Source organism: Leiobunum rupestre, chromosome 3 (genome assembly GCF_980474605.1).
Source record: "Leiobunum rupestre chromosome 3, qqLeiRupe1.1.hap1, whole genome shotgun sequence".
NCBI lineage: Eukaryota > Metazoa > Arthropoda > Arachnida > Opiliones > Sclerosomatidae > Leiobunum > Leiobunum rupestre.
The window spans coordinates 30114697-30258875 of record NC_143386.1 but is presented as its reverse complement, the minus strand read 5'-3'; the positions used below and the strand labels follow the sequence as shown (position 1 = coordinate 30258875).

Sequence of the window (144179 nt, the reverse complement as noted above, 5' to 3'; positions counted from 1 at the left end):
ATTTAATCATTCAAAATAACATGGGAATCTGAGCACTTCTAAGGGTACCCCCTGTGAAAAATTCAAAAAAAAATTCAAATTTCAAAACTAAAAAAAATAGATCAAAATTGACAAATGAAATGAATTTTATGATATTTTGATGAATTTTGGTCAATTTGATCAAAATATGTAAAAATTGATCAATTGTTATTTTCAATGGGACAATATACAGACTGTGTTGTCAAAAACATTTTCGGTTGCCATGGCAAAACTAATGCCCATTGCAACTTTTCCCTTGGTGAAATTTCATGTTACCATAAGGTCTACATACCCACCTAGTTTCAACAAAATCGGTGATTATCACCTCGGTTAGTCTCCTCGGTAGTAAGGTGGAGGTGAAAACGATTTTATTACCTATGCGGATCGGCGGGGGGAACGAAAATTCCAGGGAAATACCGAAATTTTTCTCTCTTTTGACAGTTTAAGCTAGCTCTGCGCCAAACGGGATTAGAGAAACGTCAGCTTCGGCGGTTCGAGGTTGTGTGCATAGAGAGTATAGATCTATTTGGACCAACATATCCGTTATAGGCAGCATTGTCATCTGACTACTTAGAGGCGTCATACACTTATAACTAATATCATAAGTAATATAATACAATACACATAAGTATGACACTTTATATTCAGCCAATACTTTTTTTTAATGATAAGCTGTTTCGCCAAAGCCTACGAAGGTATTTGAAAAAATAGCGAAGCCTATGAAGGTATTTTGAAATAATGACGAAGCCTACGAAGGTATTTTGAAATAGTAACGAAGCTTACGAAGGTATTTGGAAATAGTAGTGAAACCTACGAAGGTATTTTGAAATAAGGACGAAGCCTACGAAGGTATTTTGAAATAATGACGAAGCCTACGAAGGTATTTTGAAATAATGACGAAGCCTACGAAGGTATTTTGAAATAAGGACGAAGCCTACGAAGGTATTTTGAAATAATGACGAAGCCTACGATGGTATTTTGAAATAATGACGAAGCCTACGATGGTATTTTGAAATAATGACGTAGCCTACGAAGGTATTTTGAAATAATGACGAAGCCTACGATGGTATTTTGAAATAATGACGAAGCCTACGATGGTATTTTGAAATAATGACGAAGCCTACGATGGTATTTTGAAATAATGACGTAGCCTACGAAGGTATTTTGAAATAATGACGTAGCCTACGAAGGTATTTTGAAATAATGACGAAGCCTACGATGGTATTTTGAAATAATGACGAAGCCTACGATGGTATTTTGAAATAATATTGAAGCCTACGAGTGTATTTTGAATTAGTAACGAAACATGGGAATTATTAATACGAATAACATTCGTCGTAAACCATTACGTACCCGGAAAATCCGCTGGCAGCCTTTACGACGGACCAGCCAAATTGAAATGCATTCAAAAGTGTAAATAACGCTTACTTTTGGAAAATAATGATGAATTATTGAATCGGAATAACTATTATCAACACTGGCTCCATTTCAGAAGTTAGTTTTTTTCAAATTTCAAACCTAAACGCGTGTACGCTCGTATTTCTCGTCATCAAACTAACCAACTGTTTTGTGAAACGGAAAGAGTAGGAAGAGAAGAGTTTCCTGTTTGGAAACTTCCTATTTCGCAATCACTCCACGACTGAGTATCATTAATTGAATTCGTTCTTTGCCTTACTTATTTTTATTATCCACTTATGCTAATATCAATAACTAGACTGGCCAACATAATATATTTAATACGAGATAAATAAAAAGGAAAAATTAAACTAATAATATCAAAAGGGTTATATCTCCTAAGGTATAATGATAATATCTCCTAAGGTATAATGATAACCCTAGGACGTAAAAATGAAATTATTTAGCTTTGAAAGCTCTAGGCACCTGATATTGCATAATTGTAAAAATCAAACTGGGTAGAGATATTTAATTATTTATATTTTCGTATATTTTTTGGTTAAATAGTTTTTGAGAGTCAATGTAAGGATCAATTTTTCTAGACTGTTTTTCCAAACCTTTTTTTCAGTAAAATCTCACCTGTAAAAACGAAACTAGTGTTTCAAATAGTTAATTTTTTGTTTCGATTTAATCATTCATAAGCGGCAGTTTTCATTTAAATTTCACTATGATTCAAAGGGCCTAATTTAACTTCAAATACCCTATTCACACCATTACACATGATACGACGATAGGCGTTTGCCCGCAAAATGACATAGCAGAAACATTATCAAACAGGTAGGGCTTCTAACGGTGATCTGGTATCTGTTGCTTTCCAAGATTAACTGGATTATTTTTAATACGATACCTTTAGCGGATAACATATTTGGTTACTCTAATGGCAGTACGCCGATACGCTAAATGATTTTCACGGGTTGATCCGCTTTTCAAATTGTATCTTTAATCCACGATAACTGCGGTTATAATATTTTAGTGTATCTTTATATTGGCTTGGTGGAACTAAGCCATTTTTTGTCGCCATACAAAAATTTTAATGGATATAAAACATTTAACTAGATGTCTAAAGGTAGACAACATGAAGACCGATATCTACGCGCTTATCTGAGAAAAAACTTTTTACTATATCTGGGGTCTCGTCCGTAACCGAAACAAAATAAAAACCCGATGGCCGCGGGTCAGATAAAAAACAGTACAGGTAGCCAGAGAAATCCGGTCGTTTATCGGAAATATATCTAATATGAGATATAGTAACAGTTTGCCGTATTCAGATAATCGTTAGAAGCCCTACAAGCAGATCATATTGGAAATGCCAACGTGAACTGATAATGCATCCGAATTTAGCTCTTATTAAAGCAAGTGTCGGCTCGACGTAGAGTAACTATTTTTTCAACAGATGTCATTACAGGGGCGGATCCATAGGGGGGGCGATGGGGGCGATCGCCCCCTCTTAGAATACTTGAAAAATCATAACAATTTTTGAAGTTATTGAAATATATTCATAGAGACTAGAGTATACTAGACTTTCTAGTTGTAGAAAGTACTTCGTTTGCAAACGAAAATGAGAGCTCCACGTTACATTTTCACGCTCCATATAGGCCTCGAGCTTAGAAACGATAGCGCCATCTACTTTAATACCTGCCAACTAAATTTGTGAAGAAATAGCAGACGACTTTTGAATGCCCATGATCACCCCTCCTTACTTGATGGCCTGGATCCGCTCCTGTGTCGTTAGCGTTGAAATAAAAACAAGATAATAAAGCAACACTTTTACCCAAAAGGTGGAACATAAAAGTGTCCCTCGCGCTGATTGGCTCCTTTGTAAATTTGTCAATAACTTAAATTATAGTCATTTTTAACAATATATTTTATGTGGGATATACGGGGTGTTTCAAAAGGTTATGCAAACATTTTAAGGAGTTTTAAGGGGTGAGTTGAGAAGTATGCCCGCTTTTTCCCATTTTTATACGACGAGTTAAAAGAGCGCCAGGCAGCTTCAAAGCGTGGCCTACTAGCCCCTGGAAGTAGGCTGCAACAAGCGCAAAACCAAGCAGCAGGGAAACGCGAATATTAAGGTTTGGTTTCGTGTGATAGGTAAAACAGGTAAGCAGCGTAAAAAAAAACTTAAACAGTATTTAAACTCCCTGCTGCTTGGTTTTGCGCTTGGTGCAGCCTACTTACAGGGACTAGTAGGCCACACTTTGAAGTTCTCTGGCGCTATTTTAACTCATCGTAGGAAAATGGGGAAAAAACCGGAATACTTTTCAACTTAACCATTACAACTCCTTAAACTATTTGCATAACCTTTTGAAACACATTGTATAATTTAGGTTAAAGTACACTAACAAGGAGACTACCCGAGGTGTTACACACCGATTTTGTTCAAACTCGGGGGATTGGTAGACCTTCATGTAACTTGAAAAATCCTAAAGGGATTTCATTCAATGGGCAACGGGATTGCCATGGCAACGAAAAATGTTTTTGACAACATAAAATAACATGGGATTTTGACCTATTTCCCTGTGAAAAATATTTAAAAAATTGATAAAAATGTGACCAATTTTGATTTTTTTCGTCAATTTTTATAAATTTTTTGATAATTTTGGTATTTTAATTTTTTTTTCAATTTTGTAAAATGTTTCACAGGGGGGGACCCTTGGAATCGGTCAAAATCCCATGTTATTTTCAATGGGAAAATTTCCATTTTAAGTTGTCAAAAACATTTTTCGTTGCCATGGCAAAACCGTTGCCCATTGAATAAAATCACTTTAGGATTTTTCAAGTTACATGAAGGTCTACCAATGCCCCGAGTTTGAACAAAATTGGTGTGTAACACCTCGGGTAGGCTCCTTGTAAGTAGAGTATAAGTTGTCAAATTATGATACTCTTCAAAGGTTCTCTGACGACGTTATCATTTCGCTATTTTGAACTTTATCTTCCTTGACCATTAATAGATGGCACCACGCTCTCCAGTAAAGTAGGTTTCTCGAAGAATCGGATAGATTCATTGTCATCTCTAATAACCCAATAAACCAATCTAAAACGCTTATATTGGCCAAGACCTGAAAATATTTGATCCATTCAGAAAATGAGAGGCTTGCGCTAAACTACTTCTATGGGGATTTCCAACAGACCACAGACGTCAAATAATCGAAGGTTAATAGGTTCACGGAAGTCGCCATCGAGTGGCGCTATTGTCGAAGGATGTAGTAAAATATATGTGGAATGGTCATTGCCATACTAAAGGTTATTATGGTACTTCTGCTTGTATTCTACTTGTACGAAAGATCGAAATATGTTAATTTTGAAGACTTCTTCAGATTCTGCACTCTCTTCCCTTACAAAAACTTTCTCACGAATTCTTAAGAAGCACCTAACGAGCTTCAAGTAGTTTTTGAGAGTTTTAACTATGGGAAAATTTTTCTCAAGAACTCTTTGGGGAAACCAATGGAATTTTTTATAAAAACCTGTTAAGTAATTGTTGGGAAAAATTTTACTAGGAACTCTTTGGGAAAACCAATGGAATTTGTGATTAAAATCTGTTAGGTAATTGTAGGGAAACATTTTCTTAAGGATTTTTTGGAAAAGCTAAGGGAACTTTTAACAAAAACCTGTTAGGTAGTTATAACGCATCGTTAATAAGATCTGTGTGTAAAGGAAACAATTTTTTTTGGAGAAAATGTTTCTAAATAATCATTTTTAAAATCCAAGGTATCTTATGAGATAATCGTATACGGACATTGTTTGACAATATAAATTTTTTAGAAACTTTAAATAAATTTATGTTATATCACGAAACCTTAATTTCCATCCAAAACCACATTTAATTTAATTAGAAATTGTTTATTACCTTTAAATACCAAGATTCACCAATCGCCAAAGCTACGGTTCTAATCGGCGGGCATTCCGCCATAAGAAAAATCATTCTAGTTACCTTCTGATTTCTATGTGTATAAACAACTAAACATGTCTGGTAGCGCTGTTATATTATCGTCTGCTTCTTCCAAACCACCGTTTAGAAGAAATATGAAAAACGCACGTTGATGGTTCGCATTTACTTATACTTTTACAACATCCACAATTAACCTTTTACAGTGGCTAAACCCAAACTAACGGAGCAGTCGTTGCTAGTTAGAACGAGTTGAGCGCGTTGAGACTTATTGTTATACAGTGATGTAATACTGCTTTCGGTACCTAAAACGTTAGTTAGAAATTATTAAAATTAATTTGCGGAAGCATGTCTACAAAAAAAACGGAATTAGGGCTATTTTGAAGAATTGGTCGCTCTACTATATATTTGTTTTGATTGTGCAATAATATAGTTTTTTTTCGCAAGGTATCTATTGCGGTTAAAATTAATTGTCGGAAATGAATAGTTAAGGAGATATAAATAATTTAAAATTATATATAATTGGTCGCGTGCGCATGCGCCGAACGTTGTGGAATTTCATTTGAAAACTTTTTGGAAATCCTTTGGCATTTATAGACATCCTTGGGAAAACGTGGGATATACTTGGATAATTCTTTGGGAAATGTCTTGGTAATCTTTGGGAAATTTCTTGGGAATACTTTGGGAAAATGTGGATATGTCTTAGGTATTTCTTTGGGGAAACGTGTAAATATCTTGGGAATTTCATGGGAATGACTTGGTTAGAGTTTGGGACTTTCTTTGGAAAAACTTGGAAATTTCTTTGGAATACTTTGGGAATGCCATGGGAACACCTAGGGGATTTCTTGGGAATACTCTGGGGATTTCTTGGAAAAACCATGGGAACACCTAGGGGATTTCTTGGGAATACTCTGGGGATTTCTTGGAAAAACCATGGGAACACCTAGGGCATTTTTTGAGAGTACTTTCGGAATGTCTTTGCGAAACCTTGCAAATGCATTTGGAAAACCTTGGTAATTTCTTGAGAATTTCTGTGCGAAACCGTGGGAATATCTTTGGAAAACCTTGGGAATATCTTTGGGATTTTCTTGGGTATCTGTCTTAAGAATATCTTAAGAAGTGCTTGGGAAAAAAGTGGCAACCTTCCCAATATTTCCCAAACAAATTCCATAGAATTTCCCTTTACAAATTATTAAGAATTCTTAAGAAAGTTTTTGTAAGGGTTATATAAGGCGAAACATTAGGAATGTCACTATAAAATTTATTATTGGTTCAGTTACCCTGGCGTTTGGTTTTTCATATAAAACTATGATATAAGGTTGAAATGTCAACAATACATCAATTGATAGACCTTTCTTTGTTGTATAGTTTTCGTAATAATTACCTAAACTAAATTTTAAAAAACTGAAATAAAACATTTCTATATATAGCAACCTATAAAAGATTTGGTTTTATGCACAAAAAATAATAAAATATGGAATAAAGAAATTAAACATCAACGGTATTTATGGCTTAAGTGGATTCATAAACAAGCCGAAACTAAAGTCGTATTTTAAATTTTGTTTTGTGTTCCTCAATTCACGCGCAAGTAACCGAATATTTTTTTTTTGAAATTTAATATTTAGCTTCTTCATCGTATGGCTAAGATCAAAGTGTAGTATTTCTTCGCATTCCCTGTTAAAAACTTCTAACTACTAATGTATTCTAATGCTTAGTTTCTACTAGAGCTCGTAAAAGAGTCAATTTCAATTTCGGAACGTACAAACGTGTATACACCCATAATGAAATTGACATGATTACGCGTGCTTATGGATAAGACTCTTAAAAAATAAATTAAAATGAATTTTAAACGTTTTAGTTTTTCTAAGATTTTAACGAGTTTAATTTCCATTTAACCTTGCCGTCAACATGCGCCTTAATTCTGAAAAGACAAAAATGAGAAAAGGTTGTTTAACCGCGAAAACGAAAACACCCGAAGCAACAAATGCTATCGAACGCGAATCAATATCTCTAAACAAATCACGAAAGACAAACAAAAAAGATAAACAATATCGTAAATATGTGATATAATTAAAATATTTTCTTGAAATACCGGATTTTAAAATTCGCGTTAATGATTAGCGAACATAAAAATAAGAATTTAAGTGAAATGATTTGACGGTGTCAATATTCGCTTCGTACCTGGGCGTGTAGATTTGAACCAGAGCCTCATCGAGTATATAAGGAGCTGTTCATGCCTCGAAATAGACAGAGTCAATTCGTTTCCATAACAGGAATAACCTCTAACTATCAACCATGAAATTTTTGGTACTGGATAGTGAATATAATCTCGAATGGTGAAATTGTTCGATGACTATAATGTTGGATTATTATTCCGTTGACAGATTGCCCTCGCTTTGTTCGCCATGGTCGCCGGAACTTTCGCCGGAGTCATTGGTATTGGAGCCAACGCTTGCGCCCTCGGAGCTTGCGGAGTTGCTCCATGGGGAGCTGCCCCATGGGGAGCGGCACCATGGGGAGCTGCTCCATGGGGAGGTTGGCGGGCCGGTTGGGGTGCCCCATGGGGAGGAGCTGCTATCATCGGTTAAATTCTTACCTTCAGGTGTGTACTGTCAGGCTCGACCAATTACTTAGGCCAGTGGCCGACTCTCCAATAGGCTGAGTAGGCTTTTAGCCTAAGGACCCGGAGCTTCCCGGGAATCTAGGGCCAGAGCCGAATGCTAGAGCAACATGAGGAGGGCTCCAATAAGCCTGAAGCCTAGGGGCACGGGCCCCAGTAGTTAATCTGCCACTTGCGGGGGCCCTTGCATCTAGGGGGCCGTTTTTGGTCAAGTTAGCTATAAGGAAATGTAAATTCATCTCCAGTTATAACGCCTTTAATCCATGGTGCCCGAATTTAGGTTATATTAGGACCAGGTTCACTCTTGGAGGCCCTACTTTGCTGAGATATATTAAATTAACATTTGCTTTGTAATGACTTGAAAAATAACTGATTTTTATTTTTACAGATTTCTTGGTGAAAATTGAACTTCTTTTTTCCGGATAATGTACTGTATTTGTTAAAAACCACAAATGTAAAAAATAAACTTCTTCGCACTCTTTACGTGAATTTGTTATTTAGAAGTATTACTTACAAAGGGGTTTCACATTTGGGAATATATTAAACGTACAAGGTTTAATATTTTAGTTTTTCTCTCAATCCCCCTCACGCACAAACAGTAAGCTCCATGTCCCTTACAAAAATCACATTAGTCTTTTAGAACCTAACTTCTACCAGCGTTTAGACTTTTGTAATTTGTATATTACCTATTGAATAAACTATCCAGTAACAGAACAGACTACTTAAAATTGAACAAGCAATAATAACCCAAAGTCAAAGGGTGCCCACACTATACAACTTTAAAAAGCCAATTAATTTGGCCCTCAAATTTCTCCAGCTAATTGTAAATACTAAGAGAAAAAGTTGGTACTCTTTTTGTGAGACCAACACACAACCGCTTTCTGGGCGTAAAATTGCTTTGAGATATACAACCATTTGAAATTCAAACAATGAAATTAAGTTATTCCGTAACTTCATTGATGCGGGAACTTAGAATCCTATGACTCATGGTCCGTTTACTATACAGAGTGTTCAATTTGATCACTCCAGGCATTTTGCTCAAAAACTATATATTACCTAGAAATGTGTACACTATCGGAGAAGTTCGTTGTTATTTGTAAATTTCAACCAAATTATGACTTTTCTTTTAACGCTAGGTGGTAGACGAAAACTGTTAATGAACAAGTTGTTGAGCATACTTGAAAACCTGAAATGAAATTGGCTTGGTCGGAATAGGTCAATTTGTCACCGATATAGTAGGTCATGGAAAATAACAAGTTGGTAGTAGTTAGCATATTTTGAAAAGAACCACGGAGCTGGAGTAACGAGTCGAAACGCTGCAATAATTATCTAGCAAAACTTTTCTTCGCACGTGACTTGCGTCTTGTAAACTTCCTCCTTCGCGAATCCCCACAGGAAAAAGTCTGGTGGTGTCAAATTTGGGGACCTAGGAGGCCATCGCACTGAACCGTTCCTTCCAATCCAACCCCCAGGGAACTCGGTGTTTAAGAATTGTACCACACCTCTTTGCTGGTCAGTAGGCGCACCGTCATGCATGCTGGAACCAAAGGTGTGGAATGTCGATCAAAGTTTCATGTTCCAACGCTTCTGCAACTTCATTCAAGTAGTTTTCCCATTAAGCCTATTCGGTAGAAAAAAATGGTCCAATAACGCGATCTCCTAGTAAACCAGCCCAGACGTTGAAGTAAAATTTGACCTGATTGTGGCGAGGAAATCCCCAGTGTGGATTTGCATGCACCACATGTGTTTGTTCTGTCTGTTAACGGGCTGTCTCTCAAGAACGAGCACTCATCGGACACGAGAAGCAAATGGAGGGAATTTTCATTTGCATCGCCCATGGTCCTGTTGCAAAAATCCAATCTTAGACAACTATCATCATAGTTAACTGGTTGGTGGAGAGTGGTATCGTATGGATTAAAGTTATGGTGGTCAAGGACTCAAGGACATTCCATACATAATACGTTGACAAGTCAAAATCGGAGAAAATTATAGAAAAAATTATAGAAAAGTGTATGAAAGAACAATTGGTTTCATTTTTTGACCGGTTCAATATAATTCATTATACCCAATATGGTTTCCAAAAAAATAAATCAACCATTGATGCTTTAGCATCGTTCTATAAGGATATATTAAAGAAAATGAATGTTGGTGAAAAGGTTTTAGCCATATTCGTTGATCTCGCGAAGGCTTTCGATACTGCTAGTCATGCAATTTTACTTAGAAAACTAGAAAGCATTGGCATACGCGGGCTGCCATTAAAATGGTTTGCAAGTTACTTGAACCTAAGAGTAGGCCGAGTACGTGTTGGTAAAGAAAGCAGCAATGATTTAAATTATAAATATGGAATTCCACAAGGGATGGTCCTTGGACCTCTCCTTTTTTTGATTTATGTCAATAATATTTGCAGAAATAGAGATGATAACTACTCTGTTTCGTTCGCCGATGATATGGTGATAAATGAGCATGCTAGAACTTGGGACGAGGTTTTCAATAAAGCAAACACTAGTATAAATAGGATAAAGCATAATCTCGATGATTGTTTATTAAGTCTAAATTTAACCAAAACATATTACATGACATTTTCAGTTACAGACAGTGGGCAACCACAAAGTGGATGTATAAAAATATACGATTTAAATGGTAAAAATCTGATAAATTGTAAGTGTTATGAGATCGCGAATGTTGAAAATATTAAATATTTGGGTATCCACGTTGATAATAAGCTGAACTGGGAAACCCAAATTACTCGTAATATAAACTCTTTGAGATATTCGTTATTTACACTATACCAACTGAGAAATATTCTAAAATTTAAAACTCTAAGATCCGTTTATTAAGCACTGGTTAACTCGGTTTTATCCTACGGGATTATATGCTGGGGTCACGAAGAGCACGGAGAATAGTGTGGTGACTGTCAGGATAGAACATTTGAAATAACTGAATTACTAGACGTGCGTTTTGATGACCATCACCGTAGTATAACTCTACCATCTTGGGCCGCTGTTCACTGCTATAACGAGGCATACTTAATTACTGAAGTACGTTTAGATAATGATTTTAAATACTTAAAAATAAACCTAAATTTCAACAAAATGCAAAATCCAAAAAAAAGCTTGGGGAAATTCAGTAGGCATAAATTAGACTTTCTTGTAGACCTCTGACCACCTCCTTTTTTAAATTTCTGTAACACTTTCAGAAATTCAAAAAGCATAACACTAGTGCAACACTCCAAATCGCTACCTTATAGCAAGAGTCAAGCAAGTCTGAAAACCCCTATTTGAGAAAAACCAGTTTTAAGTTCGAAATCTAGCATAATAACAATGATAATCTAATTATGAAAATTTTATAAAAATAGAGTGAAAATATATATTGAAAATTTTGTACAGAGTCATCTTAATTTAAAAACACTCAAGGATTCTCATTTTGAATTTCTTTCAATAGTCACGTATCTCGACTTACTTGACGTTTGCTCGCAGGTAGCGAAATGGTGGCTTTCAAAAACAATAATTTCACCGCTTCAAAAAGTGTTTTAATTCATATCCGATTTACTCAATAAAGTGGTAAGCTTTAATTTATAATCCATGCTTCCAAATAATTTTTTACACCAATACGAAGAATACATTTATTTCAACTTAAGGAGAACGCCAAGGTTGAGAATATCTGTGGACCTCATGGTCTATTATTTCCATATAAAAGCGTCACAAGTTCTCTATCCACCAGTTTAAAGGGTTTTTCCTCGAGTTCTTTGGTATCCCCTTTCCAAAAAACCCTTGTTGAGGTTAACGGTAATAGTAAGTGTAGGGAGCTGTTGGCTCCACCACCCTTCTACTCATTGAAACCCGGCCAACGTTAATTGGCTTTACAAGTGGCCAGTTGACCTAGGCCTATGGTGGTGCCTTGGGTATTATCTTAACTGATAATTATTATTATTAAAGGCAATAAAAGTTGCTAGATGACTTGGGCCTATGGTGGTGCTTAGGGTATTAGCTTAGCTGATTATTATTATAACATTTTAAAATAAACAACACTTTATTAATGCTACTGAAACGATTTATTTTATCTTTATACACGTATTATTTCGAATTTAAGAAATCTGCAAAAAATGAACGAAAGGGTATATTTAAAAATCTGAAATAACTATCAATTCAAAAATAGTAGTTAAAGGTAAAGTTAAGCCCAAAAACATTAGTTACGATCATATTTTTGTCTCCTTCTGTAATAATATGAACGTTTTTAGGTTACAGAGAAAGAATAAGTACTGTCTAGTTCAGATTGAAAACTGTAATTCAAAATGAAGGCGTAGCAACATCTATCGGGGAATTGCTTTTAAAAATTTTCTTCATACAGTGATTGAGAAACTACCAACTATTTTGATATTTATGATTCATTAAAAAGTTAAATTCAGCATTAATTATGACCGATACTATACAATTAAAAAAGTGAAGATTATAATAATAATCAGCTAGGCTAATACCCAAGGCACCACCTTAGGCCTAAGTCATCATGCGACTTTTGAAGCCATTAATTCAGGTGGCCGAGTTACAATGCGTAGGAGGGTGGTGGCAAGCCCTGCATGCCACGCGTTCGAGCCAACAGCTCCCTACTCTAACTATTACCGTTAACCTCAACAAGTTTTTGGGGAAGGGGAAACCGAAGGTCTCGTTTGAGAGTGGATCTAACATAGAATATCATTGAAGCTAGACTAGTACGTTCTTAGCGACTTAGAATCGTTCTGGATAGTAAAAAAAAATTATACTCATTTATGTTTGCGTACAACGCTGTAGTTATTGTAGCTAGATACAAAATTCTAATTGTAACTATTATTTATTTTCGCGCTCTTTGTAAATAGCATAACACTTTCTCATGGTACACCCTTACGAAAATGTCGGACCAAATTTGATTTTAAAATTATATACCAAAAGGAGCTGATCCAAATTCGACTTTGATAGAAACTGTGATTCAAAATATGTAATATTTGATCCAAAGTGTGTCACATTTGATCCAAATATGTCACATTTGATCCAAAATATGTCACATTTGATCCAAAGTTTGTCACATTTGATCCAAAGTTTGTCACATTTGATCCAAAGTTTGTCATATTTAATCCAAAGTTTGTCATATTTGATCCAAAATATGTCACATTTGATCCAAAGTTTGTCACATTTGATCCAAAGTTTGTCACATTTGATCCAAAATATGTCACATTTGATCCAAAATATGTCACATTTGATCCAAAGTTTGTCACATTTGATCCAAAGTTTGTCACATTTGATCCAAAGTTTGTCACATTTGATCCAAAGTTTGTCATATTTGATCCAAAGTTTGTCATATTTGATCCAAAGTTTGTCATATTTGATCCAAAGTTTGTCATATTTGATCCAAAGTTTGTCATATTTGATCCAAAATATGTCACATTTGATCCAAAGTTTGTCACATTTGATCCAAAGTTTGTCACATTTGATCCAGAGTGTGTCACATTTGATCCAAAGTTTGTCACATTTGATCCAAAGTTTGTCACATTTGATCCAAAGTTTGTCACATTTGATCCAAAGTTTGTCACATTTGATCCAAAGTTTGTCACATTTGATCCAAAGTTTGTCACATTTGATCCAAAGTTTGTCATATTTGATCCAAAGTTTGTCATATTTGATCCAAAATATGTCACATTTGATCCAAAGTTTGTCACATTTGATCCAGAGTGTGTCACATTTGATCCAAAATATGTCACATTTGATCCAAAGTTTGTCACATTTGATCCAAAGTTTGTCACATTTGATCCAAAGTTTGTCACATTTGATCCAAAGTTTGTCATATTTGGTCCAAAGTTTGTCATATTTGATCCAAAATATGTCACATTTGATCCAAAGTGTGTCACATTTGATTCAAAGATTGTCACATTTGATCCAAAGTTTGTCACATTTGATCAAAAGTGTGTCATATTTGAATCAATATAAATTTATAAAATTCAACTTCATTCTGTTTTGATCAAAATTATTTCATCCAATCGGAATTGTATTCAAACTGGGTGTGTGTTGATTTGGATCAAGTAATTTTCGTAATGGTAGTTTCCCTTTAAAAGTAAAACGTCACTCTTACATTAAAGATCATTATTTTCCATAAAGACCAAAACCATGTCCGTAAGCTCCGAGACCATGGGTGCCAAGACCGAGCCCTTCGTAGCCTCCGAGACCAAGACCAAGCCCATGAACTCCACCAAGTCCATATCCTAATCCACCAGTCTTGACAACTCTCGCTGGTCCAATCAAGACCACGTTGGCGTAGGCGCAAGCCACCATGGCGAAGAGAGCGAGGGCAACCTTAAAAGGACAAAAATCAAGTCCAAACAATGATCCAAGCAATCCTTGTGTGTAGCGGTGTTGCTTACCAAAAATTTAATCTTGCTGATGCAAAGAAAGACAGAAGAATTGTGGTTTGGCCCGTCTCTTTATAAAGTTATTGGTCTAACCAGAAAATTGTTGGCAGATCACCGAGAATATTTATAACAGAATATTCAACAAAATTTGTGTTTGAATATTTCCTTGTATTTTCTTACGTATTTCTTACCTTTTGAGTAATTATATCGTACTAAATACTAATGCGTTTTTAGTAGTGTTCGTACGGGGACCCCGACCCCGACCCCGACCCCGACTGTCGCAAATCAAGTCGGGGTTTTCATTTTTCGGGGTTATGTTTTCGTAGTGTAATTTTAAATTTTCGCGCCGACGCACTCCGCTAAATCATAAAAATATAAAATAAATAGGTTCCTCCTCTCCCTTTTTTCGTGGGCGACAATAGAATGATCCGAATGACCTTCAGCTGATGCCGGTGACGTAGCTCTCACTTGTAACTTGACGCTTGACTCCGACTTGAGTCACTTTTTTAAGTTTTTGTTTCATAATTGCCGTTGTTTCGGACTCTCTCAGTCTCAGCTAATGAGTGTGGAGTTACAACGTTTGTAAATAACTTGTGAATTTATAAAACAACTTATTTAACAATAACAATGCCTAAGCTATAGACCTCTCTTTTAAAATCTACCTATCTTATCTATTTTTACTATAGTCCTAGTCGATAATTCAAAATAACGGTAAAAAATGCCGCCGTTCAGTTTTGTAAAATATTTTCGGCGGCGTAATCGCCGGCCATTTTCGGTATGGAGATACAGGCCGGAAGGCTGCCAGATTTCGATAGATCGAAAAGGGCCAACTCTCTCAAATGTTTTCGTTTTGAAAACGAAAATTTTGCGGCGTAGCTATCGACTAAGACTATTACTAATAGTCCCTAGGCTCATAGGCTGGCTTACACAAGATACACTATCTTATCTTAAATCGTAAAATTGGGGTATTTTTATAATTTTTTATTCTTAATAAATACAAAGAATTTTCCATCCCCGACCCCGACTTCATTTTGACCCCGTACGAACACTAGTTTTTAGACTTAATTATTTAATGCATTTTTAAACGATTCATGACGATGCTGTTTATCGACGTTTTCATTGCTAAGAGGTTGACAGAAAGTTTGTACCTGTAAAATCCTTCTTGTAGTTCAGTATATTTCAAACTAGAAGGTAATGCTCGTGAACCTTTTCCAGTGAAACGCCTATAAACCCTTGCTCAACCTCTCTCAAAACTTGTGATCTGGTTAATCTTGGCACTAGGCGGCATTTGCAAGTCGTTGGTACTAAACTAAAGTACAAAAATCCAATAACAATTAAAGGTAATTTAAATTCAAATATTTATTGCCCGTGGCATTGAAAAAACTCAGCATTAACATATTGAACTTTTTAATGTTTTTCGTATAATATGGTCATGCAAATTTATTGGTGGCGAATTAGTTTTTCATATCCGATGTACCAATTAATACGTCACACTTTTCCTCTAAAAATGCGTTTAAATTTTATTTTTTGGCACGCGATAGTACGACAATTGCCCACGTGCTTTGGGTTCATCCAATGGGATTATTCGTATTTTTTATTATCGTCTGCTATGCTGTTTCTTGTATGAAACCTAGAAATTAGGATTAGACTCTTAAAATTATTTTTCTCCTATTTCAATAACACACATATTATACCATAGGGTGTTTTAATTTGATCGCCCCTGCCATTTTGCTCAAAAACTATATTACCTATAAATGTGAAATTTTCAGGATATACACTATCGGAACAGATCGTTGTTATTTGTAAATTTCACAAAATTGTGACATTTTTCACGGTTTTAGAAATTTTAATTTTTTGGTAGACGAAAACTGTCAATGAACAATTAAGTTGTAGAGCGTACTCGAAAACCTTTAATGAAATTGGTTTGGTCGGAATACGTCCATTTGTCACTGAGATATTAGGTCATGATATTAGGTCATGATAAATAACAAGTTGGTAGTAGGTGGCCTAGGAATTTTCACAACTAATTTAAAAAAAGCCTTATCTAAATTGTAATGTTTGTATGACTGCTGAACTAATTTTTTTATTTGTAATTAATTTTGAGGTAAAAACAATTTCTGAAAGTGTTACAGAAATTTAAAAAAGGAGGTTGTCAGAGGTCTACAAAAAAGTCTAATTTATGCCTACTGAATTTCCCGAAGCTTTTTTTGCATTTGCATTTTGTTTAAATTTAGGTTTATTTTTAAGTATTTAAAATCATTATCTAAACGTACTTCCGTAATTAAGTATGCCTCTTTATAGCAGTGAACAGCGGCCCAAGATGGTAGAGTTATACTACGGTGATGGTCATCAAAACGCACGTCTAGTAATTCAGTTATTTCAAATGTTCTATCCTGACAGTCACCACACTATTCTCCGTGCTCTTCATGACTTTGAGATGATGGCCACGTGAATCCCAGATTCCGCTGACTGGGACATCATAACATTAATATGGAAGACACAGTCGTCGCCTACCCTCGAGTAAGTATAAGAATGGAATTCTCCGATTTTGACTTGTCAACGTATTATGTATGGAATGTCCTTGAGTCCTTGACCACCATAACTTTAATCCACCAAGCAGTTTACTATGATGATAGGTGTCTAAGATTGGATTTTTGCAACAGGACCATGGGCGATGCAAATGAAAATTCCCTCCATTTGCTTCTCGTGTCCGATGAGTGCTCGTTCTTGAGAGACAGCCCGTTTAACAGACAGAACAAACACATGTGGTGCGATGCAAATCCACACTGGGGATTTCCTCGCCACAATCAGGTCCAATTTTACTTCAACGTCTGGGCTGGTTTACTAGGAGATCGCGTGATTGGACCATTTTTTTTCTACCGAATAGGCTTAATGGGGAAAACTACTTGACCTTCCTACAGAATGAAGTTGCAGAAGCGTTGGAACATGAACCTTTGATCGACATTCCACACCTTTGGTTCCAACATGCATGACGGTGCGCCTACTGACCAGCAAAGAGGTGTGGTACAATTCCTAAACACCGAGTTCCCTGGGGGTAGGATTGGAAGAAACGGTCCTGTGTGATGGCCTCCTAGATTCCCAGTTTTGACACCGCTGGTTTTTTCCGGTGTGGGTTCGTGAAGGAAGACGTTTATAAGACGCCAGTCACTAGCGAAGAAAAGTTGCGCTAGAGAATTATTGCAACGTTTTGACTCGTTACTCTAGCTCCGTGGTTCTTTTCCAAATATGCCAACTACTACCAACTTGTTATTTTCCATGACCTACAATCTCGGTGACAAATTGACCTATTCCGAGCAAGCCAAATTCATTTCAGGTTTTCAAGTATGCTCAACGACTTGTTCATTAACAGTTTTCGTCTACCACCTAGCGTTAAAAGAAAAGCACAATTTGGTTGAAATTTACAAATAACAACGAACTTCCCAGATAGTGTACACATTTCTAGGTAATATATAGTTATTGAGCAAAATGCCTGGAGCGATCAAATTGAACACTCTGTATAGTAAACGGACCTGAGTCATAGGATTCTAAGTTCCCGCATCAATGAAGTTACGGAATAGCTCAATTTTATTGTTTGAATTTCAAATTGTTGTATATTTCAAAGACATTTTACGCCCAGAAAGCGGTTGTGTGTTGATCTCACAAAAAGAGTAGCAACTTTTTCTCTTAGTATTTCCAATTAGATGGAGAAATTTGAAGGCCAAACTATTTGGCTATTTAAAGTTGTACAGTGTGGGCACCCTTTAACTTTGGGTTATTATTGCTTGTGCAATTTTAAGTAGTCTGTTCGGTTACTGGATAGTTTAATCAATGGGTAATTTACAAATTATAAAAGTCTAGTCGCTGCTAGAAGTTAGGTTATAAAAATAGTTAAGCAAAGGCTGATTGGATTTTTGTAAGGGACAAGGAGCTTATTGTTTGTGCGTGAGGGGGATTGGGAGAGAAACTTAAATTTTAATTCTTGTACGTTTAATATATTCCCAAATGTGAATCCCCTTTGTAAGTAATACTTCTAAATAACAAATGCATGTAAAGGTAGCGAAGAAGTTTATTTTTTACATTTATGGTTTTTAACAGATACAGTTCATTATCCAGAAAAAAGAATTTAAATTTTCACCCAGAAATCTGTAAATATAAAAATCAGTTAGATTTCAAGTCATTAAAAAGCAAATATTAATTTAAGTAGGGCCTCCGAGAGTGGACCTGGTCCTAAAATAACCCAAAATTCTAGCCCCATTAACGGCGTTATTACTGGAGGTGACTATACATTTCCGTACCCGTAAGTAGGAAGCTAACTTGACCAAACACAGCCCCTCGGCTTCAAGGGCCACCGCAGTGGCGGAGTAACTACTGGTAGCCGTACCCTAAGCTTCAGGTTTATTGGAGCCCTCCTCACGTTGCTCTAGCATTCGGCTTTGGCCCTCGATTCCCGGCAAGCTCCGGGTCCTTAGGCTAAAAGCCTACTCAGCCTATTGGAGAGTCGGCCACTGGCCTAAGTAATTGGTAGTCTCTTGTCGAGCCTGACAGTACATACCTGAAGGCTAGAATTTAACCGATGATAGCAGCTCCTCCCCATGGGGCGCTCCAACCGGCCCGCCAACCTCCCCATGGAGCAGCTCCCCATGGTGCCGCTCCCCATGGGGCAGCTCCCCATGGAGCAACTCCGCAAGCTCCGAGGGCGCAAGCGTTGGCTCCAATACCAATGACTCCGGCGTAAGTTCCGGCGACCATGGCGAACAAAGCGAGGGCAATCTGTCAACGGAATAATAATCCAACATTATAGTCATCGAACAATTTCACCATTCGAGATTATATTCACTATCCAGTACCAAAAATTTCATGGTTAATAGTTAGAGGTTATTCCTGTTAGGGCAACGAATTGACTCTGTCTATTTCAAGGCATGACCAGCTCCTTATATACTCGATGAGGCTCTTGTTCAAATCTACACGCCCAGGTACGAAGCGAATATTGACACCGTCAAATCCTTTCACTTAAATTCTTATTTTTATGTTCGCTAATGTTAACTGATTAACGCGAATTTTAAAATCCGGTATTTCAAGAAAATATTTTAATTATATCACATATTTACGATAATGTTTATCTTTTTTGTTTGTCTTTCGCGATTTGTTTAGAGATATTGATTCGCGTTCGATAGCATTTGTTGCTTCGGGTGTTTTCGTTTCCGCGGTTAAACAACCTTTTCTCATTTTTGTCTTTTTCGAAATAAGGCGCATGTTGACGGCAAGGTTAAATGGAAATTAAAGTCGTTAAAATCTTAGAAAAACTAAAACGTTTAAAATTCGTTTTAATATATTTTTTAAGAGTCTTATCCATTAGCACGCATAATCATGTAATTTTCATTATGGGTGTAAAAACGTTTGTACGTGCCGAAGTTGAAAGTGACTCTTTTACGAGCGCTAGTAGAAACTAAGCATTAGAATACATTAGCTGAGCGTAGTGTGTAGTTTTTAACAGTTAATGCAAAGAAATACTACACTTTGATCTTAGCCATACGATGAAGATGCTAATTATTAAATTTAAAAAAATATATTTTACAAAACGTATTTGGTTACTTGCGCGTGAATTAAGGAACACAAAATCAAAATTTAAAATACGACTTTAGTTTCGGCTTGTTTATGAATCCACCTAAACCATAAGTACCGTTGATGTTTAATTTCTTTATTCCGTATTTTATTTTATTTTTGTACAAAACACCAAATGTTTTATAGGTTGCTATATATAGAAATGTTTTATTTAGGTTTTTCAAAATTTAATTTAGGTAATTATTACGAAAACTATACAACAAAGAAAGGTCTATCAATTGATGTATTGTTAAAATTTCAACCTTATATAGTGAACCGCACAAGACTCTCATTTTCAGAATGGATCAAATATTTTCAGGTCTTTGCCGATAGAAGCGCTTTACATTGGTTTATTAGGTTATTAGAGATGACAATGAATCTATCCGATTCTTCGAAAAACCAACTTTACTGGTTATATCTATTAATGGTCAAGGAAGATAAAGTTCATGCAAAATAGCGAAATGATAACGACGTCAGAAAACCATTGAAGTGTATCATAATTTGACAACTTATACTCTACTTACTTGTTAGTGTACTTTAACCTAAATTATACAATGTGTTTCAAAAGGTTATATAAATATTTTAAGGATTTGAAAAGTATGCCGATTTTTTTCCCCATTTCCCTAACTAATGAATTTTAGATTAAATTTTGTATAAGCAATATTTTTAATCGAACTCTATTGTATCCGTAATTTGTACTTTCCTCGAATTTGATTTAAAAGTACAGAATCTAAAATGAGTTCAATTTGATCCAATGTAGGGAAATCCACTTTATTCCGATTTGTTGAAAAGTATTAGATCCAAACCCATGCAACTGATAGTTTCTTGATTCCAGCTAGACCCAAATTTGGACATTGGATCAAGTGTTTTAAGTATGGGAAGGGTGAATCAGTGCTCTTTAGATGTTTTACTAGAGCTTCGGAATGCTTCGAGAGCGTTGCATGGCTTGATGTATAGTTACTGAGAAATACTAGGTTTATGGAAAAACACTATAATTGCTTAATAACGATTTCTGCCGCTAGATAGTTTTGATTTTATTCAGCAATTTGAAGGTTTTTGAAAGAATAACTAGAGGGATATTAAAAAAAGTTGAACTGATAAAATTTGACAATAAATATAATAACAATCAGCTAAGCTAATACCCTTGGCACCACCTTAGGCCCAAGTCATCAAGATACTTTGATTGTCTTTCATTCAGGTGGCCGTGTTACATTGCGTAGGAGGGTGGTGGCAAGCCCTTCATGCCACGTGAGCCAACTTTTGGCTCCCCAGACTTACAATTACCGTTAAACTCTACAAGTTTTTATGGAAAGGGGAAACCGAATAACTTGGTAAAACCCCCTTTAATCAAGGGGGAAGATAACTTGTGAAGTATCGTAGAACTAAATGAACAGACTGATTCGGTTTGGTACAACCAGTTAAATGATATCGTTCATAAGACGTATTACATTTATATACAAAGTCTTAAAATACATTTTACCATATTTCATAAACATAAAAAAACTATTAGACATAGATAACGCCACGTCAATATCCTTCCCTCAAGGAATTTCTTGATCTTCCGGTCAAATAGTTATTGATATACTTGACGGTCCGGTGCTCGTTTGGTTCTTGTCGATATTCTTCTTTGCAACTGCTCTGACGCTGTGGTTGAAGATAATAACGGTATTCGGGTGTTCTCCTGGTCGCGAGATGCTTTGTCTGCTTTGGCTAGTTGATCCTGACATCTGGCGGTTTGTGACCAAGCTGGAGCCTCCAAGAAGGGCGTTCTTACATCTGGAAATGATGGGCGATGATCTTCACCCTTGAACTAGTTAACGGAACCCGCGTCTCGAAGTTCGGCATTGAATGGTGACGTCGATGACGCGTCTGATTGATATGCCTTCTGGTTACACCAGTAGATGTAGAAACTGTCAGCATGGTATTCCCGATAGCTTCAAGGATCGTTGATGGATGCCACTTTGGTCCTCTACCGAAATTTCTAATCCAAACGTTGTCATCTTTCTTGAAAGAAGAATTCAACGGCTTTCGTTTCTGAACTTCCACTTCAGTCGCTATAGGTCGGAGATGATCAATACGAGTACGTAGAGGTCTTCTTAGGAAAAGCTCTGATGGAGATAATCCCTCCTCGTTGGGAATTCGACGATGGGCCAATAATAAGTTCGCTATGCGTTTCTGTAGGGTTCGTTCCCTGACTTTTTGAAGGCCTCTTTTTACTGTTCCTACCGCTTTTTCCACATGGCCATTGGACGATGGATGATATGGTGCTATGGTCAAATGCCGAACGCCGTTGTGCTGCATGAAAGATGAGATGTCTTCACTGGTAAATGTGGTGCCATTATCACTGACTAGACATTCTGGGAAGCCGTAACGTGAGAAAATTTCTGTCAACAATTCGATACTTAGGCTTGACGTAGTCAGCTTGGTGATAAATGCTTCTATCCAGTTAGAATAAGTATCTAACAAGTTGGCAAGCCAAAATATACCTCTCCTCGGAAGAGTTTTTAACTTTCAGTGAAGCGTAACTGTATCCGTGGTTCGGCGGTAGAACGCTCACCTGTCGTGTAAGAGGGCACGGGTTCGAATCCCAGCCGATTAAAAAATTATACTACACCCAATGACAAAAAGAGGGTGCTTTTGGAAAAACCTTTTCCCTGATTCTAAGAAACTGCGTACGCAGTGATTACCCTTTTCCCCGAAAATGCGAACGCGTTCGCAGGCCTGACAGACAGACAGACAGACACGGTGGTTGTATAACCCCTCCTAGGGTACAAAGTCCCCTCGGAGAGGTAAAAATACGAAGATCATTTTATTTTCATACGCACTGTTAAAAATAAAGGTTTATAAAACGACCAAAATTGGACTATTAATTTATTTCAAACCATTTGGTTACTAAAAAGGGTCTAATCAATTATTTTAGACCCATTTTACTCTTTCATGTTAATACAATACCTTTTGGGGTATTGAAAGGGAACGAGCCCTAAGAATAAACCTTTTCCAGTCCTGGTGGTAAAGGTAGTTTTGTTCTAACATTTAGTCCTTTTGAATACCCATTTAATTCCTTTAAACGAAAAAAAAGATTATATGGACCAATTTCGAGACTAGTATTTGAATACTACGTTATTTCGTTTTTTAATATTTTCTTTAAAATAACTTAATGCGAAGAAATTCTAATCACCAGGAATATTTAACTAAGGTTAAGTCTTTAAAAATTTGATAACATATTTTAAATATAGGCGATATTGATTAAGGCGTCAAACTATGATAACCCAAGTATCGGCACTAAAGAATTTTTGCTATGTGTATATCAAAAACTGAAAGTATTAAATGATACTTTACGTGATCAACTCCCTTCGTTCAGGGACGCCCATTCGGCTATTTCCCCCGAGCGAAAACCAGCCTAATCTGGCCATGTTAATGGTAAATATATTGAATAATAAATAAAAATAATTAAATAAGGGCCTATGAAGGACTGAATATAAAGTTAGAAAGGATTAACTTCATACTGTTTATGAAGAAAAATGTATAAAGAGTGTAAAATAAGTACTTAAACACTTCACGAAAGGACTGAATTTGGGGAGCAGAAGGTTTAAATATGTTTTATGATTAAACCCTGAATGGTCTTAAATATTGGAAAAAGTTGTAACCACTTTAGAGGTCTAAATTAAAACCTTCATTTTTAACAGTGCGGACCCAGGCAATCTATATGAACCCTTTGCATTGGGCTAGTCGTCTCTGGTCAATTGGAAGTGCATTTCTTTGGCATAGCTGCAGTTTCTTGACATTTCGTGCAGGAAGCCACCATGTGTTCTATTTGCTTGTCCATGGCTGGCCACCAAACAGTTGCCCTTGCTAATCTCTTTGTCTTTGTGATTCCAAAATGCCCTTCATGAAGTTCTTTGAGAACCGTACTTCTGTAGACATCTGGAATAAATACTCGATTGTTCCATAGGATTATACCATTTAATGTAGATAGTTCTGAGCGTCTAGTAGCAAACGGTTTGATAGCTACTGGAACCTTTTGAGGCCAAGTGTCCTGGATATACCGAAGAAGGAGTAATGTGTTCGGATCGGCTCGTATCGCGTCCCGGATTTCAGCGCATGTAACTGGACCGGTCTCCAATGACTCCAACGCCAATACGTACTCTTGCGGCTGTACGACATGATCTGCTTCACTAGCCATTCGCATTCTGCTCATTGCGTCGGCATTGCCATTACTTTTTCCAGATCGATATTTAATATCGTAGTGGTACGCTCATCTCTGAATACGAGCAGCAGTAGTTGTCGGACACTGTTTATGTGGAGATAAAAGAACGGTTAATGGATTATGATCGGTTAAGAAAGTAAAATGCCGGCCCAGTATATATTCTCGGAACCGAGATACGCCAAAAACTAATGCCAAAGCCTCCTCCTCAATTTGGCTGTAATACTTCTCTGATTTCGTCAAGGTTCGTGATGCAAAACTAATTAGTCTATCGCTTCCATCAGGCTCGATATGAGACAGTACGGCGCCAAGTCCAATCGGCGATGCGTCGCAGGCAAGCGTGACTGGCTTCTGGAGATCGTAATGAACCAACACTGTGGACGATGTTAATACCGTCTTAGCCCAATCGAAAACTTTCGCCGCGTCCTTGTTCCACTTCCATTCGATGTCCGAATGTGTCAGCTGGTAAAGTGGTGCTAAAGAAGTTGACATATTTGGAAGGAATTTTGAATAATAGGTTACCAAACCCAGAAATGAACGGGACTCCAGTTGGTTTGTCGGTATGGGTGTGTCCATGATTGGTTTGACGTTCTTCAACGATGGATGAAATCCAAAACGGTCCAAACGATGTCCCAAATAGTCAACTTCGTTCACCATGAAGTGACATTTTTCCCTCCGTAGTTTTATACCTGCTTCTTTTAGTTTACCAAGGACCAAATTCAACGTTCGCAAATGTTCTTCGTCGTCTGTTCCAGATAATAATAAATCATCTTGAAAGATAGCAACCCGTGATATTCCTTGAAGAGTTGCCACCATCTGTCTCTGAAATATCGCAGAAGCCGACGGAACACCAGAAGGCAACCTTGTGTACACTCTTAAAAACGTTGGGTTAAATGATTTTGGTTATTTCATTTTTAACTACTTTTTGAGTAAAAAATAATCCAAATGTAGTTGAAAATCTTGAAACGCAAAATTTGGGTTAAACAAAATTAGGTTGTTTTTAAGATAATATAATAGCAACCCAAAATTGGGTCATACTATCGAATTTTAAGTTCCCACGCGCCAAAGACGATATGAGCATCGAAAATGTGTCCATCGAACTTGTAGTCTTTGGAAGACTTGAAATTAAAAAATTTGCGCCATTCTTCATCGTTTCCACGAGTGCTTGAAAGGATTCTTAATTTTCGATTCTATAGGGTATAGAATATTTTTAATTTTATTTGCTATTTATAATTTAAAGTTTTCCAATATTTTAAATTTATTTTTATATTGTGTTGATATTTCAGCGGAAGAACGTAATGAGCTCCCATGGTTTTTCTCGTTTCCTCTCTGCAGCGGTATCCACCATAAACTCCGTTTCAGCGCTCTGGATTTCATGTAATTTATTGTGCAATGTGCGACTTTGTCGATCCGTCGTTGCTGTATTTTGTCTATTTTTGTCCGCAGAGAGACAAACTCTTGCAAGATGACCCAGCTTCTTGCAATATGAGCAGACTGTGCGTTTATGTTTGCATGTATTAGCTTTGTGATCCGGTTGTCCACACCTGTAGCACGTCATCCCTTTTTTATTTTGTTCTTTGTACTGATTACTTGAAGGTCTGGAATCTGGTTGTCGCCCCTTTGCTCGTCTCCAGTCAACCATCTTATGGACATTGTGTTCAGTAGTCGAAGTACTAGGTTTGAAATTCATCTCGTGCATATTTTTCGTAGTCGACTCCATCCTTGTAGCGATGGCAACGGCCTGTTGCAGAGTTAACGTCGCTGGTTCGGTGAGTAATCTGGTTTGTGTGGCTTCGTCAATGAATTCCGCTAACCAAGCGATCTCGTAAAGCATCATTCAAATTTCCTCCAAAATTGCAGTGATCAGCCAGTTGTTTTAATTGTGCCAAGTAGGTAGAGACAGATTCTCCAGGTTTACGATCTCGTTTATTGAAGTTATGACGCTCGACTATAGCAGATGGCGGTGGGCAGAAATGATCCTTGAGTGCGTCCTGTAGTAGCGCCAGTGTCTTAGTAGCAGGAGTCTCAGGGCTAATTAAAATCCGTAACAATGCATAAGTGCTTGGACCCAGTAATGAAATGAAGGTAGCTTTCATTTTTTCGTCGTCAGTAATATCGTTTGCAATGAAGTAGTATCCCATCCGCGTCGCCATTGAAGTATCGTAGAACTAAATGAACAGACTGATTCGGTTTGGTATAACCAGTTTAATGATATCGTTCATAAGACGTATTATATTTATATACAAAGTCTTAAAATACATTTGACCATATTTCATAAACATAAAAAACTATTAGACATAGATAACGCCACGTCAACTTGCAAACTCAACGCAGAGGGAGTTGTTCCGAGTTTCCACCCAGGGCCACAATCCTCTTGCTGCGAGAAGAAAGTGATAACCACTCTGCCACCCCACTTAGTTTTATCTCGAAAATAAAATTATTATCCTAAAACTCAAACGGCCGGAAAACTGATCCAGAAGTGCAGGGCCGGACAAAGGGGGGGGGGTCAAAAGGTAAAATTGCAGCCCCCGGGTGCCATCCAAACGGCCGTCGAAATTATCTTGTTATATCCATACCAAATCACGGAGTCCAAAATATTTTTTTTACTTTCAAATAAAGCAGTGTACATGTAGCTACATGTAGCAGTGGTGTGAATCGGCATTTAAAGGGGATGTAACGTTTTGCACCGTGTTCCGAGCTCATTTGGGGATGATCATTATGAGATTGCCCCCGGGCGAAGATCTGCTTAATCCGACCCTGAAACAATGACGTAAATTGTGATATTTACAGGGCTCCTCCTTACATTAACGAATATTAACATATACATGTGAATAATTTTCTGTTAATGGCGAAGACTTTGGTTAGAATTGGTTTTTTTAAAATAAACTTTCACTTTTCATCATAGAAGTTGGAGTAATTATAAATGACAACGATCTAAATATTTAGCTAACTGTGTTACCTGAAAATTTGAATTTTAAATTCAAAAACATTTATATTAAATTAAATATTATATTTTAACCTAATTCTATTGCAATGTCACTTACTACCATTCCGGAGATGGTCGTATAATCCCTGCCTTTGCTAACACAACTTTTTCTGAAATACAAGTGTTTTCGTGAAATGACTCTGTTCAAACTAAAAAACCAGAGACTTTTTATACAAGATTCATTTAGAAAATAAGAGGTAAATGGTTTGGAAAGATACACGATTGCGGTTGAGAAATGCCCAGCATACGTTTAAACTACATTCCCGATTTAACTTGAAAAATCCAGAATCGTCTACTGACTCAAAACGTCGAGAAGACCACCATCATTAACCCTTTAACAAAATTGACCCTAATATAAAGTGACATTAGTGCTATTCAGGCACTCGACGGATTAAGTCCAGAGAAATCCGCTAAGTTTAGCTAGCAAGACAACAAATATGAACATAGAATAGATAAGATTTGTAATTTGCAATATGCAAAATATTTCATTTTAATTTATTTTACATTTTTACAAATATTTAAGTTAAAAGTTCTTGATTTCCGTCATGAAATCTGTAAAGGAAAAACGATTACTCGATTGAACACAAAACCAAATGAGCATGTATTTCAATTTGACTCATGTACCTGCAAGAACGTGATGAGGAAAAGATTGTCGGTTTATTTGCCGTAATGGCCCAAACCGTAACCGAGACCAAGACCGTGGGCGCCATAAGCTCCGAGTCCGTAAGCTCCGACTCCGGCAAGACCGTATCCGAGGCCTCCAGTCTTCACGACTCCAGATGGTCCGGCGACGACAGCGCCACCGTGTCCAGCCAGGCCGTATCCTCCGAGGCCGTATCCGAGTCCTCCAGCCTTGATGACGCCAGATGGTCCGGCTACGACGGCTCCTCCGTGTCCAGCCAGGCCGTATCCTCCGTATCCGAGTCCGTATCCTAGTCCGTATCCGCCAAGACCGTATCCGGCGTGTCCCAATCCGACGACACCGGCGTAGGTGCAAGCCACCATGGCGAGGAGAGCGAGGGCAACCTAGGAAGAACAAAAACACGTCCAAATTATGGTCTATGAATATTCCCCATCTTGCTGCAGTCCAGCTAACGTACCAAGAATTTCATTGTGGAGAAGTTGAGTTGTTAATCTTGCTGATGCAAAGAGTGACTGAAGAATTGTGGGCTCGTCAGTCTCTTTATATACTCATTGGTGCGAGGCGTCAACTTCCCAGGAAATCATTGGCCAAAGACCGAGACACACCCTGGTACTAAGATTCGAGGTGGTACTGCGGATTTTAATCGCTTTCTTTTCTTACTTTCACCTTCAAATAGAATCTAGCCCTTCAAATATTCCAAACTGGAATCCGGTATTCCCACAATTCTCCGAGTATAATTTTGGGTTTTTTTTATTTAACGCGCCTTTTCTCGTTTGTCTTGAGAATATTAGTTACGATTGAGTGCACATCTCTTTCAATTCAAATGCTTGCTATTTTATTTAATTGTTTATATATCATTATAATGATTTCCTTTTCAATTTTCTTTGGTATGTTAGTTATATTTTTGGTCTTTTAGGAAGAGCATCTGGTTTTTTGTTTTTGAACCTAGCCATGTTTCTACATCTCATGGTCTTTTTCGTATCTGAGAAGCAGTTACATAAAAATATTACACTTATTCTTGTATAACAATTAAACAAATTTCGAATTTAGTGTTTATATTTATTTAAATTATTAAAGCTTTATATTATACATATATTTAAATTAATAAAGCTTTATATTTCATATATATTTAAATTAATAAAGCTTCATTGTTTATATATATTTAAATAAAGCTTTATTGATTATATTTATTAAAATAAACCTTAATTGATTATATTTATTTAATAAAGCTTTATTGATTATATTTATTTAAATAAACCTTAATTGATTATATTTATTAAATAAAGCTTTAATGATTATATTTATGTAAATAAAGCTTCATTGGTTACAGATATGCATAACGTAATAAATTAGACGAAGGTATCACACATTATTCATGATATTTTTGAAGTTTTTTTAGCTCCCTTAAAAGATCAGGTTCATGGTCGAAATGTTTGCTTAATGCACAGTGCGCACAGATTTGGAATGTTTAACAGTGGTTTCGAGGTGAAAAAGGAGTACTGGGTTCGAAAAACATTGTTTCGCCAGTACTAGACTGGGCATTTTCCGCTGTAGGGCGTTGAAGGTCAATGTGATATAACATACGAAACGCAAACAATTTGCAAATTTTATAAGGACATAAATTTATTTATTTTTAAAACCAGGTATTTTAAAAAATCAAGATTTATAAAAAAAAATAATATAACTGTATTCAAAGATAATATTTCGTTACAAATAAATTAGGAAAACGTAAAAGTTAACCCTTGGGATTAATAACCCTGAAATTTCTGGAGAATGAACTATTCGCATTTGTGTTGCGTATTACCCAAGATTCGAGTTCTGAGAACTTTCTGATTGAAGGATTTGCAACGAAGCGTTTACCCACTTCCGGCACGTGACCTCCGATAACTCTTCCTCATTCGGTCGCTGCCATAAGCCTATAACGGCCAACTTTGATGATGCGCTGTTGGCCGTGCTTTTATCTATAGTTCGTTAAATTTTTCGTAGTTATGGCAGGAACTGGGTAAACACTATTGACAACGCGCGAGACAATGATTTCGAATCTAGGGTACGAGGTTAATATTATCTTTGGTATAACACGTAAGAAAACATTGCATATGTAAGCTTCACTTACCCAGACTTTGAATAGCACGAGTGTAGCCAATAGTTTCCACATTAATTATCTCAAACGATTCACAAGAAATTTTGTACAAAGTTAAAATGGAATATTCCACGTGTCGAAAAGAATTTCAAGATTTAACATCTAACCTGACTTATTTCGGTATCTTCCCATTGCGCCGAATCCCATTCGACCTAATTCCCATTAGACCGAATTCCACCAATGTTTTTGATGAAATTAACCCAAAGGCGGATTTTGAATTTTTCTAATCGACCGACGCAATATTCACAATTAAGCGACCGCAAAAAAATATTTTTTCTTTCTACTCCTTTTGATTGTTTATGGAAGCGTTTTAATATATTTTTAAGTCTACTAGGTTAGGTTAGGTTAGGTTAGGTTAGATAACACTGCATGCTGTTCTGACCGATGCTGAAACGGATAAAACCGAATCCTAAACCCGGAGAAGTGCGGGTTTTTCGGTCGAATGGGATAATCCCATTAGACCGAATCCTAAATCTGCCAAAGTGCGGCTTTTTCGGTCGAATGGGATTGGGTTCGGTCGAATGGGATTCCTTTTTTCAGGTTGAAAATCAAACGAAATAATGCTATATTTGTTTCTTTATTTTTACGCTATTTCTTCTATGGCTTTACCAGCTCAACTTAATCGAACAAGACCTTAATTATTATAAAACCCTTTGTTTTAATAACTTACTACGTTTCAATGCTTCCAAATAGTTGAAGCTAGTGTTCTGCTGAATCAAACCATTGGCGCCAAGCGTGGTACAACAAGCATAACACTAGTGCAACACTCCGAATCACTACCTTAGAACAAGATTCAAGCAAGTCTGAAAACCCCTATTTGAGAAAAACCAGTTTTAAGTTCCAAATCTAACACGTAAGAAAACATTGCATATGTAAGCTACACTTACCCAGACTTTGAATAGCACGAGTGTAGCCAATAGTTTCCACATTAATTATCTCAAACGATTCACAAGAAATTTTGTATAACGTTAAAATGCAATATTCCACGTGTCGAGAAGAATTTCAAGATTTAACCTCTAACCCGACTTATTTGAGGTTGAAAATCAATCCAAAAAATGCTATAATTGTTTCTTTATTTTTACGCTCTTATTTCTGTGGCTTTACCAGCTCAACTTAATCAAACACAACCTTAAAGGCCTAGGATTTCTTCTGCCTGTTTTTCCTTAAGTTTACTTCCTGCCGCGCAAATATCCTGGGGGTAGGCCAACGTGTACTGCGGTTGGCCTACCACCAGGATATTGGTAGACGAAAACTGTCAATGAATAATTATTCATTGACAGTTTTCGTCTACCAAAAAATTAATATTTCCAAAAACGTGAACAATGTCACAATTTTGCTGAAATTTACAAATAACAACGATCTTCTAAGATAGTGTATATCCTGAAAATTTCACATTTATAGGTAATATAGTTTTTGAGCAAAATGCCAGGGGCGATCAAATTAAAACACCCTATGGTATAATATTTGTGTTATTGAAATAGGAGAAAAATAATTTTAAGAGTCTAATCCTAATTTCTAGATTTCATGCAAGAAACAGCATAGCTGTCGATAATAAAAAATACGAATGAACCCAAAGCACGTGGGCAATTGTCGTTCTATCGCATGCCACAAAAATTCAATTTAAACGCATTTTTAGAGGAAAAGTGTGACGTATTAATTGGTACATCGGATTTCAAAAACTAATTCGCCACCAATAAATTTGCATGACCATATTATACGAAAAACATTAAAAAGTTCAATATGTTAATGCTGAGTTTTTTCAATGCCACGGGCAATAAATATTTGATTTTAAATTACCTTTAATTGTTATTGGATTTTTGTACTTTAGTTTAGTACCAACGTCTTGCAAATGCCGCCTAGTGCCAAGATTAACCAGATCGCAAGTTTTGAGAGAGGTTGAGAAAGGATTTATAGGCGTTTCACTGGAAAAGGTTCACGAGCATTACCTTCTAGTTTGAAATATACTGAACAACAAGAAGGAATTTTACAGGTACAAACTTTCTGTCAACCTCTTAGCAATGAAAACGTCGATAAACAGCATCGTCATAAATCGTTTAAAAATCATTAAATAATTAAGTCTAAAAACGCATTAGTATTTAGTACAAAATAATTACTCAAAAGGTAAGAAATACGTAAGAAAATACAAGGAAATATTCAAACACAAATTTTGTTGAATATTATGTTATAAATATTCTCGGTGATCTGCCAATAATTTTCTGGTTTGACCAATAACTTTATAAAGAGGCGGGCCAAACCACAATTCTTCTGTCTTTCTTTGCATCAGCAAGATTAACACCTCAACTTATTCGCGATGAAATTTTTGGTAAGCAACACCGTTACAAACAAGGATTGCTTGGATCATTGTTTGGACTTGATTTTTGTCCTTTTAAGGTTGCCCTCGCTCTCCTCGCCATGGTTGCTTGCGCCTAGGCCAACGTGGTCTTGATTGGACCAGCGAGAGTTGTCAAGACTGGTGGATTAGGATATGGACTTGGTGAAGTTCATGGGCTTGGTCTTGGTCTCGGAGGCTACGGACATGATTTTGGTCTATATGGAAAATAATGATCTTTAAGGTAAGAGTGACGTTTTACGTTTAAAGGGAAACTACCATTACGAAAATTACTTGATCCAAATCAACACACATCCAGTTTGAATACAATTCCGATTGGATGAAATAATTTTGATCAAAACAGAATGAAGTTGAATTTTATAAATTGCAATTGGTTCAAATATGACACATTTTGGATCAAATGTGACACACTTTGTATCAAATATTATATATTTTGGATCAAAGTTTCTATCAAAGTCGAATTTGGATCAGCTCCTTTTGGTATATAATTTTAAAATCAAATTTGGTCCGACATTTTCGTAAGGGTGTACCCTGAGAAAATATTATGTTATTTACAAAGAGCACGAAAATAAATAATAGTTACAATTAGAATTTCGTATCTAGCTAAAATAACTACACCGTTGTACGCAAACATAAATGAGTATGAGCGTTTTCTTTAGTTTTACGATTCTAAGTCGCTAAGAACGTACTAAATGTTTAAAGGTTTAAAGGTTTTTTTATTTAGCCGTACAAATGTACACCCTTTTGTAACAGGGTGACTCCAAAATTGGCGCACAGCAGGTAATAAATTTCCAGTGTTCAAACGAGTTCTTACTCAAAAAATAGAATAAAATAAAATAAAATAAAATAAAATAAAAAACACACAAATTATAAAGTAACTTTGACAAGACACTTTAGATAAAATAATTCCTTTTTGTGTTAAAATACTAAGTTCTCCGGAACAAATTATAAGTTATCCGGTACAAATTATAAGTTCTCAGGGGCGAATTATAAGTTCTCAGGTACGAATTATAAGTTCTCAGGTACGAATTATAAGTTCTCAGGTACGAATTATAAGTTCTCAGGTACTAATTAGAAGTTCTCAGGTACAAAATAGTTTGATCTTTTCGCAACAGAGTGGTCCGGACTAGGTAATATTGCACCGCTGTTTCTTTATTTGCCAAGTTTCAAGGGTTTTCCTAACATCATCGATACTCCACTGTTCACCAGTAAGACCTAGCACCTTTTCGATTGGCTCCCCAAAATATTCTGCCCGCCAGTCATTACTAGATTGACTATCACATGTTTCGGGGCATTCTAACAGCACATGATAAATATCTTCGTCAACCTGGCCACAAAGTTTGCAAAGCGGAGAACGAGAAGGAAGACCCAGCAATTCAGTCTGACGGACTCCTGTGAGGAGGGCTCCTGTACGAGCCTGGAAAACCAAGCCACTACCCCAAGAACCATTATAGCATTCCTCTTTAGCTGGCTGTTTTTTTGCCTTGTAATAATTTAGGCTTTTCTTTTGCCGAACCTCAGCTTTCCACTTGATTAATGCTGCTTCCTGCACTTCCTTATCAACATAGGCTGTCCACTCCTTATAAGAGTTGGCTTGTCCCCTTTTAGTTCCAATAGAGTACTGCTGGTCAAGCCGCTCTACTGCTCGTGTCCACTCAGTATTGGCACCCGTTTCTCTGACATATTTATAGATTTGGTGAGCCATACGTTCTTTCTCCATAAACTTGAGTCTACCAAGGAACTTAATTTTACTTCGGGCTTCTCTAGTAGTCACGCTGTTCCATCCCATCTCGCCATCGATTGCCGTATTAGCAGAAAAAGGGCCTGCATTCAAAGCTGTTTTACCAACTAGTCTTTGGTATCGTTCTAACATTTCTCTGGTAGGTTTAGAATAACATACAACTTCATTTGCATAAGTTAGCAAAGGAACTGCCACACTTTTCCAAAGCGTCCGTGCGACTGAGTATTTATTGTATGAGTTTTCTGCTAAGTTGCGGACTGTCCAACGCATTTTATTGCATTTTCCAGCTATCTTGCTTTCCATATCCTTTAAATAAAACTCAGCGTTACTAATAGAGACTCCAAGGTACGTGTAGTTAATCACCGTTTCCATTTCTTTCCCATCAAGGGTATATGGCTTTAGAAGAGGGGTTTGAGTGTTCAAAGACATTGAATTTGATTTTTCCATACTAAAAGTCAGATTTCTGCTCCTTGCGAAGTCCGAACAAAGGTCCAGGAGAATCTGAAGATCCAAAGGATTATTGGCAAATAGGACAATGTCGTCCGCATAAAATAAACAAGGTATGGTGAGATCTAAATTTTGAGGTGGATAGCCGGGTAATGTAGCGCCACAACCAGAGTTCAGAAGACTATGTGCCAGATCATCCAGATATAATGTAAATAACACAGGGGAAAGAGGGCAGCCTTGCTTCAGTCCAACCCGACTATCGATTTCATCAGTCAGTACTCCATTAAGGTTATACGTATATTTGCATTCCTTATACAGCTCCATAATTCCATCTCGTAACGCAGCAGGGACAGCTTTGCTTTCCAAACATTCCCATAGCTTACTTCTATTTACGCTATCATACGCTTTTTTAAGGTCAATAAACGCAATTTCTAGCCGGTTTGACCTTTGCTTTGATAACTCAATTAATTGCGTTAGTATAAATAAATGGTCGCCCAGACGCCTATCTTTCCGAAAACCACCCTGCGCTTTACTCAAAACCATCCTGCGCTTTACTCAAAACCACCCTGCGCTTCACTCAAAATTCGGTTAGACTCTAAAAATCCAGTAAGTCTATTTTTCAGTAACATAGCGTATATCTTGTAAATGACTGATGTAATGGAAATTGGCCTATAGGAATCTAGGTCGAAAGCATTTTTTCCTTTTCCTTTGAAGATGAGAGCTACCCGGGCAAGAAACTAGTCTAGCTTCAATGATATCCTATCTAAGATCCTCTCTCAAACGAAAATCTTCACTTTTTCCAATTGTATAGCGCCATCTAGTATTGGTCATAATTAATGCTGAATTTAACTATTTAATGAATAATAAATATCAAAATAGTTGGTAGTTTCTCAATCACTGTTTGAAGAAATATTTTAAAAGTCCCAGACAGATGTCGCTACGCCTTCATTTTGAATCGCTGTTTTCAATCTGGACTAGTTAGTACTTACTTTCTCGGCAACCTAAACACGTTCACGTTATTACAGAAAGAAACAAAAATATAATCTTAACAAACGTTTTTGGGCTTAACTTTACTTTTAACTATTATTTTTGAATTGATAGTTATTTCAGAATTTTAAATAAACCCTTTCGTTCATTTTTTGCAGATTTCTTAACTTCGAAATAAATCATGTATAAAGATAAAATAAATCGTTTCAGTAGCATTAATAAAGTGTTGTTTATTTTAAAATGTTATAATAATAATCAGCTAAGCTAATACCCTAAGCACCACCATAGGCCCAAGTCCTCTAGCGACTTTTATTGCCTTTAATAATAATAATAATCAGCTAAGCTAATACACTTTACACCACCATAGGCCGAAGTCAACTGGCCACTTGTAAAACCAATTAACGGTGACCGGGTTACAATGCGTAGCAGGGTGGTGGCAAGCATTTCATGCCACACGTGCCAACAGCTCCCTACACTCACTATTATCATTAATCTCAGCAAAAGTTTTTTTGGGAAGGGGAATCTGAAGAACTCGAGGTTTAACCCTTTAACCGGGGGAGAGAGAACTTGTGACGCTTTTCTATGGAAATAATAGACCATGAGGTCCATGGATAGTTTCAACCTTGGCGTTCTCCTTAAGTTGAAATAAATGTATTCTTCGTATTGGTGTAAAAAATTATTTGGAAGCATGGATTATAAATTAAAGCTTACCACTTTATTGAGTAAATCGGATATGAATGAAAAACACTTTTTGAAGCGGTGAAATTATTGTTTTTGAAAGCCACCATTTCGCTACCTGAGAGCAAACGTCAAGTAAGTCGAGATACGTGACTATTGAAAGAAATTCAAAATGAGAATCCTTGAGTGTTTTTAAATTAAGATGACTCAGTACAAAATTTTCACTCTATTTTTATCAAATTTTCATTATTAGATTATGCTAGATTTCGAACTTAAAATTGGTTTTTCTCAAATAGGGGTTTTCAGACTTACTTGACTCTTGCTCTATGGTAGCGATTTGGAGTGTTGCACTAGTGTTATGCTTTTTGTACCACGCTTGGCGCCAATAGTGTGATTTAGCAGATAACTAGCTTCAATTATTTGGAAGCATTGAAACGTAGTTGGTAATTAAAACAAAGTGGTTTTTTAATAATTAAAATCTTGTTAGTTGAGCTGGTAAAGCCACAGAAATAAGAGCGTAAAAATAAAGAAACAATTATAGAATTTTTGGATTGATTTTCAACCTGAAAAAAGGAATCTGTTCCATTGCGAAGAATCCCATTCGACCGAACCCAATCCCATTCGACCGAAAAAGCCGCATTTTGGCGGATTTATGATTCGGTCTAATGAGATTGTCCCACGACACGTGGAATATTCCATTTTAACGTTATACAAAATTTCTTGTGAATCGTTTGCGATAATTTATGTGGAAACTATTGGCTACAATCGCGCTATTCAATGTCTGGGAAATTGTAGCTTACGTATGTAATGTTTTCTTGTGTAATAACAAAGATAATATAAACCTCATACCCTAGATTTGAAATCATTGTCTCGCGCGTAGTCAATAGTATTTACCCACTTCCTGTCAATACTACGAAAAAATTAACCAACTATAGATAAAACCACGGCCAACTTTGGTGACGCACTATTGCGCGAACAGCGCATCATCAAAGTTGGCCGTTATAGGATTGTGGCAGCCACCGAATGAGGAAGATTTATCGGAGGTCACGTGCTGGAAGTGGGTAAACGCTTCATTGCAAATCCTTCAATCAGAAAGCTCTCAGCATTCGAATCTAGGTTTATCTTTGTTAATACGCAACACCAATGCGAATAGTTCAATCTCCAGAAATTTCAGGGTTATTAATCCCAAAGGTTAACTTTTACGTTTTTCCTAATTTCTTTCTAAAGAAATATTTTCTTTGAATATAGTTTTATTATTTTTTTATCTTGATTTTTTAAAATACCTGGTTTTCAAAATAAATAAATTTATGTCCTTATAAAATTTTAAAATTGTTTGCGTTTTGTATGTTACATGTATATCATATTGTACTTCAACGCCCTATGGCGGAAAATGCCCAGTCTAGTACTGGCGAAACAATGTTTTTCGAACCCAGTACTCCTTTTTCACTTCGAAACCGCTACTAAACATTCCAAATCTGTTCACACTGTCCATGAAGTAACCATTTCGACCTTGAACGTGATATGATCTTTTAAGGGAGCAAAAAATATCATGAATAATGTGTGATACCTTCGTCTAATTTTATTACGCATATCGGTAACCAATGAAGCTTTATTTAAATAAATAAAATCAATAAAGCTTTATTAAAGAAATATAATCATTAAGGTTTATTTAAATAAATATAATCAATAAATGTTTATTTAAATAAATATAATTAATAAAGCTTTATTTAAATATTTATACACAATGAAGCTTTTTTAATTTAAATATATATAAATTGTAAAGCTTTATTAATTAAAATATATATACAATATAAAGCTTTATTAATTTAAATAAATATAAACACTAAATTCGAAATTTGATAAAATGTTACACAAGAATAAATGTAATACTTTTATATAACTGCCTCTCAGATCCGAAGAAGATCATGAGCGGTAGAAATATGGCTGGGTTCAAAAACAAAGAACCAGATGCTCTTCCTAAAAGACCAAATATATATATATATATATATATATATATATATATATATATATATATATAACTAACATACTAAAGAAAATTGAAACGGAAACCATTTCAATGATATATAAACAATTAAATAAAATAGCAAGCATTTGAATTGAAAGGGAAATGCACTCAATCGTAACTAATATTCTCAAGACAAACGAGAAAAGGCGCGTTAAATATAAAAAAAACCCAAAATGATACTCGGAGAATTGTGGGAATACCGGATTCCAGTTTGGAATATTTGAAGGGCTAGATTCTATTTGAAGGTGAACATAAGAAAAGAAATCGATTAAAATCCACTGTACCACCTCGAATCTGGGTACCAGGGTGTGTCTCGGTCTTTGGCCAATGATTCCCTGGAAGTTGACGCCTCGCACCAATGAGTATATAAAGAGACTGACGAGCCCAAAATTCTTCAGTCTCTCTTTGCATCAGCAAGATTAACAACTCAACTTTTCCACAATGAAATTCTTGGTACGACTGCTGGACTGCAGGAAGATGGGGAATATTCGTAGACCATAATTTGAACGTGTTTTTTCTTCTTAGGTTGCCCTCGCTCTCCTCGCCACGGTAGCTTGCACCTACGCCGGTGTCGTCGGATTGGGACACGCCGGATACGGTCTTGGTGGATACGGACTCGGATACGGTCTCGGCTATGGAGGCTTGGCTGGACACGGAGGAGCCGTCGTAGCCGGACCATCTGGCGTCATCAAGGCTGGAGGACTCGGATACGGCCTCGGAGGATACGGCCTCGGAGGATACGGCCTGGCTGGACACGGTGGCGCTGTCGTCGCCGGACCATCTGGAGTCGTCAAGACTGGAGGTCTCGGATACGGTGTTGCCGGAGTCGGAGCTTACGGACTCGGAGCTTATGGCGCCCACGGTCTTGGTCTCGGTTACGGTTTGGGCCATTACGGCAAATAAACCGACAATCTTTTCCTCAGCCCGTTCTTGCAGGTACATGAGTTAAATTGAAATACATACTCAATTGTTTTTTGTGTGTTAATTCGAGCAATCGTTTTTCCTTTGCAGATTTCATGACGGAAATCAAGATCTTTTAACTTAACTATTTGTAAAAATGTAAAATAAATTAAAATGAAATATTTTGCATAATGCAAATTACAAATCTTGTCTATTTTATGTTCATATTTGTTGCCTAGCTAGCTAAACTTGGCGGAATTCTCTTGACTTAATCGGGCGAGTGCACTAATGTCACAAATGTCACTACATATTAGGGTCAACTTTGTTAAAGGGTTAATGATGGTGGTCTTCTCGACGTTTTGATTCAGTAGACCATTCTCAGTTTTTCAAGTAAAATTGGCAATAGGCCAAAACTATTCGCTCGCTTTGGGACGAAAAGAGTACACCTTTTACCCCATACTAACAACTTCATCCATACAATAACAGCCAAACTGTATTTTGAATTTGCTCGCTATTTCATAAAAAATGACTCAAAACTAGCGAATAGTTTTCGCCTGATGTAGTCAGTGCTTTCCCTGGATTTAGTTTGAACGTATGCGGGGCATTTCTCAACCGCAATCGTGTATCTTTCCAAACCATTTACCTCTTATTTTCTAAATGAATCTTGTATAAAAAATGTCTTGTTTTTTAGTTTGAACAGAGTCATTTCACGAAAACACTTGTGCCAATTATATCGGGAGTATTGCTAGGTAGATTTTAGAAATCAAAAATATTAGGTTAGAGCGCTTTTAAGGCATAACTATAGAAATGATTTAAAAAATCATTTAGTAGGTTTTTATATTAGTCACATAATAATCAAATTATATCTTCTACGGAATGAAATAATTTTTTTTTATTAGAATAACCTCCATTACGGCGCTTTTTGGCAGTAGCAAATCCAATTGTTAGAAAATTTACAATGGAAGTTCTGACTGAATTAATCTTACAAACTTTGAAAGTTTAAATTATAATATTAAGTTATATACCAGAACTAAAACAGGGTTGCTACCCGACATAAACTTGGAAATGACCTTTAAAGGGTTATTTAAGCTGAAGCCATTATTTTATAGCAAGTTTAGCTCTATAGTACAATTTCGTAACTACTTATTTAAACCGTTGGTACATTTTGAAACTATTACTCAGATATAGAAAAAGTATTTCAGAAAAAGGTGTGTTAGCAAACGCAGGGATTATACGACCATCTCCGGAATGGTAGTAAGTGACATTGCAATAGAATTAGGTTAAAATATAATATTTAAGACAATATTTAATTCAATATAAATATTTTCGAATTTAAAATTCAAATTTTCAGGTAACACAGTTAGCTAAATATTTAGATCGTTGTCATTTATAATTACATCAATTTCTATGATGGAAAGTGAAAGTCAACCAGCTTATTATAAAAAATATTCTAACGAAAGTCTTCGCCATAAACAGAAAATGATTCATATTTATATGTAAATTAACGTATTTATATTCGTTAATTTAAGGAGAAACCCTGTAAGTGTCACAATTGTCATTTTTGTAGGCCCGGTTTGAGCAAACTTTAGGTAGGGGACAATCTATCAGTGATCATCCCCAAATGAGCTCGGAACATGGTGGTGCAAAACGTAACGTCCAGTTTAAATTAACACCACTGCTAGCTATACTGCTTTATTTGAAAGTGAAAAAAAAATATGCACTTAGTGATTTGATATGGATATAACAAGATTATTTCGACGGCCGTTTGGATGGCACCCGGGGGGGGGCTATTACCCCTTTCGACTCTGCTTAGTCCGGCCCTGCACTTCTGGATCAGTTTTCCAGCTGATTGAGTTTTAGGATAATAATTTTATTTTGGAGATGTGGGGTGGCAGAGTGGTTATCACTTTCACCTCGCAGCAAGAGGAGCCGGGTACGATCCCGGATTGTGGCCCAGGGTGGCAACTCGGAACCACTCCTGCGTTGATCTAGAGAGCTGCAGAGCAACGAAAATACCAAACCGTTTCCGCTCCGTTTTGTTTCCAGTTATGGTACATATATCCGTTTCCGGTCCGCTTTGTTTATCGTCCGTTATTTCCGTCCGTTTCCGCTCCGGTTTATTTCTAGCAAAATATTTCCGCCCGTTTCCGCTCCGGTTTATTTCTAGCCCAATATTTCCGTCCGTTTCCGCTCCGGTTTATTTCTAGCCCATTATTTCCGTCCTTTTCCGCTCCGTTTTGTTTGTCGTCAATATTTTCCGTCCGTTTCCGTTCCGTTTCATTTATCGTCAATATTTTCCGTCCATTTCCGCTCCGTTTCATTAATCGTCTAAAAAGCCCCATTTTCATGCTCGCTGGTAGCGGGTAAAAATCGACAAAATCCGCTTCAGCTATACACTATCACTTTCCGCGTCGATCTGTTTCAAACAGATATTTTAGCTTTATTTTCACGCTTGCGAGTAACGGAAGCGAATTTTGACGATTTTTATCCACTACCAGCGAGCATGAAAATGGGGCTTATTACTTAATGCTCAGTTTCCACTCCCGTTTAATATTTTGCTTTCCCTCAGTATACACTCTTTTTAGAAACGTTTACTGAGCGCCGCCATTATCGTACAGACAACCAACGAGCCAGCCCTCTACCACAGAAATTTCATCCCCCAAAACCGGTTTCTCATCACCCTCCCCGTAGACTGTAAGTTAATGGCGGTCGATTGGGAAGGCGCGTTTAAGAGTCTATAGTCTTGAAAAATGAGGAAAATTTATTTTATTTTCCTGAATACAGAAATTTACAGAAGCAATTATTATTTATATTGAATTGAATGTAAAACTAAAACTTTACCGCAAGCCGGGTCACCCCGCCAATTTTTCCCCCTTTTCGCTAAACGGCCGTTGTACCTTTTGCGATTCTGCGCATTGATGTACGCAACGTAGTCGTAGAGAAAAATGCTTCAGTTGCAGTTATGTTTCCCACGAGCCGGTGAAGAAGGGGGATTATGATCTCACTGTCTGGAAAAGTTTGAGACCCAATCAGCAGCCAAGAGAGAAATGAAAACAGTGTCCATGCTTCAATATATGACTTTTTTTTCGGAATTTTGCTCCGATCCCGTTCTATTACAAAGGTTTTGGAAAATTTTACTCCGATCCCGTTCCGTTAAAATGATTTTTCGGAAATTTGCACCGATCCTGTTCCGTTACAAAGATTTTTCGGAATTTTGCTCCGATCCCGTTCCGTTACAAAGATTTTTCGGAAATTTGCTCCAATCCCGTTCCTTTACAACGAGTTTTCGGAATTTAGCTCCGATTCCATTCCGATACAACATATTTTCGGAAATTTGCTCCGATTCCATTCCGTTCCTCTACTTTCTTATAAATTAGCTCCGATTCCGTTCCAGCGCCGCGGAAACGGAATAATTTCCGCTCCGTTGCAGCTCTCTAGTTGGAAAGCTATAATAATAATAATAATAATAATCAGCTAGGCTAATACCAAAGGCACCACCTTAGGCCTAAGTCATCGTGCGACTTTTGAAGTGATAAAAAAGGGGTCCTCTCCCGAGTTATTCGGTTTCCATTTTCCATGAAAACTTGTAGAGTTTAACGGTAAGTGTAAGTGTGGGATGCCAACAGCGGGCTCGCGTGGCATGAAGGGCTTGCCATTACCCTCCTACGCATTGTAACCCGGCCACCTGAATGAAAGACAATCAAAGTCTCTTGATGACTTGGGCCTAGGGTGGTGCCAAGGGTATTAGCTTAGCTGATTGTTATTATATGTATTGCCAAATTTTATCAGTTCAACTTTTTTTTTAAGTATCCCTTTAGTTATTCTTTAAAAGGGAGAGGAAAAGCCAAATTTATCTCCAATTTTATAGTAGAAAACGAAGGTAGACAGTATATTTTTAACGAGGCCAAAAACTTGGTAGAGGCTAAAAAATATTGTAATAACTCTGATATTAAATAAGATTATCCAGTTACATACAATTATGAGCCTTGTTTATGCTAATATAAGAAGCGCACATTACAACTTACCGTCGCTTTATGCTAATATTAATAATTTAGACATAAATCCTGAAATTTACGCTCTCTCAGAAACTTGGTATAAAGACAATGTTCCCCTCTACTTGCCCAACTATTCTTTCTACGGTATAGGAAACCGAAATGGAGGAGGTGTCGGCTTCTATTATAAAAATGAACTGTCTATAACACCAATTACTGACCTAGCTTTATTTAACTCGGATATTGAAACCTGTGTAAATAAAAACACAAATAAAGATGTCTACTATGTTATTATTTATCGCCCACACTCCGCCAACTTAAAAAAATTTTTTTGATTCCTTGAAATACATAATTAATAAGATTTTGGCGGATAATGGGAAGAAACAGATAATAATTGCCGGAGACTTCAACATAGATCTACTAAAATCCACACCATACTCAAACGAACTACTTGACTTAATAATCGGCTATAACTTCCATCAAACCTATTTTGGGCAAACAAGAATCTCCGGGAAATGCATTGACAATATTTTTGCGAACTATGTAACTACAAGCCGAGCATTAGATATTGATATAACGGACCATACAGTTGAAGACGCAAACAGCATTAACGCCCAAAAACTAATCAAAATTAGAAATTTTAGTATAAAAAATTTTAAAATATTTGAAGCTAAGGTCTCGGAAATTAACTGGAACATTCTATACAGTTTGGAAGACATCAACGATGCCTATTGTCTATTCGAAATAAAATTAAAAGAAACTTACGATAAATGCTTTAATTATATAAACATAGCTAAAAATGACGAGTCCTGGGTCAACCCGGAAATTAAAAAATTGTTATAATTAAAACATAACTCACAAAGATTAGCAAAAAGACACCCTACCGCAAAAAATGTAACAGACTATAAAGAAATAAGAAACTCCACAAATAAAAAAATAAGAGACATACGTAGTAACTTTTACGCCCTAAAGCTATCTAGGTGTAAAAATATGAAAGATAAATGGAAAATAATGAATCAGCTAGCGAATCGAAACAAAACCTCCGTAACCAATATCCCTCTGCAGCCTAACAATTTAAATGATTTCTTTACTAAACCAATCCCCTCTAACGGGGAGACAGAAATATCTCTTCAAAAATCAATGAACATACAATGTCCCTTTTCCCTGTCTCCGAACAAGAAATTCTGTCTCTCTCGAACTCTATACTAAATAATACTGCAGTAGGGTTTGATAATTTACATCCTAAACCAATAAAATACATACTTCCATTAATATTAACTCCTCTCGCTTTCTTGATAAACCTTTTTTTTTCATCAGGAACTTACCCGAATAATCTAAAAAATCCGATTATAGTACCGATTCATAAAAAAGGGGAGTTAAATGATGTCAAAAACTATCGCCCAATATCTGTCTTAAACTTTATATCTAAGCTTTTCGATAAAGCGTACTATAATAGACTCCTCTCGTTCACCGATAAATATAAAATATTATCCAAGCAACAGTACGGCTTCCGCAAGAAAACGGGTACAGTGAACGCTATATGTGAAGTATATACATCAATTTTAAATCACCCTGATAAAAGCGAAATGGCGGTAGGGGTCTTTCTCGATCTTAAAAAGGCCTTTGATTCAATTTCCCATTATGCTCTATTAGCTAAACTAGAACGACACGGAATCAGAGGAAAAGCTAGCGACTGGCTTAAAAGTTACCTATTTAATAGGAAATGCAGTACTAAAGTAAATGGTAAACTATCTGATTTCAACTCACTAGGTAGCGGCATTCCCCAGGGCTCAATAATCTCCCCTTTACTATTCAACTTATTTGTTAATGATATCGTGGATGTGATAGAAACTGGAATTACTCTTTATGCAGATGATACGCTCCTGCTTTTTGGTGGTAGAAGCCTAGCTAATATTGTAGAACAGACAAATATAGCCTTGGCCCAAATAAATTGTTGGCTGAAAAAAATAATCTTAACCTTAACCTTGAAAAAACAGTATATATGATATTCCACAATATTAATAAATCAATTAATTCAAGAGTCGATATTTGTATAGATAACTATAAACTAGAGAAAGTAGAATCTTATAAATATCTGGGAATTATTTTTGACTCTAATCTGAACTGGAAAATCCATGTTGATCTAGTGTGTAAATCCCTTAGACAAACTTGTGGAATTTTGCACAAGACTAAGAGTGTTTTAAGCCATAATGCCAAGAAAGAATTATACTATGCCCTAATCCATTCTAAAATTAATTATGCCTACTGTATATGGGGTAATACATCAAATTACAATATTGATAGAATTACTACCCTACAGAAGCGGGTAATTAGGTCAATTAACGAAGTTAGCTACTTAACACACACCGCAAGTTTGTTTATAAATGATTCTGAATATACCACAACTATATAATTACGCCACCGTTTTATTTTTGTATAAAGATTATCATGGTGATAGAAAAATAACTGTGCAAATGAATAAAATTAAAACGACCCGCTCTAAAGATCTATTTCAATGCCCACGCTGTAAAACCAGTAAAAAAATAACTTCCATCCTATACAATGGGATAAAACTTATCAATAGGGTAATACAGACAATTGATATAAAAGTCAATGAGACTATTTTTAAGCGTAATTTAAAACTTTACTTCATGGAAAATGGTTTAGAAGGGTAATAATGAAAAAAAAAGATATATATTTATAATTCTATACAGTTTTTTTTCCTTTTACACGTTGTTAATGCTTACGGTCATTCACTCTTGTAAAAATTACCTATTTATGTTACATAATCTCACAATTACCTGTGACTTAGCCCACCTCTTCTATGTACCAATCCCTTAAACTACTAACGTTAATAAAAAATATTATTATTATTATTATTACCTAGTATTTCTCAGTAACTATACATCAAGCCATGCAACGCTCTCGAAGCATTCCGAAGCTCTAGTAAAACATCTATAGAGCACTGATTCACCCCTCCCCTACTTAAAACACTTCATCTAATGTCCAAATTTGGGTCTAGCTGGAATCAAGAAACAACCAGTTGCATGGGTTTGGATCTTATACTTTTCAACAAATCGAAATAAAGTGGATTTCCCTACATTGGATCAAATTCCACTGATTTTAGATTCTGTACTTTTAAATCAAGTTCGAGGAAAGTACAAATTACGGTAAAAGAGTTGCTTATACACTATTTTAATCTAAAATTCATTAGTGTTACGCTTGACAAAAAAATCTGATCAACTAGTACAGTCAACAGTTTTCACTGACGACGTGAGTGCTATTGTACAAAGATTTTCCGAGCTTTAGAAGCGAAAGTATCCTTAAAATTTAAATTAAATTATAGAAATAAATCATGAATAAAAAAAACAGATTTCACTAACTATAATAGTCTTATTTTCAAATTATTAAAAGCCAAAGTTTCCTTAATCACTGTAAATTAAATTTATAAAAATATATCGCGAATAATATGTGATTCGCCCGTAAAGCAGTTTAGTAACTGAAAATAATTTACAAATAATTTATCTTTATTTATTTATTTGAATTATATAAATCTCTATTCTTACAATTTGATGAAATGTTACCCAAAAAAAGGAATTATATTTTATGTCATTGCTCTTAACATCCGACGAAGGTAATCAAAACAAGTTCCAGGTACTCTTCCTAAAAACCAAAAAATATCGAACGTATTAGTGAAATTTGAAACCCCTTCAATGCTAACAAACAATCAAATAAGAAACGGGTTCCTATAGGCAGCATTTAAATTGAAAGGGAAATGCACTCACTCGCAACTAAATTAGTCAAGACCAACGAGTAAAGACGCGTTAAATATAAAAAAAAACCAAAATTATATTCTGGAGAATTTAGGAAATACCGGATTCCAGTTTGGAATATTTGAAGGGCTACTTTCTATTTGAAGGTGATCGTATGAAAAAAAAATTGATTAAAATCCGCAGCACCACCTCGAATCTTGGTACCAGGGTGTGTCTCGGTCTTTAACCAATGATTTCCCGGGAAGTTGACGCCTTGCACCAATGAGTATATAAAGAGATTGACGAGCCCACAATTCTTCAGTCTTTCTTTGCATCGTCAAGATTAACAACTCACTTCCTCCATAATGAAATTCTTGGTACGTTTAATCATCTAGAGGAATATTCCGCAGTGGATGTTCTTAGACCATAATTTGAACATTATTTTTTGTTCTTCCTAGGTTGCCCTCGCTCTCCTTGCCACGGTGGCTTGCACCTACGCCGGTGTCGTCGGATTGGGACACGCCGGATACGGTCTTGGTGGATACGGACTCGGATACGGTCTCGGCTACGGAGGATACGGCCTGGCTGGACACGGAGGAGCCGTCGTAGCCGGACCATCTGGCGTCATCAAGGCTGGAGGTCTCGGATACGGCCTCGGAGGATATGGTCTGGCTGGACACGGTGGCGCTGTCGTAGCCGGCCCATCTGGAGTCGTCAAGACTGGAGGTCTCGGATACGGTGTTGCTGGAGTTGGAGCTTATGGCGCCCACGGTTTTGGTCTCGGTTACGGTTTGGGCCATTACGGCAAATAAGCTGACAGTCCTTTCTTCGGCGCGTTCTTGCAGGTACATGGGTCAAATTGAAATAAATGCTTAATTGTCTCTGTGTGCAATCGAGCCATCTTTTTTCTTTTCTTTCATGGCGGAAATCAAGAATTTTTAACTTAAATATTTGTAAAAATGTAAAATAAATTAAAATGAAATGTTTTGCAAAATGCAAATTACAAATCTTGTCTATTTTATGTTCATATTTGTTGCCTTTGAACGAAAATTAGGAAATTTTTAAGTATTTATCTTGAGGGTGCTTTTATTTCATAATTTGAAGGAAAATTTCAAATTAAGAAAAACCACTAAGAATAAACAATGAATTTATAAATGGAATTAAAATACCAATGATTTATAAGTGATAAAAATTGAGGTGTGGTTACGTCTTCTGAATTTCTACAGCGTACGTGCCTGGTTACTTCCGTCAGACGTTATTTGATTTTAAGCAGGGCACATGGCCCCTTGATTATCCGCGTGGATTTCGAATGCACTGTTAAAAAAATTCGTTCAGAAGACGTTCAACTTAGAACAGTCTGTTCAAAAATGAACGATAGCGTTCTAAAGGTATGTAACAGAGAACGGTGTGTTCAAGATATTTTATTTCGTTCAAATAAGAACGAATGCTCTTTCGCCCCCTGGAGGAAGGCTTGTAAACTACACAATAAAATAGATTCTTTAAAATAGCTAGGAGATCGTTCTCCTTAGAACAGGTTTTACACACAATCCTATTTGGATTTCTTTGTATTGGTTTCATGTACATGTACTAACATATAAGAGTGACACTTTCAACGTATGACCAAAAGTAACTAATAAGTGTGACACTATTTTGCGGAAAACGTCGTAAGGCCAAAAGTAACAAATACGTGTGACACTATTTTGCGGAAAACTTCGTATGGCCAAAAGTAACAAACAAGTATGACATCCATAAAGTAATAAATAAGTGGTTTATAGTGCGCTTTGTTATAGGTAGTTTTTTCGTACAATATTATGTCGTTTTAAGTTAGTGTACTGGTTGATTAAACTATTACTCGTAGTAATTTATTTACAGGGTGAGTTAGAACATGTTGTAATGAAGTTGTTTTTGTAGTTGTATGTACAGTGTGTTTGGAAATTTACCGAAGATTCAAATTCATTGTTGGAGCGTAGCTCCATTATTAGCGACTCAAATGGCGTTAGGTCTGTAACGCTGATTCTCAGAAACTACCCCACCTATTGAAAAGAAACTTCACACAAATAACGATATAAATAACCTCCGTGTCCTAACGAAGTGGAAAACGAAAAAGGGTTGTGAAAGGTCCGAATTTATACGACACGCACCGTTTTTTTTAAGTATATTTTTATTTGATTGGCCAGGTAGACGAAATTCGTTCGGAAATGTAATTGCCCAAGTTCCAGGATTAAAATTTACAGAAAATATTTCGTAATATACTGCAATTTGGTTTGACGTTTTCAGCATAGAATAAAATTCTAAAATCGTTTGATACCAATTTCCGGCCTTTCGGCTGAGAATAGAGTGTAATAGCTTTTGCGCTATGAAACGGTTTTCTTTATTTTACGCATATCACTTTCGTGGTAGATATTTTAGCTTAATGAGATGGTTGTAATTGAGGTTGGAACTAAATTCAAATAATCTAGTTTTAGACCTGGTTTTCCTTTTCGGTGGGCAATGGGTTAGGTTAGGTTACTTTTATTAATTTAGCATGATGAACCGCCGGCAGGAGACATGAGCTATAATTTTGAAAGCAACCACTTTATGTACTCTGTATTGGATAACGATAAAGCATTCCAAGTCGAACGAGAAAATGGTCCATGGCGAACGACAAAACGTTCTAATTTGAACAAAGAAGGTTTGTTCAATATAGAACATCTAAGTTCAATATTGAACCATCAACCATCGTTCTTTATCGAACGAATATTTTTTGTTCATATTAGAACAAAATGGCGTTCTGTTACAGGGACAACCTTCCGAACGGCAATTTGTTCAAATTAGAACAATTTTTTTTAACAGTGTGGTTCACGTACCATATCGTCGATTTCGATTTAATCGAGTAGATTGCGAAACCAGAGTGCCTCCTTCGACGCTGCACACATGGCTTAATATTCGGCCTCTACCGTGGACAATGATGTAGTTTTCTGTTTCTCGCTGCACCACATAAGAGAAATACATATCCACTGAAAGATTTTCGATCGATAATATCTCTTCCCCAGTCGGCATCGGAGTACGCGGTGATTTTCCCGGAATTTCTCTAATAAGTCAGACTGTAGTGCTTTTTACTTGTTTTACGCATGGCCAATGTTCCTTAGCTGGCCGCTCATTAAATTGGCTAAGTTAGGTTGCTGCGTGTGCCAAATCGGGCCTTGTCGCTCTTGCAAGATACAGTACACTTCCAACGGCTTGCCTGTATGCTATGTTACTACTGGAAGTCTTTTCCATGGTCCAATCTTTATCGGAAACCTTCCTCAGGTTCACTCCTGGACCCAAAGGTGTGTTTACCCCTTTGGCGTCGCTCATTCGATACGTTTTCCGAATTTCTTCAGCAAATTTGGTTTGATTGAGGGAAATAGAGCCGTCTTCATGTCGCTCTATATTTATGGATAGCATCTGATTTGCTTCCCCTAATTTCAGTGTCTCAAAGGCTTCACCGACTTCTTCAATGAATCCGTTGGCTATTTCGTAAGTCATGGCAATTGAAACGGTGTCGTCAACATATATTCCCAGTTAAACTACATACAAGGATCTGCTTTGGATCTTACTAGTCGCGTGCTCTTCAAGAATTCGTCGAAACACTCGTTCCATTGTCACCCGGATTGTTTTTATCTAAAGATACTCTTCTCTAAATGACAAACAAAGTCTTCTTTCCCGGTTTCTTTAAATAAAGTTGGTGGTTCCATAAAAATTTCTTCGGTAAGTGTTCCTTTGAGATCATAAGCCGCTGTTATATCGAGCTGGTGAATTTTCCAATCCCACTTTGCTGCATGAGCCATTAGTAGTCTTAAAGATTTAATTTTCATTCCAGGCGAATACGTATCTTGATAGTCTATGACAGTGACTTGAGTGAATCCTCTAGCTCTACCAATCGGGCTTTATATCTCTCCAGATCGCCGTCTTGGGTGTATCTTTCTTGAATATGCATTTGGAACTAATTACTCTCCTATCTACGGGTCTAGGGACGAGGTTCCATGTTTCTTTTTCATTCAAATTCTTCATTTCTTCGGCCATAGCGTCTCTCCATTTATTAGTATCAGTCCGTGTCAATAGGGTTGTTGCGAATGGATTTGCAATGTCTTTTAATGTTTGGTGGAACCGATTTAGCCGTTTGAGCGTTCCTATTGATTATTCTTTCCGAACGTCTCAAGGAAGGAGTATTTGCTTCCGACCTTTGAACTCGATTTCTGAGCTCATGCACTAGGGATATATCCTCCTCCTTCTTTTACTATGAGTAACTTGAGTAAGTCTTCCATTGTAGTTGATTGCTTCTGCAATTCAGCTGGCGGAATTTCTTCACTTGGCTGGAGCTCATCATTCACTGAAACTCTTTCATCGTGATTCTCTAGGATACGTATTACGAAATAGTCTTCATCGGTGAATAGTGCATTGTTTTCGTCTTCTAACTATTTGTCAATTGTCGTTTTCCCTTTTAAGAGGGTAAACGTCTTCTTCGAATATAACGTCCCTACTGACGAAAACTTTGTCCGTGCGAAAATTCCAAAGCTTATAGCCCTTTACTCCCTCTGGATATCCGATGAAGACCATTTCGACTCCTTTAGGATCTAATTTGGATCCTTTCTCCATCTTGCTACGGGCTGACCAAACTCTGCTTCCAAATGGTCTCATATGGCTAATTTTCACTTTATCCCCAAGCTAGCTCTTCGGGAATCCTTTAATTAACGCTTTGCGATGGTCATCTATTTCGAATATAACAGGCATTATTCATAGCGTCCACCCAGAAAGGTCATGGTAGTCCAGACTCTATCAATATACACCTGGTCGTGTCCATGAGCGTTGGGTTGGCTCTCTCATCCACACCGTTTTGTCGCGGAGTTCCTGGAATCGATAGTTGATGAACTATTCCAAGCTTCACCAGGTATTCGTCAAAATCGTTACAAACATATTCGCCATTATCGGTCCTTAACTTCTTAATTGTCAGATCCAGGGCATTTTCCGATTTACTTCTGAACTCGTCAAATTTCTCGAGTACTTGACTCTTCTTCTTCATGAAGTAAACCACGGAATGGTGGGTGAAGTCGTCAATGAACGTTACAACGTAGTTTGACATCGGTGTAATTTTACCCAAAACGGCAGAGTGAATCAATTCCAGAGGCCCTTTTGCTCTGGTGGCTTGACTAATAGGATATGGTTGTCTTCTGATTTTCCCCAAAACACAGGTTCGACATATTTTGGATTCGGCTTCCATGCTTTCAGTATTGTCCTCTTCTCCTGCGAGAACGTGACGTAAAGCATCTTTGTGCAAATGTCCAAGTCTTTTGTGCCACGGATCTTCATTAGCTCTTCTAGCTATCTTTACGACGTGACTTTGTAAATCTTCTTTGATTTTATAGAGTCGACTTTGGCGGGTAGCAGTCAAGATTATTCTGCCATGGGCTTTTCCGTCCTTGAATTCTACTACGTATCCCATTTCCTCTATACGACCCACTGACATTCTGACAAAAGATTTCTGTCCAAATCGGGTACGAAAAGAACGTCTTCTGAAGGGATAATATACTTCTTCGTATTCGAGTCCAAGGTGAATTGCATTTTGCCTTACCTCCAACGCGAATAGCGTCGTTGTTAGCTACTTCTTCTGAAGCTTTTATGTGTTGGAAGTTGGTCATATGGCCCTTTCGCACTGAAAAAAAATCCCTGTTCAAATTACATTAAAGTGTTGGAAGCAGGGGATGCCAAGACGTTTCTGTAAATATAGCAGCTTATTCCGTATTATAATATTACAAGTAATTTTATGTTAATTTAACATGCTGAAATAGCTGTAAATAACACGGTAATAAAGTCTGTCAAATCAACATGAATAACAGTCTGGAGTACGTGAACCTTATACGTAATTTTATTGGCATATTAAAGTTCGTTTTACAAATCCGTCGTTAGCAAATACTTTTTACATCTCAGTAAATTCGATAAGTAGCAAATAATTAATTCAACAAACATTATTGTAGAAAATACACGAACACGTTTAGTTAAATTTACGAATATGAAACTGAATTTTTGACATTGTAGCTAGGGAAAAAACAGCTAATATGCAGGGCCGATCTCACATTTTCCAATAGTATATAATTAAAAGGTTATCCGCACAGACAATTCGATAAAATCCGGGGCTTAACAGGTCAAATCCCTCATGAAGACCCGATAATGCACAAGTTGTTCTCGGTTTTTAAAATACGCCTTTTGTTTAGCCCTTTTTTGTTAGTATTTTCAAAGTTTCACGCGTAAGGTTGATTTGTAGTATATAGCTAAGGTAGCCTACGTAAAGAGACTATATTTCAAAATATAGCACGATTTTAATTTAAATGTTTACGTAATTACTGATACACAGCTATTTCACTAGTAAAAATGATTTTGTTTAAAAAATAACAATAAAGTCAGAAGACTTTGGAACAAACTTTTACATGTTTTACGAGGCAACTGGGTTTTCAGGTTTGCCAGATAGGTACTAATCTAATTGTGAGCCTCTCTGGTTCAAAAGAAATCGGGCAGAGCCTTATGCCTCTCTATAAACCAAAGTAAATTATCACGTAAGTAGTATTTTACCGAATTGTTTATTGCTGTAAATCCATTCGACAAACGACTAAATATTAAACGCTCGCTCTTTTCCGAAAGAAACACTCGCTAAGGTTGTAAAAAATATCTCACGGTTTTTATATTTATTCATTTTTCTTATTTATTTCTTACAATTTGTATGACGTTTTAATTAAAATTTAATTAAAACCATTTGAGGCCGATAATGGATGACTATAACCACAAAACATATCATGACTCTATCATTAATAGATTTCAAAATAGAGTTTAGTCAATCCCTGCCTTGGGCAGTGCACCCAAAAATATAATTTTGGGCAATGTCGGAATCGAAAACATTTCCAAATCACTTCTTGGTCTGCAGGGTGAAGGATTATCAAAGAAATTACCATGCCTTATGCGTAATTAAATTTACGGGGTTTAGATGCTATTAACTAACAAGTAGTAGATGAAGGGTGGTCGTACGGGGCGCGCCCCCACAGCAATAAAACCATAAATAAAACTGTTTAAAACATTTGTGTGCTGAAATAACCAGTTTTTCAAAAATACTGGCTCTCCGATAAATTATACGTTTGAAGTTTGTAAATTGAAATTAATGGATTCCAGTATATCTACAGTGTCAGATATGCTAAATGTTTTAAAAGAACTTCAATGTTAATCTTACTGAAGCTAGCCGTTTAAGTACATATCTGTTATTCAAGAAAATTTTACATAATGAACTGTTAATTTTACACTCTCGATGTGTGTAATAAATACAGCTGCAAATATTCCTGAACATTTTTACAATGTCCTTCTGTACATTTTACAAGACCAACCCATTTTTATAGAATACAGGCCATTTATGTACTTATGTGCCTGTATAAAAAAAAGGATTCGTGTAATTTGTACAGTATTATTCTGTACTAGTTGTACACACACGTTTCATGTACATATCTTCCGTTAAATTAAAGGATAACAGTAATTATCACAGGCTTATTCTGTGCAAGGGATATACAGACGGTTCATGTAAAATTATCCTGTTAAAACTAGGGTTTTTTCTCTCAGTGCTTGACCACATATGATCGGTGGCACCACTGTCAAGAAACCACACGTCATGGTCCTCATTCTGATCCGTCTTATAACGAATATTTTAGTAGAATAGTAGAATATGGTTGAATATTTAAGTTCCCACCAAAATAGGCCAATATTAGAGATACATTTCTGTGTGAATTCTAAGAAACCACTCTGGGGCTTCGGGGAATAGTAGCTGCCTCTTGGTCGCCTGTCAGTATCAAGCGCCCCCTATTTTTTCCTAAATATTTTATCTCGGACAATGGTCATACCCAGAGTTCGGGTCGGGAGCTTTCAAACCTTCCGCCCAATTATCCTGTCACCTTTGATGACGCGGCTTTTAGTTTATTTTTACTTTATTTTTGGGGAATTGCGCATGCTTTTTTTTTGGAATGCACGGGACGACATATTATAAATCTATCATACGGTTCATACCCGATGCCAGGGCAATAAAAACGAACGCTTTAGAAGTTTGTGAGAAAACGGAATGTTTCGAACTTTCCAATTAACCTTAATTTTTGAGGGTGACTTTGACATATCACCAAGGAGGGGTCATTTAGACCCAGGATGTAGTTCCTTCGTTGGATTGGAACCCTTTCGGATTTATGGGACGGCGTTAGGAAACCACCATCCAACGTGTCCGGTATATATACGGAGGATTAGAAAAAAATATAAAAAAGAGGAGAACTGTTCTCCAATAAAGACGGGAGCAATTTCTCCAACCAGTTGATGGCACCCTAATTTAAAAAGAGAGACATAGTCTCCACTCGCGGTCTAGTGAGTTCCTGCCAGCCATGAATCGGTAATTTGTGCTTTGGATGTGCTCACCGACAGCAAACAAGTCAACGTATAGTTGAGTATGAAACCAAGAACGATATAACTCTAGTAGAACAATGGTTCACCCCTGACCCCAATCGTATTATAATCCCTGGCATCCATCCAATGTTTAGTAGTAGTTTTGTAGGATTTAATTAATTAGTAGTTGTGCATGCTGCGTGTTTCATTTTGGGGAAATGTACGCTTAAAAATTAACATAAGTAAAATTATTGTAAAACCAAATTAAAGATTCTTAGTAATGATTGATATATAATAATAAATCCATTTTAATTAAAGTATCTCTAGATGTGAGCAAATTCTGTCGCTCTAAACCCTATCCCTAGTTTTAGGCCTTGTAGTAACAATTTCATGTTAGCGCTTGGCATAGTAGGGCCACCGAGGGCAGATAGTAGACCCACGGAAAAAGTTGTTACAGTCTTCACTCCCAAGTAAAGGGCTATATGCATATCGTCATCAGACTCTTGCATTTGCGCCTTCTTCGTTGGAATTTTTGTCGCCTTTTCTAGACCCAAGTCTTCACTGTGATTTTCCCGCTCTGTTTCTTCATCCCTCCGATCTGTTTTTTTCTCTTCAACAGCGAGTCTGGCTTTTACGAGTTGCGTGCTTATTGCGTTCACATCATGTTCCAAATTCAATATAATCTCTTTATAGGATTTTGGTAAGCCCATAAGCATTATAAGAGCTACCTCCTTATCAGTAAATGTATAGCCGCAAGCATCCAAATTTCTGTGGAGATCCATGATTCTACACTGATACGTTTGAATTTTCTCATCTTTCTTCTTCGTAATATTGAACAAATCTCTAATCAATTGCAAAACATGCAGTAGGCCATACTTGGTATGCATGTCTGCCTCTTTGGCTCTGGAGTGAGTCCCAATATCGTCGAGAAAATTGTCTTCAACTAAAAGGTAGAGAAAAGATAACGCCTTCTCGTTTACTTTCCTTTTTGCATGACTCAGCGGGGGTGGGAATCTGGGATCTACTGCCTCAAATAGGCCTTTGCTAATTAAAGCTGCTTTGGTCCGGATTAACCAAGAATGATAGTTGGATTTTTCGGCTGATAACCTTGTAGCTTTGACTGCACTAAAATGATTACGTAAGTGAATACAGATTTAGCACTACCAAAGGCTGTACTCATTTTCATATTTATGTAATCGGTGTACAGATTTTCAGAGAGTGGTTAGGCCCACGGCTGTAGCCATTTCTGATCAAAGGATTATACTTCACGTTACGTCACCTAGCAGGGTTCTTCTTCAAAGGCTTTGTCAGGTTCCAATAATGTTTCTACGAATGAAAACAAACTCACATTTTTTAACGATTTTCCCTCGTAACGTTAATTAGAGTAATGAACGTACAATGCAACTTTTATTGAATACAGACAGAAGGGTCTATTAAAGACCATTGAGTTGGGAATAATTAACTAGAAAAACAATTACGGCTTCAGAAATCAGGGTTTCGCGAGACAAATTCTTCACTGATAGTAAATTTTATCATTCGGCGGTGGCGCCTTCTATCTTTTCCAAGAAACTATATTTTTCAAATATTGTCTGCTTATATACTTTTTTTGCACGGGTTCACGTGTATCTGAGTGGTAATATTTAATTAGATATTTAAATTACTGGGAAGAAACTAAAAATAACGTTTAATATTCTGATTATAATAAAAAAGTAAATATTGTATTATTCTACGTAACTCCAAACTGTTAAGCTTGTTTTACACTAGCGCGCGTCATAATGTTATTTTCTTTACGCGCGTAAAAACGTTTGAACGTTTCAAAGCTGAGAAACGCGTCGTTGCGCGCGCCAGTGGAAAACAAGCATTAGACTTTGAACAATATCAATTTAGTATTTTCATAATGCATTCCCTTTTCACCTTCTCATTAATATTCTTCGCTATTTTACTGAGTCTTAAGTAGGTGTAAGAGTTAATTACTTTAGGGACGGGGAAATTTAAATGATATAGTTCAAACCAACGTCTTGGTCAAACATGTGATCATTCAAATCTGGGAGATATGTTTCATCATGGTCAAATTTGAAATGTGTTCAACTATGATCAGTTTAAATAGAAACATGACAGTTAAATGAAAGGGGTAAAGCAATCATATCTTTCAAAACCAAACGAAATAACACTTTAAATTTGGTCCAATCTAAGCCAGAAACAAATTGTGCATAGCGCATAAGCACAAATATTTTGGAGATATTTTCTATGGGCAATGATTAGTCTACTTCCCGATGAAAGAAATAGAACATTATACCAAACAATAGTGCAGAGCGATACTTTGAAAGTCAACAAGATCTTCAGGTTCTGAAATGATTAAGAGATCTTGAATTTAAAAAACCACCAACCACACCCTTATATAATTGTAATATTCAACGCCCAAGTTGTTCAAACTCTATTAAAAAACTTTTTAATCCAACACATTGGAGAAGGTTGAAAAGTATCAAATTAAAGCCTTGATACTTACCAATAAAATATCTCGAATCATAAGGGGAATTCGTTTACGCGCAAAGTATTATTCAAGACTAATAATCGAGGAAATACCCTTTACGTATAAAAAAAACCCAAAATTATACTCTGGGGAATGGTGAAAATACCGGATTCCAGTTTGGAATATTTCAAGGGCTACTTTCTATTTGAAGGTGATCGTATCAAAAAAATTATTAAACTCCGCAGTACCACTTCGATTCTGGGTACCAGGGTGTGTCTCGGTCTTGAACCAATGATTTCCCGGGAAGTTGACGCCTCGCACCAATGAGTATATAAAGAGACGGACGAGCCCACAATTCTTCAGTCTCTCTTTGCATCAGCAAGATTAACAACTCAACTTCTCCACAATGAAATTCTTGGTACGTTTGCTGGACAGCAGGAAGATGGTGGATATTCATAGACCATAATTTGGACGTGTTTTTGTTCTTCATAGGTTGCCCTCGCTCTCCTCGCCATGGTGGCTTGCACCTACGCCGGTGTCGTCGGATTGGGACACGCCGGATACGGTCTTGGTGGATACGGACTCGGATACGGTCTCGGCTACGGAGGATACGGCCTGGCTGGACACGGAGGAGCCGTCGTAGCCGGACCATCAGGAGTCATCAAGGCTGGAGGACTCGGATACGGCCTCGGAGGATACGGCCTGGCTGGACACGGTGGCGCTGTCGTCGCCGGACCATCCGGAGTCGTCAAGACTGGAGGTCTCGGATACGGTGTTGCTGGAGTCGGAGCTTACGGACTCGGAGCTTATGGCGCCCACGGTCTTGGTCTCGGTTACGGTTTGGGCCTTTACGGCAAATAAGCCGACAATCTTTTCCTCAGCGCGTTCTTGCAGGTACATGATTCAAATTGAAATAAATGCTTATTTGTTTTTGTGTTCAATCGAGTAATCGTTTTTCCTTTACAGATTCATGGCGGAAATCAAGAACTTTTAACTTAAATATTTGTAAAAATGTAAAATAAATTAAAATTAAATGTTTTGCAAAATGAAAATTACAAATCTTGTCTATTTTACGTTCATATTTGTTGCCTTTGGGCGAAAATTAGCCATTTTTAGGATATATCTTGAGGGTGCTTATATTTCCTAATTTAAAGGAAAATTTCAAATTAAGAAAACCACCACGAATAAACAATTAATTTATAAATGACATTAAAATACCAATGATTTATAAGTGATAAATATTTAGAATTAACGCCTGGGAAAGCAGTCAATAACTCAAGCGGCGCCGGACACTCACTGGGAGAAAAATTAGTCAGGCATTAAAAATTGCAATAATATTTTTAATTAGATAGAGACAAAATTCCAATCGTCACTTTTGGTTAAGTTGACTTCGTTCTTAAATAGCATATTCAAGAATCAAAGATTTTCAGCATTTTACCGAAGAGTTTTTAAATTTTCATACTGGTTCATATAACAAAAACCAATTATCAAATTGGGAAGAATTGGTTTTTGTCGTTGCTTATATTTATTTTTCGAAGTTTATATTGAACGTATTCAGTGTCAAAGCCTGACAAACTTTAAATTAGTGTTGTAAGTCAGATAAGTTTTTGGAAAATGACCGAGGCCTTTTTATTTTCAAAAGTTTCCGTATTTTTCCGAAAAAAATAATAATTGTTTCATTCCATGATTAGTCTTATATATGGTTTGCAAATTGAAATAAAGCGGCATTTTCGCCTCATTTTTTCGAATCTAAAAGTAAAACTAAACATCTAGATTAGTTTAATTGGATTAACAATGTAACACTATTAACGTTTGGTTATTAGACATTTTATATCGATAAAAAAATTAATTCTTTAAAAACCCTTAAAAATCAATTTATGTTTCAATTATTTTTTTAGATTTGCGGAAGATTTTCCACATTTTATTTTTCCGGAAAATTAACAACTCTACTTTAAAATTAAAATTTGGTTTTAAATTAAACTAACGGAACTAAAATAGCGTTGGCACCCTTGCTATACCCTTAAACTTTAAAAGTAAGTGACCTTAGCATGGTTCTTCATAAGGGGCCGGATACAGTGGCGGATTAACAAACCCACGAGCCCCTAAGCTTGGGCTTTGTTAGGGCCTCGATTCGGGCCCTTCCGTTTTGTTCGAGGCCCCTAGGTTTGAGCCTACTCAGATTATTGCTTAATTTGCCATTGTCCGAATAACTTTTGAATATTAATTTATTAAAGTTGAAAAAATTCGGTAATTTCAATGATGAGGTTCATTATTTATCCATTCACTTTAATGGAAGGCGTTCCTTCAAAATCCAAATGATGTAACCCCAGTGACGTCCTTTAACAATAATTAAATTATTATTTCGGAGTAAATAACCAAATAAATTGATAATATTCCCAAGGCAGAAAACGTATTACAGGATAAATTCAAGTAATTAAATCTAAACTTCTTAAATATTCTTCGGTTTTTCAAATTACATTCGTTTTTTTATTCACCCTAGTCACAATTTTTGTACTTTAAAATCAGCTCTAAGCTAACCTTTTAAAACCATAAAATCTACAGAACATAAAAACACGTAGTTCAGTTGGCAATAGAGTCTTTGTGACAAATCTGGGGCGAACCTTTAAGCATTTTCTTAGTGCTTTTTCGTCTTTTGCTCGAAAACCACACGCAGAATAAATATTAAGATCGACAGACGTTTTTCAGGAACGTTTTCAAATGCTTCGAGGACATTGCCAATCTCAGTTGATGGAACTATAGTTACGATATTTATCACCAAAAACATTATTTTTAAAATCTTTTAGTTACTTGAAATTTGTCGACGAAAATTCAATTGAGTACAAGATTAATAACAATGTTTAGAGAAAAAATTTATTAAAAATTATACTCAATAAATTGACTATTAAAAATGTTTAGTCAAATAATTTTTTCCATTATTTTTAAATTTAAACGTAAAAAATAAAATGCAAAATATAAAATAATGAAAAACTAAATGATTCTTGCTAAACAGTTGAATTTCAAATTTTGCGAAGCTAAACGTATTGATCTAAGCATTTTGAATTTCAAATGTTGAAAAGCTAAATGTTTCATGCTGAACGCTTCTTTTTAAACTTGTTTTATCTTTAAACATTTGGCAAACAACACCAAATAAGCAACTTAATATGTTCACTACATACACGTTGACGGGCTAAACATGATCAGGTTTTCTACGTATTTAAAACATAGTTTTTCTGTGTACTGAGGAACACCGTGAAAGCTTGGCAGTTCCTGTTCAATCGTCCTCTAATGAACCTTCCTAAAATCTGCCGCAACCACGCAAAATCAACATTACCAAAAAGGCCCTGAAAATGGACTCTAAAACCTCATTTGATGTGCTACGATTGAGCATATTAATATAATAATACAAGTTTCAAAAAAAGTTTAAAAATACAATTTTATTCTGTTCAATTATTCAAACACAATGTGAAAAATCCAAAACAAACACGAGCACATTATACGATTTGGGTATTGGCCAAATACCGTGTTCAAGTAATAATTCGGATACTTTCTATTTGCGGATGAAGTTTAACGATTTGTGGCGGTTTGATGTCCGACAAATACTTATCTGGAAAGTGGATGCCATGTACCAATGAGTATATAAAGAGCCGGAAGAGCTCACGAAACTTCAGTATTTTTGCATCAGAAGGATTAACATTTCCACTTGTCAACAAAGTCTAGATAACCAAAGCTTTTACATTTAGAGATTGTTAGGAACCGTAATTTGGAAATGATTTTTGTTCTTGACTGGTTGCATGGTACAGCGCACACGGACTTTGTATCGCTTACGGTGTGACCCATTAAAACAAATAAGCCACAATTCCATTCATCAACGCGTTCTTTCAAACATGAACTACGGTATATTTTATTACATCAACTTCAAGTTAATATACTGATAGTTTTGGATAAGTTTCCTCTAGAAACTATTTGGTCCACTCTTTAATTACACATTATATAGTAAAAACTATTTATATTCAAACCATTTTATATACAGGGTGTTAACTAAAAAATTGACCAGGGCGAATATCTCAAAATGTGTTTTAGCTACGATTTTGAAATTTTAGTTTGTTATGGAGCGCTAAGGGGGTCACCCAACTATGACCTTGAACCATGTCTTCAAGGTCGTTTGAAACTTAACTTGAGAACCGTAAGAGTTACGAAGTTGGTTCCAATTAGAAAGTTGTTCCCCGTCACATTTTATGGTTAGCTATCTTTGACTCGATCTGATTTGCGAAATAGGAAGTCGAGAAATGTTAGGCCAAAAACAAGACGGTCGTTAAGTTGATAACGTGTTAAAGACGAGTTTTGGGAGCTGAAATTTTCAAACTAAAGACCCTGAACCACGATGAGGTTGTCTAACAAATTTCAGTACTCTAAAAAGAGTACTTTTAAAGTTATCAGTTGAACATCGTCTTTAACACGTTATCAACTTAACGGCCTTCTTGATTTTGGCCTAACATTGCTCAACTTCCTATTTCGCAAATCAGATCGAGTCAAAGATAGTTAACCATAAAATATGACGGTGAACAACTTTCTAATTGGAACCAACTTCGTAGCTCTTACGGTTCTCAAGTTAATTTTCGAATGACCTTGAAGACATGATTCAAGGTCATTGACATTTTTATAGTTGGTTGACCCCCTGAGCACTCTATAACAACCTATAATTTCAAAATCGTAGCTAAAACAAATTTTGAGATATTCGCCCTGGTGCATTTTTTAGTTAACACCCTGTATAGAATTACTTGATAAATATACTTCTAAGCTAGTATCTGCGGTTATATTTTACAATTTTTGGCTATTTTGAGTATGACAGTTATAAATATAGGTTATATTTCGTGAAATTCACCTTCTTTCGGCTAACTGCCCAGTCCGGGACGTGGAAACCTTTTTTTAATTCAGTGCCACTTTTCAACTATAATCAGTTAAAATAGAAACATACGAAATGACAATTATGAAAGGTGAAAACTACAAACATCATATCATTCAATCCCAAAGGAAATTGCACTTTAAATTTTTGTCCAATCTAAGCCAGAAACAAATTGTGCATAGCGCATAAGCACAAACAGTATTTTATGAAAGAAATAGAGCAAAATACCAAACAATTGCGCAGAGCGATACTTTGAAAGCGAAGAACATCTTCAGGTTCTGGAACGATTAAGAGATCTTGAATTTAAAGTACCACCAACCACACCCTCATTAATTGTAATATTCAACGCCCAAACTGTTCTAACTCTATTTACAATAAAAATTAATTCAACACATAGGAAATAGTTGAAAATAAGGCCTTGATACTTCCCAATAAAATATTTCGAATCATAAGGGGAATTCGTTTACGCGCAAAGTATTTTTCAAGACTAAAGCTTGTTTTCCACTGGCGCGCGAAACGACGGGTTTCTCAGCTTTGAAACGTTCAAACGTTTTTACGCGCGTAAAGAAAATAACATTATGACGCGCGCTAGTGGAAAACAAGCTTAATTATCGAGGAAATACCCTTTACATATAAAAAAAACCCAAAATTATACTCTGGGGAATGGTGAAAATACCGGATTCCAGTTTGGAATATTTCAAGGGCTACTTTCTATTTGAAGGTGATCGTATCCAAAAAATTATTAAACTCCGCAGTACCACTTCGATTCTGGGTACCAGAGTGTGTTTCGGTCTTGAACCAATGATTTCCCGGGAAGTTGACGCCTCGCACCAATGAGTATATAAAGAGATTGACGAGCCCACAATTCTTCAGTCTTTCTTTGCATCGTCAAGATTAACAACTCACTTCCTCCATAATGAAATTCTGGGTACGTTTAATCATCTAGAGGAATATTCCGCAGTGGATGTTCTTAGACCATAATTTGAACATTATTTTTTGTTCTTCCTAGGTTGCCCTCGCTCTCCTCGCCATGGTGGCTTGCACCTACGCCGGAGTCGTCGGATTGGGACACGCCGGATACGGTCTTGGTGGATACGGACTCGGATACGGTCTCGGCTACGGAGGATACGGCCTGGCTGGACACGGAGGAGCCGTTGTAGCCGGACCATCTGGCGTCATCAAGGCTGGAGGTCTCGGATACGGCCTCGGAGGATATGGCCTGGCTGGACACGGTGGCGCTGTCGTCGCCGGCCCATCTGGAGTCGTAAAGACTGGAGGTCTCGGATACGGTGTTGCTGGAGTCGGACCTTACGGACTCGGAGCTTATGGCGCCCACGGTCTTGGTCTCGGTTACGGTTTGGGCCTTTACGGCAAATAAACCGACAATCTTTTCCTCAGTCCGTTCTTGCAGGTACATGAGTCAAATTGAAATAAATAATCAATTGTTTCTCCGTGTTAATTCAACCAATCTATTTGTCATTGCAGATTTCATGACGGAAATCAAGATCTTTTAACTAAACTATTTGTAAAAATGTAAAATAAAATGAAATGATATGTTTTGCATATTGCAAATTACAAATGTTGTCTATTTTATATTTATATTTGTTGCCTTTAAATGTAGTTTTATTTGCTAAGGCAATCAAAAATAGGCCTTAGCCTTAAAGAGTAAGTTAGTTGCAAATAGATTTTCGGAACAGAAACTTAACTACTTTATATTTTCTCGTTCATTCGATCATGGGTTTATCGGAAATGAAAATCACTTGATGAAATACAATCGTTAAGTTTATTTAATATTAAAATGAAATTTACGTGCAGCTTTTATTCTGAACGATAATTTTATCGCGCCTAGTTTGTGACGTCATAGACTATGGTTCTGTCTGAATTTTTCCAACTGCCTTTGGTAGATTATATAGTCCCCAAGATCCTACGAAGATGATTCTTGTTATATCCTTGCTAGATAATATGGCGATGCCAATTTAGCGCGTGTTCTAAAGGATAAGTGTGAGCGCGTATTTTTAAAACCATGTTAGCACCCACGTACAGAATTCAGTAGTAAAATCCCATAATTCTAGATGAGATTTTTCGAATTGGACCACGGAATCAGTAGTATGTACATTTGGAATCCAAGGCTTAACTCTATGTTAGGGATGGTGGACAATGATAATCAACCTGTTGTCAATGACGCTAATCACCACGCTAAATTTCAAATTATTTTGGCGTTCTACCAATTATTTAAAATTAACAACGAAACTTGGTATTTGGGTACTTTAAACGTAAGCGCTTCGATTAATAACAAAGTTAAGGCGGTAATGAATATTTTGCAACTTACTCTTTAAATTAAATTTCCTCTAATGATAATATTAAAACCGTTGTAATCATTTATAATTGATAAAAAGCAGTCAACAAAGAGAAACTACGTATGTTTATTTTATTTCCCCAAATGGGGTCCCTTTCTAAACAGGGATTCCTAAAGTGCATTACTGCCACCTATGTCTAAATTATTTTCAACCCTAAATGATTAAAGCTTATTCATTTTATTGATAGATGAAAATTATAAGAATCGTAGGTATTGCTTAGTTTTGAGGGCAGGTTTAAAAATTATCCTTAGGAAACAAAGATTTCAAAAGATAGTTTTCTAGTAGTTTTAACCTTTGATATTTTAACCTATATTATTGTTGTGCATAAAAAAATTACTATTTGTTTATTTTATAATTTTTTTATTTATGCGCGAAAATATTAAATATTTAATAATTAATAATTAACCATTCACGGGGCGCAAAGAGAGTAAAGATATTTACCAAGATGGCATCACATTATAACCTTAATGCATGGACGAATAATTCATAATAGTGTTATTTATTTGCAATATCCAACCTAAATTGAGCAGCAGACTAAATAATAGAGACTACAATTCAGATCAGTATGACAATTTTCTTTCCTATTTAGTTGGATTTAAGAACGAGTATTAGTAAAAAGTGTAACGACAAACGATCCAAACACACCGCAGATCTGTTAATAGTTAACGATGTAATGTAGGTAGTGTAGTGTAAACTTATGTGTTAATGCATCACGCTCTATTTTTTTTTAATTTTCTAATACCCAAGGCACCACCTTAGGCCTAAGTCATCAAGCGACTTTTGAAGCCTTTTTAATTCAGGTGGCCGGGTTACAATGCGTAGGAGGGTGGTGGCAAGCCCTGCATGCCACACGACCGAGCCAACAGCTCCCTACACTAACTATTACCGTTAACCTCAACAAGTTTTTATGAGTAGAGTAACGCTCAAATATCAAACCAGAGGCGAGAAAGAAAAAATAAGCGTATTAAAAAATAACAGTTGTTTCGGGTTTAGAAGTGTTGAAACTCTAATAAATAATAAAGCATTATATTAGTCTTGAACGCTTTATAAATTGTGACTAAAAACGCCAATTTTAAATACTTTTTCAAAATTAATTAAGGGTTGAAATTGATCAGATTTTGAATTAATGCCTATTTAACAACATAAAAGAAACCCCATCCATTGGTCTTACGTTTTTCTCATTTAAAATTGTCAAAACGTATGATTTTGAGTTGTTTGCCAAATTAAAGGCCTTCTTCTGCAAGTTTTCCTTGGAAGTTTTCTTCCCGCCGCGCAAATATCCTGGTAGTAGGCCAACATGTTCTGCGGTTGGCCTACCACCAGGATATTTGCGCGGCGGGAAGAAAACTTCAAGGAAAACTGGCAGAAGAAATCCTAGGCCTTTAAAGAATTTTTAAAAAATTCCTAAAGGCTAATCAATAAGTGCTTGGAATAAATTTGGGGAACACATATTAGTTTTAACAGAGGTTCATAATAAACCCCTTAGGGGGAAGTATTCCATTTCTCATTGGACCCATGTTATTTTTATGATAGATCATTCTGATACAGTTCAAAAACCGCGGGTGCTTTCCATTGGTTCTTACTATTATGACGTATTTGTATAAAAAAAGTAGTACCGGAGGTAGTCACCGGGTGGCTTTGGGGCTTTAAAAATAAAATGGCGTCTTTAGACGGAGCTGGAACATAGAAATTAGAGAGAGGAACGGGAAGTCGGTCGCATTTCCGACTTCAAGTAGATTACGCCGACTCTTTTCCGGTTACAGTTTGTGACGTAACACGGTCATTTCTTCCGCTGTCTGCTACAACTTTGCATAGATCTAGCTCGGTTTATAAAATTCTAAAGCCCAACAATTTAATTTTTATTGTAAATTATCGTTTCATATTATACTTTTAATTTGTTCCAATGGACGGTAAATAATTTATCGTTGATTTGAACAAAATAAATGTATAAATAGGATGCAATGGAGCAGGGTGGGAAATAATAATTTTTTTGAATAGCGTGTTTTAACTTTTAACAGTTTTTAATAGGGTGAATTCTAGGGCTGTGCTAGTCGCAGAAATAGAAATGAAACTAGAACCACTGCGCTATCCGGTAATCTGAAGGGAAACGGGCACGCTAGAAGTCTTCCATGAGAGTGGAATCGCTTCTATTCCACGCAGGAGTATGCCATCTATTAATAAATATTAAAACTTAAATTTTTTTAAATAGATGGCGTGCTCCCACAAAGAATACTGGCGATTCCACTTTCATCGCTGCCTTCTTACTCGTACATCTCACCACAATCTAATCGCGCTTCTAGTCTCATTTATATTTCTATTGGTGCGAGTACTCGAACATCATCGATTACTCAGCGTTTTTGTGAAATCGAGTACTCGAACTCGACCTCAAATAAGTATTTGGAAAACACTCATCGATTATCGAGTACCAAAAAATTGAATAGTCGGGTACCCGATTACTCGAAAAAGCTGCTGTAAGTTCAAAGACGGGTTTTTGCAACTTTTTGGGGTGGAAATATATAACGGTACCTGCAAGACGTACAAACAACAAATGCTTTGAATGACCTTGGAGATGGGTCACGGTTTTTAATACGTTGTGCACAGGGGTGGTTTTTCTTCAATCAATAGTATTAAGTTTTGGTTTTGGTTTGCAGTGTCACTTCACGAGTTCGAATGTGGCCGGCGTTAGGATTCAGGAGTCTTAACTTCCTAAGCAGTATATGGACAGATGGTACATTAATAATTTAAAAAAAATTATATTGTATTGCTATTTTACTATTAATTACTATAATTAGGCTAATAGCCTAGTATACTAGTCTAGTTATATCCCACTAGTCACTGAGGTTACACAGACCTTCAAATCCAAAGACTAATAATATAACATTTGGACCTACCAATTTCCAAATATTCAAGCAGAATCACTTAAAAATTAAAACACATCGAATTAATTAAGTGGTCCAGTGGACCACTAACCACCCCTTCGATTTAATTAATAAACTCGTCCGGGCCATTTTAAAACTGATCATTTGCCCACTGCCACCGCCTTATTTCCCACGCTGCAATGGAGACTAGAAAAGGTAAACAATGTTTTGCGTCAAACGCTAAGGCCCAAGCTTAAAGATTTGATAAATGTGTTTTCTGTTTCACGAAAACCATTACTTATAAATTATAATAAATATCTAATAAAATTAATTTAATTTAATGTAAATACTCTCATCGACATCCCGCGAAATCCTGATTCCCGGCTCAATGATTAAGAAATAAGAATTTTAATCAGTCAATGAGAGTTTAGAAAATGAAATTATTTTCCTTTCTCGATCAGATCAGTCAATAGTAAATGGGCCTACCGCGTACCTTTGAGACGAGGCTACACTTTCCGTTCCTCTCTCTCATTTCTATGACTAAAGGCCTCAATATTAAATTGATTTACTGTTTTTCCTTATAAATTAAATCATAAGTAACATAATGCCCCAAAGTATGACAAAGCACGAAGATATAGAAAGTCTAAGGGGGGGGGGGGGACGGGTTATAACACAACCAAATGAAATCGCGAGCGCAGCGAGCTCGAAATTTTTCGTTAGCAATAACGCATACTTAAAGTACTGGCTAGACTCGGGACGAGTGACAATGACATTTCCGCAAGTGTATCAAACGAAAAGATAGATGGCCACACGGGTAGAATGACAAAGTTTTCACGCCATTTTAGAGCAAACGGAACAAACGTATTTTTTTTTAATTTGTTTCGCGAAATACTGACCGAAATTCCGAATTCGTAGTATTGAATGTACCTTCAGATTAATATTCCCAACTCAATGCTTCTACCTAATTACGGTTATTAGTACCACCGTAGTTACACGAAGATGCCGCTGGACTCGTGCATAATATTTTTGTATAGACTAGTATAATCTCTAGATTTTTTATTTTTTTGGTTTAAATTCTAAAGTTTTGGCTTTGCTGGAAATGATCTGCCCTAAGCGCAGGGCGGCGGGGGGGGGGGAGCTCCTATTAATATATTTAATATATTAATATATTTTACTGTGCTGCGTTGCGGATATTTCAATTCATTTTTACGTCTTACTGTTTATTTCTTAATGTTGCGCTCCTTTCGTAAGAAAGGAATCGAGTCCTAAGGGGGGGGGGGGTTGAACCCCCTAAACCCCCCCCTTATATACGTCCTTGAGTATGACACCGGTAGCCTTGCTCATGCATTTTCTATTACTACATCCTTTCTTCGCCAACGATAAATCAGAACAAGTCGGCCCAGGCCGTAATATTAGTTCCACATCAGTGTATTAGAGTGGACAAATATATACACCCTTAGTAGACACAGGTAGGCAAACTAATACAAAAGCTAATGAGGCTACGTGATTTATTATCTTTTTATAAATAAATTGCCACCCTAAGTTAAAGAGTGGATGCCGCCCACCATCAGCTGACCCGGGTGGGCAAACTAATAAAAAATCTGTTGGGCCCATGTGATTTCCTATTGTTTGAAATAAAATTCACCATCCTATGTTAAAGAGTGGCCACCGCCCACCCTCATTAAATCAACTTTTTCCCCGGTAACTCTCCCTTTAAGGGGGTTGGTCGGAGGGGGCGGAAATTAACGGCACTGCGTGCGCGTTAAAGAGTTCTATCGAATGAGACCAACTGTTTTTTTTTCGGTCACTCTCCCTTTAATAAGAAAGTGCCACACTTATTTATTACTTCTGACCATACACGGTTTCGATAAGAAAGTGCCACACTTATTTTTTACTTCTGACCATACACGGTTTCCATAAGAAAGTGCCACACTTATTTATTACTTCTGACCATACACGGTTTCGATAAGAAAGTGCCACACTTATTTATTTCTTCTGACCATACACGGTTTCGATAAGAAAGTGCCACACTTATTTATTACTTCTGACCATACACGGTTTCTATAAGAAAGTGCCACACTTATTTATTACTTCTGACCATACACGGCTTCCATAAGAAAGTGCCACACTTATTACTTCTGACCATACACGGTTTCGATAAGAAAGTGACACACTTATTTATTACTTCTGACCATACACGGTTTCGATAAGAAAGTGCCACATTTATTACTTCTGACCAAACACGGTTTCGATAAGAAAGTGCCACACTTATTTATTACTTCTGACCATACACGGTTTCGATAAGAAAGTGCCACATTTATTACTTCTGACCAAACACGGTTTCGATAAGAAAGTGCCACACTTATTACTTCTGACCCTACACGGTTTCGATAAGAAAGTGCCACACTTATTTATTACTTCTGACCATACACGGTTTCGATAAGAAAGTGCCACACTTATTTATTTCTTCTGACCATACACGGTTTCGATAAGAAAGTGCCACACTTATTTATTACTTCTGACCATACACGGTTTCCATAAGAAAGTGCCACACTTATTTATTACTTCTGACCATACACGGTTTCCATAAGAAAGTGCCACACTTATTACTTCTGACCATACACGGTTTCGATAAGAAAGTGCCACACTTATTTATTACTTCTGACCATACACGGTTTCCCTAAGAAAGTGCCACACTTATTTATTACTTCTGACCATACACGGTTTCCATAAGAAAGTGCCACACTTATTACTTCTGACCATACACGGTTTCGATAAGAAAGTGACACACTTATTTATTACTTCTGACCATACACGGTTTCGATAAGAAAGTGCCACATTTATTACTTCTGACCAAACACGGTTTCGATAAGAAAGTGCCACACTTATTATTATTATATAATATTATATGCTCTCTGCTGCAATGTCTAACGGATCTATCTCTCCTGCCTTTACGGGCACTACTAGTTAACAATCTACTTGTACCGCTATAGAAAGTGCCACACTTATTTATTACATCTGACCATACACGGTTTCGATAAGAAAGTGCCACCCTTCTTACTTTTGACCAAACACGGTTTCGATAAGAAAGTGCCACACTTATCATCCCCAGTCCGACCCGCAGACCGCACCGTCAGCGGCGCCTCGCGATTCAGGGGCGAGGGAGAAAATTGACGGGCGAAAAAGCCTATGTGATACGAAAAGAGAACGGAATATGGTTGTCCGCAAATCCTCGGTCCGATCCGCAGACTGCACCGTCAGCGCTCTCCTGCCTTTACGGGCACTACTAGTTCACAATCTACTTGCCCCGCTTTTGAGTAAACGCAAAATTTCGTCCCGCCCCCAATGGAAGAAAAAAACTGTTCAAGGGTAAAATTTCAAGCGAATGTGTATTGAAGACATGGGGCTAGGTTGGTAGGCCGTGGGCTTTTTTAGAGAATACGCGGCGAGCGGCTGTCTGTCTTCGAGCCCCGGCCAGGCCAACAATATAAAATAAATTAGTAAATTATTTTTCGCAGCTCCATCTACCGTGTCGTCGCTTTTCCACAACAAACACACAAACACACAAACACACAAACAACAACACTTAACGACAATCCGTCCATAGCAATAGTCCCACTTCGATATATATATCTCGATGTGGAACTAAAAACGACTAGGAACTCTGTAATCCGGAAGTTTAATACTCTTTAGGATTTGATTTTTTTTATTGGTCGACGAAAAGGAGTCAGAGTTCAAATTTAGCCAATCACATAGCGCTACAAAATATTATGAGTTACGAAATTTAAGAAATAAAATGGCCGTTATGGTAGTCGGCTTATTAGGCCTAACTCTATCGGAAAATTATACCCAAATACTAAATATTATTAGGGTCATTTTCAAAGTTTGAACTGAAAAAAATATTTTTATTGCGTAATTAGCAATTGCAAAAGTTATTCCAGAAGTTTGAAAAAGGTTAATTCTTACATTTTAATTGATCAATTCATTTTTATTTTGATCATAGCGCACAAAACCAGGCATTCATACAGGTACAAAATACAAGTATATTCAAATTATATTAGTAAAAATCTGGAAGAAATTGTAAGAAAATATTCGTAAACTAAATGAGAAACATTTTTACATTAAGAACGTAACAAGCTGAAGGTTTTTAACGTCTACAGTATTTGGTGCGTAACATTGATAAACAGCAATGAGATTGATCATCTCAATATACTACACTATTGATACACAAATTTCGAGTTGTTGGTGAATTTCTAATATAATACCATTTGCCCGATATAAAGATTTAATATTGTTGGGGAAAATACATACAATTTCTTTAATTTCTTCCTTTGTTAAAGTTTCCGTGGCGAAAACGAAATTAGTGCGGCTATACGGCTTAAGCCTAAAAACGACTGTTTTCAAAACCGCGGGAATCCCGTTCCCGGAAGTTGGGTTAGATTAGTTCATGCCGCCGCTACCGAGTGGCGCTATTTCGAAAAAAGTTTGACGTCACTGTGAAGAAAGAATGTAGTAGAACATTTTCCTAATGTCATACTTAGGGGTATTATATTAATAATGATTAAATTAATGTCATTTTTACGTTAAAGATTGTTTAACTTATTAAGTTAATTAATAAATATGAAACAATGAAAGAAACTTTATCAGAAATGAAACTTGAGCCTGCAGTCTGGAGGATAAAGTATGGAATTTTTTAGCTTTGGCTGCATGTATTATATTACTAATTTTAACTGGTTTTCATTAAAATTGCGAATAATTTATTGTCTATGAAATAAATGTTATTGTTGAAGACTGTTTCAAAAAATTACCATCAACTGAAGGAAAATAAACTAACAATATTACACAACCTGAGACAAACTCTTATTTAGAAACAACCAGACCTGTTTCTGTTTTCAATCCAGAATAATGAGAATAATAATCTATATAGTGGATATATATTTTAAAATATTATTTAAAATATTATATATATTATCCATTGCATGAAGTCAATAACTAAACGCTTCAGTATATTCCTCAAATATTTTCCAAAAGTCACGTACCTTCCTCTCAGGTAGCGATTAGTTGGAGTGTTATTATTTTGGAAAAATGTTGAACACATAAAAGGTAAGCTAGATTTATAAATTTATCAAATTGTGAAAGCTTTAAACAATGTTTTTGAAGGCTGAAAATTTTTGACATTACAGATGCAACTTTTAAAGAACAGAAATAAATATTATTATGGTCATGAAGAAGTTCAAGCCAATTAAAAATGAATAGTAAATATTTTTGAAGTATATATGATTTAAGTTTATTTTACTTTCAATACAATTTCAAAATAAATTTTGGTTTTAATTAAAATAAAATTTATAAGAAAACAAACTATGGTAATTACATAATAACATAAACACAATTATAAACAGTAAGGCATGAAATTCTATAAACTTAAAGTCATCAGGGCATTTTTTCATTGTTTTATTCGACATAAATTTAATATTTATATTAAATAAATTGATAAACCAATAAAATTTATCACAGTGGTTCTAGTAGGATAAGAAACATTTGTACAAACTAAGTTTTAAATATATAATTCACCTCATAAATAATATTTTTCTAGTAGCATTTTCAATCGTGGATGTTACGCATTAACATTAGAAATACTGAATTATTTACCTTGTCAATTCTTTCACTTATGATTCTTTTGTATAATTCCTATAAATTTTAGAAAAACAACCAAATTATTTCCCCGATATTTTGAAATACATTTTCCATTCACACTCTTTCCTATTTTAAAAGATATTAAATATTTAATTTACTAAAATATTTTAATTTATTAAAAAGTATTCCTTTCATAATTTTATGGGCAATGTTAAACGTCATCCTAGACGCGTTATTTTAAAGATCTTTACGTATGCCGACCGCAGACGACGGAGTGTTCTATCATGAATAAACCGAAGTGGAATACTTCCCCCGAAGGATTTATTATGAACTTCTGGTTTTACCGAAAAAATATTTATATCAAGAACCAAATGCCTGGGAATTTTTTTCAAAAATTATATTAACAAAACTTACAGACAAAAACGTTTTAGGCTGATTGGTTAGTTGTGGTATAGTACCCGTATTCTGTTTTAAATACGTAATTTCCAAATATTGAAAGATATGCGGCTTTTTATAAAAAATAAGCTAAATGTAAATTTTATTAATGCTCTTCAATTGATTCCTTTTTAATTTTCACTTACTATTTGTGTTGATAAAATCCGATAATGCTGTCTCACTTGAAAAAGTATAATTAATTTATAAATAATATCAGTCAACCGAAGTAAATTTTATCTAAAATTTATTTTCGATTGAATTTAGGTTCTATTGGAAATGAAATCGCTACCTGAGAGCAAATGTCAAGCAAAGTTGAGTTATGTGTCATTTCGAAGAAATTCCAAATAATAATTCATAATTGTTTTTAATTAGGCCCTTTTGTTACTTAATTTCTCAAAGTATTTTTAAATTTCTTTAAAAAACAAAACCCTGCTTTTCTCAAATAGACTCTCAGCGAACGTGATGCAGCGCAAACGAGCAGTCAAAGAAGAAATCCAATTTAGAGATATATTAGTATGATAAATCAAATTAATTTATGACTTAAGGCTTGGGGTTAACTAGGTCAAACTTATTAAAAATCTCGATTTTAAGTTTCGGAGTGAGCACGTTGGTCTAGTTCTATACGTACGATTACAAAATGAATAAATTATGAAGCAAATTACAAATATGGCATAGGAAAAAGATTTATTTTTTTTTACAGTTTTACAAATATACTGTATCGGAAATCGGGAAACAAAGCCAATTCCCCCATTTTAGGGCTCATCAGAACTGTGCAGGAATTCTTCTATACGTCGGATGGTTGTCGAGTACAGTAGTTAATATATTAGCCTAGCTGATTTTTATTATTATGAATTTTAAATTCAGGAATCTGTAAAATATTGAGGCAAAATCGTTTGTTAACATTAGACTCAAATTTAAAGTTAATGTCATAAAATATATTGCGGTACATACTTGAAAGAACGCGATTAGGAATGGAATGGTGGTTTATTTGCCGTAATGGGTCACTCCGTAACCGAGACCAAGTCCGTGGGCGCCGTAAGCTCCGAGTCCGTAAGCTGGGACTCCGGCAAGACCGTGGGCGCCGTAAGCTCCGAGTCCGTAAGCTGGGACTCCGGCAAGACCGTATGCGAGAGCTGGAGCCTTGACGACAACTGGAGCAGCCTTGACTACACCAATTGGAGCGCCGATGACTGGAGCTCCGTGAGCAGCGAGACCGTATCCTCCGTAGCTGATGCCGTATCCGGCGGGTGCCAATTCTTCGATGTTGGCGTAGGTGCAAGCCACCATGGCGAAAAGAGCTAGGGCAACCTAAGAGGAACAAAAATTACGTCCAAATTACAGCTCAAACCGGTGCTGGCTGTGATGGTTGTGCGTACCAAGAATTTCATTGTGGATAAGTTGAGGTGTTAATCCTGCAGTTTAAGAAACGATACTGAAGATTGGTTGTTTGAACCCGCTCTTTATATACGCATGGTATGAGCCTACCAGACCGGCCCGATGGTATTGAACATTGATTTCGTACGGAATGTTTCATTATTTAAACTTTACCTTCAAAAAGAAAGGAACCCTATTATTACTAAGCGCAGTATTTCAACAGTAACGTAATTGTATATTACAAGTGGTTAATTACTTTAATTGTAGCTTTGTGTTTCATTAAGTCTTGATAATTTGAAGAATTTTAATTTTTCGAGCGTACTATATGAAATTTAGTTTATAGAATAAATTTTTGGTGTGTTTTTAACGGTTAATTGCGTAGTTGGGGTTGACTCAATTCTTTAGGGTATTTTAATGATGATTTATTCTGATTTAATTGGTCCGCAATTCGACGGGACGTCAAGGTTTTCTCTATTAATTTCACAATAGCTCCTACAAGCTAGATTGACAATGTATTCGTAGGTCCCCGTTCAAACGTCTATTATATCTTGCCAAACCATAAATTTATTATTTTTAAACAGTTATTTTTCAATCTTAATTTTTATGATTCCATCAGATACATATATTGGCGAATATTTTTTGGTGAACTTAGGGTTTTAAAAGACTAGTTTATAGCTTCCTTTGAACTTTTATGTTTATGTTTACTCGTATTTACGTAACTCTTTGATTGATGGCAAATTAGCGTAATTACCTGACCAATGAAATTAAAGCAATTTTTCGTCTTCAATGCACTATAAACAATCGAAACCAACTAAATGACCATTTATAAGGTCAGCGACTATTCCATGTTGACGTCTGAACCAGGGTAACAACCTGGTTTTAGTTGTTTATTTTCTTACGTAAACACTCACAGTTTTCTCACGTCGTAAATTGATCCATTCAGTGACACAATTTGGTCGTACAATCATGTAATTCAGGGTGGGTCACACGCCCCCGTTCTCCCTGGGCACGGCCAACTTTGATCACGCGCTGTTCGCGCTACAGCAGCCAACCCATTCGTTGAGGTTTCTATGTTAACCTATGAGCAAAAGATACGTGTATGGTTTGAGCGCCCCTAGCGGAATATTATTATTAGAATAGTTTATGCATTGAAGCCAATATAAAAACGAGTGTTGCGCTGAACTCTTACAGGAAATGTTTTGCTCACGGAATTTCAACGAATGGTTTGGCCGCTGTAGCGCGAGAGATCAAAGTTGGCCGTGCCCTGGGTTACCAAGTCTACCACTGCAAATTTCATTTAAACCACCCGGGAGAGTACAGTCATTTCAACAAAATAATCTAATTTTAAAATACTAAATCCTCTTTATAAATCAAAATTTATAACCTTCTAGAAACAAAATCAACAAAGATTTTCCAAATAAGAAATTTTTTCGAGATTATGATTCATAAATCATGAGAAAGATTTTCAAATGCGAATGGAAGAAATTTATCGGATTTCCAAAATTCATAACTTATTAAATCTATGCCTTCGATTTGCCAATCAAAGAAAGACCGTACGGCAGCGCCACAATAGTTTTGTCAAACTCTAAAATCTGCCAAACTATTCACGAGGGTCAATGGGCAATTGCCGAAACGGTCAACTTCTTCCTTTTATCATCTTCTGTTTGTAAACCGCTTCCAGCTCTCAATTGGAAAAGAAAGTTTTGGCCGAGAAAGGACTCTCATTTAACATAAAAATATATTTTGTAAAAAATAACCCGATGAAATAAATAGAGTTTGAAGATTTTTAGAGGCGAAGCAGTGCTCTGCGGACTTTGATTAGAACCTGGGCCTGAATTGCCAATCTAGCATAATAGAACCACATAGAAAGCTCTGGCGTTCCAGTCAAGGCGTTGGATACTGAACCTTTCTAGTGATTAAATCAGCGACGAAAAATTTCGACGAAAACAATAATTAAAAATGCCCCGAAGAATTGAGTCTATAACGTTCATTAATATACCAGGATTGAGATAGAAATTACAATTAAATTGCGAATAAAATATTTCACCCCAAAGTTACAATAACCAAATTTTAAGACTTTTAACATGTACAATTGCGTGAATAATAATAATAGGGTTACTTCCTTTTTGAAGGTGAAGTTTGATGATGAAATTCTCAGTATTAAATCGATTTTTAATACCATTGGGGAGGTCCAACAAATTATTTTCAGGAAAGTTGACGCCTCGCACCAATGAGTATATAAAGAGACGAACGAGCCCACAATTCTTCAGTCTCTCTTTGCATCAGCAAGATTAACAACTCAACTTCTCCACAATGAAATTCTTGGTAAGAACACTTTAAAAACCCAAATTGTTAGGACGTTAATTTGAACTTAATTTTTGTTCGTCTTAGGTTGCCGTAGCTCTCTTCGCCATGGTGGCTTGCACCTACGCCAACATCGAAGAATTGGCACCCGCTGGATACGGTATCAGCTACGGAGGATACGGTCTCGCTGCTCACGGAGCTCAAGTCTACGGCGCTCCAATTGGTGTAGTCAAGGCTGCTCCAGTTGTCGTCAAGGCTCCAACTCTCGCATACGGTCTTGCCGGAGTCCCAGCTTACGGACTCGGAGCTTACGGCGCCCACGGTCTTGCCGGAGTCCCAGCTTACGGACTTGGTCTCGGTTACGGAAAATAAGCCACTACTCCGTTCCTACGTAATATATTAACTTTCAATTTGCATCTAATGTTATCAAACAATTTTTTGCTCAATTTTACAGATTTCTGACTATGTTCCTTTATTTTTGATATTTGTAAAAATGTAAAAAATAAAATCTTTTGCATTTACCATATTTATGGGAATTGGAAATTTTTACCTATTTTTACTTATTTTTGTAGTATAAGTGAACAAATTTGCCGTATATGAATGTCGTTAAAGTTAATCAGCATTCAAAATTTAAATAAACACGAAACTGAAATGGTCATTGCAAATCTTAAAATTTTTACTGATTGAATTTTGGAAAACTATTTTTCAGTCAAGTATATTGTTTTTCAAATTTGAAATGTTTGAGAAAAACCTCCTTTTTTCTCCACTATTTATTTATAACAGTATTTCGGCATTACAAGCTTTCATTAAAATGCGACTCAAATGTTCTACGAAGATAAACTAATCTTCGAATGTTCGTTTTGGTCACCAAGTGTGAGAGGTGAAAACCAACTAGTGGGAGATGGACGATGCTTTTAAATGCTTCAAAATGTATTTTAATACGTAAAAACATAGTTTCAATTTGAAATATATTTAACTTTACTCTTTATTCGTAATAGTCATTAGAATTGTGCTACTTCCAAACTTGTAAATTGGTTCTGGATCTGTCATTTGTTTCTGAATTATTTCTTTGAACTGCATCTCATTTCCAGTACGGATGTAGTAATCGCCTCATAGAAACACATCTTTAAGGGTATTTTTTTTCCAATTAGACCGGGAGCTACCGCCGATGAAGCATTTTGACAGCTTATTCGGAAAAATTACTAACAAGATCCTGCCTTGACACTTAGCCACCAGAGGCGGTTTGAAATAAAATTATCATAAAATTACATACGCGATACTAAAAAGAAATTACAGGGTGATACCTGCCGAGGTAATTTATCTACGGGATTGCCTAGTATTAATATTTTTATTATTATTATTATTATAACTGTAAAAAGTGCCACAAGCATGTTGTTATTCAGGAAATAAACACCATTTGAATTGAATTGAATTATTATTATTATAAAAAAAAATTGAACACTCAGTTTTCTGACTGGCTAGTCCACGTACTTATCAGTTTCGATCAAAAATCACTTTGGCTAACTCTTTATTATACATTATGGTAACTAGTCTCCTTATAACCATTTCCTGTAAAGGAATTACTTGCTTAATATAATTCATGTTATGTGGAGTTCGATAGATATGAACATACCAAGGATATAGCAGGGAGTGCCGACTCCCCAGGTTTCTTGAAAAGTGATTGGCAACCCTGCAAATTATAGTTTTCAGCAAGCTAACGAGATGGCGATAGTTTTTATTTCACGTGATATAAAATTTGGTTTTTAATTCGTCTGCTTTAAAAATAGGTCAATAACTTTTCACATTTCAGGGAAAGTGATTTTGTTTAGTCCAGGTATAGGTTTATCCGCTATTCCTTCTCACTGAACCCATCTGAGAATTTTAACGAGCAAGAGCTTCTGCCTTTAAAGGAATTAAGAGACAATGTATTTGAAGAAAAAAGCAACCTACCTTATGTAATATATACTATAATACTATAGTATTAATACTATTATGTATTAATACCATTATATTAATACTATTATAAAATACTATATTAATTAATATTAATACTATTATATTAATAATATATTAATTAATATTAATATTAATACTATTATATTATTATTATTATTATGTATTAATACTATTATGTATTTAATACTTATAGCATTATAGTATTAATCCTGTAGTATTAATACTATACTATTATAATAATAATTATTATTATATTAGTAATACTAATTATAATTATACTATAATATATACTTTATGTAGTATATTGTCAACATATTGAAGAAAGTTAAAATAAATCCATGTAATGTTTATATATTTCCTAATAAAATATTTCCAAGCATGTAGGCAGCATTTAAATAATTTAATTTGCTCACATAGAAAGTATTAAACTAAACTAACAAACGAGGAACGACCCGTTAAACATAAAGAAAAACCTCGAGAGTTGTTGGAATTTCGAATTCTAGTTGGCAACCTTAAAAGAGTTACTTTCTATTTGTAGGTTAACTTCAGAAAAATATCGAATACACTTCTAAGTACCAACAGGATTCGAGGTACCAGGGTGACTTTGGCCAATAATTTCCCGGGAAGTTGACACTTGGCTCCAATGAGTATATAAATTAAGAGACAGACGAGCCCTTAATTCTTCAGTCTCTCTTTGCATCAGCAATGTAAAAAACTCAACTTCTCTACAATTAAATTCTGGGTACGTTTGCTGAACTGCAGCGAGGTAGTAGAGTTTTTTTTTGCCCATAATTTGGGCATGATTTTTGTTCTTCCTAGGTTGCTCTCGCTCTCCTCGCCATGGTGGCTGGCACCTACGCCGGATACGGTCTTGACGGATACGGACTCGGATACGGTCTCGGCTACGGAGGATACGGGCTGGCTGGACACGGAGGAGCCGTCGTAGCCGGACCATCTGGCGTCATCAAGGCTGGAGGACTCGGATACGGCCTCGGAGGATACGGCCTGGCTGGACACGGAGGAGCCGTCGTAGCCGGACCATCTGGCGTCATCAAGGCTGGAGGACTCGGATACGGCCTCGGAGGATACGGCCTGGCTGGACACGGAGGAGCCGTCGTAGCCGGACCATCTGGCGTCATCAAGGCTGGAGGACTCGGATACGGCCTCGGAGGATACGGCCTCGGAGGATACGGCCTGGCTGGACACGGAGGAGCCGTCGTAGCCGGACCATCTGGCGTCATCAAGGCTGGAGGACTCGGATACGGCCTCGGAGGATACGGCCTGGCTGGACACGGAGGAGCCGTCGTAGCCGGACCATCTGGCGTCATCAAGGCTGGAGGACTCGGATACGGCCTCGGAGGATACGGCCTGGCTGGACACGGAGGAGCCGTCGTAGCCGGACCATCTGGCGTCATCAAGGCTGGAGGACTCGGATACGGCCTCGGAGGATACGGCCTCGGAGGATACGGCCTGGCTGGACACGGAGGAGCCGTCGTAGCCGGACCATCTGGCGTCATCAAGGCTGGAGGATTCGGATACGGCCTCGGAGGATACGGCCTGGCTGGACACGGAGGAGCCGTCGTAGCTGGACCATCTGGCGTCATCTAGGCTGGAGGACTCGGATACGGCCTCGGAGGATACGGCCTGGCTGGACACGGAGGAGCCGTCGTAGCCGGACCATCTGGCGTCGTCAAGACTGGAGGACTCGGTTACGGCCTCGGCGGATACGGCCTGGCTGGACACGGTGGCGCTGTCGTCGCCGGACCATCTGGAGTCGTGAAGACTGGAGGTCTCGGATACCGTGTTGCCGGAGTCGGAGCTTATGGCGCCCACGGTCTTGGTCTCGGTTACGGTTTGGGCCATTATGGCAAATAAGCCGACAGTTCTTTCTTCAGAGCCTTCTTGCAGGTACATGAGTCAAATTGAAATAAATGCTCAATTGTCTCTGTGTGCAATCGAGCAATCGTTTTTCTTTTCTTTCATGGCGGAAATCAAGAAATAATAAATTGAAATTAAATGTTTTGCATATTGCAAATCAGAAATCGTGTCTCTTTGATGTTCGTATTTGGTAACTTTAAACTAACATACGCGACACTATCTTAATTTTATCTCAAAGCTTGGAAGTTGGAACCAGCAATCCACGGCTTCTCCCGCTACAAATAGTTAACTTTACGAATAATGGGATTTCTAATGTCATTAAGAAGCACTTTTACGTGATTCAATCTCCCGATTCAGTCGATTGAGGTAAGTTCGGAATCTCGGTATATGGCTAAAGCCCGCATAACTCATTGTAGGATTTTGCGAACAGTTTTTAGGTGTCGCGACTCTGATGAACTTTTGTTCCCGCTGTATGCGCTTGAGACATTAGACTAATCAGACGATAATGTGAATTGAAAAATAAACAGTTTAATTATGCGATTAAATATTGGTTAAAATAATATGGTTACAACTATAAATACTGAATAGTTTAACAAAAAAGAGAATATATAGTTTAAAGTTTTTCACGCTAAATATTTATTCAACATTGTACGCTCGCTCGCTCTTCTTCGCTTCAACTTCAAAACGCTAACTGAAACCAAAACTTTCTTTCGGCGAGAGTAGCCCTCTCTCCGGGTTCTTTCCCTGCGCTTCTGCAGTACAGACTTTGGGACACCCCTAATTCCTCACTTAGTCACGGCAAAATTGCGACCAGAAACGTCCGCTAGAAATGGGGGCAAAAATGGACTTGGGCTCTTTCCATTCCTCGCGCCTACCAGTTACATAAGGGAAAATAAAACCTAGGTTACAAAAAATAAAACTTAAACAAATTTAAACGAATCCAAAAATTATTTCTACACTCATGATGGATCAATGCAATTTGTACGTACCATAGCGCGAATGGATCGTTATAACGAAAAGAAGCTATAATCACTTGTTTCAGGAAATTGGAGACTTGGCGCCTTCAAGGTAGCCTCACCGCCATAGCGATGCAAGAGATTAGGGCAGGTCTTTTTGCTTTAGTGTGTCCTAATAATAAGTATTAAATTATTAATAATTCTATCTTTGATTTAATCATTTTAATAATAATTTGAATCTCAATTTAATCATTTGAATCTCAATTTAATCATTTGAATCTCAATTTAATCATTTGAATCTCAATTTAATCATTTGAATCTTAATTTAATCATTTGAATCTCAATTTAATCATTTGAATATCAATTTAATCATTTTAATCTCAATTTATTCAGTTGAATCTCAATGTTATCATTTGAATCTCAATTGAATCATTTGAATCTCAATTTAATCATTTGAATCTCAATTTAATCATTTGAATCTCAATTTAATCATTTGAATCTCAATTTAATCATTTTAATCTCAATTTATTCAGTTGAATCTCAATGTAATCATTTGAATCTCAATTGAATCATTTGAATCTCAATTGAATCATTTGAATCTCAATTTAATCATTTGAATCTCAATTTATTCAGTTGAATCTCAATGTAATCATTTGAATCTCAATTGAATCATTTGAATCTCAATTTAATAATTTGAATCTCAATTTAATAATTTGAATCTCAAATAAAGATCTAATCATTTGAATAAAGATCTAATCATTTGAATAAAGATCTAATTATTTGAATATAGATCTAATCATTTGAATATGGGTTTAATCAATTTAATATAGGTTTAATCATTCAGTTTAGATTTAATCACAACTGAAATATTTCGACAACTCTAAGTAGGGAAATCAAGGGTGGTGCTGGTGTTAATTAATTTAATAAATATTTAACAATTAAAATCTAGTAATCTGTTAATTCTTATTTAATCCAACTAGTCTTAATTTAATCATATTAATTATGATTGAATATAATTTATTCTTTGAGAGTGTCCTAATAATGATGATAGTGACCTGCCACGAGATCTAGGCTGCTTTCCCAGTAATACTGCTACCGTAGAGATCTGCGTAACCGGTTAATTAGCTGACAAAATTTCGATTAATCGTAAATGTATTTTAACTTTAAATTAACAGCTATAAGCACCCTCAAGATAGATCCTTGGTAATTTCCGACTTTAGTTCATAGGTCAGAAATACGATCATGAAATAGGCCAGATTTGTTATTTGCATATAGCAACATATTTCATTTTATTTTACATTTTTACAAATATTTTAATTAAAAGATCTATTGATTTCCCTCGAGAAATCTGCAAATAAAGGACGATTGCTCGAATAAACAAACAGAAGTAATTGAGCATTTATTCCAATTTGACTCATGTACCTGCAAGAACGCGTTGATGAAAGAATTGTCGGCTTATTTGCCGTAATGGCCCAAACCGTAACCGAGACCAAGACCGTGGGCGCCATAAGCTCCGAGTCCGTAAGCTCCGACTCCGGCAAGACCGTATCCGAGGCCTCCAGTCTTGACGACTCCAGATGGTCCGGCGACGACAGCGCCACCGTGTCCAGCCAGGCCGTATCCTCCGAGGCCGTATCCGAGTCCTCCAGCCTTGATGACGCCAGATGGTCCAGCTACGACGGCTCCTCCGTGTCCAGCCAGGCCGTATCCTCCGTAGCCGAGAGCGTATCCGAGTCCGTATCCGCCAAGACCGTATCCGGCGTGTCCCAATCCGACGACACCGGCGTAGGTACAAGCCACCATGGCGAGGAGAGCGAGGGCAACCTAAGAAGAACCAAATCACGTCTAAATTATGGTCTATGAATATTCCCCATCTTCCTGCAGTCCAGCAATCGTACCAAGAATTTCATTGTGGAGAAGTTGAGTTGTTAATCTTGCTGATGCAAAGAGAGACTTAAGAACTGTGGGCTCGTCCATCTCTTTATATACTCATTGGTGCGAGCCGTCAACTTCCTGGGAAATCATTGGCCAAAGACCGAGACACACCCTGGTACTAAGATTCGAGGTGGTACTGCGGATTTTAATCGATTTCTTTTCTTATGTTCACCTTCAAGTATAATCTAGCCCTTCAAATATTCTAAACTGGAATCCGGTATTTCCACAACTCTCCAGAAGATAATTTTGGGGTTTGTTTTATAGGTAAAGGGTCTTTCCTATTTTATTTTATTTTTATGCTGCCTACATTATTTGAAATATTTTATTGGGAAGTATCAAGGATTTAATTTGTTACGTTTCAAATTTCTCCAATATTTTGATTCAAAAACGTCTAAATATAATTATAACAGTTTTAGTGGTGGATATTACATTTAAATGAGGGCGTGATTGGTGCTATTTGCTTCAAATTCATAATTTTGCTGGCTTTCGAAGTACAGCTCTGGCATAATTATATGGTATAATTTTTTATTTGTTTCATTTAGAAATAGATCCGTGGTTGTCTTGGTCTGGCTGCAACCACGGTTTGTACGCGACTCTACAACCAAAACATTAACTCGTTCAATACAAAGTATTGGATATTAATTTTACACCACCTAACGGGTAAAGGTGGTCGTGGAGTGAAAGAAAAAACCATATATCTCTAAACAATTTTGTATAACACATTTGTGGACCAACGGTACTTTTATTTGACCCACGTTGAGTTGAACATTTAACGGGTTTCTAGCAGCCCGCCGTTTGGTGGGCAAAAATCTACGGATATTTTCGATTTAGAGTTATTTGGTTTAATTTAACTAATTTCGTATTTCGTTTCGAGTCCTACTGTATTCAGTTGTAATTCAGTTGTTATTAAATAAACAGTTGCTGAGTTTGGCATGCCACTGATATGAATTGCCCACTACTGGTCTAACCAGTATTTGTTTCTTCGTGTTACCTTTGTTAACAAAAATCACTAAAATAAATTTGTTAATATTGCCCAAACAGCTACTGCGTCTGTCTTCGTGTATCCTGGTTCACAAAAAATAACTAAAATCGATTAAAATGCTTTGTTTTAACGTAGACTCTTTTGTGATTTTCGTGTTTCCTCCTTTACCTATTTCTTTTATAATTTGAATGTTTTTGGAAAATTAAGACCAAAATGAAATTTATATAATTTTTGGGGGTGAAATTGGGGGGGGGGGAGGGTGTAATACAAGCAATGTACCCCCGACTGAAATCTGTACCTCTATAGCCCTATTCAGCCGCAACTGATTATACTTCCATCTGGGTGATTTTAATTCAAAATATTAATATTATATCTTCAATACAATAATATTAATATTAATATTATATCTTCAATACAATAATATTAATATTAATATTATATCTTTAATACAATAATATTAATATTAATATTATATCTTCAATACAGTAATATTAATATTAATATTATATCTTCAATACAATAATATTCATATTAATATTATACCTTCAATACAAAAATATTCATATTAATATTATATCTTCAATACAATAATATTCCTGTTAATATTATATCTTCAATACAATAATATTCATATTCATATTATATCTTCAATACAATAATATTAATATTAATATTATATCTTCAATACAATAATATTCAAATTAATATTATATCTTCAATACAATAATATTCATATTAATATTAAGGTGCAAAACAGTAATTTTAAAAACCGGTTTTGCAATAAATTAAGTTAATATAAACTTTGTAAAGCTCAAAATTTCTACTATATTAGATTCTTCATCGAAAAAGTCATTTGAATAGTGAATTTGGTCTGGTCAGTTTTGGCAATCTTCAACTCAAAGAAACGTGTAAATGAAACACAAATATTCCACTATGCAAAAAATTAAATATTTAATTTGTTGGCTTTATAATCATTTATGTAAATGTAAGTTAAATAAAACAAGTTAGTTTTGTTATCATACTGTATATTAAAATCTTACGACACTTCAAAATTAACCTTTATTTAATTAATTCAAATAAAGTTAAGATTTTCCTTCTCCAAAATTGATTTGTTATGCTTTTTCGTGAGTGTTTTGTTTTCTGTATTTACTAAATGAACGTTTTGACATTGAGAAGCCTGCATTTGCACTCGCCTTGGAAGTATCTGGTGGGTGACAAATCTTCGATATTGGCGTAGATGGATAACGAGAGCAACCGCAACCAAATTATGGTTCCAAGAATTCAATTGTTAAGAAGTTCAACAGTTAATCCTTCGGATTGCCAAAATACTACAGATTCTGTGGCTCCACCCGTTCTTTATATACTCATTCTAAAGTGATGTCAACTTACCAGAAAAGTATTTGTCGGATTCTAAAAATGTCATAACGCTATAAAAATCGAATTAATTTCAAATAAATCGATTTAAACCGTAATAAAGCTCAAGCCTGTGTGGTGTATAATCCCCCACTGCGCCCGAGGCCTTTTGAATGACCATTGAAAGGTTACTGACTACTCCAGGCTTACGTCAAAGCCAGAGTATTAGCCCTGTTTAGGCGGCTTAGTTCGGTTAGTTTAATTAATTTGTTTTTTGAAACGTTTAAAGTTTGTGAGGCGAATTCAATCAAAACTTCAAAACAATTGGATTTTGGCAGCGCAAGATTCAAACATCAAATATAACACACCTTTTTGGAAATATTAGAGTGGGCGTCATTTGAAAATACCCAATCGCAGTAATACATTCAGCAGTCGGGATTTGAAATCGACATAATTAATTCTCTGAAATAATTTAATATAAACCGATCAAAGAAACTTAAATCTCGGGGAAGGTTCAATCGAAAAAATGGTGAAAGTCTTTGATTCCAAAAGATATGATTTAATAAGGAGGTCAAAACAAACATTACTGACAGTTGGAATTTTGTCTTTGTCGTTATTAACCAATTGGCTTGAAATAAGTTCAGGATCCAGAGGCCGCGTACATGTAGTTTTGTTTTGGCTGCATTCCGGTAAGCCAGTCTTAAATGATTACAACCTTTTTTTGTTTAATGTAATTCCTTTTATATTATTTTCTCAGAGGGGTTTTTCCTTTGAATTAAGAGCTATAGGCACCTTCAATATAAATACTTGGTAATCGTGAATTTTCCTTCATATATGAGAAATATGAACAAAAAATATACAAGATTGGTAATTTAAATAATGCATAAAAAATCATTTTATTTCACATTTTTATAAATATTTCATAAAAAGTTTTGATTTCCGTCAAGAAATCTGCAAAGAAAAAACGATTGCTAGTATTAATATACCGGAAACATTGATTGCTTATTCTTTTTGCCTTGTGTACCTAAAAGACCGCATAGAAGAAAGTAGTGTTGGCTTATTTGCCGTAATGACCCAAGCCATAACCGAGACCAAGACCGTGGGCGCCATATCCTCCGAGTCCGTAAGCTCCGACTCCAGCAACACCGTATCCGAGACCACCAGTCTTGATGACTCCAGATGGTCCGGCGACGATGGCTCCTCCGTGTCCAGCCAGACCGTATCCTCCGTAGCCGGCACCGTATCCAAGACCGTATCCACCGAGGCCATATCCGCCAAGACCGTATCCGGCGTGTCCCAATCCGACGACACCGGCGTAGGTGCAAGCAACCATGGCGAGGAGAGCGAGGGCAACCTAAGAAGCACCAAAAATTATGTCCTATTATGGTCTAAAAATCTCCACTATCTCGCTGCCGTCCGGCTAACGTACCAAGAATTTCATTTTGGAGAAGGTGAAGTGTTAATCCTGCAGATGCAAAGAAAGACTGAAGAATTGTGGGCTCGTCCGTTTCTTTATATACTAATTGGTCCTCGCCTTCAACTTCCCGGGAAATTATTGGCCAAAAACCGAGACACCCTGGTACCAAGAATTGAGGTGGTACTGAGGATTTTAATACATTTTTGTTCTTAATCTCACCTTCAAATAAAAAGTAACCCTTCAAATATTGCCAACTGTAATCCGGTCTTTCAACAATTCCCGATGCTATAATTTTGTTGTTTTTTTTTAATGTATAACGGGTATTTTCTCCTATATTAGATTAATATGATTGCGTGTTCCTAAATTTAACTTTGATTTAAATGCCGCATATTGGAACCTGCTATATTAGTTGGTTGTCTATTAGCATTCAATTAATTTTCCGTTTCCATTTTCTCTGATTCGTTGGTTTCTTTTTAGGAAATGGTAGCTGTTTTTAAACTTGACCGTGAGATGATGTTTCGAGAAGGGCAGTTATAAAAATATAACATTTTATTGAAGAATAACATTTAATGAAATTGTATAATATTTATATAAATAATTCAATCTTTGTTGTTTGGGTGTCACATATTAATGATTACATATTTTTTAGGTTTTCTTTTTTAACTTTAAGGAAGTTTTAGTTGTTAAAATTATTCCGTAAGGTTAAACTGAGAATATATTTATTATATATTTAGTTTGTTCAATGTCTCAGCAGAAGGGAAGAAAACACGTCACCAGCGGAAGTCGTAAGTTCAGGGAACCATTTAGATTTCCTGAACTCACGACTTATACCTTTTAAACTGATTTAATAATATTTAACATATAATCTTTTTCTCTTGTATTGTAAGTGGTTTTTCCTTCAATTTCAAATGTAGCCTCAAAAGCTGAAGTTCTTGCTGGAACTAATACTACTGTTTTGTGGTATTTGTAACTTATTTCTGTTAGAAGAAAACACTGCCTACTATATAACTTCCTGTTCAATCGAATCTGTTTGCTAGCCAATAGAGGTCATTATAAAGGTCAACTTGGTCATTCATTGCGAAATTCGTAGAGATTTGGAATGCAAAAGGCTAAAAGTAGTTCCTTTGTCTTGTAAATACTAGACTGCACATTTAGAAGATGGAAGGTAAATTTTACCCTAAATGACCTATTTTACGAACACCATATTCAAATTGGCGATAAATGGTAAATACATATAACAGCATATTCTATCTAACAAGAATACCCCAAGGAAAATGGGACAGGTATCCACTATGTACACACTACGCTCTGGCATTTCTGTTTCAATTTTAGAAACCTTTGAGAGCCAGCCCATTCTTCCAATTCTGAATCAGTTTTCACAAAAAATATAGTCGCTTAAATTAATTAATAATTCGGAATGGTAATTTGATACCTTTAATTTAATTTAATAGTACCTATATGCTTATTATCATCTTCACGTGTCCCATAGATTGGGATTAACTTAATTGGTTTATGAGTATTGCCATAATGTGATTTAATTAATTAATTAAGTAATTTCATCTTTGGCTGTTGGCATGAAGGGCTTGCCACCACCCTCCTACGCATTGCAACCCGGCCACCTGCTTAAAGGCATTAAAAGTCGCTGGTTGACTTGGGCTTATGGTGGTTCTTTGGGTATTAGCCAAGCTGATTATTGATTATTGATTAATTAACTACGGATCGGAAAATAATTTATTCGGTTAATGTCTCAAGTAAATATAAAACCGACACCGATGTAAGGCTTGCAATGGTAGGAACGCTTTACTGGTTCACCTGTCAAAGTATAGGACAGATAATAGTTGTAAAATGTAATGAAAACGGTTGAAAACCTAACATCACATGATTTAAATCTTCTGATACAATAAATATTTTTATACAGTTTATGTAGAAACATAAGCCTATCATGAAGTCCCCATAAGTAAAGGTCTACCATATGGGGCCCATGGTAACGACGTTGTCCTGGAGAGAAGAAAATCAACGTACAACGATAGGGCAGTAGCGACATCTTCATTTTCGAAATTTCTACATGCAAGATATTAACTTACTTGGTAGAGCAGCCACGCTCGGGTTGATAAATGCCACACAAAACGCGTCTAAATCTCAAATTTGAAAATTAAATACCTTCAGAAACACAACTCTTATTTATAATAGTCAGTTTTGGGTTCTGATGAATCATTTTGCAAAGATTAGTGTTAATTTTAAGTTTTTAAGCGATAAAATTGCGAATAAGCCTTGGATTGCGGAGATTCCTCCCGCGTGGTTTTAAGTTTTTAAACGTTTGCGCACGGCTTGCGCACATCCATAACGCATTTCGCGGAAATTTATTTCAGTAATACATAGTCACGGCCCCCAGCTGATCGCGACGATAGCGGCCCCGGCAATCGCCCGAAAACTGCGAAAGTGAAATTAGTTCATTATTTTCCTACATCGATCTTTGGCGCTGACATAACAACTGGGAAATGGCTGGAGTATAAGGCGAAAACGGTCCACTTAGTAGAGTTTCATTAATTATTACTAATTGTGTAATTTTAAGGTTATAATTTCTTTCCGTAATCTTTAAATTACTTATTAATAAATAAGTAAAATACGTTTGGATATTTTAAATCAAAATACGCGCCGAGAAAACCAGGCAAAGAAAGCGCTGTTAATAATGTAAACAAAAGAACTGGTCATGTGTCCGCTTATCAGTTGTTGTTTTTCGATTTTATTCTTACAGTTTTTTGATAGTAAGTTGTTTTAATATTTACAAAGTCAATTTCAATTTAAGTAAATAAGTAGTAAATGTAATGCAGATTATAAAACTAGAATATTATTATTTTTACAGTGCACAAAGTCGGACAATGTTGAGGATTGCTGAAAATCTATGTATGAGACATGTAAGCATTCCAAATTTTTAATAGTCACAGACTCACTCACAGCCGTGCTCAGAGTTCACAATGGGTTAACACTAACTTTTTTTCTGAGAGTGAAATGTAGAGATTTCCAAATTTTTCTTGACATCAATTTAAGTTAATAATTGGTTTTGGTTAATTGCTTTTAATCCATTTCTGCCTAAGAATCCCGATAACTTAGTAGTCCCACCTTCACAATAAAGTAATCAGCTTTTTTAAGTAAAATTCATCAAGATTCAATTAAGATTACTGGATGATGTTGAAATATCTGGATGATGTTGATAAACATTCTTTTCGTTTCTGACGGTAGTTATATTCGATTTTGAATGTAATGCCACAAAGTAATAGGTAGTGACGTATTTCTGGTTCCAAATCCTACGATTACGCAATCGCCTCGCAACAGACTATCATTAACTGTAGTCGTTTAGTGTCTTACTAATGTTTAATATGGAACTTATGGTATTATTAAAACTTGGAAAACTAAACTTTAGTAACAAATTAATCATTCTGGTAATTAGAATGAACCAACGTTAGGTTTAATGATTTAAAAGTAATATTGATGTAATGTTTGTAATTTGTAATAATCGCAAGAATTAAAAATACATTAAAACGTGCACTGTACCTGTGCCTGTGAAGTACCCCGAACTCATTCTGGTCACCAAAGAAAGCTACAGTCTCATATACTAAAAATACATTTAAGTTGTTGCCTTAATACTTTACCTTCATGATAATCTGATTCCTTAAAATGCAAACCACAAACCCCTTTTCCATGTGTAGTGTACGCTTCGTTGACTCCAAAATCCTTCCTAGAGATGCTCTTAATCCACAGTTTGCATAAATTTTCATCAGCTGGAAACTGATGAAATGACACTGAACATCCCTCTTAGTGGCATCGTCCCTAGTGACATCCATCTTACTGTTAGTGGCATAGTTCCTAGTAGTGCTCCGCATGGCTCCGGCTCCAGTTCCAGCTCCAGCTCCGACTTAAACCCTATCGGCTCCAGTCGGCTCCGGCTTTAGTTCTGGTGAAGGCCGGAGCCGGATCTGGAGCCCCGGCTCCGGCTCCAAGTGTTTTAAACCGGCTCCAGGATCCGGCTCCGAATTAAAGGATTAGAAAAAGAGATGCTGCAATACATGCGGTCCCCGTGGACTGAATTAGAATGAATATTCTTTTACGAATTTTAGTAGTTCCTTAATACTTAAAATTTAAGTATTTTATTGTTAGATTTTTTCAGTGATTCTAGACTACGTTATGTCTAAAATACTAGTCTTAACTAGTCTTAAATATAAATAATTAAGCAAATTATGTTTTGTTTCAAAATAAATCCAACGCAATCAAACACAGATTAACGTATTTACACTAAAAATACGCTTTTTGGAAAATCTCACGTGATATTAGGAGGGAGGGAGGGGGGCGAGCCAAATCTCACGATATCTCACCAAGGGGGGGGGTCGAAAAATCACCAAAATCGCCTCCCGTAAATAATGGACGCTCCCTTTTTTGTTATGAATTTACGAGTACTATTAGTAGCAGACTCCACTGATAATTTGGTAAATACTAATTATTTCAGTCCTAGCAGTAGCAGTGGTACACTCCACTGGTAACTTTGTTTTCTATCTTGTGTAAAAATAAAATAAAATATTATTATTAGTATTGATGAATGATGATGCTGTGAAGTTTATTTAATGCTTTGGTTAGCTTTTGAAACACAATAGTGTATTCTTTCACAGAAATATTAGTGTGATCTTAATATTTACATACGCTTAAAAATAATTAGTGCAATCGAAGCCGGCTCCTGGCTCGGTCTCCAGCTCCGGCTCTAGGATTTTGCATTCGGCTCCGGCTCCGGATTTTTAGGGCAGCCGAGTTTTGGCTCCGGCTCCGTCTCCGACTCCTCCTCGGAGCCGATATCGGCTCCGTCTCCGACGTCGGAGCCGGATCTGCGGAGCACTAGTTCCTAGTGACATCTCTCACGAATTATTACTCCACCATGTTGGTGAAGTTCTTGGGAGGTAAAATCCATGTTTTATTCCTCTGTTGTTATGTGTAGCATGAAGTTAAAAAATTTCAGCTGTAATTAATTTGCTTTTTAGACCCAAAACGTAAACATAGATAAGGATTTCCTTTTGCTTCGAAAAATTGGAAGCAGACGCACGTTCACTACAAAGTATAAGAATCTCTGTATTAAGTATTCGGAATTAATTCTGGCTAATGGTGTTTTTCTTTGGGCAGTTCCTTCTGCTCCCGGAATACTCTGGTACTCAATGTCTGATCTAGTGGACTAGTTCATATCTCAGAAAACATTGCGCATGTTTTGCAATGTGACACTGGTCCGCGAGAGAGCAGCTAATTGTTTATTTCTCTTCTGTCAGTTCAGAGGCAATTTTGGAATTGATGGATTAATGGAAAGTAGGTAGATTTTCCGATAAAATATTTTGTGCTGAATATATATTTTGTGTAATTGTTAGGGAAAGTAGTGCTTCCATCCGATTCTCAGAAAACAGTTGCGTTACCTGAACCGAGTCAATAATTATGATATATCAGATATCATTTTATCTGCATTCGACTACATTTTGAGTTGCTTTACAGAAGAACCCGCGTTTTAAAATTAGCCAGAAAATGAACCCCTTAATACTACTCCTACAAACATTATTGGAAAATTGCTTCCTAATGGGAGAATGATGACAAGCAAAAAACGAAATTGATACGAACGGGAGTTGAGAGCTGATTCGGAGCGCCCCAAAGAAAACGCCCTAAGTACTCAGAAAAGCAATAAATAAAAAATATGCACGTCACAGAAAATATCTGCCGCTTAAGACAATTTTATGTCAACGGGTCTGTAACTAAACCATCCATGTATTCTTCCTGAAACCCAAAATATAAATATCCTACGTATTGTAGAAAATTGTAACGGAAATCAATCGAGTGCCAATAAAAACGCAATAAAATATTTGGATTCCTATAAAATCAGCTTTTAAATTGAGGGGAAACTTAAATCGCATGCAACCAAATTATTCGAGACTAATAAGCGAGAAAACCGTTAAACAAAAAAACCAAAAATGATAGTCCGGGGGAATTGTTGATATTCAAGTTTTGAATATTTCAAGGCTTTATTTCAATTTGAAGGTGATTGAAAAAAACGATTAAATCTTCGGTACCAACCCGATTCTTGGTACCAGGGTGTGTCTCGGTCTTTGGCCAATAATTCCCTGGCAAGTTGAAGGCGATGTCCAATGAGTATATAAAGAGACGGACGAGCCCACAATTCTTCAGTCCCTCTTTGCATCAGCAAGATAAACAACTCAACTTCTCCACAATGAAATTCTTGGTACGTTTGCGGGATACAGCAAGATGGTGGAGATTTTTAGACCAAAATTTTGACATTTTTGCTCTTCCTAGGTTGCCCTCGCTCTCCTCGCCATGGTGGCTTGCACCTACGCCGGTGTCGTCGGATTGGGACACGCTGGATACGGTCTTGGCGGATATGGCCTCGGTGGATATGGTCTTGGATACGGTGCCGGCTACGGAGGATACGGTCTGGCTGGACACGGAGGAGCCATCGTCGCCGGACCATCTGGAGTCATCAAGACTGGTGGTCTCGGATACGGTGTTGCTGGAGTCGGAGCTTACGGACTCGGAGCTTATGGCGCCCACGGTCTTGGTCTCGGTTACGGTTTGGGCCATTACGGCAAATAAGCCAACAATCATTTCCTCATCACCTTCTATCAGGTACAGAAGTCACATTTAAATATTTGTTCAATTGTTTCAATACGAACAATCGTTTTTCTTTTCAGATTTTTTGACGGAAATTAAGATATTTTAAATAACTAAAATATTTGTAAAAATGTAAAATAAAATAAAATGAAATGTTTTGCATTGTGCAAATTACAAATCTTGTCTATTTTATGGTCATATTTGATTTTTCTAGGTGAATATGTAAAAATTTATCTTGCGGGTGCCTATAGTAGAAAAATGTGATATGTATATACAAAAATGTAGTCAAAATGAACAGTTTTCATAAATCAATGAATTTTAAGTATTTTCCACCTAAAAACAACAAAAATTATAATGTCGTTGAGGCCCTTCTTAAATGGCCATTCCAAGGTCACTGACTATTTTAGTTTTAATTCGCAACCAGGGTTGCAACCTGTTTCAGTTCTGCTAGCTTAATTTTTTCCAAATTTTAAAAGTTCAAAGTTTGTCAGGGTGAGTTCAATAAGAACTTCCATTGTAAATGCTCTAACAATTTGACTTTTGGAGACCAAAAAAACCTTATAATAACGGTATTTTCAAATTTAAACACCTACCGCTTTTATTGAATAATATTTTAATAACGTACCAGTACTACTCTCTAACAATAAATTGAGTGGCGTACAGAGGACTGAAATATTAAAAAAAATCTTACAACCATGCATATTGGGCAAAGCACGTGCTCCCTATTACCTATTGCTACGCCACTGAATAAATTTTACCACTCTCAATGAACTCTCAATGAAAATTGAATTTAAGCAATTGGCGTAGAGAAACAGTTCTTTTTTAGAAATCCAGTACCGCAATTATAAAGTACCAAATCCTATTTACCTAAAAATTAAAAAAAAAACAGAACATTTATACAATTAACAAAGTTCTATTTTTCTTAGATAATAAAAACTTTCTTTAAACTTTCATTCGAAATTCCCGACAAAGATGTTTAAATCCAAATCGCAAAATAAATTCATTACATTTCCAAATTCCATTGCGATTTCTTTGAACGTTTGAGCATTAGTTTTGAAAATAAAATAATTACTTAAAGGGCCTCTAATCTATTTTTTTGGTAACACTAGAATCCACCAAACATTACACGCGGGTTCAAATGCCATGTGAGTCATCTATGGGGCTAAAGTGTAATCATTTTCATTGTGGCTTTGGTTTTCAACTTCTGTGGTATGAAAGCGGGTTTAAAATATTCGCCGAAACAAACGCAAAATTTATATTGTAAAAAAGACAATTTAAAAAATAAGAGTTTTGAAAAATAATGGTTGGTAAGGTGCGCGTTCCCTGAGAGGTTAAGCAAACTTTTCAATGGAACTTTGGAATCTGGAACGTCTGGAAAACTCTTAGGAAGCATTGGCGTTTCTGTCAAATGGTTGGCTGCTGAACTTTCCTACTAACTAATGGATGGAGCACCATTATAAACCGCTTAAAAAAACCCAAAATAATTAAGTTTACAACCTACATATAATTTAAAATGCTTGAAAAAAAGAAGGCAAATTCATTTTATAAGGAATTATTCAAACAGAAAGTGCAAAATAAAAATAAAACACTCGCAATAAACAGTTATTGTTGAAATACCGGAATCCCGTTATAAATAATTCTAGGGTTACTTTCTATTTGAAGGTGAAGTTTAACGATTAAATTCCTTGGTACCAACTTGATTCTTGGTACCAGGGTGTGTCTCGGTCTTTGGCCAATAATTTTCCGACGGGCTGCGAGCCAGGACCAATGAGTATATAAAGAGACGGACGAGCCCACGAATCTTCAGTCTTTCTTTGCATCAGCAGGATTAACAACTCAACTTCTCCACAATGAAATTCTTGGTATGTCTGATGGACTGCAGCAAGATGGTGGATATTCTTAGACCATAATTTGAACGTGTTTTTGTTCTTCTTAGGTTTCCCTCGCTCTCCTCGCCATGGTGGCTTGCACCTACGCCGGTGTCGTCGGACTGGGACACGCCGGATACGGTCTTGGTGGATACGGACTCGGTGGATACGGTCTTGGATACGGCGCTGGCTACGGAGGATACGGTCTGGCTGGACACGGAGGATACGGCCTGGCTGGACACGGAGGAGCCATCGTCGCCGGACCATCTGGCGTCATCAAGGCTGGAGGTCTCGGATACGGTCTTGCTGGAGTCGGAGCTTACGGACTCGGAGGATATGGTGGCCATGGTCTTGGTCTCGGTTACGGCTTGGGCCATTACGGAAAATAAGCCAACAATCCATTCGTCAACACGTTCTCTCAAGTACGTACTACGATATATTTTATGAAATTAACTTAAAATATATAATAGTGAATGTGTGTCTAATGTTAGAAAACCCTATTTTCTATATTTTACAGATTCCAGAATCCAAAGAAATGGTTTCTACCAGGAAATAATATATTTGTAAAAATGAAAATAAAATAAAATCGTTTGCATACCATATTTTTGGAATTTGAAATTTAGTCTTTATTTTATTCTGTTTGACTTAAGAATTATCTTCATCAAATTTAACCATTTATAATATTTAGTTACATTATATTGATGTTTACTAGGGTACAGTCACATCAGCGATACAACGCCTCGCAAAGTCAGTGACGAGCATTGAATAATTAATTATTTAAAATCTAATTAGAATACATTATCAATAAGCATTTCAATAAATGCTGCTTTCTTTTTCTCGCCTCACCCTACGCGCATGCGCGAGTCACTGAATAAAATATTTACGTGTATATGTAAGTTATATTTGTATGACTTGAGCACTTTTTCTTTCAGGTGGCGCTTGCGAAATAGAACGAGCCCTTCTATACTGAAATATTAAGCAGCGTGCGCTTTAAAATATAACGCTTTTACGTTTCTCTGTATTATTACTTCTAGTCAAATCATTGAACAGGTTTTATTTAAAAGTCTATTGAAACCATAAATTATTTCATAAAGTTTATCTAAAATTGCCGTTGTAAATACCATTTTAGCCATCGTTCTCGATACTTCTAGCTAGGAGCAACAAACGCAAGGAGAACGCAGCTAGCCTTTAAACACGCTAACGAAGGGTTGTGTACGAATTGCTTTGGACGAGCGTCACGAGCCTTTAAGCTATACGTTTTACGGGTGGGGGGAAGACAATTTCCGAATTTCCCCGTCCGACGGCAGCAAGCGCTAAAGCGTCTAGCCAATGAAAAATTTACACAAGAAAATCCACGACTTTAGACGGGTTGCGTTCTCCTTTTGTGGGGTGTTGTGTTTGTTGCTCCTAGCTTCTAGCTTCTTATAGTTCTGTGTTTATATGATTTACTACAGTTTCAACACTTCTTAAAACAAGACCAAAACAATAAATTAACGTCAACAACAAACCTTCACTGCAAATGCAACGATTTTTACCAAAATTTAAATTTATCTTCTTCGTTTTTTTCGGGACCTACACTGTAAGCTGAAAATTTCATTCTGGTTAAAACTACTCAGTTGTGTAGCCAAAATGTTTTCGACCTTCTGGATGAAAAATTAACGTATATTTCAATTTTCATTAGTTTGCGCAAAATTGTTAATATTTCCCATTGGAACCGTGTTTCTAGCTATAAAAATATAAAAGTTAAAAAGGTATTTATAATTTTTTGGCGGTACCCTACTAGTTCGGCTCGACTGTAGAGACAAGTGACGTGTTAGGACGACTGCGGCCAACTGGGCGCGGGTGGTTTACGAAGGGAGCTAGTTTTTAAGATTTTCCTTTCTTTGTTACACGTCTTTGCCGTGAAACACAACTTTTAGGTGCAAGTAGAATATTAATATACATTTTATTTGTGTAATTTTATAGATAGAAACAGTATTATTAATATATTAATTAATATTATTAATTTTATTATTATAATTATTTTATTTTTCATTATTTAGTTATCTAATAAAAGTTAGAATTTTAAAAGTCTCCATCTAGGTCAGCGGCCTTGAGAGTTAAATGTTTAAATAAAATTTTGCAGCGGGACTCCCGAAACATAGATTGACTTTGAGACTTAACTAAAAGAGGATAAGCTCCCACGAAAACGGAAGATAATTTATAGCCAAGATAGTATCTGCTTATCGTCTAACTACAACAAATAAAAAGCACTAAAATAAAGCCTAAATAAACAGCATACGTTTTACGTGCTACAAATTTCAGCCCTGTGGGTTATTAGCACTTGATATTTTTTTCTCCAAATAGTTCGCCGGTACACAGTTTCGGAAACACTGATATAGATCGTGAAAATGAAACATACGCCCCAGACCATGAGGGAGGAAGAGAGAAACGGAAAAAACCTTCGCAGAACAAGGAAATTTAACTGTCTCTAATCATATTAATTCTGTTTTGTATCTAATAAAAATGATGAAATTTCATTAGTGCTTCTATATTTATTTTGGACCCATTTGAATTAGGGGGTTTAGTTCCGATAATTTGTGGTTGGGAATCGATTGGTTATATGGGTGGTTGATAAAAAAGATTAAGGAACAAAATCCCCCCGGACGAAATCCCCCCGTCAAAATCCCCCAGGACGAAATCCCCCCGTCAAAATCCCCCCGTCCAAATCCCCCCGGACGAAATCCCCCCGTCAAAATCCCCCCGGACGAAATCCCCCCGTCAAAATCCCCCCGGACGAAATCCCCCCGTCAAAATCCCCCCGTCAAAATCCCCCCGGACGAAATCCCCCCGTCAAAATCCCCCCGTCAAAATCCCCCCGGACGAAATCCCCCCGTCAAAATCCCCCCGGACGAAATCCCCCCGTCCAAATCCCCCCGGACGAAATCCCCCCGTCAAAATCCCCCCGGACGAAATCCCCCCGTCAAAATCCCCCCGGACGAAATCCCCCCGTCAAAATCCCCCCGTCAAAATCCCCCCGGACGAAATCCCCCCGTCAAAATCCCCCCGGACGAAATCCCCCCGTCAAAATCCCCCCGGACGAAATCCCCCCGTCCAAATCCCCCCGGACGAAATCCCCCCGTCAAAATCCCCCCGGACGAAATCCCCCCGTCAAAATCCCCCCGGACGAAATCCCCCCGTCAAAATCCCCCCGGATGAAATCCCCCCGTCAAAATCCCCCCGGACGAAATCCCCCCGTCAAAATCCCCCCCGGACGAAATCCCCCCGTCAAAATCCCCCCGGACGAAATCCCCCCGTCAAAATCCCCCCGGACGAAATCCCCCCGTCAAAATCCCCCCGCTGCCGGACAAAATCCCCCCAAAACTAAGAAAACACGAAAATGTAGTATCTGCTCTCGGCATTTTGGCTAAAATGAAAGTGTAGTATCTGTTCACATTTTAGAAAAATTTTAAAAATATAAGAAAAACCGAATATAGGGAAAAATGGTAATTACAAGAATATCTAAAACAACCTCAAAATAGTAAAAATTAAATCCGAAGACTTAAAAAAAAATATACTGAAAAAAAAAAACGCAGATCTCAGTCTCCGTAATACTACATAAGCTTTTAAGCTGAAAACAGATACTACACTTTGATCTTGATGGGGGATTTTGTCAAGGGGGATTTTGTCTCATTACCATTTTCTTCGGATAACCCAAGAAAACGGTGCCTACGCGCCTGGGGCGCGCCTGGCTAACCTAACCGTTGCGCGCTCCGCGCGCTAGCCTTGATATAACTACCTCTATATAAAATCGTTTTCCCTATGAGAATTCGAGTATTTTGTCCGGCAACGGAGGGATTTTGTCTCATTACCGATTAAAAAACCGTTGGTTTTCCACGAGGGGCTGATCACTCCGAGTAATCGGTGTACAGAGCCGTACCTTTGACTGTACTAATGGGATTACGCGTAATCTTTGAAGTCCCTGCCTTTGGCAGTGCTAATCTAAGCGTAATCCGGTGTACAGACTTTCTAAGAGTGGTTAGCCCCTCGGTTTTCCATCTGTTGGCCTACAGTAATTTGAAGAGTATTTTTCACAGAGATCTCATTCTCAACTGTTGGCCAACATCGCTTTTTTCAGAACATTTCAAAAAATATTATTTTACAGTTGACAACTTACCAACATTGGAAACAAAATTACTATTATCCATAAAGAAAATCAGTAGTTGGCCATCAGCTGGTTTTAAAAAATTTAACTTCGATCACCCGACCGAAAAACTGCAGTTGGCCATTAGGACATTTCGAATCGAAAATCAGGGTTACCCCACCAAAGTTGGCAAACTTCAAAACCACTGCAGTTGGGCCAGTGACATTGCGCTACTAGGGATGAAACTCGGATTCTGTTGGCCACGATTTTCCAAATTGTACACGGCATCACCCCTGAAAATTTACTGAGTCTATTCCTACGCTTAAAGGTGTGAGATATGCGTAGGGATATATACTTACTGATCAAGCTTATTTTCTTTCTTCCCAAAACGTGTTTTGGAAAATTAGCGGTAGCTTGCGGAAGGTATAATTCTCACGTAAGAGATATCTTATATACTTCTGCCACTACTAATCGTGTAAAAACATGTCAAATATCAATTTAATAAGGATATGTATGAAACTTTTATTCGTTAGGCTTTTGAAATTCTCTGATTACATTTAAGCGTTTAAAAAATACCAAAATTTCATTTATCGTTTTCTAATTAATCCGGACGAAAACGACACAAAAACTATAAAATACTAAATTTTATTCATTTGCAATATAACTGGAAAATTAATATTTAAATACATACAAATTGAATTTTTATTTATAAAATATTTAATTTACGCTAATTCACTTAAATTAGATAATTTATTCAGTTTTATTGAAATCAAATTGGCTTACATTTGCCATTCAAATTTATATTTACATCAATTTAATAACTTAGAATTAATTACTGATTTAAAGCGATCTGATACAAATCGACGATTTAATTAAACCCTTTCATTTAAAAAATCATTGATTTTAAAAAGGATTTAAATAATTTCATATATGAAAATATACCAAATACTTTATGAATACTAAAGTATCGAGTATGGAGTATTAATTCCATTTCACTATTTAAATCACATTCTGTTACTGTGACATAAAAATTACCCTTGTAAAAAGCACTAAATATTTAAAATTTATTAAAATTGCCAATTGAAAAAATTATAAAAATTAAACCAATTAATCAAATTTAAAATTTAAACCAATTAATTAAAAAATTTAAAACAACCAAAAATTAATTACATTCAAAATATTAAAAATTAAACAAAAATAAAAAAAATTAAAACAAAAAAAAAATTAAAAAAATTAAAACAACTAAAAATTAATCATATTAAAAATATTAAAAATTAAACCAATTAATAAAATTTAAAATATTAGAAATTAATCCAATTAAAAAATAGATTAAACTATATAAATTTTAAGCCTTTTAAAAAAGTTTATAGCTGGCACGATCCTGTTGATAAATGGATGGTACTTAAAATTGGAATTTCAGAACGCTATTGGTGCGACAGTATTTGAAAGTCAGCAAAAATATTCTTACGAATTTAACCTAATTGCCAATATTCTAGAAAAAAGGCAAATATTTTAAATATCAGGAAACGCGTGATTCGTGAAAGCGGAATAAAAATCCGAAAGCCAAGATGCGAGACAAGATTTACAATCCTCATAAAAAAGGTTATTACATCATCCTATCAAATTCCAAAGCTTTTTTAGTAAAACTGAAAAGTAACGTGTTATATCCAGTTCGCAAAATTAGAATTAGCGTATACTAATTAAGATAGCAGTAAATTTAAAAACCAAGTCTTAATTACTATCCAAAAAGGAGATAAATCCTGGTTTTAGCCAAAAGGTTCTCCGCCTTTTACGTCGTCGAGAAAAAAGATAAACAATCCCGAGCTATCTCAAAATCGTTAACCAGTTTTTGTTGATTAAAACAAGCGTGTACAAAAGAATGTATTCCTTCAGGGCGTGATTCGAGACCCAACGGTGAAATTGCTTACAAAGCACCTTGTATCAAGAGCTCCCGCCCCCTTAAATTAAAATTTCATTTTATTTATTCGTGACTATAACGGTAGATTTCAAGGCTTTCCAGGCGCAAGACCAACGCGATATTTAAAATAAAAAGAGGCGGTTTTATACTGTTCTATTAGTCACCGCTATATTATAAATGTTTGTATATTTATTTTCTTATTTGTTTTCACGGTAATTTTTAAATACAACGATATATCAAGGCCTTTCCCTAAAGTTCCCACGTTCCAGGTGGCTGTGCTTTTGGGTGTGTGCGAGTTTTGTATTGGTCCGTTCGGGGTGTTAATGGGGGACATGCCATTGGCGCAGACACGGGGGCCTAACCTATTGCAAAATGGACGTTGTTCGAAAGAGGTATATAAGGATGGAATCGAATCCTAATATGACATTCAACTTACATCGCTATTTAATTTAAATCCTTTCTCTCGCCAAAACAAACCATCTACTTCATCATGAACGCTTTGGTAAATATATGTTCTTGTATTTGTTCTGGGTTTTTGTGGAAAATAAATAATAGCTATGGTGGTAATATGGAGATTGTAGTCGAAGCTATTGATGATCGTTTGCCAAAATGGCTTAGTAAAGTCGTCTGGTGAATTATGCTAGACATGGTAATTTACAAGTCCTGGTTCGAAAAGACATTGATAAATTTGGGCCCATAAGTATAATTTGTAGGGATATGTATGGGCTAATGCCAAGAAGGTTTAGTGGGTTAGGAATTGAATTTACCCAAAAAACCTACTTGTCCAATACAGAACTGTGGTTTGGTAAGACAACTTAAAATTATGTACTAGTTCGGAAAGACATTTACAAATTTGGGTCCATTGGAATAAGTAGGGAAGATATGTAAGGGTTAAGTAGTGTAATATTAATACCAAGATAGTGTATTTGTTTAGGAAGCAATTCTAACCAAAGAACCTCACTTTCCCATTGCAGGCTGCTCTCACCGTTCTCAGCCTGGCTGCTTTCGCCAGCGCAGGAATTGTCGGAGCCGGTTTGGGCTACGGAGTTGCCGGAGTTGGCCCATACGGCGTTGCTGTTGGTCCAGTTGGTCGCACCGTTGCTTACGGTAGCCGCATCGTCCACGGAGGCGCCGTTGTTGCTGCTCCAGCTGTTGTTGGTGGCGTCGTTGGAGGCTACGGAGTTCCAGGCGTTGTTGGAGGCTATGGAGTTCCAAGCGTTGTTGGAGGCTATGGAGTTCCAGGTGTTGTTGGAGCTTATGGCGTTCCAGGAGTTGTTGGCGCTGGTGTCGTTGGTGTTCCAGCCATCGCCGGAGCTTACGGAGTTAAAGGAGTTGTTGGAGGCTACGGAGTTCCCGGTGTTGTTGGTGCTTACGGCGTTCCAGGAGTTGTTGGGGGCTATGGTGTCAGCAAAGTCATCGGTTAAATCGTTCCACTATAACTTGTAAGTTACCTTCGCTCTGCGAGGTCCAAACGTCACCTCTAACGCCTCTCTTTCCCGTCTTACAGATATCCACGAAATTGAAGAGCTAACATATGTGACGCTATCCCTAATTTAAGGACTCTGGTTTTCTTACTTTTGGGATTAGTACAAAAATAATATGTGCACCAAAAACTAATACTGCCAAGTAATAAAAAAACAGTGATCATATAAAAAATATCGCTTTCAAAGTTTATTTATCCTACAATTTAGTTCGGAGTGGAGATCGGTGCATTGATATGATTAAAAGCAAATTATCTGAAGTTATAAGTACTTTATGTTATTCCACTTGTCAAATTTACGGTTTAAAAGTCGAGTGCTAAAGGGCACTATACACACAGATTTCATATCAGGATAGACCAACAAATAATGGACGGTCACTCAATCGGTAACAGTGTTTTATTATAGAAACACCCGCCGCCAGCGCTGTGATGTGACTTCCGTAACCACAGCTATTAGTAATACATTTTTAAGAAATTATAACTGATCATATTGTACAAGAGTAGATATATTTAAAACTACAGCCACCAGAGGGTTTCACTCTCATCCCTTATTTGTTGATCTAAGAAATCACCACTTAGCGGCCTTTTTACCTAATAGTGGGTTTCAATTCCGTAACTTTGTTTGTAGAACATAAAAACAATGTTAAAGCTTAATATATCTATTTCTACTTAGGGAGAATGACTATATGGCTGCGTTCAGTAAGACTCAACGGAGAGGAAACAGTTTTCTGAAAAAATATTTTCGTCGCGACCGTTGTTGAACGTTTCTTACGATTGCTTTAAATTTATTAAAATATCGTCTGCCACGTCATCCCGAAAGCTGTGACGTCAAGGAACCATTGATCAACAAAATATCCGCCTCTTCCAGCCGCTTACTTCGTTGACTTTCCGTTTGCAATCGTGAAGGCGAAACCGGAAATGGCAAAAGTCGTACAGTCGCGAATGCGCATTCGACGGCCCAACCGTTTATCGTTACTGAACGCAGCCTATGTCAAGACGATCCCCTTTTTTGAAGGGAATGGCTCTCTACCCGCAGCTGTGTGCGGAGTGGAAGCTGGTTGCCCCATTGCTTAGAGATCGCCGTTTCAATAAGAAATTATCCAATGGACGCTTCAATAAAAGATACTCGGTTTCCACTCCCCTCTCCAAATTCATCTGGGAAGGAGCTATTTCCGGTCGGTCGGTTAAACGGTTAGAATGGCTAGCCAAATAGTCGTATTTAAGCCAATTGGAGACGCGTTTTTGCGCTCATGAGAATTTTGCGTCAGATAAAAACGCGTCGGCTCACGTGTATAAGGAACATACTAATGTTAGTTTTCGATCATATATTTTAAGGTAAAATATATAATGTTACTAAAACTAAGTATAAGAAGATAATATTATTATTATTATCATCATCCTCTTATGGTATAAATAATTAAAATTATATGTAATATTTTTATATTAGCGGGCAATTTTAAGGCTTCTCATGGAGGCAGAGTTAATTCATTTCGTATGAAATTATCTTTCGGAAAAAGATGAAAACTAATTCCTTTAGAACTAAACGTATTTCTTTTGCAGTACGGTATGCAACAAGTGTTTCCTTTTAACCAGGTAATTTTTTTGGCATGTTAAGGCTTAGCAAAAAACCGATGTTACGTTCGAGAAAGTTTCCAGCTTTCTAATATTTCAACAAGCACTATATATAAATAATAACTTATGAGTCCTGGCTGTCGGAAATATTACTTCTTGGCAATTTCTGGGAAGATGTTTTATTTAAGCGCCTATTATTTAATTTTATTCATAACCGCAAATTATTAAAAAAATATACGAAAAAAACGATTATTTTTGCATGTTAAATCGTTGGTTATTCGTATAAAATGTTCATAAAAGATCGTGTTTAAATATACTAAAAAATATCAGTCGTAAAATTGTATCTTTTTTTAATGACGAGAAATTAATTTTTAAACGAGCGAAATTTACCGCCAAGCGAGCTGCCATTTTCTTTCGCCTTCCCTCCGCAGACCGCACGAGCTGCACGCGGAGCAAGCGCGCGCGGGGAGCAGAGCGCTGTTAAAGCCTGTTATAGCGAGAACAGCGCGTGATTAAAGTCCTAAAACGTCACCCGAAACAAAAAATGGCAGATCGCTTGGCGGTAAATTTGGCTCGTTTAAAAATTAATTTCTCGTCATTAAAAAAAGATACAATTTTACGACTGATATTTTTGAGTTTATTTAAACATGATCTTTCAAATAGACCCAAGTTTTACCCAACCTGGACTTTTCCTTTAAAAAACGTTTTATGGTTAATCGGAATTTTGCCGGTTAATTTATTCGTTTCGTCGACCTCTACCGTTGCTGCGCCTTTTGTCGGGATGAGTGGCTTGGGTCGAAGGGTTCTACTACCCATGCTGGATTCGTCACCTGTTCGGGGTTGTAGATGCTGGTGTAGGGCCGTATGATGAGACCAGCGGTGTAGTAGGCGTTAAGAGCTATATGCTGAGCTTGGAACACTGGATTGGGAGTACGTCAAAAGTATAGTCATACCGAGGTGTTTCTCCACGATTTTTTGCAAACGCATGTACCTTGAAAAGTCCTAAAAGGAAATGTTTCAATGGCCATTCGTTTTGCTATGGCAACGAAAAATTTTTTTAACCACTCAAATTTAAACTTTCTCTATAAAAAAGCACGAGTTTCTCAAAAATCTTCCAAGATCTTTCCGGTAGCGTTCCAAACCGGAAGAGATGGTAAGAGGTCATGTTTAGAAATTAAACTTCGTGGTTTTTAAACATAATGCTAAAAACTGATGTTTAATAAGGGTATATTGCGTTACAAGTATAATGTATATTTCGCGTTGTTTATATATTTCGTTTAATTTCGTTATCTTTTTTCTAAAAAAATAATATTCGTTAACCACCGTTATATGAAGTGTTAACTACAATATGGACCGGGTTCTTATATCATCTCATAATTTTAAGTTATTGGTAATTAAGACTAATTAAATAACACTAATGTATATACATCAATAATTTAACATGAACTACTAAAAGTTAATAAAATAACATTACTTTTGATGTGATTTAAGGTCGTATTAACACAAATATAATTTAAATAAATATCGCTAAAATATAATCAGGCAGTTAAAGATATGAAATCGACAGTATAGGCAGTAGGTTTCATTAATTCGTATCCAATTAATATTAATGTTATTTTAGATCGTAATTAAACAACTCAAATATACGGCTACTCAAAGAGTGGCGTATACGGCAAATTACCACATGTTTTAAACAACAACCCCCGAACCTTTGAACATGTTTAGAAACTAATCTTAAAAATCTTTAGACGTGTTTTCATTGTAAGCGCCAAAAGCATTTAATATGTTTAATCTCTAAAAGTAGTCTATCTAAACACTTTTGATCGATAAATATGAGAATCCAATAACACGTTTAATTTCTAAACGCATGATGTTGCAAAGCTGAACACCACTATCGCCTAAACATGATCGTTTTTAAACATGATAGATATTCAGTTGCATTTTGGTTTTTAAGAAAGTGTTTAGTATCTAAACACCTTTTTTCTATGAAGGTCTACTTAACCTTAATCATGTCTCCTTGTTAGTGTAAAAAAATACATTCTTGGTAGAAATAACGTTAAGAATATTTGGTGTGAACCACCAACGTTTGGAGCTCTGGCCGCTCTTGCAAATTGCTTTAGAAATTTTTGGCGCCACTGTACAGGGGAATTTAAAAAATGAAGCGGTCTTCCGTAAAGATTGCTTTCCAGGTTATATTCCCTTAAATTAGAAAATAAAGCTGTATCCATTACCGATTTTGTTAATTTACTAAATATGTTCTGCTTTCCATAAAAATGAAAAAAGCTTTCCAATTTTCGGTTCAATTTATATAATTAGATTCATTAACGTCAATTACGTTGTTAATATTGATTATAACACGAATTGAGTATTTGTAAATTTTAATAAGCTCATTTTTTAGAACCTGAAGCAACAATTTACACGACCGCGAACCAAATTGTCGTTGGTTATTCAACGCGGATCTTTCCGAAAGCTGTTATTGCTGAAATTGTTGTCACCCTTCGAAAATGTCAGTCAAGGTTAGCTTCATGCTGGGGTTATGATCACGCGGAGGAATTGAGTCTGCGTTGTAAATCTGGGCGTAAGAAGACGCTTTCTTCAGAATTTAATAATTAATAATTATTTATTAATAATATAATAATATAATACAAGATATATTATTATATAAGATGGGCTGGGCTGAGTCTTTAAAAGGCTTTTGATCCCGTATTACGCAAGACATATCAGAACAGGTTACGTATTAGTACCAAATAAAATAAGCTGAAATTAACAAAAATTATATTAAAATATTAATGACAAAATTATTTTCTTATTAGTATATATTTCCTATAAAATAATAATTAATTTAAAAAAATATTATAATATTATAATAATTTACGTTACATTACATTACATATCATTGTATTACGCTACATTACATTACGTTACGCTACGTTACGTTACATTACACTACATCACACTACACTACACTACACTACACTACACTGCACTACATTACATTACACTACATCACACAGCACTACACTACATTACATTGCACTACATTACACTGTACTAAACTACACTACATTACATTACACTACACTACACTGCATTACATTACAGTGTACTACACCACATTACACTGTACTACACCACATTACATTACATTGTACTACATTACATTACACTGTACTACACCGCATTACATTACACTGTACTACACCGCATTACACTACCTTACATTACATTACACTGTACTACAATATATTACAAAACACTAAATTACACTACACTACACTACATTACATTAAATTACATTACATTTCACTAAATTACACTACATTACAATACATATTATATTGTATATTTTCTCGAATGGCGTAAGGCACTATGCAAAATATGAAACTCTTATATTACGCCCTCTAGTGAAATTTTGACAAACAACGACCAGCCGTACTCGCGCGCTTCAATTTAAATATATATATTTTGTTTTTGTGTATACCGTTGGGTGGCTCTGTGGGTCGGGAAGGTAGTGACGAGCCTTTTTAAAAGCAAAAGGAGGTCAATTTTGAGCGGTAAAAATTTACCAACGGAAATAAACATTTTTGAGTGTTTATGCGTTTTTTCTTAGTTAAATATAAATTTTATTTATATAAATTAAAGACGTCATCAACTTTTAAAACACAAACGATGTAATACTTGGAATAGCATGGCGCTGGTCCTAAAAGCTTAGACCAATAATTTTTACGGCATATCCTATCAATTTTGGGTCCCACATTACATTACATTACAAACCAATCGGAAGCATTTCGAATCTTTATCGTCACTGTGTACATCCTTTCTAGTAAAATATTTACCAATGTGTCATACTTAATGTTATTATTTTACTTATGATTTGCGATTGAATCAAATATTTGCGTTTTAAGGGTTTCTTCAGGTTCAACCATAAGCCTATGATAATGTTCCATAAGTGCGTCAATTTGTCGATATAATTGCTGATAGTTATATTTGGCGAGCGGTATTCAAAGTCAGGTAGCATTGACGTCATAGCCAAAACGCTCAGTAACGATTGGACTAAATAACTAACTATTCTGAAGTTCAACAAAAATGTGTTGTCCTGCTAGAAATGGATTTGAATAGCAATTTAACACGAGGAAGATAGGCAGCTGACGCACTTATATGAAAGTCATTAATAACTTATGGTAACAGCAAACGAAACCCTTATCAAATTTTCTTTGTGAAAGGAATAATTTGAATTATACCCAAAAACTGTAACATTTTTCGTCGAATAATTTAAATCTAAGTGATTATATAATTAAACTGAAAAATATTATAAAATAATTTTAAATATAGGATTTGGTTTTCGTAAAAATCGAGTAAGGTACATTTGATTTAAACTAACATTATTTCAACCAATATTTGGCAATATGTTAATAAATTATGGGGTAAAATCTGTAATACACAAATTTGTTTTAAAGCTAAATTTAATAATTATCATGTAAAATTTTTACTGTGAGAAAAAATTAAATCAATTAAGAAAAAATTAAGTCAATAAAGTTACTTTGCACACATTTTTAAAATTTTAAATTACAATAATTTATAATGTAAAACTTTACGTATAATAATAATAGGACTTGCCCCTCGCAACAAGAGGAGCCGGGTTCGATCCCAGCTTGTGGCACTGGGTGAAAACTCGGAACAACTCCTTCCGCGTTGAGTTTGCAAGTTCTCTCCCCACTGGTTTAAGGGGTTTTCCCCGGGGTTCTTCGGTTTCCCCTTCCATAAAACCTTGTTGAGGTTAACGTTACTAGTTAGTGTAGGGAGCTGTTGGCTCGATCGCGTGGCATGCCGGGCTTGCCACCACCCTTCTACGCATTGCAATCCTGAATTAATGGCTTCAAAAGTTGCTTGATGATAATAATAAAAATAATCAGCCAGGCTAATACCCAAGGCACCACCTTAGTTCTAAGTCATCAAGCGACTTTTAAAGCCATTAATTCAGGTGACCGGGTTTATGATTGGTTTTCATAAAAATCAAGTAAGTAAAATTTTATTTAAAATAACATTATTGAAACAAATATTGAGAAATATTTTTTTTTAAAAAATCCAAGGTTTATGGGAAAGATTTTAAAACAAATAATTACCGATTTCATCGAAATCACCCCAAAAACCGACCCTATCTAAATACAGGCACGGAAATCAAAAGTGCCGCGAAATCAATCATGGCTGCATTCAAGGCAAATGCAGCAATAATTCACGGTCTACATCGCAACTCGTTAAAAACAAATTACTTCAATACAAAACTTCTAAAAGCCCCGGAGAGACACAGCGGCAATTATAACAAAAGCGAGCTGCTCCACGAAACCAATTTCAAGTTTGCACCCTTGAAAAATAAATAAGAAAAATAAACTATTTCTTAAAAACTTGTTTTTGCGCAAAACACGCCAGCCTTGCATAATCAACTTCGAAATCTTGTTCAAAGAAGAAACGAAAGAAAAAATTAAAGGTGTTGCCTGTTTAGAAGAATGTACGTTGAATTCCAAATTTGATGCTCTAGATTCGAGTGAAAACGAGATACGACTTTCGCCCAGAAAAAAAAACTACCTTGAGGCTATAGGCGATACTCAAAACTTTCGGTTCAAATTAAAGGCCTCCTAATTCGTTACATCAGTACTAAAATGTGGTAACTTTAAAATATTAGTTTTAATAAAATATATTTAGAAGTCTCATATGTTTTCAATAGTAATATTATTTCCTGATATTAAATAATTATAGGACAAAATCTTTAGTGTAAAAATTTATTTTAATGCTAAATTCTATTGTTAACAGTTGAAATTTTAAATTACAATAACTTATAGTGTAAAGCTTTATTTTAAATAACTCAAAATTTTATTACTATTAACAGTTGAATGTTTTGCTTTAAAATAGTATAGCCAATGAAATATCTATACAAAATGATTTCAAAATTAAGTTACAATAATTGTCCATAATGGGTTTTCATTTAAAACTTCAATTTCACTATCATTAAGTTAATTTCTGTAATTGCTACACTATAAAAGATTTAAATAAATGAGTTTTATTCTCTTAAAAATATGTTTTGAGTTAATTATTTACAATAATTTTCTACTTTGTCATTTAAAATTTACACACTAATATAACTATTATTATTTGGTTTAATTCCATTAAAAGTTTTAAATTAAGAAATTTCTTACGTATAAAAATTTATTCCTGTAAATTCTGCTAAAATCAAAGTTACTTTACTTTGACTCCGAGATGGGGAATAGCTCTTACTAGGCCAATGGAATTATAAAAACGAAAGTGAAAGTTGGATAAAATGGGTGTCTTAGCTCGCCCGCTTAAAAATAGGGATACTCGTGACGTCACCGGTTATTTTATACGGATGGAAGCTACGAGTGCACACCCCTCGGATCACGTGCTCAGTGGATTTCCGCGGAAAGTCATTAATAAATGAAACCAAGTATTAGTTACATAATGGATATACGACCATATACGTGAAAAGGGGGCAACGTGGTTTTTTTACCAGAATGGTTTTGTTTAAATCCCGTTTTATGGGAGTCGAAAGTTGACCCTTGCAAAATCAGCCAGACGGGGCGAGGGCCCGGTGCGGCCTCATTCTCGCTATAAAAACGGAAGGCCGCTCTCGAATTCAAACATTACGACCATATCACTCAAAAGGAACTCAGTAAACCCTTTCACACCGTCCAAATCCCCAAAATGAACGCTTTGGTAAGATTTCACTCAATTTATCTCTAGTTTGCGAATTACCTGATAAGCTGCTGATATTTAAACGTTCGGTTCATTTAAAATTATTATTTTACTTGGTCAAATTTATTTCACATGGTGGTCAATGTTATATCGTTTACTTTAAGACCCGTAAAATTATTCCTCAAATAGTTACTGTTTAGCCATTTCCAAATGTTTAAGAAAATTAAATCCACCTTAGTTTTTTTACAATTAAAATTAATAACTTAATAAAGTTGAAAATTTTCGCTTCTGATCAATAGGGTTATTTTGGATTTTTAAAACGAAATAATCGAAAGGGTTTTGTTAACAAGTAAACTGGATTTGGAAAGTAACGGTTTGGTCATAAGTACTTATCCTGATTCTAAAAGACAATGGTAAATTTACTTCCAAGAAGATTTGTAAAAATTCTGTAAAACGTGATACAAAAATATATCTAGGCTTGGGTGAAACAGTGAAAATCTTGCATATTGTAGTAAAAATGTTGAAGTAGGCTTAGTTTATTGCAGTTTAGTAACTTGAAAGTGATTTTAATCTTGTGGTCATTTGGTCCGTTTGCAGATTGCCCTCACCGTCCTCAGCTTGGCCGCTTACGCCAGCGCCGGAGTTGGAGGATACGGTCTCTACGGAGCCGGTTACGGCTACTACGGACACGGTGACGTCACCGGTCCAATCGCCGCCGCCCAAGGAGTCGCCGCCTCCCAACAAGGCCAACTCGCCGCCGCCCAAGGAGTCCACGCTTCTCAACAAGGAGCTTACGCCGCCGCCCAAGGAGTAGCCGCCTCCCAACAAGGCCAACTCGCCGCCGCCCAAGGAGTCATCGCCCAAAAGCAAGGCGCTTACGCCGCCGCCCAAGGCATCGCTTCCCGAGCCTACCAAGGCCCAAGTGGCCCAATCGGCTACGGCGGATACGGTCTCGCCGCCCCAGCTTTGGCCGGTCATGGTCTCGGCTATGGTCTCGCCGCCCCAGCTTTGGCCGGTCATGGTCTCGGCTATGGTCTCGCCTCCCCAGCCCTCGCCTACGGAAGCGGTCTCGCTCTCCACGGTTAAACGCAGCTCACAGAGCAACCAGTCATCCCAATGGTAAAGATAAAAACGCATTTTTAAAAATCGCGTCCTACTTTCAAGACGCCATCTAGTAAGAATTTGGTCAACTAATTGCGATTTTATTCATTTTTGTCGGTAGATTTCCTGTCCCGATGAGCTGTTCGTTGATTTAGGACGAACATCCCAAATTTGCCGGAAGCCAAGAAAATTACTTCTGGTTTTTAAACTAGCAACGATTTTGTTATTTATTTTTGTTGTTGTTTTAAAATTTAAATGATGAATTTAATTAACTTAAAAAAGTTATTAAAATGTTATTTATACGCTCAAATTATTAACATCGTTTTTATTTACATTCAAGTAGCCTATTTTTGTGGGAAAATATTTTAAATTTATTTAATTATATAAATTGACTTCAGGCATTTGATATCAGATGGCAGTTGGAGTCTATAAATTTATTTATAGCTGATAAAATAATTTATTTCAAGGTCCATTCCACCCAATAATGAGGTTAAGCCACCGACGTTACGAACGCCAAATTCAGTTTTCTTGGAATTAAACGTGAAACGGATTGCACCAAAAATAATACGACTAAATCATTCTAGTACTTTTAAACAATATATATACTAATAAATATAATTAAACATGACCACGTGAAAATGCAACACCATTAACAGGCGCCTATGGCTGACGAAATTACAATTACAAGTTTTCCTTGTTTTCAAAAGTGGTAGATCCAGGCGTTTCCCACCTTATTTAGTTACTGCTGTAAAAGGCAGTTACAGTAGGTACTGTAGGTTGACATTCAACGCGTTAAGCTTAATTGAATATTTTCTCGAAATGGAGCGGAATGAATTCCATTAATTAATTTATATTTTGAAAGTGTTTCAGGCGATTTATTCTTGACGCAAGGTGGTATTGCGTACAATTGTGTGTAACATCATTGCGATAAATAATAAAAGTATTTCTGAAAGAAAATTTACAAATATTTTAAAATTTAAATATTTATCTAAGCAAAGTGGTTACTTAAAAATATAATTGTAATCTGTATATTTATACATTTAAATTTAAATAGCCACAATATGTTCGCGGGTAGCCAATTAAAGCACGGTATTTAGGCTGATTGTTTAAATTGTATCAAAGCTTCAACTATTTTACGTCAAGGCGCATTAACCAATAGGCCGAGTAGGCTTAAAGGGAAACCAAACCATTTAAAAATTCCACCTGAAGTTCACGTGACACTTTATCGTGATAACCGATCCGACCAATCAAATTGTAGAAAATACTGAAATTCAAATGATAACGTGGCCGTTCAATCCTAGAGGGTCCGTAAAGTAAACTCTTTTACGGTGGCATAAGTAAAGAGGGAGGGGCTTACTAAATATCAACTTTGTGCTGAGGCCCGAGCCGCCCGAAAAGAAAGGGTCCGTGCAGCCTAGGGGCCCGGGTTTGAATAATCCATGTAGACTTCACCCTGGTTTATCTCAGAAAGAATATAGCTATCTACAGTACTAAAGGCTCTCTTTTGGGCCCGGGCCCGCTCTAGGCGGGCCTGGGCCCCACAAAAAGGGGCCCGTGCAGCCTAGGGGCCCGGGAAAGAACAAACGAGGGACACTTTTCCCGGATTCATCTCCGAAAAAGTATAACTATCTCCAGTATTAACGATTCTCTTTGGGGCCTGGAATTAATTTTACCGGGGCCCGGGCCCTATCTTGCGGCCATGCTAGTACCCACCAATATTAAGTAATTATAGATAGGTAATTAAAAAGATTATGTTTTCTCTTCAAATAGGCAGCCGTGTCTTGTACTCACTATAATACCATATGAAGTGCCATACTTTTGTTTTGATACTTATGGTTTTGCTTTTACATAAAATTGACCCTGAAATCGGTCATTTTTCTAAGTAAATTAAAATGCTTATTTTTCCCTTCACGAGTTTAGAATGACATTTCTAAGAATTGAATGATTTAGACTGTTTTTCAATTCGATTTTATAGCTGGTAGGTTTCTGGTAGAATAATTTAGGTTTTTTACGTAAAGTAAGATATTTCTACTCGGAAACGATTGTGGCAATTTTTGATATATCATTCATTTATTTTATGTAAAATTCTTAAAACAATTTCCCGTATTTAATTCACTGTTCAGGAGAGCGACATAACTTGGATGACAATTTTTTGTTTTGACACCCTTAAATTTAAAATTTGTCTACTAATCGAATTTACCATAATTAGCACAAATCATTGTACTAATATACTCCCTTAAATTTTATCAAAGTATTTGTTATTTTTTATTTATATATTTATCTTTTTTTATTCATTTTTTTATTTTTTTATTATTTTATTTTATTTTATTTTATTTACTTATTTATTTTATTTATTTACTTATTTATTTTATTTATTTACTTATTTATTTTTTATTTACTTATTTATTTTATTTATTTATTTACTTATTTATTTTATTTTATTTTATTTACTTATTTATTTTTTATTTATTAATTAATTTGATATTATTTTCGTTAAATAATCGTTTTAAGGCACAATCTAGCCAATATTTGGATATTTACGTCTGTGTAATACGATCAATTGCACTTTGAACTCTTCTAAACGGGTAACATATTATTTTTCCAAATACTCACTTTGCGTTTGAGATATGAATTGATAAAAATAGCATGTTTTCGAAGTGTACTGTTTCGCCTCGCATTGGAGAGTACTTAATTCGCCCTACCTAGTCAATACAGCACGATGCTTGGTGAGTTCTTACCCTATCTAGTGTCAGAGGCCAGTACTGAAACATAAGTAAAGTTACACCCAGGAGTGGTGAGGGTAGTTTTTGCTACTCCTAGGTTACACCTCCATCAACAATAAATTTCTGCGCGTGTCTGTGTGACGTACACACACGTAAACATAATCGTTCGGGGGTGGTGCTACATAATCACGTGTGTTTGGAAGCTGGAAGGTAGACCCGAGTCACGTGACGGAAATGGGAGGGGCTACCAGAAATTCTTCTCAAATTTGTAAACTATTTTGTAGGCCTTTTAAGTTGTCCTCGCCAAATGTCCAGCTGTCCAGCACATAATCGAATTGAAAGCTTTGCAATAACAATAGTTAAACAGCGTATCAATGAGCCTTTATAGTGCTCAGATACATCTCAATCACCCTTGAAATATATAAAAGGAAAAATAAACGTTAGAAATGAAATACAAAACACTTCTTCAATAGACCAGAGTAGTTAAAAAAATTACCATATCTAATAATCTAGAGTATACGCCCTGCAGGAGAATGATCGAGAAACGGGTTCTTCCACTTTTTTTTCTGTCTTCAAAGGTCTCGTGGAAGCTCACCTTTATATACTTTCATATTTTTCAAAAAACCCAACGGCCATTTTCATCCGATTGATATATAACCGACGAAAGAGTAAGGCGAATAGGCGTTTTTTTAAAGTATTATTACACCTGGTGGCCAAGTGAAGGTCTTAACGAACGACCTAGTCCGTAGGACGTGATCCAAATCATTAAAATGTTGTTTTTTTTTTTAAATTGGACGAATGAAAACGTGAATCGAACACCAGTTGGGTGTCACCTGAAAAAACCCGCGTCTATGGATAGATCTTTATTCATTAGATTCGGTATGGCACCACCTGAACAATTTACAAAATCTCATTAAGGTTGTAGATTTTCTGATGATGGTTAAATCTAATTTAAAAGTATATTTAGCTTAATTGAACTAAATTGATACGGATTTTACCAACTATTTACAACGATAATTATTTTGTATTTCGAAGTTTTAGAAATAATCTTTAATAAACATTGTTTCAGCGATAACTTGAATTTCATGTACAAAGCGAATCACTTAATTTTGCATTTAATGTTTTGGTGTAATAAAGAAAAATTCTGATTAATATCGAGTTTAAGCTGATTTCAACATTTTGAAACTTCGAGACTATTTTTAAGCTTTAGAAAATTTCAAACTGATATCAAGACTTTAAAATATTGAGGCTAATTTTACGATTTCTAAAATTAGAACCGTATTTTAAGATTTAAAAAAGAATTTTGAAAGATTTTCGATAACCGTTTCGCAACTTATTTTCGAAGATATAACCAATTTTCTACAACTTTATACCATATTTCAAGAATTTTATGTAAATCTGGTTACCAGATTTTTACTAGCTACCAAGTTGACCAGTTAATTAAAAAAATACTTGATAAAGAACGGAAATAATAAAGGGGTAAGAATTTAAGATAAAGAAATTTGGCGTGTTCTTTTTAACCGTTTTGACGCACCCCAGAGTAACATATTTCTTAATCTCTCAAAAAATTCACGCGTACGAATTTTTAAGCAATCAAATATTTTCTCCAAATTCACCTTAAATATGCGAATGAATTCGAAAGTGAAAGTGTCAAAACGCTACTTGTCATTTCGACAGCGGCAGGAGCCGATGTGGGTGGAAACCTGAAATGAAAATCACAAATCAATTCAATGGGATAAAATCGTGGATTACATTTTCGGGTTAACGAGCATCCAAATAAAATGCTTCATTCAATCCGGGAGTCTTAAGCTGTCAGGTTTCGACAGAAAAATTCGCGGAAAAATATCAAATCGGAAATGCAAAATATTTCTCTGGTAATTTGAGGTCAAGTAACTAGAAAACTGTCTTTTACACCACGTTGTTAATTTTCTATAAAAAAGCTTATTTATTTATTTATTTATTGACGATTTAACTTAACATTAATATTTGTATATCATTTATACAATATTGTACATTTTATCAATTTTATATGTATAATTTATACAATATTGTACGTTTCATCAATATTACTGTATGATTTATCATTTTTATTGTACGTTTCATCAATATTACTGTATGATTTATCATGTTTATTGTACATTTTACCGAATTTATTGTAGATTGTTTAGTTTATAATTTTGGTTGCATATTTTATGATTTTTATTGTACATTTTATTGTTTTAATTGTACCTTTTATATTTTAATTGTACATTTTATAGTTTTAATTGTACATTTTAAAGTTTTAATTGTACATTTTATAGTTTTAATTGTACATTTTATAGTTTTAATTGTACATTTCATAATTTTTATTGTAATTTTTTAATTTAAATTAATGTGATTGTAATTCTGGGCGATCAACGTGAACTTACTGGTTTATATTTTTCGGTTTTGACGATCAATAAACAATAATTAAATTATATTCAATACTCGGGAGTATATATTTAAGGCCCAACCCAAAAATAACACTTTTGTAAGCTGAGTGGGTTGATTTAAATCGTATAAAGTATTGCGTAGGATAACTTGAGAAAATGACAAAAAATAACAATAGATAATCAAAGAAATCATCTGGACGACACTAGGTAATTTACAGAGGGGGCTGAAAAGAGAGGGTTAAAATGGATTACAGTAGAAGCTACAAGACGTGGGCGTAAGGGGGCATCACTCAGGAATCCGCCTCCTTGTCTACCACACTGCACTCCAAGAGCTATTGAATTTCAATAAGCATCAATCAATTTGAAAGAATAAAGAGGTTTTAAATGTATACAGGGTGTTTCAAAGGGTTATTGGATGAGTTGTTGGGGGTGAGTTGAGAAGTGTGCCTGTTTTTTCCCCATTTTCCTACGATGACTTAAAAGAGCGCCAGGGAGCTTCAAAGTGTGGCCTACTAGCCCCTGGAAATAGGCTGCTACAAGTGCCACACCAAGCAGCAGGGCCTTAAATACGATTTTATTTCCTTTTTTACGCTGGTTACCTCGATTTGTTTACAAAGTCCTTTTTTACCTATTACACGAACCCCAACCTTAATAATCGCGTTTCCCTGCTGCTTGGTGTTGCGCTTGTTTAAGTATACTTCCAGGGGCTAGTAGGCCACCCTTTGAAGCTCTCTGGCGCTCTTTTCACTCATCGTAGGCAAATGGGGCAAAAACAGGCATACTTCTCAACTCACCCCCTCCAACACCTTATCTTTTTTTGCATAACCTTTTGAAACACCCTGTAAATAATAAATGAAATAATCATATGGTTTTAAATTTAATCAATCTATTGATTTGTTTAAATGGAATACCACAAATCCACGTAACGTAATATAATAGAGAGGTTAAGACCCGCGCTAGGAAACGCGTACGGGAACTTGTACTAGTGTAGACGTAGATCTATTACCACCAGGCAGTTTACCCTACGCATTTCCTGTCTAAAAAATCTGTTTCATAAAATTAAAAGGGAATTTCAATAGAATGCAACTGAATTAATCCAAATAATAATTTTTCGCGTAAACCCTCTTTGATTTCATCCCACACGAAGAGTGACCCTTGAGGACCCACCATTCCAACACGAATCCCAACACAATAGTCGAAATGTTGCTACGCCCCCTGACGGGTAAGCCGATCAGTAGGTCAAGATGGAACCTCATCCTACATTTTCTAACGAAACTATTTTTTTAAATCAACCCTTACCAGAAACCTTTACCCAAGCCTATAAAGACGGCCACACTTGCGTGGTTTTAATTTCTAATATATCATCAAACCGTATAATTTCACAAATTCATTTCTTCACATAAGACGAAACATCGTATCATCATCATCATCAAAAATTTGATAATTTCGACTTTCCCCGACCAGGAAACGACAAAAAAGGGCCTCTTAATTGCGCACAGCATCTTTCGAAAAGCCAAATTGAACAAAAGAACGTACCCCCTCTTGAAACTGTCGAAATGAATCACAAATATTAAATAAATAATAGAAACAATACACCATTCAAAAATTATCGAACCAGAAAACAAAAAGTATTTTAACCAATATTTCAACAAATATTTCAACCAATATTTCAACCAATACTACAACCAATATTTCAACAAATATTTCTACAAAATTTCAACCAATATTTCAAACAATATTTCATCAAATATTTCAACCAATATTTCAACCAATATTTCAAACAATATTTAAACAAATATTTCAAACAATATTTCAACAAATATTTCAAACAATATTTCAACAAATATTTCTACAAAATTTCAACCAATATTTCAACAAATATATCTACAAATATTTCAACCAATATTTCAACAAATATATCTACAAATATTTCAAGCTATATTTCAAGCTATATTTCTACAAATATTTCAAGCTATATTTCTACAAATATTTCAAGCTACATTTCAAGCTATATTTCTACAAATATTTCAAGCTACATTTCAAGCTATATTTCAACAAATATTTCAAGCTACATTTCAAGCTATATTTCAACAAATATTTCAAGCTACATTTCAAGCTATATTTCTACAAATATTTCTACCATTATTTCAACAAATATTTCATTGACAAAGCGGGAAAAATGGTAACAAATTTCCATAAACTTCCAGTTTTTATTGATGGATAATTAAATAAAAAGCCCAAGGATCGTACGTGGTTTGATAAGACCTTTAGGGCATTAGATTTCAGACTGTTATTACAATTTAAATGATCTATCCTAGAGATGATCTTTTTTTTGGCTGTCTTCAATGAAAATCGTCTACCTGTCAAAAACGATATTAATTAAATCAGGGCGCGGCGCTCTCATTCTAACAACTTCAAAAGCGGATGAATAAAAAAACCACCCCTCCCTCTACGGGTGACCCTGAGAACTACAAAAAAAAACTTCGAATAGCTAATACGAGTTAATTTGTCTCGCCAACATAACGGTAAAATTATAGAAATTGGTATTTCTTAAACGCTACGTCGACATTCCCGTTAGAACCGTAAGAGGGGGGGGGGCTATTTTTTCAATATTAGGAGAAACGGACACGCGGTATGCCAAGGATAATATCGACAGGGGTACCACGAAGTGCCCCCCTCTAGTATAATGTTTTTCCAAAACGATTTTGGGCTTGGTTGAGTTATTTTTTTGGAGGTCTCGCTATATAGATTATACCATTCTCTCCCTCACGGAAGTTTCCAATGTGTTAAAATCTGAATAGTGGAGAAAAATCTTTGGTTTTTCAAAGACGTGTTCGCCCCCCCCTTCTACGGTAACTCCCCCCCCCCCGGGACTGGAGAAATGTACTTCCCAAAAGCATTGGTCCCACCCTTTCACCATTTTTGAATTATTCGCGGGTATAAAAAGGGATTTTGGTGCGTCGAGAAAGTCACATTCATTCATTCCCTACTTCTGCCTAGGATTAGCATCCGCAGCTCAGCCTAACCCCAAAAATCATCATGAACACTTTGGTAAGAACCTTTCCAAACGATAAATATCAACGTCTTTTCTATTTAAGTCCGTCACTCGCTAGATAATTTAAGGAAGTTAAAAATTGTGCCGGATATCGGCTGGATGCCGTTGCGAAACGTACCAGCGGGAAATCCTAGCTTAGTCTTCATTCTGAAATAACTTTTCCGCGGTTGAAAAATGAGAGCCGAATCTGGCAAATTGTTATTTAAATCATGGCTGTAAAACAAATTATTAGATTTCTCAAAACGTGAACTATAACCACTTTCGAAATCGAAAATTATCTTTAAAAACTTTGATTAAATTTCACTTCGGTCAATAAATCAATTAATCGAGTTTCAATAAATCAATTAACCAAGTTTCTGTTTGACCAACAGGTCGTCATTACCCTTCTTGGCTTGGCCGCTTACGCCAACGCTGGTCTTGTTGCTGGTTTGGGTTACGCCGCCATCCCAACCACCGTTGATGTAACTGGACCAATCGCCGCTGCCCAAGGAGTCGTCGCTGCCCAACAAGGTCAAATCGCCGGTCTCCAAGGTCACTACGCTGCCGCCCAAGGAGTTGTTGCTGCCCAACAAGGACAAGTTGCTGCCGCCCAAGGTCAATACGCCGGTCTCCAAGGCCAATATGCTGCCGCCCAAGGAGTCGTCGCTGCCCAACAAGGTCAAGTTGCCGCCGCTCAAGGTCAATACGCTGCCATCCAAGGTCAGTTCACTCTCACCTTTAAGAATTTGTCAGTACATCCTCCCTTTAAGAATTTTGTCAGTTAACTTTCCCTTTAAGAATGCAGTTAACTCTCCCTTTAAGAATTTTCCTAACTTAATTTCTCAAAGTGTGAAAATTTCAGCAATTTAATAAATATTTTCACCCAATTAGGTCAAGCTGCCGCTGTCCAAGGTAGACTCACCCACGCCGGAGTTGTCGGATACGCCGCCACCCCAATTGCCGCCCAAATCGCCCACCCACTCCTCCACTCTGCCGCCCTCCCAATCGCCCACGCCGGTCTCGGTTACGGTTATGGTTTGGGATACGGCCTCAACACTTTGGCCGCCCACAAGTACATCATCTAAGAACCTGCTACCAGCAAAAGGGACTTTCCATCTTACGTTTCTAAACTCCTTCCCTCAAATCTCATCTTTAAACTTTTAACTCATTTTCTTCACTCTATAACGATGGTTTTTTTTAACTATCTTCGACTATTGTACTATAATATTTTAAACCCTTTCTCGCATAGACACAGTCTTTTTCTTGTTAGGAATTTAAAAAAATAACTATTTATGAAAAATTTTTGTCTATCGCGAAACTCAAAATCCAAAATAGTCATTTAAATGTTGTTGTTGTTGTAAAAAAATAGCAGCAACTTTTTTTTTGTTAAATAAAAAAATATTCCGTTTAACTTGTTGTATATAAATATCGTCTTTGGGTAAATTTTAATTTCTTGGAATTTTGTAAATATATATAGGCCAAAATTAGGTAGGCCTATTTATAAATTAAATTTTCTGAAAATAAAGGGGTAATTGGGCATTACTTCATTAGTGGCTTAATTTAAAATATAATTTTATTTCCCTCTGACGGGGTTTAGTATCCCTTTCAGAATAGACCTTTCAATAAATTCTTAGCTAAACAGGCCAAACACTTTCACAAAGACAACTTAGCGTTACTTTGACATTAGGACTTGCAAACTTATTTATTTTTTGGTTTTAATAATTTGATTGGTATTTTGAGAAGCGTCACCCATATAGTCGGTTTTCAAAGTATAGCTAAGGTAGCCTACGTTAAAATAATATATTTCAAAATATAGTAAGTCCATAACTGGTCTATTTTCAAAATCCATGAGATATAATTAGTTATCTATTTATATTGTTTTGTATAAACCAAGGTGTATGAAAAACTGGCAAAAACCGTAAAAAAATGGAAAAAAGTGGAAAAAACTCTTTTAATGCTAAATTAATCATTGATATATCTATTAAGTGACTAATTTGGTCATTGCAAATAAGAGATATGAAAAAAGGCCAGAAGAACAGTGAATAGAATAGAAGAATATACTGCTTTTATTATTTATTTTTTATGGAATTTTGCAACTAGAGGTGGAAAAAACCATGGAAGTACGATTTTCCACACGGTTTTTAACAGGAAAACAATAGGTGGAAATACTATCAAGCTTCGTTGATGGCGATAAATACCAGTGACAAAACGTTTTTGATTTCACATTTCGAAATGAATATCTTCGGAAACGAAGCCTGTATTTATAATTGTCAATTTTCTGTTCCGATTCAGTACGTTCTCATTATTTCAAGAAAGTAATAGGCAGTCTTCAATATGAAAGTATTTCAATTTTCAATAGACCGGAACAGAGAACCTATGAGCAACAAACACAGCGGGGGAAATTCGGAAATTGTCTTCCCCTTTTCCGTAAAACGTTCAGCTTAAAGATTCGTGCAATGAAATTTGTACACAACATTGCGTTAGCGTGTTTAAAGGCTAGCTGCGTTCTCCTTGTGTTTGTTGCTCCGAGCTAAAAACCAGCTGTTGAAGGAGATTCCGAGCAGTCGCTATCTGGCAGTTACACGCAGCGCCAAGTTAGTTTGCGACATATGTCTGAACTTCATAATCAAGTTCCTATTTATTTAGTATGTATGTATGTGTAAAGTTTAAAGAAGAGGCATTCTAATTTGAAAAAGATCTTAAACCCTTTCTTCGTTTTTACAATTAACTCGTAGGTACCATACGGTAATTATTTCACTGCACAAACAAATCATTTTTGATGAGGAAAATATCAGGTTTTAGCAGATTATTTCGGTTTTGTAGAGTTGCGATTCGTGACACGTCTTGTCATTGCACACAGAGAAAGTAGAAACATGTGTGATACGTATTGAATCAATTACCTTTTTCAGCACTTGATGATATTTACTAACGCGTTCTATAGTTACGTAGTAGATGATGTTCGTGTAATCATTTTTGGGGTCAAAATTCTGATGTGTGTTTTGATAGGCTACACTTACGATGTTAGAGAAACACTAGAAATTTCAAAATTATTGCTTATTGAATAAAATGAATTTCAACTGTGAGAAGTGTGTCGTCGCAATGTTTATAAAATATATATTGACCTCTGAGAGTCATGAAGTCGAGGCTTAACTGTTCAAGTAATTGAGATCAAAAACTTATTTCCCACACTTTGATTGTTTTATTGTGTTCGTAAGTTTGTTCATTTCAAAAGGTCAATTATGAATGATTAAAACAAAGTTAGCAGATGCTTTTTTTTATTAGTTCATATTCTCTTTAAGGGCAGACGACGCTATGACGTAGAGGAAATGAATCTTCACAATATAGAGGGAAGGGAATTTTTACTCACTGACTTTCCGAAGCGATCTATTATTTTATGGAATCAATTTTTAACATATTTAAATAAAATCTGATATTGACTTCTGGCCAGTATACAACGTTTTAAATATAACGTTTTGGGCAAATTAGGGCCCTTAAACATTGGGAGCTCAAAGCCGAATGTAACTCTAAACGCTTAAAGCCTCAGAGTTAATAAAATGGTTCTTCACTTAAAAGTATTTTTTATTCCATAGTCAAGCGGTATATGGAGCAATTCTGTTCATGTCAAAATTAGTGTTTGCAAATATATGCTGCGAGAAGTGCCTTACAAGGAGAGTACCCGAGGTGTTTATTGCCGATTTAGTTCAAAGTCGGCCGTAATGTGGACCTATATGAGATATGAAATTTTCCAAAAGGAGACGTTGCACTACCCATTCGATTTGACATGGCAACCGAAAATGTTTTTTACCACTTACAACCAAAATAAGATTTTTCCCTTATTTTACCCAAAATTTGTTACAAATTTACCCTAAAAATGTTTCAATTTACCCAAAATTTGTTACAAATTTACCCTAAAAATGTTTCAATTTACCCAAACTTGATGAAATTTACCTAAATGTGGTCCAAATTACACAATTCGTGATTTTCAAAATTTTTCAAAATTTTCGTAGCTAGGACCCTGTGAAACCGAGAAAATCCCATGCTTTTTTAAATGGAGATTTTATTGTTTTAAGTGATCAAAAACATTTTCGGTTGCTATAGCAAAACGAATGGGTAGTGCAAAGTCTCCTTTTGGTAAATTTCATATCTCATATAGGTCTACATTACGCCCGACTTTGAACAAAATCGGCAATAAACACCTCGGGTACGCCGGGAGTAGTGGCTCACTCCTGTAATCCCAGGCGTCCGGGAGGCAGAGTTTGTGGATGGCCGTGTGAGGCCTACCACCAATCCCCCAACGGGTGGTCGGAATACTTCCGCCACGGGTGTCCCCACCCCTGTCCCCACGTATCCCCCCGTTGGCGTGGCCGTTACACATATCTCGCCCTGATTAATCAGTTATTGTGTTTGGTGTCTAAGGCCTTGGGTCGACACCGATGTGTGGATGTCAAAAAAAAACACACCTCGGGTACTCTCCTTATTAGTGCACTATTGGAAATATGATGGTTGCGTCAGTAAATGTCTAGTTTAGTTACTTAGAATCTGGGGGAGTGGGAGTTTCCAAAAGAAACGTTTACAGGAGTGTTTATGAACAGTTTATTCAATTTAATTAAGGATTGTGGTTGTCACAATGAACTTTTTGGGATTTAGGCTAGAGCTGCCTAAATCGAAAAAAGTTAATTTTACCATGGGAATACGACCAGAGTGACTATGTTGAGAGTCTCGATTTGATGATGTTCTAACTCTTCGTCAGAACGAAAGAGATAAATAAAAACGTCACCAGGGAACCAATGATTTAATTTTGTCTGGGGGGAAGGAGCTAATTCTTCGAGCAACGTTAAGAATCTTCTCAGCATACATGTAGTCATTATCCCTTAGTTGAATTAAATATTTTCATGATATACGTATGATTTCCATTTTATCTCGCCGTTTCTTTAGTAGGTGGCACTCTACGTACCGAAAAAGTAAAAGTTCATTTCTAAAGTTACGTTTAAAGTAGTGTTGTCATTTTACGGAAAATTTTCCGCCGAAAAAGACCGAGGACTTTTTTCTGGAAAATTTTCCGTATTTTTCAGAAAAATAAATAAAAAAAGTTTTCATTCCATGATTAGTCTAATGTATTGTTTGCAAATTTAGATAAAGCGGTATTTTCGCCTAATTTTTTCGAATCTGAAAGTAAAACTAAACCTCTAGACTAGTTTAAACTGATTAACAATGTAACACTATTAATGTTTTGTAGTATGTTTACTGTTATTAGACATTTTATATCGATAAAAAGTTCAAAACATAAAAATGCTTAAAAAGTAATTTATGTTTATTTTTTTTATTTTTCCGATTTGCGGAATATCTTGTGGAAATTTTTCCGCATTTTATTTTTCCGGAAAATTAACAACACTAGTTTAAAGTAATTCAATTTTCCTAACTCTTTCTGAACTGATATAATATTTAAATAAAAACTTCATTTGGTTTATCGCAATGGACGCGAATCAATTCCGAAAGTGCTCCAAGCTGCCATATTAACATTCAACGTCTTTCTTTCCAGACCATTTAAGGCGCTCGCGCAACAAGAATAGTCGACGCCCAAACCTTTTCGGGGTTCAGTGTCGACCTTGATCTTCAAGACCGATGCGTTTCATTTCGATTAACAAAAAATCCATGTTATAAAAAATAAGGGAGGGTCCGAATAAAAACAAACTACCGTTACAAGTTGAAATAAAAAAAAGGTAATTTTATTGGATACGTTAAAAATCAAGGTTAAGCAGTGGCTCACAGATTGAAAATTATTACCCTGTTACCAACCCTGTCATTATTCAAAGACGACCTTCGAGGCCAAATTAAAAGGAAACTAAATAAAAAAGTTGTACCGTCTATAAGTATTAGTAAGCAAATTACAAAATAATAGTTGTTACGTTTTCGCAAGTGTTTAAACTGTAATAAATAAAATAAACACCGAATCTTAGGTGCTGTAAATATCTAGAACGAATGCTTAAATGTGACTTAAAACGCCAATGTTAAATAATTTTTATGAAATAATTATAAGTTTATGAATCGGAAATGTAATCCAAAGATATTTTGAGTTATTATCTGTTTATCAAAATAGAACAACAATTTATTTAAAAACTGTCAATTTGTATTGTTTTGAGTTGGTTTGCCAAGTTTAAGTTTTTTTAGGGGGTTAATGAAAATTGCACTGAACAAATTCGGTTATTCATACCATAGTTTTATCTCCAAAAACACTATTTTACCAAAACCCCAATGGTTGGAAAATTTATCAAAAAATGACGTACATTCACAACTTTTTCCCTAAAATTAAACGGTTTTATAGATCATATTGATCAGACAGACAGCGAAATCGATATTACTAGGTGAACAACGTCTTCACATTTTAGTCGAAACATATCAGAAGCAGCTCACGTGAAACCCAATGTGATAATAAAACGGATATACAAAATTGAATATTAATTATGTAAAGTTTATGAATAATTTATTCGTCACTTGAACTTAGTTCGTGTATCGTTTGGTAGATGGCGCTTTTCTTCAAATGTTCAAATGGCAATACTATTCCGCATTTAAATTCTTGGCGATTTAAATGTAGCTACGTGGATTGAAAAAGCTATTTGCGAAAGGGGTAACAATCGAATGACAAAAGGTTGTCAGATAAGCGCTAATCTGTTGATCTGAAGTTGTATTTTACAAAATACGATTATCTGATAACCAATCGGATAAACATATTTACAGTTGATTTGTAACGCGCCAACAGATCACGAATTCGCTTAAAGTAAAGTAATAGCATTAAACAAAGTTTAAAGTTTATTTTTAGTTTTTTTTCCGCCGATTTTTCGATTACCTTTCTTAGGCCTATTGAAAGAGTGTTCTTTACAATGCTTAAAGGAAGTTTAAAGATTTTCCATGGAAAATTAACTATTATTTTACAAGAGGGGAAATGAAAATTGAGATTATTAATATCATAGTATTTATTTCCCAAGTTTGTTCAGCGAGGTCCATTTCATGGACACAACGCGACATTTTTCGCCAAACATTCGTTTTATCAGGGAAAACTTTACACAAACACTTTTGTGGTATAAGTTTTGAAGATATATAATACATATTATATATTATATATTATATATTATAATTATATATTATATATTATATATTATATATTATCTATTATATATTATATATTATATATAATATATTATATATTATATATTATTTATTATTTATTATTTATTATTTATTATTTATTATTTATTATCTATTATGTATTATATATTATATATTTTATATTATATTTTAAATATTATACAATATATATTATATTAATATTATACAATATATATTATATTAATATTATACATTATATATTATATTAATATTATATAGTATATATATAATATTATATATTATACATTATTTATTACATTGCTTTTCGAGTGACTCTGAAAATTCTACTTTATAACTTTTCCCCAAAATTATATGAAAAAAATTTCGTAAAAAATATAACCTTTATTTATTTTCTTGGTATAAGGTGCATTTTTTCCCTAAGGGTAAGAAATAAGCATTAAAATCTGCTAACGTTTAAAATAATTAATCAAATTTAATTAAATAACGCAAATAATGTATTTTTTTACTACGGTCCTAAAAAAATCAAATCCGGTGGGGAATAGCAGATCATATTTTCTGCGGATTGTAAGAACATAAAATAAATTAATCCTACTGTAAATTAGTGTCAGAAAAGACGAAATTTTGTAAATTACATTACATTAATTCATTGATAAACCAACATTTAACAAATGACAGTTTCTGGATTCCCATCAACTTTCACGGGGTTGATTTCTGTTAGCTTGGTTAACTGATAGTTGAACAATGAATATTAAGATGGCGCCACGTTTGCCGTTGCTAATCGTAATGACACGCGGTTTTTTGTAAATTAAATTAATAACCAATATTTCTTAACGAAACTTAAACAGATAATTTAAAAGAAATAAATAACTACCATCAATTCAGAAATATTGAAAATAAAGAAAGATTAATTGATTTAAAATAACTTTAGTACACTACTTAAGTAAATACAGTGACCGACGCGCCATCTATTATCGAAAAAGTGAAGTGCTTTGTATGTAATCCCCTTTTCTAATTAGTTTCTGCTTTTGAAAATAAACCATAGATGGCACCACAGTAATTACTGAAATAAAGAAAAACATTCCTGTAATTAAACTTTTAATTTTATTATATTTTTTTATTATTATCTGTTATTCCAACTTGTTCTATTCAGTCTTAGCAAAAGGTACAACTAGACTGGTCTTAGCAGGAAAACACAAGTCTATATTGTATCACAAATATTATTATAATTATATAATAATAATTATAATAATAATATAATTTTAATTTTAATTTTAATTTTAATTTTAATTTTAATTTTAATTTTAATTTTAATTTTAATTTTAATTTTAATTTTAATTTTAATTTTAATTTTAATTTTAATTTTAATTTTAATTTTAATTTTAATTTTAATTTTAATTTTAATTTTAATTTTAATTTTAATTTTAATTTTAATTTTAATTTTAATTTTAATTTTAATTTTAATTTTAATTTTAATTTTAATTTTAATTTTAATTTTAATTTTAATTTTAATTTTAATTTTAATTTTAATTTTAATTTTAATTTTAATTTTAATTTTAATTTTAATTTTAATTTTAATTTTAATTTTAATTTTAATTTTAATTTTAATTTTAATTTTAATTTTAATTTTAATTTTAATTTTAATTTTAATTTTAATTTTAATTTTAATTTTAATTTTAATTTTAATTTTAATTTTAATTTTAATTTTAATTTTAATTTTAATTTTAATTTTAATTTTAATTTTAATTTTAATTTTAATTTTAATTTTAATTTTAATTTTAATTTTAATTTTAATTTTAATTTTAATTTTAATTTTAATTTTAATTTTAATTTTAATTTTAATTTTAATTTTAATTTTAATTTTAATTTTAATTTTAATTTTAATTTTAATTTTAATTTTAATTTTAATTTTAATTTTAATTTTAATTTTAATTTTAATTTTAATTTTAATTTTAATTTTAATTTTAATTTTAATTTTAATTTTAATTTTAATTTTAATTTTAATTTTAATTTTAATTTTAATTTTAATTTTAATTTTAATTTTAATTTTAATTTTAATTTTAATTTTAATTTTAATTTTAATTTTAATTTTAATTTTAATTTTAATTTTAATTTTAATTTTAATTTTAATTTTAATTTTAATTTTAATTTTAATTTTAATTTTAATTTTAATTTTAATTTTAATTTTAATTTTAATTTTAATTTTAATTTTAATTTTAATTTTAATTTTAATTTTAATTTTAATTTTAATTTTAATTTTAATTTTAATTTTAATTTTAATTTTAATTTTAATTTTAATTTTAATTTTAATTTTAGTTAATTTCATTATATTTCATTTTATTTTATTTTTATTTGTATTCATTTTTTTAGGCTAATACCATTATTGTTAGTTTATTACTTATGGTAATACGAACGGAAGATTACGTTAAGCAACACCCTCTAGATGTTTGATGAAATTGTCAAAAACCTAGGCGTTCCCATTCGTAACATCGTCTACTTAACCTCCTATATTTATCTACAAAATCCGAACCACAATACATCGTTTATTACCCTCAACAATACCCGTAAACTGTCCAAAGATATATCTCATCTCATTAAACATTTTCATAAAACTGTGAAATGAATAAGTTAGTTGTATCATTAAAAACCATCAAAATTTTGTATCTAGTTTCGTGAAGGTATGAAACTACCAAAATATCTACAATTATGTTAAGAACTTAAGATCTTAGGATATTACTAGATATTTTTTTGTAAACGGTTATTATATTGTGAGAGCACATTCCAAGGACTCGTAACCCCACCCAGAGCTTTGGCATATTTTTGAGCTAAAAGGCGGATTCGACCATTGACTATTACAACTGACAGGACTGCCGATTATTACCCGAAAACTCAAAGGATGGCTCTCTTGCAAAGGGGTATAAATATGAGGCTACTGCCGCACCAACAGGTAGTTCATTTTCGTCTGCAGAACGACAATTAACGCTATTTTCAACCATGAAGGCTATGGTGAGTATAGCTACGAATGTTTTTAACCAAACACCCAGTTAAGAAATTTAGTGTAAGTTTAAATTACGAATTGATATGACTGCATAAATTCGACGGGGTAGATTCTTAAATAATCAGGTGTACATATCGTAGATGTAGGCTTTCCAAATTATGCAAATTTTATAAGAAATGACTAGAAATATTAGAAAGTTCTTTGAAAATCAAGTATCAATTGACTAACTGAATCGCTTATTTAGAATCTGTAATATATAATAAATACATGATAATGCGAAAGATAATACCATTTGTATTGGGCGATCACACTTTGACCAAGTAATAAACGCCGGACAGCTGCAAGAGTGGCGCCATCTCTAGATTCAGTGCGGAACTATTAAATAACAAAGCTCTGTAAATTCTCAAATATTTCGATTGATTATTTGGTTCAGAAACGAATCTATAGATGGCGCTAGTGCAATTTCGATTTTTTTTGTAGTGAAACAGAGGGAGACAAAGATTCAAATAAGCCAATCGCGTTGATCTGAATAACTATTTTAAAACTCGGCTCCTCCTAGTGGTTTAAATCGGCAACGTTCTTTTAATTAATCATACATAAAAATATACGACTGTTAAAATTTAAAATTAATAATGAATAAAATTAGTATTAACATTGTATTGCTATTCTATTATATTGTATATCAATTAATTAATTTAATTTCACGTATTAGTTTGCTCTCGTTTTCTTGGCTTTGGCCGCTGTTGCTTACGGAGGAGCTGTCGTCAGCTACAGCGCTCCACTGTTGAGCCACGGATTGGTCGCCCCACTGGCCACCACCCACTTGGCTGCCCCCTTGGGTTTGAACTACGCCGCCTACCCATACGCTTACTCCCACCATCTTGGTCTTGGCGGTCTTCGACTTCTTTAAACTGGACAACGGACATTGATTGACAGCACCATCTGGATCATTCTGTAAGATATTTACCGATAACTGATATTTACCGATACCGATATTATACTGATATAATGAAATAAAAAACCACGTAACTAGAGTTACTTGGTTTTTTCCTTTAAGGAGTGATTTTACAAGTCATCTTTAAAAATTAAATTACTTTTTTTTCTATAATTTACAGGTTATCTTTGAATTAATTTACTTTTTCAAAATGGCAACTCGAAAAAACTTTAACTTCGTCGATTAACTCCAGAAAATCTATCAACATATACTCTTTCATCTGTATTTTTTCACGATATACAAATGGAATAAAATTTAAAAAATATTTTATTTGTTCTATTTACTCAAATATAAATTAAATATTATTTTTTTTTAAATATAAGGTGAATTGATACCCATACAATTGATATAACTTTATTTACTTAGGCCTAAGGTGGTGCTGATTATTATTGTATTATTATTATTTATTTTTCGTTTGAAATTGAACAATAAGCTTCATCATTGTGTGGCGAAGAGGAAAATGTAGTATTATTCTAAATATAAAACCTAAAACTTCGTATAAAACAATTAAAGGGAATATAACCTCAGGTATTTGGTGTGGAACACCAACGCTTGCAGCTCTGGCCGCTCTTGCCTTTGGCTTTAAAAATGTTTGGCGCCACTGTACAGGGACATTTAAAAAAATTGAAGGGGTCTTCCATAAAGATAGCTTTGCAGGTTATATTCCCTTTAAGAATTGGTAATAAGGGTCTTCGTCGTGTAGTTAACATCAAAGAATAGTATCTTACAGTTGTAGCATAGATTTAAACTAAACCCTATTTATTATTAATTAAATTAACATTTAAATGGTGAATTTCCAACATCATAGTGTAGAACCTAACCGTAAGCATCATATATAGATTCAAAGAAACCCTATCTATCATTTATCCAATTGTTAATTTACTTTTTATATACCATTCTTTAAAATATTCTTAAACATACTTAAGACTGCGAATGAACCCTATTTTTTAATAATACGAGTATAATTAAAATAATATGAAGCAGCCTGAGGGGGGAGATAAATCGTGAAAATTGTAATTAAAGACGCTAGAACAACCGTGACTCTAAAATCCACTTGAATCAAAAGTGGAGATAGCGCGTTTTCAATGGAGGAGACGAAAAACCACGCCAATATATCATCGGGTATACAAACGCGAAGTTCAAGTTGAAATTCAGTGAAAATTGCTGTTAAACTTTCAAGGTTAAAGCGATAGACGCTGCCCTACAGGCCTACTGCTGGTATTTCAGTGAAACGTGAAAAAAAAACTGAACCCTTTTTACCCAGTACGGTAGAAAAAAAATCTAACTATAATGTATAATAGTTTTAGAAATGAGGCACCACACCCTATCATTACGGTTTTTACAGTAGACTCGAAACCGCGAGAATACCTAAGCCCACGGGCAAGTTCCTTCGCTGCCTAATGCGAGCCCCTATGGTAAGTTACTTCAGTAGGTAAGGTGTATTGTAACTTCGTTTATTATCTTATGAACAGACGAAAATTATAAGTTTGTTACAGTCTTCGAATTTGAATAGGAAAATAAATTCGTTTCCTGTTCTGCAAAACCCCGTCACTTAGAAAACTTAATTACCTTCTGCGTTTTAAAAACAAAGCTTAGAATTGATGTACTGAACACTTAAACGAAATTTACGCGTCAATTTACAAGAGTTCTATTTGAGCAATTTTAGGGTGGTAATACGCAACACAGTATTGAATTGGCAATAATACTGCTAGAATTACAATTACGATTTCGGTTGCCATGGTTACGCGAGAACTGTTCTGATAAGACTGTACGAAATTCATTTTTATAATTAGGTGGTAGCGCCATCTATATTTTATAAAGTTATATGGCTAAAAATTAATAATTATTAGCAAACTCACCGTAACTTGAGTTAAAAAGGATCGTGTTGACAGAATAAAATTATTTTTAAACAACTTCAAAGGTTTGTTTGTTACGAGAAAACATACATTTCAATTTCGCATCAGATTCGCGAAAAAATTCAATTGCAATATAGTTGCCACCACTAGAGACAGATGCCGCCACGGTAGATCGATAAAGTTGATAGAGTCTCCTTATTGAACGAAATTGGTCCCGCGCCAGCCAGATTTAGTTGTACCTCTATTTATTCCCAACTCAATGCAACACAGGCTCTAAAATAAAACCGAAAACTTTTGAATTTCATGTTATAATTAAAGAATGTGAGATGCGTGTTAAGTAACAATAAAATTATCTGACAAACTAATACTAGATTTTCAAATTTTGTTAAACGATTTAACACATTTACTCAAACGAGAGTAACATCAAAGAATATTTGGTCACTCTTTAAATGGGTGGACATTTCCACTAACTTTTAACAAATGATTAATTTAATTTAACTAATTTTGAAAAAAATATTTCAGTAAATTTAACTAATTTGGAAAAAATGTTTCGGTTAATTTAACTTAAATTAACTGAAACATTTTTTTCCAAATTAGTTAAATTCACTGAAATATTTTTTTTCAAATTAGTTAAATTCACTGAAATAATTTTTTCCAAATTAGTTAAATTTACTGAATTTTTTTTCAAAATTAGTTAAATTATTTAAAAATGTTTAAGTGAATTTCATTATTTTGGAAAAAATATTTCATTAAATTTCCCTAATTTGGAGAAAAAAACGTTTCATTGAAAATCACCAATTTTTAAGAAAATATTGTGAATTTCTCTAAATTTTAAAAAAATTATTTGGTGAATTTCTGTAATTTCTAAAAAAAATTGGTGAATTTCGGTAATTCCTTAAAAAAATATTCGGTAAATTTCTGTAATTTCTAAAAAAAAAATATTCGGTGAATTTCTGTAATTTCTATAAAAAGTATTCGGTGAATTTCTGTAATTTCTATAAAAAGTATTCGGTGAATTTCTGTAATTTCCAAAATAAGTATTCGGTGAATTTCTGTAATTTCCAAAAAAAACTTATTCGTTGTAGTACGTACTTTAAATTGGGTTATTGATTTGCCTAGATGTCGGTAACCAAGAACCTTAATGTCCATCGAGAACTGACGGAATTAAAAAGAGTTAGCGACACATTTCAAGGTGCTATTATAAAGACTTGGCACTCAGTAGCTTTGGCCATGGCCGCCATTGTGGTATTATTTTTCTCCCCACGATAAAAACTATTTAAAAAAAGTCCCTATTCCGTAGTTTTCACTAGGAGCAAAAAACACAAGGAGAACGCAGCTAGCCTTTAAACCCGCTAACGTAGTGTTGTGTACAAATTTCATTGGACGAGAGCCTTTACGCTGAACATCTTACGGGCGGAGGGGATACATTATCCGAATTTCCCCCTTCCGGCGGCAGCAGGCGCTAAAGCGTCTAACCAATGAAAATTGTACGCAAGAAAATGAACGACTTTTGACGGGTTGCGTTCTCCTTGTGTGGTGTGCTGTGTTTGTTGCTCCTCGGTTTTCATCACGATGAAAAATGTTACAATTCGTCTGAGGATTTTAACGATATATTTTGTCTTATGGTTCAATACACGTGTTAAAATAAACGAGGATAGACAGGACGAAAGAGAAATTGGGTGCCTAAACATTACGCCATGCTCCGAGAGGAAATATATTTTGTTTCAGCTGGCTGTCAGTGTGACACGACAACGTTAGTGGAGCAGACAATAAGACGGATATCCGGACTTGATACTTTTAATCACGTTTTTCTGAGTTTAATCTTTTCTATCCTTTTGACGAGAGAGAAACCAGTTGCTTGGAAGTTTCGAGAAGTAAAAAAAAATCGAGAAAGTTTAAAACAAAAAGTCGGGTGTGGTCATTTTTTATTATTTCAAGGTCTCTTGTTTTTTTCTTCTGCGTCGGCTTCTTTGCAGCCTCTCACAAATGAACTTAATAACCGAGTTAATGCGTCAAATTCACTCAAACTCCGTTATGTCAATCCCAATCCTACGCTTACTTCGAGGTGATTTAAAGGTTACAAGTACGTACTGATATGTAATTTGGAAACCAAAGTCGTCCGTGTGCACCTAATACCATGATTTGGACGTACTTGGAAAGGGATAAATAAATAAAAAATTGAAGTGTTTTTCGAATACGGAGCAAAAGTCAAGCAAGTCTGATAACCTAATTCGGGACACTTTTTACAAAGAGGCCTTTTTCTTTTAAACACGTGATGTTTTTGCTAAATTAATACTTTGAGGATCAACTATAAATGTTTCTCGGTGTAATAATGATTAAATTTCGTGAGAAAAACATTTCAATTTAAAATGAGAGCCCAATTAACAATTCATGTAGGGGTTCCCACTTCGGGACAAAGGAGCCTATAGTTCGGGACACAGCGGATGGAATTCAGATATTACTTATGGAATTTTATACGGTAATTTCATGGGCATCATGAAATTTTGACGTTGTCATGCCTATGTGAAATATAGGTAAAGACACGAGTGTCTCAATCCCCATCCTGTACGCATCTCTGATTCGCTGTTTTTCTCGTCTGCTTTCGTGGCTTCGTCTGTTTAACGAATATGCATTTTAGTCTCCGTCGCGTTTATCGAAGATTTTAATTTAATTGATCTACGATGGATAAAAATTATTGTTGCGGGTTTTGTTCTAAAGAATTTAATACTAGATCGTCTTTAACCAGTCATTTGAAAAGAGTTCATACCTCAATAATTTCTAACAGTTAAGGAAGGACTAATAGAAATTATATGTACAGAATCATGTCTTAAAAATATAGCATTTTCCGCTTTTAGCGGACTTCTTCACTTACAAATTTATATTGTAGCTAAATTTCTATTTCAGGGGTGAAAATTTCTAGAAAACGAAGTCAGTAAACTGTGACAGTGTAGGGAAGACTAAATTCATATATTTACAGATATTAGGAAAATATAATATAATTTTTAATATATTGCATTTTCCACTATTAGCTACTTTGTCAATTTCAAACAAATTTAGGAAAGTTAAAATTCAGGGTTGTACATTTTGTAAAATAGATTAGTAAACTGTGACAGTTAAAGACAAAAAAATTAAAATTTACAGATATTTTAGCATCATTATCATAGTTTTAAATATTACATCTACACTAGCCTATTAGTGTCTTCATCAATTTCAAACCTAAATTTAGCTAATATTTTTTAGAGTTGTAAATTTTATTGACATGAACTTAGTAAAGTCAAAAATTATCTCATTTGATACTATAATGAACAGAAAATAAAGTTGAATATGCATGAGAAAATTTCAATGGTGTTTAAGATATTAACACGTCAAGTTCTTATTCATTCAAGATTAAAACGTGTTTTTAAAAAATCGTTTATATAACCACAAAAAGCAGACGACGCCACGAAAGCAGACGAGAAAAACAGCGAATCAGAGATGCGTACAGGATCGGGATTGAGACACTCGTGGTAAAGACAGTCTTTGAAAGTGAAAATTGGTTCAAATGAACAAACTTGACCAGTTTCAACCGGGAGTGGTCAATAAGATCCGAAATGATCAGTTTGCGATAGGACTCTAGGAGTGGTCAAGATGGTCAAAAATGGTCAATTTGGGGTAGGAGTGATATCTTAGGTACTCATCAACCGAAAGGCCACGGCGATGGAGGGCATCCCAAATTGGGCTCAGCATGCCGTTTTTCTACTTCCATTAGATTGATGAAAATTTGCACCAATAATAGGCGCCTTAAATGTTATTTTAATAGTAAATTATCTAATTTTTCTTATCCGCATACCAGTTTATTTGTAAACTGAATCAAATTTTAACTAAAGCTTATTCCCCAAACCATCTGTAGTGCCATGTCATTTATTTTTGTTGATTTTCAATCAAAGGAAAGTACACCTCCTTATTGTTCGTCTTCTAATAAATTTAATTTTTATGTGAGCCGTTTGAAATTTCGTTTACTTCTCAACGAAGAGTTTTTATTTACGTTAAGCCTTTTATTTTCCAGGTTTATGTTGAATATTTATTTCTATAAGCGTTTTACAAAAAGTGTCCCCAATTACTAGCTCCCACCCTATAAGAAATGTTTAGTTTTTCATTTAGAATAATAGTAAAAATGAAAATATACATATATTTGACAGAGCGTATCCATCTAATTTTTATCTCGCTATGCCAATGAACAAAATGCATTTAGTTGGTCAAACTTTGATTTAAGATAGTTCATTCGCAAACTACAAACGGAAAAGATTAAACAAACAAAAACTTATTTAATTTAAATTCTGAAAGTGGGTCAATTTAAGTGTTCGATAGTCAAATCATGAGGTCTTTCGCCATATTATACATGGAACATTTAAATGGTTTTGAGAAGAGGTGGGTGCCGGCATATAAAAAAATACCTATGACCACTGGTAATATGAAAAAATCCATTAGGAAATGCTCACCATACCCGAACCCGACTAGGTAAACCCGCTAATTTTAAGGCGTTTCTTGGAAGCAGGAATATTTTAATTAAAAAAGTCAAAATGGTTTGAAATCTTTAGGCGGTATCACAACGGTGCATGCTAAGTTTTTGGGGAATACGCTTTATACATAAGAACTAAAATACTCTGTGTGGAGGAAGTAATATCTAGCACAGAGACAGGGACTTGTTACAATACACCCGCGTGTTGTTTGGAAGCATGGACTTACCCAAAATGCAATACTGAAGAAAGAGTAAAATATTTTTATTATCTTAAATACCGCCAAATATATTGTCCGTGAGATGAAACCCTTACTGAAATAGTGGATTAACTTAAAATCAAAAATTATATCCAAAATTGGGCTGATCCGAAATGTACAAATTGTGTTCTATTTAAAGCAATTACAATGTACGAAAGTCCATTTTATTCCTAATTACTATTGGATGAATATTATTCAAACCAAACGGAATGGTATTCAAACTTGATTTCAGTTGGATCTAAATTTGAACATGGAATCGAATCATTTTCGTCCAGAATAGGGTCTACTGTTGGAAAGGTCACTCCATTGTACTTTAGAAGTGTAAAGCCCGCATTTGCAATCGCAAATGTAGGCTTTGTCCCTAGCCGCCTTTCCCTTTACTTCGGAGAAAACTCTCGTTCTTTTGGGCGAACACCGCCAGGGAGGGACAAGACGACTCATCCTTAGAGCAAGAAACACAGGGACGTCGCACGGTAGATATTTCGCGCCCGAAGATTCGTTGCGGCTGCCTATTTATTAATTATATCGCGCTGTGTCGCTAGTAGCGAAGGTGAGTCAATTTTTATTGCCTATTTGAGTCACGTGCACAGCCCTACAATCTGTCAGCACGTGGCCTGCAACAGCGTGGCTCCAAAAAACGAAATGTCTTTTATGTTTTTTAATATTTGTGTCCCTAAAATATTAAAAAAATATAAAATAATTAAAAAATATGTAACTCTTAGCTGATTATTTTTTTTCAAGTTCTTTAAAAAACGTTATTTTTATCTCTCATGGATGGCGCCTATTGACTATCTGTATCACCTAACCCCCCTCTCCCTACCGCAGCCGCAATAAAGCCCCGCCGAAAAATAAAGCCTTCGGTATGCTATGAGCGAGACGTCCCTGTGTTTCTTGGTCTAAGACTCATCCTCGCTCGCGTCGTCCCTCTCTTGGAATTCTCCGAAAGTGGGCGACTTCTGACCCAAAAGGTTAAGAGCGGGTTGAAGTCGCCGGTGACGCTTTTTTGCACGTCAGAAGGTCCGTCAAGATTTCTTGGCGGGCTTTTTCCTCAATCGGTTTAGAGGATGGTGGCGTCATCCGAGGGGTGCCGCGGCACAGGAGGTCATCTTTTTTCCTGGAGCCAACGACGAAAGGACTCGATATTTTTCTTCCTCTCTTAAAGGGGTTTTAGTTTATTTATTTTTCGTATTCTTTCCAAACATGCCTAACTGGTAATTATATATCTTATATATCAATAAAGAGTTTTATATTTTATATTGGTCTCTCATTCATGGGTTAAATATAAGCCGACAATTCACGGCTTCACAGAAGATAAGATAAAAATGATTTTGATTTACTCCAATATCTAACATAAATTAAACTACTTTCATTCCCTAGTAGTATAGCAAAATGAAATCTCTATATTAATACCATAATTAAGCTTATTAATTTGAGACATTTTACAAGTAAGAAAACTAAGACCCAAAAATCTGAATTACAATAAGAGTTTAAATTTTTATTTTGTTACTTTTCTTTGTTGCTTTAATTCTTTATTTTTTGTTTGTTTTTTTTTAATATATATTTTTTGAAAAAAAAAAATACAAACGCCGGATAAAAGTCATATAATGACTTAGCCGGACCATGGAAACGTGTTTTTGACGTCTGAAATAAAGAACTTAAACTTAAACTTAACTTAATGGCAGCCTAGTCTAGCTGTAATTAATACCACACTTGGCTTCTATCACTTTTGAGGACGAAACCTTCTCGCAATGCGCAATTTCAGGCGACGGTTGCGAAAGATTTAAACTAACTCTGTGTAGGCGCAATATTAGCCTATTAAGTCCTTCCGTAAAAGAGTGGTAATGTGTATGTAGTAGAAGACCTTGGTAACAACGCACACCCCTTGGAGACCAAACGTGATGATTTACTGCACCTCCGAAACAACCAATCATACACCACGACACAGCCCAACGCCCGAGATACCTTACCCGGGATTCGGATAAAAAATTACCGAAACTACGACGCGTTAATTTTTTCAACGGCTGCGAATATAAGCTGGAAGGGATATCTCTGTAAAATCTCCCCCCTTAAAACCGGCTAGTTTAATTATGCCTTTAGTGACCTGTTCGAATAAGACTTTTTTGGAAGATTTTTATTTTGCTAGGCCCGTGGAAATTATCGTTTTGTTTTTAAGAAATGCTTTGGGGCTTGGAGCAGAAATTCGTTGAAGAATAATACTCGGGTAATCATTGAGCTGACCACAGCTCATCTTAGTGTCCGATCTTATAGTGGCAAAGTTATTGCTAAATTTGAAGTAAATGGTCGTCTACAGAATTTTGTCTGTTTTGCGCGTTCAATTTTATTTTTAATTTACTTTTTTAAATATTTGGTTTTAGAATCTGTGAACTTCACTTGGCACATATTATATCACTTGTGTAATAAATCTAAATCTAGGTCCAACATCCACTTTCGATGAAAAACTAATGTGCTAGGTCAGGTTGACAGGTATTGTTACAACAAAAATTTTATTAGTATTTAATTCGCTTAATGTTAAATCCGAACTGGATTAATTAATCGTTAATTTTGTATCGCTAGCCTATGCCGGCAACATTTTATATAATGGAACTAATTTTACAGGATTTTATTTACAATAATACTGATAATATTGAATAGAACTAAAATATGATAAATATTCATTAATAAATCATTTTATTAATTTTAATTATTTCAATTTTTATTCATTTCAGTGAAATATTTTAATAATTGTTTACCCGTGACAAAAAAACTGCAGTCTTCTACAGAATTCTACATGATTTTGTAAAATTAGGCAAATTAAAGTATTGATATCATAAAATGCGTACATTTTTTCATGTTTTATAAACCTACCAGTATTGGTTGATGCAGTATCACTATAATTTATTCGAATCTAGGAAATAACTATTAGGCTCAGCAAGAAGGTATAGTATAAGTCGATCCAATTTTAACGGTGGACAATTTTACAGTTGATACAAAAATATACTACACTTTGATTTTTGCCAAGCCATCAAGAAGCTTGTTTTTATATTTCAAATAAATATTTTTGACGAAGTCTTCGGTTTTGTAGAAAAAAAATATTTTGAGGTGCTTATCTACACCAAGATTTTATTTAAGATTTTCAAAATATGGGAAATCTCTAAAGGAAAACAAGTATATCTATTAATAAATTGTAAATATTTCAACCGTTTTTGAAAAAATATAGGGTTAGTTATCTGGTAAAATCTTAAAACGCAAACGCGAGTACATATTTCGAGAAGTATTATTTCGATCAAGTAACAAACATTTGTAATCAGGATTATAAAAAGTTCTTCAAATATTTATATGCTCTTCGTACAATAAGTTTTAAATTAATTTAAATTTTATCCTAATAAGTAGCCACGATTATCGTCCAAAATAGGTAAATGTAAACATAGCCGTGGCATTTAAAAGAAAAAATCATTACCAAAAGAGTTTAAAACGTACGTATTTCCCAGCAGGCAAATATTTTAGCCAAGGACGTCTGAAAAAATAAGTAGAACCGTAAAGGAGCCCTCCTGTCTCACGAATCGACGGGGAAGACGCGATAAGTACCGAGGAATTGACGCAAGGCCAAGGAGGGCCACACCTCCCAAACCACGGGGATAGAGACACCAGCGATTCTCAAGCAATAACCTCATAATCGAAAATAAATGTTCAATACTTTGGGAGCCAAAAGTCGAAATCGTATTGGCCGATCTCCTTTAACCACGCGACCTGGGAATGGTATAAATACCCGAGCCAGAACCACGGATGGACATAGTTATCTTTGACTCAAAGACGACAATTTAAAACTCAACAATGAAGGCCATCGTAAGTAGAACTTCGCTTTTAACTCGTCTACCGTTAAAGTGCGTCTATGGTGAGACTTAACACTGTTCTGTATTTTGTTGTCTCCACAGTTTGCTCTCGTTATCTTCGCCCTTATGGCTACCGCCATGTCCCAATACGTCAACAGCTACTACAGTGGCTACAGCCCAGGTATCATACCATTTCTACCATTCTTGCTACTTTTATTGGGGGATTAATTCAGATTTTGCTCTTGTACTTGTATTAAGGAATTAATTCAGATTTTGTTCTTGTACTTGTACCGAGAGATTAATTAAGATTTTGCTCTTGTACTTTTAATGGGGGATTAATTAAGATTTTGCTCATGTACTAGTATTGGGGGATTAATTAAGATTTTGCTCAAGTACTAGTATTGGGGAATTCATTAAGATTTTGTTCTTGTACTCGTATTGGAAGATTGCTTAAAAGGAGTATCAACTACCATATTTATGGGTATCAATAAATTCCATAATTCTGCCACCAGTTTTAACAGACGTTAGGCTAGTTACGTTAAAAATATAGGCGATTTTTCGTTGTGGTTCATGTTCCTTTAAGAATAGGTTTGGTACTTGTAATGGGAATTGATGAGGTTTAATTATCTGTGCTTGCAATTGATTAAGATTGTATCGTTGCAGCCTATTACGGAGCCGGATATTATGGCGCTGCCGCCGCCTACGTCCGACCAACCGTTTACGGATCTGGTTATTACGGTTATGGAGCAGCTTACCCATACAGATATTAGACCCTGTAAGTATTTTTCTCCAAGTTTTGAATGCCAACTTTACCCAACTTCAGTTTTCAAAATGAGCTACCCAGCAAAGCTAACTTCACTCAGCTAAAACGAAAAATAATAATTATTTTCTACTTTCTATAAAAATGATAATTTTTTTCAAAGAATACGCAACCCATTAGAACAGTCTAAGAAATATAAAGGCTTACTGATCAAAGAGTACATATTATTTGCTTAGATCTTTCAAAACCTAGCAGGTT

The 144179-nt window shown here is 35.4% G+C and overlaps 10 protein-coding genes and 3 long non-coding RNA genes across 17 annotated transcripts in view; 10 read left to right on the top strand and 3 right to left on the bottom strand.

Moving 5' to 3' along the window:
* Nucleotides 1–7615: 7615 nt before the first annotated feature.
* LOC149951437 (uncharacterized) lies at nt 7616–8408 on the top strand. Its single transcript, XR_016479917.1, has 3 exons — nt 7616–7666; nt 7744–7961; nt 8368–8408. It is a non-coding gene; the product is annotated as an uncharacterized LOC149951437 (long non-coding RNA).
* Nucleotides 8409–27679: 19271 nt separating this feature from the next.
* On the bottom strand, nt 27680–28284 carry LOC149951436 (uncharacterized). Its single transcript, XM_090168045.1, has 3 exons — nt 28244–28284; nt 27768–28169; nt 27680–27695 (listed from the first exon to the last, which is right to left on the bottom strand). Exons 1-2 carry the CDS (start codon nt 28253–28255, stop codon nt 27801–27803), a joined length of 381 nt encoding a protein of 126 aa, XP_090024171.1. The 5' UTR covers nt 28256–28284; the 3' UTR covers nt 27680–27695; nt 27768–27800.
* On the bottom strand, nt 27701–84278 carry LOC149951433 (uncharacterized). 2 transcript variants are annotated; one of them, XM_090168051.1, is made up of 3 exons: nt 84238–84278; nt 83762–84163; nt 27701–27767 (listed from the first exon to the last, which is right to left on the bottom strand). In XM_090168051.1, exons 1-2 carry the CDS (start codon nt 84247–84249, stop codon nt 83795–83797), a joined length of 381 nt encoding a protein of 126 aa, XP_090024177.1. In that variant the 5' UTR covers nt 84250–84278; the 3' UTR covers nt 27701–27767; nt 83762–83794. The 2 variants fall into 2 exon arrangements, with proteins under 2 accessions (XP_090024177.1, XP_090024175.1); XM_090168049.1 differs by lacking the exon at nt 27701–27767 and having other exon boundaries at nt 83682–84163.
* LOC149951435 (uncharacterized) lies at nt 38790–39240 on the top strand. The gene is made up of 3 exons (XM_090169555.1): nt 38790–38795; nt 38849–39091; nt 39167–39240. The coding sequence occupies exons 1-2, from the start codon at nt 38790–38792 to the stop codon at nt 39056–39058; spliced, it is 216 nt and encodes a 71-aa protein (XP_090025681.1). The 3' UTR covers nt 39059–39091; nt 39167–39240.
* Nucleotides 58057–64166, top strand: LOC149951434 (uncharacterized). Of its 2 annotated transcripts, XM_090168043.1 has the most exons (3): nt 58057–58102; nt 58177–58578; nt 64073–64166. In XM_090168043.1, exons 1-2 carry the CDS (start codon nt 58091–58093, stop codon nt 58543–58545), a joined length of 381 nt encoding a protein of 126 aa, XP_090024169.1. In that variant the 5' UTR covers nt 58057–58090; the 3' UTR covers nt 58546–58578; nt 64073–64166. The 2 variants fall into 2 exon arrangements, with proteins under 2 accessions (XP_090024169.1, XP_090024170.1); XM_090168044.1 differs by lacking the exons at nt 58057–58102; nt 58177–58578 and adding an exon at nt 63517–63998 and having other exon boundaries at nt 64073–64113.
* LOC149951431 (uncharacterized) lies at nt 77496–94815 on the top strand. Of its 3 annotated transcripts, none has more exons than XM_090168054.1 (3): nt 77496–77570; nt 94357–94686; nt 94752–94815. In XM_090168054.1, exons 1-2 carry the CDS (start codon nt 77559–77561, stop codon nt 94651–94653), a joined length of 309 nt encoding a protein of 102 aa, XP_090024180.1. In that variant the 5' UTR covers nt 77496–77558; the 3' UTR covers nt 94654–94686; nt 94752–94815. The 3 variants fall into 3 exon arrangements, with proteins under 3 accessions (XP_090024180.1, XP_090024181.1, XP_090024179.1); XM_090168055.1 differs by lacking the exon at nt 77496–77570 and adding an exon at nt 80228–80247; XM_090168053.1 differs by lacking the exon at nt 77496–77570 and adding an exon at nt 94246–94285.
* LOC149951432 (uncharacterized) lies at nt 87667–88079 on the bottom strand. Its single transcript, XM_090169087.1, has 2 exons — nt 88039–88079; nt 87667–87963 (listed from the first exon to the last, which is right to left on the bottom strand). Exons 1-2 carry the CDS (start codon nt 88048–88050, stop codon nt 87667–87669), a joined length of 309 nt encoding a protein of 102 aa, XP_090025213.1. The 5' UTR covers nt 88051–88079.
* Nucleotides 94816–96475: 1660 nt separating the features above from the next.
* On the top strand, nt 96476–97141 carry LOC149951430 (uncharacterized). Its single transcript, XM_090168052.1, has 3 exons — nt 96476–96533; nt 96608–96961; nt 97057–97141. The coding sequence occupies exons 1-2, from the start codon at nt 96522–96524 to the stop codon at nt 96926–96928; spliced, it is 333 nt and encodes a 110-aa protein (XP_090024178.1). The 5' UTR covers nt 96476–96521; the 3' UTR covers nt 96929–96961; nt 97057–97141.
* Nucleotides 97142–103018: 5877 nt separating this feature from the next.
* Nucleotides 103019–104222, top strand: LOC149951429 (uncharacterized). The gene is made up of 3 exons (XM_090170024.1): nt 103019–103082; nt 103555–104022; nt 104088–104222. The coding sequence occupies exons 1-2, from the start codon at nt 103071–103073 to the stop codon at nt 104002–104004; spliced, it is 462 nt and encodes a 153-aa protein (XP_090026150.1). The 5' UTR covers nt 103019–103070; the 3' UTR covers nt 104005–104022; nt 104088–104222.
* An 8124-nt stretch (nt 104223–112346) lies between these two features.
* Nucleotides 112347–113689, top strand: LOC149951428 (uncharacterized). Its single transcript, XM_090169086.1, has 3 exons — nt 112347–112358; nt 112935–113456; nt 113560–113689. The coding sequence occupies exons 1-2, from the start codon at nt 112347–112349 to the stop codon at nt 113421–113423; spliced, it is 501 nt and encodes a 166-aa protein (XP_090025212.1). The 3' UTR covers nt 113424–113456; nt 113560–113689.
* A 7838-nt stretch (nt 113690–121527) lies between these two features.
* On the top strand, nt 121528–122717 carry LOC149951427 (uncharacterized). Its single transcript, XM_090170023.1, has 3 exons — nt 121528–121623; nt 121999–122326; nt 122498–122717. The coding sequence occupies exons 1-3, from the start codon at nt 121612–121614 to the stop codon at nt 122689–122691; spliced, it is 534 nt and encodes a 177-aa protein (XP_090026149.1). The 5' UTR covers nt 121528–121611; the 3' UTR covers nt 122692–122717.
* An 8967-nt stretch (nt 122718–131684) lies between these two features.
* On the top strand, nt 131685–132924 carry LOC149951426 (uncharacterized). The gene is made up of 3 exons (XR_016480095.1): nt 131685–131734; nt 132439–132680; nt 132842–132924. It is a non-coding gene; the product is annotated as an uncharacterized LOC149951426 (long non-coding RNA).
* A 10120-nt stretch (nt 132925–143044) lies between these two features.
* LOC149951425 (uncharacterized) overlaps nt 143045–144179 on the top strand; it is a 1581-nt gene continuing 446 nt past the window's right edge. Inside the window, exons 1-3 of the long non-coding RNA XR_016480003.1 lie at nt 143045–143174; nt 143264–143342; nt 143825–143936. This is a non-coding gene — a long non-coding RNA (uncharacterized LOC149951425). The remainder of the gene's footprint in view (nt 143175–143263; nt 143343–143824; nt 143937–144179) is intronic.

What these genes read in the sequence shown, in the direction of transcription:
- LOC149951427 (XM_090170023.1), top strand. An exon ending in TCAATACGCTGCCATCCAAG is followed by an intron (nt 122,327 to 122,497) that starts GTCAGTTCACTC and finishes TCACCCAATTAG; the next exon opens with GTCAAGCTGCCGCTGTCCAA.